Source organism: Platichthys flesus, chromosome 3 (assembly GCF_949316205.1).
Source record: "Platichthys flesus chromosome 3, fPlaFle2.1, whole genome shotgun sequence".
Classification (NCBI taxonomy): domain Eukaryota; kingdom Metazoa; phylum Chordata; class Actinopteri; order Pleuronectiformes; family Pleuronectidae; genus Platichthys; species Platichthys flesus.
The window spans coordinates 9,429,477-9,573,655 of record NC_084947.1 but is presented as its reverse complement, the minus strand read 5'-3'; the positions used below and the strand labels follow the sequence as shown (position 1 = coordinate 9,573,655).

Here is a 144,179-nt window from a genome sequence, read left to right as displayed (position 1 = left end):
CAAATTGGTGCAGTCACTAATTGTTGTTATTCTTCCAAGCTGTAATGAACCTTTGCTCCATCTACAATGAGCTTGTTAAAGAACCAGGCTGAGCTGTTTGACATCAAGACTGATCAATCTAGACGTAGTGAAACTCAACCTCTGAATAAATCCCCAGTGCTATCTTGAAAAGTTAGTACAACTATATTCTTGGGGAAGAGGTTGGAATCTGTTTAAGTTACAACCACATTTTGGGTTGGGTGATAAAGCTGATAAATTGCTTGCTAGATGGTGTTCAAGCTGACAGGGCAATAAATAAAAATGTCTCTCCTAATGGCTGCTGATGACTGATCCTAGGATCTACATAAATCCTACCAAACAGGTTTCATTCCACACAGAGTCCTCTTCTCTAACACTCAGCATGGGAGTCGCTCACCCTATAGCTACTGAACCAATCCAACCAACTTTGTTGTCATTTCCATATATATTCTACAGGTATTTGACAAAGAGAAAATATATGTTACATTTGAAAAATTTTATTTTTTTATTTTACTTTTGACTCATTCTGACAAGTCTCTTGCACGAGGATGATGTGCTACTGACTGTCAGAAGAAAGTTCATCCTTAGCTCGTGTTCTTGATCTTAAAAAAAGTTAGCTAATACCTTGGTCTTATGGCCTTGTTGCTGGAATTCTTGTCAATCTACACTGTAGATTATTGATCATTGTGTGTGTGAGATGGGATTAAGATGACATGAAAATAAGTTTAATTTTAAACTTCATGATTAGGATTTGATGAATAAGAATAAAATTACTTTGGATGAATAGTAATGGTCTCCCCCTTTATTACATTTTCAAATTGGAAGTATTCATTTAAACCTTTTTTTAATGTTTCTTTTTTTAAACATCTTCTCCATAGACTCCATCATAATGCCCTCAATCAGGGCCAACAATCACGCCCACGTCTCCAAGGTGCACTTACAGAAACCTACGCCCAAAGTTGGCCTTGGCCTACAGCAACTGTTTTCTGGAATCATTCTCCAGCTTTGGCACAGGAGAGGAACTATACCTCTGTGCCAGTTGGCCTGAAATTGAGTTTTGTAATGCAGCATCACTTATAGGAGCCTTAATGGCCATTTTATTACCCAAATCGAATTTAGCCAGCAAAAAACTGAAGAATGACTTTAGATTGTGTAGCTCTTGGCAATTCTAAGCCAAATCAAGGTTGTGCATCACTGAACAGTCCATTTATGCCCCTATATTTTAGAACCCCTCTTAAAAGCCAGGCTTGGTGGACATTGCTTTTGTCATTGCTCAGACCTTCATACTATCAAGGATCTCTTCATTGTCAACCTATTTACTCACTCTCTTTAGGAATGATTCAAACACCCACACCTTGTATTACGATGCAGGACGATGTCCTACCCCTAATCCCTCTGCTAGTGCTGCACAATGAGCTGTGCTTGTGCTAGACAACCAAACAAACATGTTGGAGAGTCAACAAGACACAGGCTGCGGTAAGTTCCAATAGGAGGAGGATTCTAACCAGCCAAGACAAACAAATCATTCCTGAAGGACGTCTTAGGTCTTATTGGCATAGTTTGGGTATGAAAATAGATCATATGTAGAAACTATGAAAGCCAGAAAAGCCCAGTCAATTGCTCAAATCAAACTCCAATCTCATACATTGAAATAAGCTTTTACCCACGGTACAAATGAAGAAGATGGATGGAGATAGTGTCTGCCGTTGACACATGAACACAAAGACATGAATACAATTTATATGGTCCAAATAAATGGTATGAACAATGACTAAGGATGTTAATCTTTATCTGGATATGAAATTAACTCTATCAACTTATCAACTGATCACTTTCTTGGTATCTACAAATTAGAAATCTTGTAAGACTGTCTACATCTTACTTTGATTGGTTTCCCAAAGAGCATGACTTTTATGGCTTTATGACTAGATCCCCTACTTCCAAACTTAATTTCACAGCTTGGTCTTTTTTCTTTGACAAGCCCCGCTCCCCATATTAAACAGGCATTGATTAAGAATACTGAAGAGACGATTTCGGTTGAGTTATGAGCTGGATGGGATCAAAGCGTGATCTATCAATGCTACACTTCAACCTATTCAGTTTAAAGCCATCCACTGCTTTCAATTTTCCTAGACCAGACTAAATACAAATTTTGCTTCCGTCTCTGCTACCTGTAATAAATGTAAGTCTAATGAATGGACCCCAGGTCCTTTTTTTGCTCAAGAGTTACTGGAATGACACTTTTTCATTTGTACAGCAACCTTTAGCAGACAGTTAATCCCAGAAGGTTTCTTTATGATATTGGGTTGCTCTTCCCCTTGCATTACAATAAGCCCTAATGTTTGGTATGGTTACAGCAAAAAGGGTTATACTGAGAGTATGGAAATCATGTTCCCTTCCTCATACCTTAAAGAAATGAGGTATACTCCATCCAATGCCCACCATAAGTTTCTCAAGATATCGGTCCCCATGAGTGTCAATCTGGGAACTAAAAATATTGCACTGTGTGGTACTGGATTGTAGTTGTGCTTCGAGCCATCAGTATTTCAACTCCTTCTTGGGCCTTCGTCAGCCTAACTTGGTCTTGGTTCTATGGAAGAATGGAGTCCTGACCATCAATCCACGTGTGGACATTTCCGTCATTGTTTGGACTGGCATTTAGACTTTTCAACCAAACGGCTGTGTGTAGGCTAAAGATTATCAGAGAACCTAAACGTTCAAGTAATAGGGACGAGTGAGCAGTCTACCTTGTCAAGCAGCTGTAGTGCATGTCTGCAAATTTTGTTGAAATGCTTTGTAACACAGCGATGTGAGTCGATGCCGCAGGAGGGTAAACTCACTGGAGTCTGAATGATACAATCAATAAGGACTTATGCCAAGAAATATTGTTTTATGAAACACTGTGACTGGATCATGGATTTCACATTTGTCTGTGCTAATGTGCTACTTTATAGGTTTCAGATAAATGTAATTTAAAAAAGGCAGAGGTGCATCCCTTTGCAGCGCACATTTAAACTGCATCTGTTTGGCTTTCGACTAACAGCTGCTGTACTGATTGTCCTGCAAATTTCTAATCACCTGCATTGTGACTGTGAACAAACTGTCACGATAGGGTGGGACATAATAACTCATGATACAGTGTGTTTGTGACATACACACCTGATGGAAGTTTTTGCATTGGAGAATAGCATAAACAAAAAACCTCAGTGGGCACACATAAAAACACAACCATTCAAATGAACAACTGCATACAATGGTGTGCTCAGCTGCGGCGTACAAGGAGCACAATTTGATTTAGCCTGGTTGTAATGTCCCTGTATATGTGATGGAGTGCAATGTGGCTCTTACGTAATTAGCCTCCTGTGTGAAATTTGATTTGTTTGGGTTAATCTACGTGTAATTATCCTCCTGAAGCTAACGTGAAACGCGCTTGAACGATCTTTGCGGTTAAACTGCCGGCGCATCTTCTGTCACACTTCACTGTATCGGGGATGAAGCATTCATTTCAATGTAATACTTTAACATCACATGGGTGCTTTAGTCCAGCACACCACTTGACTGCAATGTCACTTCCATCTGTGCTCTCCTCATTCCCTCCCTTCCTCCTTCCTTCTCTGGCTTCTCTTCCATTTGACTGTTCTGCCACTGTGAGAGAGACCATTCTGTCGTTCAGCCAGACAGACAGACAGACAGACAGACAGCGCACTTTCTATAGTTGACTGGACCTGCAGGTGAGGGTCCCTCACGTCTACACAGAAACGTATGAAAGAGCGAAACGAAAACGAGGAGCCGTCTGACAGAAACTTACATCCACAACAGTCACTTAAGCCAGGGAGCTGAGGTGACCTTCTCAGATTTCATTTCAGTTGGTATTTTTTTCTCCCTCTCTCTCTCTCTCTCTCTTTCCCAGAACAAGTGAGTAATTAGAGCAGAAACATTTCCCCACACACCCAGGCTGTCTGAGCGCCGAGCTGCTTTTGTGCCTGTCTGTGTGCAGGCAGGCTTCAATAAAACTGTTGTTATTGCAAACATTACCGTTGTCATCTTTAAAAGCAGTCGCTCTGGTTTCATTGCTTGTGTGCAAAAGCATAATCTGAGGAACCGGCGATCTTAATACGCGTGCTAAGATTATCCATGTTGTCATATATGCAGTGAGTCATAATATTTTGAGTGTCATTTGAGAAAATGTGGTCACTGTGTGTTAGGGTTGATGTACTGTATCCTTCCCACACAGAGAGCACTTCAATTTGACTTGGGAACATGAACCCTAGGCTACACAGACAAACTGAAACCGACCATTGACGGGGGCTTTATGCGCTCAGATCACTGGACACAATCTAAATGAAAGGTCACTTTTCTGTGAGCTACCTTTCAACCTCCATTTGTCTTTTTGTCAAACCACACCTGTACATCTCTTTCTGCCTGGCAGGGGTGTAATTTCTAGGGGAATGGGAGGACATGACTTATGTACTTTTGTGCAATATTAGCGTTATTTTTTTAATAACTCATCTTTTCTACTTGCCTTCCTCGTACTTCACCTGCAGGCTATATAACCCGCACTAGTGATCCTGTTGTGACGGCAGAGTTCAGTTGGTTGATTGATAGTCACTGATATGGAAGCCTTGTGCCACACCGCCCACCTCTTCTTGTGTGTGACGGCTACTTTGCAGAACTGCTGTGGCTCGCACATACAGTATGTGGTGTTCACACTGACAGCTTTGCTGCTGCCGGCCCTGTCTCTCTAGATGGACTTTGCCTTGATATTGGCTAATGCTAATAATAGAGCCTTTCATCCAATTTCTTTATTAGCATTCACAGGATTTTTCTTGACCATTATTCAGAACGAGCTAGAGAGAGAAAGAGAGCGCCGGAAACTGCACCGCCACATTGACCACAGGGCCACTGCTATTCACCAGACACCCTGTTCACTTAATAACATAATACAAGAAGAGCCTGAATGGGGTGACATTGCTGACACCCTCCGCTATAGTTTCAATTTCTGTGACTGTAGAATATTTTACACATATGTAAAAATAATGTATAGCCTGTAGGGCTTTTTCCAATATTTGAGCAGATGCATGTTATTAAAGAAGAAACTACATCTGTACCATAATGGTCACATATAGCAAAACCCTATGTAGGCTGTAATTGTGTTGGTGACAGAACAATAGTGGTTTCCTGGTTTGGTTTGTTGCATCGTTCCATTTCACTATCGGGACACAAATGATGAAAACAAAATGTAGAAAAATGTGAATACATGGCTGTGTTTTTTCTACCTCAGCTTCAAATGAATAATGGCCATTAGAGGATGTGTGTCTGTAATAACTGCCCTCCCACTACCTCAAACACACACACACACACACACACACACACACACACACACACACACACACACACACACACACAAACAGCTTTGAAATCTAAATTTCGCCACTGCTGCCAGATAGAGCCTAATGAACAGACATGAGCATGAACATAAAAGCCAGTGATAACTGCACATATATTCCTGACTGACACTATTTTGACTTTGCTCTATTGTTTTCTTTGTTTGAGACACTAAACCTGCTTTTCCAGGTTCACACATCTTCCTGACCTATATTTAAATAAAGGTCCTTTAACACATAAGTTCCAGTGTGTGGAGTTCTAAGTGTGACAAGAGGAATAAGACGCTGCGCTCTTATGAATATGATTCTATTTTTTGTATCGTTTGTAATCGACAGACGGGCACATGTAGTTTATCCATCCTTTCCTCAGCACCACAGCGGTGCGCGCAGCCGACGCTTTTGTCTACGTGAGGGAAAAAAGTGCCGGACAAAACCAGAGGTCGAGAAAAAGGCAAAGACACATATGTTCAAAAACCTCCTCGACAAAGTTACAGGACCAAAAAACGAGCTAAATCACTTTATCCCTGTCGCGCGTCAGTCATGCAAACAACGCCCATTCTTCATCGAGGGGAATTAAGAAAAAGAAGATGACTAGAAGGAGATGGAGGAGAAGGAGGAAGAGGCAGTTTTCCCTTTTTGCCCTTACCGTCGAAGACCTTGAAAGGACGACGGCCACGACATCCTAGATTTCTTCAGCCCGGGTCGATGCCCGGTGTCCACGGCGTAAGTCCGATCCATGTTCCTCGGGTTGAGATATCTCTCGGTGTCCGAAAAGCCTCTTTGTCTCACGCGGTCGTTCTTGCGCACTACCAGCGCGTGGTGGTGGTGGAGCGGGGAGAGCGCAGGCTGGTTCTGCTGCCGCCACAGATGTTTGGGCGCATTCGCACCGCTCACGCCGCCGGTTCCCCCGCCGGCGACTAGAGAGCCCGACCCCACTTTCCCGCACACCGGCTCCATCCTCCTCACCACGTAGTTGTCTAGTATGTATTTAAATAAGGACTTTACTCTATAAGCTCTTAAATGTGGTGACCTCGGGGGGGGGGGGAAGGTGACAAGAGGCGTGCGTAATACCTTTTAAAAAATCAAATAAAACACCCCGGAGGTTAAACTACAGCCGCAGAAGTGATGAAGAGAACTTTCCAGAAGTTGCTCTGGGTGCTTCACGTCCAGTTTGTTTTTTGCAAATCACGCACCGACTCCAACTCCATCAACTTTGTCGTCCCTGTCCCACAGAGACAAGCGGGGGTCCACTCGCGCATCCCGAGCTAGAGCCTCTGTGACGAAGAGGAACTCTCAAAAACTGAATTTCGTTTCCAAGTGCTCCCAGCTTTCTCCGTGCACGCCCATTTCAGCAAGGTGCTCGCGCTGCAGTGCACAGGACGGTCCACGCGGCGGGATGGGGTCCTTCCACGAAATAACACGCAAACTTCCGCGCGTCGCCTATAACTTGGCGCACGGTGGGCTATGCGTAAAACCGCCCAGACATGTCAACACCGTTCCTCCTTTTCTCCATTCCCCTGCTGGAACGGGCGGTGACAGGATACAGGGAACAGGATAGTGCATTAAACATGAGGGACCCACCCAAAGCCCCTCCCCTGTACTTCAGGAGGTGGGAGTGGGCAGAGAGCCAGGTGGCCAGATCACAAAACAGCATGGAACCAGTTATAAACTCCAATCATCCCAATTTAATTCAGGTTTATCACAACATATTCAGTTTGTAGGGTTGTAGAAATGGAAATACACCGGATTACTTATTAAAACTAGGTCTGTATTTGTAAAAGGAGACATTACACAGAAGTGGAGTGTAAACAAGAATATTTACTTTGTTGATGCACATAAGTACATGTTCATGTGTCTGTACTTAAGTTGATTTACTCACAGGTACACACTACACTTTTTTAAAAACATTAGACCCGCCTCCTTCAACAGGAGCAGAACACCTGCAGAAGCACAGAGGCCACTGCTGAGGCTCAGCCATAACGATAGTGAGGTGCCTAAGGGATATAGAGGCAACACTCAAGTACTAACTTACTTCTACTCGTGTACATGTTAGTCTTTTTATTTCTACTTTTACATAAGTAAAATGTTTAGGTACTTCCTCCACCACTGAACACGATGCAGGGTGAAATAAACTCATCTCCGCAGAGATAAATGAAACTGAGTGACTTTTACAAGTTGTGTGTCTGTGGCTGGGATGTCTATAGGATTGCAAACATACAGCCACCTTGTTAAATTTCTCCTCCCAGGTTGTGATTGAAGAGAGGAGCGCTCTCCTTCCTTCCTCTCCCCCACACACTTCCCCTCGCAGCTCAAGTCTATTACTCTGGACGCTAACAGTGTGGGGAATGAAATCTCTCCTGCTTTAACGGCAGAAACGCAATCTACTCAGAAACCAGGGGATTGAAAACAGAAGTGGCAGGTAAGTGTAATGGTGGCCGGACAGCACACAAACGCACCATGCATGTACACGTCAGGGGCTTGTGATTGGACATTGTATCGGTCCACCTTTACCTACACTGGTGTTAACCAAACACTCTTTAGGGCTGTTAATTCTCAAAATGTTTTCAAAGTTGGGGGAAGATATATTTTAAACCAGTTCCTACAAGGTACAAATACAAAAAAAGGTCTATTATTACCATGTGGCTCTTGAGAGATAGCGCTTAAATCCACTAATAGCTTGACTTACTGCATTTCCTATTGACCTATCATTAATATTAAACTGTCACAGTAGGTGTAAGTATTATTTTTGCACCATGGTCTTCATTGTTAAGACAGAATCTAAGTGTGAAAGGGGGCAGAAAAGATAAGTAGCAAAGGGCCGGGTCGAACTAAACCGGCTGAGGACTCAAGCCTCAGTATGTAGTGTGCATGTTTAATCACAAGAGCTATCGTACTGAGTAGCATCGAGGGTTCTACACTTGAGATTTCTGCTTTAAGGCACAAGACACAAAGACGCAAATGTCCCGGGGGCGAAACCTTTCCCGCTCACTTCCAGTCTGGCCGAACGCGGGGAGGAATGAATAAAACATGCCCTTCCTGTTGCGAGGCAAACCACAGCGTGGCTTCGCATGGAATTCAGCTTTAAACTTTGACCCCCGCCATCTGCTTCTCATTCGTGTATGTGTGACCGGCCCTTACTCTACAACGATAACAAATCTGAGGACCTGCTGACTCTCTCCCATTTGAGCCTGCAGATGCACCAGTAATTGCTTTGCTATGTCACAACGTCATCAGGAGGACTGCATCCCAGCATGCACTGGGACTTACCTTCACCAAAGAATATACAAGATGTGCAACTTAATGTCTTTAGCATACCGTATAGATTACCTGCCAAAGTAAACAACTGTTGACATATACAAATGTTAGCTGTTTTTAATCTCAGGTGTATTATCCTTTCTACTTGTGTTGATTTAGACTCCTAATTTAAAATGAGAGAGTAATGGCTGAGATAAGGGGCGTTCAATACACAGAGATTCCACCTGATTGCTTTCGACGCCAATACCGACCTAATTTACCAGAGCAGGTAAACAACCAGACGTGCTCACAGTAAAAGCTTTCTTACTCTCAACACAGTTGTTTTTGAATCCGGACACAGGTCTCTACTCTGTAGCCTCATGCTACCCTGCACACGTAAACCAAACAACTCCACACTGTGAGCTGGACTTTTAAAGAAATAGAGCAATATAAAAATCTACCAGTACTGTGAATCCTTATAATCTGTGTGAGTTCGTAAAAAATAATAAAAACATAATACGTGTGACTCCTGGGATCCCAGTTTAGAATATAAGAAAAATATCTTGTTGCATTCACTCATACCGGTGCCGCCGTTGTCACTGTCATTTTATATCTGAACACTTTGTGCCATATTAACATCAGAACAAACATGTGTTGGAGCATCAGTCAGTGAATTTGATTGTGTTTTGGTAATAAGCTGTTCTTTTATGTGAGCCCTGGAATGCAAATATAAAATTACCTCCCCTCGTTTTAATTAAAAGAACATTTGTCTGCATTAACGTGTACGCAAACATGACTAAACCTCATCCAATATTAACCACTCGTACGTTATTTATAGTGAAACAAATCAGGCTGTCTTGAGTCGAGGCGTTTAACACAATCAACATATGTTTATGTTTTTTTTCAGGAGCTGCCGGCTATAAATTATGTGGAAAACTCTCCTGCTTCAGATTTAACAGAAGGAAACTGTGGGTGTGTGCACAGAAGTGTTAGTCACAGAGAAAGACAGTAGTGCTGCCACTGTTCAAGGGACAGAATCAATGTTTTGTTCTCACACTATGAGAGTAAGTATAGAGCAATGGTTTCGCTCTACGTCATCACTCATGCATTAATATAGCAGACACTCTAATTCAGCCGCATACAAAGTTAAAGTCAGCGAACTCACACAGAAGTTTTCTAGTGGGAGCATTAAGTACCGCACATCTTTCATCCGTAATTCTCGAAGCAGAGTTAAAAAGTACAAATCACCCGTTTCCCCGCCTGCAGTCTTTTCATACTTGATTTGATTTGTTGTGAAACCAGTCAGATTTATCCAATGTGGTGTTAACACGATGGAACGTTACTGTTAGAAAGAGAGTTTGCAATAAATCCAGAAAGCAGTGCGAACAAAACCAAACATTTTTGCACATATACTGTATTACACAGCCAAAACGCTTTGATTTCACATCAGGGGTTGGTGTTCGGGTGCAGCAGGCAGTAGTTCTGAAATGTTAGTGGTAAAAAAAATCTATTTATCTTGAAGTTATCCTTAAAGAAAAAGAGAAGGAAAGAAAAGTCACCTCATTGAAAATAGTCCATGTCAGGAGTCGGTGACAGGCCTCCTCTGCCTTCATCTTCCTTCATTCAAATAATGACACATCCCATTTTCAAATTGCTTCACCCTCATCCAGCCACTGTGACACGGTTTTAGAAAAAAGGGATCACCTGAAGTGAAGTCTTGAGAATAGCTTGCTCTTTCCTGAAGTTCACATTCGCTGGTTGCTGACGGTTCCTCAGACAGGACGCGCTGCCTCTGCCTCTGATGCCTGACACCTTCGTTTTTTTGGCATTATCACAACGTCTGCCTGTAAATTATTCAGTATTTACTGTGTTTCTTCATTATGGGTCTCAGTTTTTCTCCGTGACACAGTAGACAAGGATGTTAGCAATGGGCGGCACACAGAAGACAACTACAATGGAGCTCAGTGGAGCGCGTACCTCTGCTCTACCTTTAATTCAATCAAGCTTCACCAAATTTGACACATTCATTGAGTCCCTTAAATGTGCCTGATTTATTTCTCCATTAAGATCCATGAATTATTCCCTGCTGGAAATGTTGAAAACACACAAACATGAGGTTATAAAAAGAAAGAAATGCTGTATTTCCTTGAATCAACAAATTCTTTATATTTAAGTAGTAAGTTTGAATCAGAAGTCACGAGTTGTCTTGAGAATTGATCCGTCTGGAGATTTAATTTAGAACTAGAAATGTGTCGCCAGCTTTTCTTGTTTCTCGATAAAGAAGTTGACAAGTCAATAACACTTCTCTCGTTTAAAGTCTGCGCCCTTTTGACAAATTCTCTAATTAAATGCATTTTAACAAGCCTAGGCCTTATTAATAAGCTGCAGCTCACCTCTCCTCTCTATATTGTTTATTCAGCCGGTGAGACACAGCAGGTCCCATCATCCTTTCGTAAAGAGAGAGAAGGACAACACAGGAAAAAGTTAAAGAGGAAGCCGGTGCTATACTTTCTCCCAGAGAGACCCTGAGCTCTGATCACGTCTCTTACATGTGTTCGTAATCCTTCTATCACGCAAAAACACAGAAAGTGTAATATCTGCCATAACTTTAAAGGTCTACAGCCTGTCTGACAAAATGTCACACAAAAGCTTGGATAATTACAGTTAGAAAAAAAGCCATGTATGACACGTTTGGGATTACTGTGTAGATTTATCAAAACCAGTGTTCTAGCACTGTCTTGTTTGCTATTTCTCAACTGGTGATTTACATTTTTTGTTTTACAGCGACTGGGGTGACAAACATAAAGCTATTAGGCCTAGTTATCTGATGAGCAGTGACGGTGCGTCAATACAGGGCGCTGGGGCGCCGCCCACCCTACAATTTTGAGATGAAAAAAAAAAAAAAAAAAAATGACATGTCAAAAAACATTATATATCAAATAATTTAATAAGAAATGTACTGTTTTAAAGCGTTAAATGTGTGCCGGAGACCGTAAGCCCCTGTCAAAATCCACTTAAATGTGACCAAATATAATATATTGCCATTCGTTGAATGATAACATACGATAACGTCACTGAGAGAGAAGCCACTCCTCCCTGTGGGCGCCGGGCAAGTGGAAGTCTATGGAAGCCAAAAAAAGGGGCAGGAACATTTGAGCAAGGACAGTTCTCATTGGCGGATGACAGTTCGAGCCATGGGCTCACGTACCTTGCGCCCACAGCCAATGAAAGGGTTTCTTATATATCATGCTGACAGGACTGTCCAATCAGAGACCTTTTGTGATTCCCTCACATCACATATCTACAGGTGCAGCATAGTTAGCACTTAGCAGATACTTGTTTTAATCTGAGAGTATGGCGAATGAAAACTCTATTGTAGCTATTCACGGAACACCATTCAATCGACGATCCGATGTCGATAAAAAGAAACTAAAAGAAATGGGACCTGACCGTCCGGATTTAAAACTTGAACAGATAAGCACTGACCGCGGAAGAACCTACAAGCAGAGCTTCTCCTCCAGCCTTTATGCTAACCGGAGCTGGTTAGCGGGCTGTGCAGTGAGTAATGCGTTTTTTTGTTTCCCCTGCTTGTTGTTCCAATGTACTGGGACTGATCAAATGAACAAATGTAAAATGTTATGTCTCTTCTGCTCTAAACCTCTTTCGTGTGAGGGTGTGGGCACCTTTTTTATTCTGTTCATCTCTGAAACCCTACCCAATGTCTCTTACCTATGTCCCTACCATTCTGCTCTGAACTGTCATGCCCAAAGTAACAGGTTATTGTTGTTGGATACTAGTGTTGAGCACTGTATGTTATTGAAATAAAGCTATGTTTTTTTTAATATTCTAATCAAAACCTCAGTTTTTTTTTCTCATTGCGGTGGGCTATTTAAACCGCGCCGCCCAAGTGCGCCCCCCCCCCCCAAAAAAAAATGTCACCAGCCGCCACTGCTGATGAGTCACATTCTTCAGTGCATGTGCTGCTGCCAGCCAGGGATCATTTAAATACCAGTGGTTTACATTACATGAGTCAACACATGCACATAGCACTGCTGCCAACCGCAATCAAAATCGTGATGTAACTCACTTCCTACCTTATCAGGAAGCCATTTCTCTCCGTTTATTCCCGTGTGTTATATGAAACTCACAATGTTCATATACTTGTGTGTGGGGTAGTTAATCCATCATAATGTACATTCTGTCGCCTGTATGTGTAGGAAAGGGTTTCATTTTTTTAAGATCATGTGGCAGATGAAAACTTCCTGTCAATGAGAGATGTGCTGTCGTGAGGATATCGACAAAATGAGGCTTGACTGTCGATGAACAACCTTTCATATCACATTGACTTAATTTGGCAGTTAAAACTAACTTCATATTCAGAGAGGGACATTATTATTGGATAGGGACAGTGTTCATTGATCAACAGATGAATTACAGTAAATAGGCCACAGCTACTTGTCATCTGTTGTCCCCTGCCAGCTCTTAAAAGGCAACCTGAAATCAAATAGATACATAATAGACCTCTTACTGTAACTATATGTACAGAGGACACATGTGCATACCATTCAAACTAATTGTACGACAAACCCATTATTAGAACACTGCAGCCAATGAAAAACAAGAGAATACGAAACAAAAGAAAAGTATTATAAGCTACAATAAGAATCTGAATCTTTGACAAACTAAAAAACAATGCTGACTGAGCCACCGTGTCAAACTACTTGGCTCTCTGCACTCCAGCTGTAAATGTCAATCCTCTGGACGAATTCAACTGTTATAACATTTTACTGGTTAAATTCAACAAAGGGTGTAACAGTACAAAAACCATACAAGTAACACAAAATCTCAGCAGCTGAGTTGCTGTAGCATATACTGGGAACAAAAATACATGTGCTCTATTTTTATGACACAAACTTTTATAACACTTACTAACCTCCTTATTGCTTTTTACACAGCATTGTTAGCAAACTACAATTATAGGACATTTTCCTCTTTTTCTGTCATTTGGTGGCACTGGTCATGTGTCACTGACTGTTGCCAGGGAACCAGGGCTCTTACAGTCAAGAGTCCGGGACTAAAGTGACATTATTTTCTGAACCTGTCCATTAGACTCATCGAAGAGGAAAATGAAGGCTCTCTGACTCAATACAGAGAGCACACCTCAAATGTGCGTTATGCTTTGGACAGCCACTGCCATCATGTAAAATACACAAAGTATTAGTTGAGCTAAAACCCTGAACAAACACCTTTAATCTTGAAAATGCATCGATTCAAACCTGTAAGCACAGTGTCAGGTACTTAGTGTGTGATGTGTCCTCACTCCCTTCAGACAGCTACTGTATTGATCCACCTCACCAGTACACTCTACTCAGCTACCCTCACTCTAATTACCCATTCCACTGAAAAACATTCTGTCCATGAGACCACACACATAGATACACACACGCAAACACACACACACACACACAAGCAAAAAACACATCACTGTCTACCTGCTGGCGTCTGCAGAGGTGATGGCGATGAGTGGGGGGGTGCGTAGTGGCAGTGTGGTGGGCCGTGGTGGGACTGTGTCTGGCTCCAGCTTGGAGTAGTACTGCTCTGCCTGTCTGAAGGCCAGAGGCGGCAACTGGATTGTCCGGCAAGACAGCCTCCGCACCAGGAAGGGCTCCATGCAGGTGATCGGGCCCGGCTCTGGAGAGTCGCAGGAATCGTCTGACACCTAGGTGAGGACAAATGAAGGGAAGATGAAATCTGAAATCAAATTAAAGGTCATTAAATCAGAGGCTGGAAAGGGATAAAAGGGCTTGCACTTATCAGCTTGTATTGGTGAAACCAGCAGAGAATGAGAATGACACTGATTCAGGCGCATATATCCACCGAGACCCAACACTCCCATTAAATTCAGTCAAGCTGCACCAAATATCAGGATTCATGAATTCATCCCTGGGAAATTTATGAAAAAAGATGTGATATATCCGTTTTGTGCAGTTTAGCTTACACACAATCCAACCACCTGACAAACTAGTCAGATCCGCCCCCAGCTGTAACCGTGTCTTTGGCCCAAGTATCAAGGAAATCCATAAAGCATTTCAGTGTAATCCTGTTGACTAATAAACCGACCGACCAAGCCACCAGCCAAGAGGCGGTTGGTCTGACCAAGAGATCTCGTGAAAACGAGTTGTGTTGGTGATGTTGTTCATATTATTTGTTGAATTCCTCAATCTGAAAGATAAAGTGTCTATTTTTCTGTTTTAGTATGTTATATATACTTTTTGATACATTTTTTAAAACACCTCTTGACCGATTGACAGCACACACACTGCACTTTACAGAACTGGTTGTTTTCACACATTTGCTTTACTGATTCAACAAAGAGATGCAGTACAAGATAAGATGACACCTTAATCTCCGAAGAGGCAGAGGAAGTCAAGAGGAGATCTCCCAATAAGTTACCATGTAAGGTTGTTTTTTGATGGTACAAATAAAAAACGAGAGTAAAAAACGATTTGAATGTATCCTATCTAGGTCATCTATCAAATTTTAATTACCCATCTGCTGTCAAGTGCACAGAAACATAATTAATCTTTTATGCAACTTTACAAATGTTATGTGCTGATTCTCCTGTGAACCATCTGGGCAACGAATTCCCAAAAGAGACAAAAACAAGAAATATGTTGATGGCAAGTGGTAATTAATGTTACAAAGTAAATAAATCAAACGAAATAAGACAAATTAGACTCAGAGAAAAAGAAGCAATGATAAGAATACTGTTGGACGTTACCAGCACACAAGACTCAAAGCGACTCACGTGAGAAAAGGATGAGGATCAATCTGAAAATGAGACATCAGCTCAAGAGATGAGAAAAAAATCTAAATAAAATCTAACAACCTGAAGTAAGGACTGAGAATGTGCAAAGAGAAAGCTGAGACTGTGAATCCAGTGAGAGGAGAGACACTCATTCTACATTAGCACGTTAACCTGGAGGACACACATCAGGGGGTCAATGTACCAGAGAGAAGTTGATGCTGCTGGAGCGATGGCAGAGCAAAGCCTCTCTTTGAAAACAGGACTGCTTAAACTAGCGGAGTCGTCCGCTAACCAGCAAGTCATAGTGTTGTTTGATTGGGTGAATGTGACTTGTTCTCTAAAGCACGCTGAGTGGTGGAAGAGACTGGAAATACACAGCATGAATAAATTTCCATTTACCATTACCCTGTTTTTAATTAACACACAGTACACCTAAGACTCTGCTGAACAGAGCTGGACTGAAGCTCAATTCCTTGTGGTTTCTTTGGTTCGCTGTCCTCTGGGTGGTAATCAGTAATTTGTGTTTTGAGTGGTTGCAGGACTATCTTGGATTCGGAGCACACTTGAATACACAAGCACTGCGCACGTATGGAGTGAACTGGTTGAGACAGCGTGATATATAGAGGCAGACTCTGAGTCATTAATCTTGCCGCAAACTATAAGGAGCTCTTATATGTTCTGCATGAATAACAAGGCTTTCCCATTAGGTGAGGGTCAACCACTGACATTTAAGTTTCACATTTACAGCACATCTACAGGTATTAACCCCACATTATATGTCTTTAGAATGAGTCGCGCTCCCTTTTCACCCAACTCCACATATAGAATCCCAGTACACAGAACAGTGTCTTTGCCAACTAGCATCGTGGTGGAGATAACCTGAAAGAGGGTCCTGCACAGTGAACAAGAAAGACTGCAGCTGGGTTACGATGCAGTGGAACTCATCTGTTTTCCATCACCTACGCACTACAGGAGCAGAATATCCAATCCAGCGGCAACCAACGAGACCGACTGACCACACACAGCGCAGTCCGGTATAGATTCCATGCAGTCAGCCATGACAGGCCCTTTTCAACCAGGCACTGCAGTAGTTAATGGAATTACCGAAACCATTTGACATGCATAGGACTTCAAATTATTTCCCTATTTTTTTCCCCCCATTTTGGGCCTTTAAAAAAAATGTATTGCAGGTTCTCATACTGCAGATTGATTTGCTGTGGCAAGCAGAGGAACTCAATGGTGCATGCACAGCCTGGAGCAACCTGCTGGATAAATACACCTTTTCACCCTCCAAGTGCAAAAGAAATGAATTATCCTGGCAGTTAGTACTATACGCTGACCCTTACAGCATTATACATCTCTGTTAGGCCAGGAAGACAACTTAAAGCACTCAGATGTGTGTGTGTGTGTGTGTGTGTGTGTGTGGGCATGTCTCTGCATGTGTGTGGTCTTGGGGCAAGGACCTATACAGTCACCTTAAACTTGTCTTCCTAAGGGGATAAAAGGTCCCCTTAATATAAACCATCCAATTTCATGGTGAAGGCATAATTTACGTCAAAGCTCTGTTTGCTTTAAGGCTGGGGTCGTCAGCAGGAAACGAATGTAAGACAATGTCAGTCCTGTGTTTGTGCGAAGCATGTTTGTCTCTCCTCACCTTCCCTGTCGTGACTGTTCTGCCTCAGCCTCCGTCGTGCACCCGAAACACCTCGACACCCCTCCCTCCCTTCCACGCCTACATCCATCAAGATGCCAATCTTCATCCAGGACGCATCGAGCCTTTCATTCCTACATAATTACCTGTATTAGACTTATTGCCGTATAGATGGTTGCTCACAGAGGGGAGCAGGTGCGGGGGTGACATGATTAACGCTCACTGTTTAGCAGGCAGAGGGAAGAGCAAGTAGACGATGAAGCTCACGACTCAGTGAAGTTAAGTCTGTATTAACAATGAGCTGCTGAGCACTTGGCAGAATGTCCACAGACAACTAAACAATTCATCTGGGGGCTTTTTGTCCTTTTTTTGTGATCCTGACAGGGACACTTGGACTATATTTGCACTTGCTCTTTATCTTGTGTAATACACTTACAACAGTCGATAGGACCACTCCATTTATGCACTTAAATCCTAATTACTCCCCTTTCTGCTTTTTACTTGAATTCCTATCCACACGTTAGTCGAAGTGGAATGACACAAAAACACATCCACCTTCACCTTGGATTAACTAACTGAACTCTCTTTCACTCAAATTTATGCTGTTTGCGTCCTGTGATTTTCAAGGAACAAATATTACGATGATATTTAAATAATAAACTAATAATTATAATATGAATAGCAGGTGAAAATGAGTTCAGTCACATTATAGACCATGGGTGAGGACATGGGAGGCTGGAGAGGATACAAAGGTTAGGACACCCAAGTGTGTGTCTGTCTGATTGTCGACTGTCGATAACACACACGGTCCTTCATTTTCACTCAAGTCGTGCTGTCTCTCCAAATGCCTGAAGTGGCTCTTTATGATAAGTGGGATCAGTGAAAGGTTAATGAGTCCACTGTGACTCTTCTCTGCGCTCTGTGTACATCATGTGCCAATCCAGCGGTGGTCGGGGGTCCAACTGTTTGACCAAGGTTCAGATTTTGCCTTCGGGTAATAAAATAACATGTGGGGAATTATTGTTTTTTTATAGCCCCTACAATAAGCGTATTACTAGCCTTATTCATAGCAATTTTTTAAACAAGGGACTCTCAGTCAAAGATTAACTGTCTGCTTACTAATTTAAATCATCTGTTGCTACTTCCTCGGTACTCAGCTCTGAGATGTGGTTAAAACAGGGAAACACAAGGATGGTTTTAGGCTTTATCATTTGTACTTTCAAATTTGTTTTTGTTTATCTAAAGAGGAGAGGGCTTTGAGATCTAACCACTAATGCAAGTAGATTGATCTCTCTGGACAACATTCAAGATATATTTCTGTTAACCCTTGATATTGTAGCATTAAATACCAGGTCAAACCAGGGACTGTAAATAAAAGTGTGGAGGACATTCCAATCCTCAACATGGCTTTTCCAACAATATGCCAATGTAATGTCGTTAGCTTGAGAGATACTGCCTTAACATGAAAATAACGCTTGGTAACTTAAGGGTAGATTGGAAGCTAGTTTAAATAGCACGCTATTGTTTTGTTTGCAGATTTCTAGAGCAGATGAGTGTTTAACAAATGCTATACAGTTGGGTTTAGGATTTGATTTGGAGGTGTACATGATAAAACATGTCCGTCCAAATTATTTGCATTACCCAGTATTAGGTCCACATGGCAAAATCCAAAGCTTGATTTGCCATTAGTGCCAAGTTAGTGGCCAAGCTATGATTCACCAACTATTATTTGGGGAAAGGGTTTGAAAAATGTTCATGGCAAGCTATTTTCCCAAATAGTGTGTCCCAATTCAGGGGCTTCCTACTTTGGGGGCTGCATTTGAGGACAGCTATCCCATATTGAAGGCGCCTTCAAATTCAGTTTAGAAAAGAGCCCTTTCATCGCCAAGCAGCGAAGGCTCCGATGGAAGATCCGTCCTGTGGTTACAAACCTATCCCAGGATTCATTGCACTGCTGTGACTAACTCTTTTTGAAATTGGTACTATCAGGTAAAACAGCTTAATATGACACATGGTGTACTTTCTCATCATGTCCAACTGCACTGTGGCTAGGTGACAGCGATAAGGGAAGTGCTGGTGACACAAATCAAAAAATTGGGACCATAGAGTCAAATTTGCTTCCTTTCTGTAAAGGACAGAAAAAAATCCCATATTTCAACAGTATTTCTTCAGAGGTTTAAAATTGTTCATGGTGTCGTTAAAGCAATACTTCAGGTCTATACATCTGCCTTCTGACATCGTAATTACCTCTGTGTCACATGGTGAAGAAGTACTTCATTAACTTTAGAAAGATGTGGTTTCGGTGGACACTTTATGTGGTTTCCGTGGCTTAGGGAGTAAAAAAATCAATTCCAAATGGGTCCTGCTCTGACATGAGCTCTTAACTTACACATGTTTGCTCGGAGAGAGAATCTATGAGATGAGTTACTGTGATGACAAAGAGGTAGAATAAAGTGTTGGGGAAATATCTGCCCCTGCTATCAAGTGTCAACCAATACACAATCCTTTAGAAAACAAAATGCTCGCTCTGCTGTGATTTACGTTTTGTTATGGAAATGGTTAAAAATGTATGTGAATTTGAATTTATTTGACAAAAAAAGCATTTACCACTTTTTCTGTTGGGGGTTGGAAACCTTTGATGAATACTCATAATGCGAGGCTTCCTAAAAATGCAGGTGGTTCTCCGTTGGCATCGATATTGTGAACGATTCTGCTGCTCATCAAACATGTTGTGATGAGCGCCTTTTCAAGCTGCATCTCTGGGGGTTGAACTGCTACAGGTTTGAAAGTTACTCCCTCAATCATATTTTACCATCCATTTCTTTTGACCTTTTCAGAGGCAACAGAACATTGTCCATGTGTTGCTTGGCCTTTCGATTTTTTTGTAACATGTGGACAGGACTTCAGCCCTGTCAGTGCTTTTTGTTTCAAAGTGATCCTCATATAGAATTAGGTGTGAGCTCAAGTATGCAACGCATGTGAAATAGCTTCTTCTCCATATTGCATCTTTCTTTATCTGTCTGACACCATCTGCTGAGCGTGAGAGCAACACCTGAGGTGAGATGAAAGGCATTCCCTTACTTTGTCTCTGAGCTAAACCTTCACCATTATTTCAGAATTCTATGATATTATAATAATAACATATAAAAACATTGTTTACAATCCCCAGCGACTGATGATGATGATGATGGTGATGATGATGATGACGATGATAAAATGCTCCAAAAAGCAGAGTGAATTGATCTTGGATCAGGACGTGGTATCGCACGAACACCAAACTCATCGAGAGGATTCGCCGTGAGCTATTTAACGAATCTGCTATGATCCTGCAATGTTTCGAGGCTTAGATTAAACCGAGGGAATGCACCACCTTCACTCAAAGCCAGGGACAATCTGCGCCGCACTCAGGATGTGCATCCCTTCATCATCATTGCCATCATTCATCTCTTTGCTCCGAATTCAGCAATTGATTTTTATCATAGAATAAATCTTAAATGGATTCTAGGGAGAGGCCAGGAGCAAAGAAAGCGGTGACTGGCAAAGAATTGAACTTAGACAAAGGGAGGAAAGGAGAGAGGGTCTGAGGGAGGAGATGTAAAAAAAAGATTGCTATTGGAAGAGATGCGGTAAATCACCTGGTTGAAAAAACAATTTAGTCTTTCCATTTATCAGCCGGTATATGGGCAGTTTTTGTCTTTCTGGAAGCAAACACTATATTTGAAACAAAACAGAGAGAAAGAGGTTTTATCTTTTGGCATTGAGAGCTTCCTTTTCTGAATCCATTCCCTCCTCTGCATGTTGACTCTGCAGGATATGCCACCTGATTTATTCAGGAATATCTGATATCCATAGCTCATGTTACTCTACAGTCCGGATTTCAAGTGGCAGTCACGTGTTTGCGTTGCAGATGCTCTCCTAGTGAACCGGTTGCTGCAACAACACAGGTTTATCTGTCACTCCATGGCGAGAGTTGGTATTTAAAGCCAGCCTGTTTGTTTTTACTGCTTGATCTGGTGATGCACATGGCTGTAAAACACAGCATCCTGTGGGATAATAAAAATTAACTCAGTTCATCTCCTACAGTACACAGAGCTTGCAGCTCCACAGCGACTTTCACGTGGAACGGGGTTAAAGGAAGAAGAGAGGAAGTGAGGTGGGTTTGGACTGGGAATAATATACTATTTAACTATCTTTTTGACTCTGAGCTATGAATAATTCCACAGACATTATGGACCGTTAATATTACGGTCCATAATGTCCATACATGGGAGCAGTGTTTCTCTTTGGGGACATAGAGTACAATACAGCGCATCAATAAAACATAGGGGAGCTCCTGTTAGGCTCGGATGCTGCATTGTGACATGATGTGTTAAGTTCATTTTCAGTATCTCTGGATTTCTGGGGATTTACAGTGTTGCAGAGGGAAAGGATAATACAGGGAGGTGATGCCTGGATGTTTTTTTGATAGCACACCATATACATCACAGTTGTCCTCTGTGAAAGTGGCAGTAAATAATTTACACCTTTGCTGGTTCTCTGTAAGTCTAAATTCCCCATCAGTCATCAGAAAACACCCTGTTTCATCACACATTTACTGTGTTAAACATGCATGCAGCTGCACCTTGAGTGACGGTAAATTCTAAATCCTCCCTGTTATTTACCTACAGCTATGCATGATATCGAGCAGCTCCCCCCCTCCGGTGTAGGCATCTCCTGTGGTTGTTATATGCAAATTACCTCTGTGCTCTATGCTGTTCCCGGCACACATGATGCCATTTTCTTGCGTCCTTTCCCGAGCGTCGCTGTCTTGCATTTCCTTTCATATTTGCGTGACCCCTTGGGCTGCACAATTTCAATGAACATGTTTATTGTCATTTCGATGTGGCACAACACCTATTAGATTGAAAACAAATATGCTTCTAAAAGTGTCCAATTTGGCAGCATGATAAAACAAGGTTGCAAAGGCAAAACAAACACAGAGGAGACTCTCGCATGTCTTCTGCTTCCTACATTCATCTCAGCAGCAAATGTGAGAAAAATGAGACGTGTAAGGAAACTAGCAAGACAGGTGATAAAGGATGTAACAGCTGTGTACGGAAGTGTTATATCGGAGGTGAGGGAAATGAATCAAATTCGTACAAAGAGCCCCCCCGCCCCCCCTTTCCTAGTAGCTTGGGGCAGTAGAACAGACCTTCGAGCAGGGGCCATGAAAGAGAGTCTCTCTTGGCTTTGGGTGTGAAACACAGGTCTGTGCACAGCGAAGGGCCACAGCCATACCAGTAACACAAAGACATCTCTGTGCACACAAGCATTTCCACTTCGTATCAGTTTTAATCTCAGACCATACAAACACGTCTGGAAATCACGTACACATGGCATTTCCCTGCAGGTGCTTGAATAACAGCTCATCTCCCACACGAGCATTACTGTACATCATCGTAGAATTGGTAGCTGAAGCTCATGCTTTCTTCTGATTGTTTTCTTCCAGAAAGGGGGGGGGGGGGGGGTGTCATGTGATGTGAGCCTGACAAATCAGCAAAGGCTACGTTGTTACCTTGAGAAGCCTGAATTATAAAAAAGTATCATTTATATTATTAACACTTAATGGCAGAAACTGGCTGAATAAGTCAGGAAAGCAGAAAAGAAAAGAAAAAAAAAGAAAGATTAAGAAAGCAAACAGCAGGCAGACACTGTTGACATATTTCTATTCACGGAAGGTGAGTCCAGCAATAACACAGGTGATTACACCGGGACACACTGGCTGTTTGGGTGTCGCAGGTTCACAGTTTTCTGATGTTCCTGTAGCCGAGGGTTCAATTCGCCTTCACTGAAAGCTAATAGTCAACTAAGAACTGAACGATGGCCGTTTATTTTTCCACATCTAGTCAAAATTTGTTCAAAACCAATAAAACCACCTCAGTCAGTGAAAGTTAACAGTAAAAGTCCCAGAGAGAGAGAGAGAGAGAGAGACAGAGAGAGAGAGAGAGAGAGATGTAGGTGTTAGAAAGCTAAGATGATGTATTTAGGGGTTTTGTTTTATACTTTAGTAAATACCTGAATAAATGTTAAATCTTTTTATCATTATACTCCAAACAAACCTAATTGAACTATAGTAAAGTAACTGTATAGTCAAAGCTCTCAGAGAGGAGGATCGAAAAACAGCGAGATGTCATATATGTTGACACTAAATTGGGTGTGTATTGTTGTCTGTAGAAAATATTTTTTACATATGCATGAGGGACATCTTGAAGGAAGGTGGCCCACATAGACTGCTGGTGAGTGACACATCATAATTTCCAAATCACCACCATTTCTGCCCGACTAAAACGCACAGTCTCAAACCAAAGCAGGGCCAGCAGAGTCTCCAAACTTCTACGTTTTAGCAACATCAAACTTCCAAGTAGTGTGGACGTCAGGCATATCCGCAGCAGAGACGATCCATTGTCAAACTAAAACATAGCATTAAGGACACATAGCCTCAAGTGGCCCTGAGGGGAAAGCATTCGAGTCAGGATTGTTTTATGACAAGAAACTGAATGTGTCCTCCATGTTTTTGAAATGGTTTTGAATAATATTTGAAAATAACAGGATGGAAACAGATTTATCCTTCCATGAATCCTTCATGTCGACCTCCCCAAGGCAGAGTTCACGCATCACTCTTCATGCATCAACTCCACACCCGCGCTGAGCACGCTGCCAAACGCCTCATGCAAGATTAATCACACTTTAAACGCAGTCAACAGGCTGTGAAACGAGAACAGTGAGCGGCTGGTAATTTCTTTATACAAGGTGTATACCAATAAATAAATATCGAGCTTGTCTACCGCCCTCCATGCATGATTGTGCACGTGGCCTTATAAAGTGGAGACTCCACATAAACAAAGGAGCAGACTGGCAGCCCCTGACAAGTACATGGGCACCAGACAGATATAACACATTTGCATCATGAGTCTTGGCAGGGAAGAAAAAGACATATCCATTCCCTGTGTGCCTGAGTAGGTACCCATTGCATAGAGCTGCCGGCTAATCCAATTAAATGGTTCATATATGCAGGAGATTTTTACTCTCTCATAAATAAATAAACATGTCGATAAGCAGTAGCTCAAAAACAATTAACATTGTTTGCACTAGGCCCAGCGAATGAGTGATAAGAGGGCTGCTGTTTTTACATCAGGTATCGTAACACTGACCTTTGTTGCGTGTGTGTGTGTGTGTGATGCAGTAAAATGTTCATTTGAGAAAAAAATGACGAAAAGTGAGTGGAAGGTGGAGGAAGAGGAGAACTGACTGAGATATTGAGTCACTGTTGTTTTTACATGAGTGTCTTTAATGGCTTTCTTAAATCCTGAAGGGGATTCCAACAATGTTAAGAGCTGGAGAAGAGGCTTATGGGGAATTCGTCACATCATTTACCTGCACCTCGTGTCGAGGGAGACGTCTGTGAGAGAGGGCTGGGAATTGGGGAATCATAACGTGCTGTCCCAGCCCTTTATTCAATCATCCCTTTTATTTTATCTCCGTCTGATGTCCTACTCATCCTTCAGTCCCAACCCCCCCCCCCCCCCCCCCCATCTTCTCTGATCCTGTTCAATCTAATTTCCCAGCACTTTTCATTTAATATCCTGTCATCCACTTCCGCTCTCCCGCTCTCACCACCCTCACCTGCATGTGGCTGGCGCCCACTGATTAATGTGAATTTAAATCATCGAATAATTCAAGCCAAATCCCAAACCCTCCTCTTCCTGCTCCTCCTCCTCCTCCTCCTCCTCCTCCTCCTCCTCCTCCTCCTCCTCCTCCTCCTCCTCCTCCTCCTCCTCCTCCTCTCTTCATGCCCACTTCACATGCATTAAATCTATAAAACTCTTCATCTCTATGTCTGGGTTGACAAACACTGACTTTCTGATTTAACTCAATCTCCATTTGAATGATCTTGTGACTGACGTATTTTCAGGTTTTTTCATGAATGTATAAAGCTTTAACTGCTCGACAGACTTCAGATGTGGCCACTGAAGTTAGAGCCGGTCCTTAAGCCGTATGTCTTGTTTGCATTATATCTTTATAAACTATTTATATTTGTTGTAGTTGTTCATTATAACAGACTGAGGTAATGTTAATGGTATATTTTAAGAAGATTGGAATTGTTTTAATAGTCAGGGTTTACATGGACAATATGGTCCTGCACTTAGTCCTGCACGGCACTTATTGACACTTGTTTTTGTCTAAATAAAAAGTACATTAATGTCGGAGTCAACTATAAACAACATGGGTTCTCTGAGAATCTTTTTCGTATCCTGGCAAAATTGGAACTAAAGCTGAAATATCCGGAATCAATACCGAATCAAATCAAAAATCGAATCGAACTGGGACATGGTGGTTCAGAATGTCCTCGTTTTGAGAAAACTACCCCCAGTCACAGTCCTTATCCTCTCCCCTCGTCCAATCACCACTCTCAAAACTCACACTCTGAGAGAGGCAGGAACATATGACCTAGACGCTCCCCTGCTGGGCTCTAATTGGTGATCAAGATGTGTGTGGGAAGAAGACGGAGCGGCGTTTGGCCCATTTCCCAATCCCCCATCACATTCACAGGGCCACAGTCACAACTGCGTAGCCATGGTGATGCTGATAAGGTGACTCATGACTATTCATCAATGGCGCTGCCTGATTGGACAGCCCCCGGGAGCCCTGCGAAAAGTATTCATCAGCACAGCCTGTGGCCCCGCGCCACCTCAATGTGCCCCCCAGGACGAAGAGGGAGCGCCGCCACTGCTCGCAGTTTGTTTTCCACATTCAATCTTCTCCTGGCCTCGCCCTTTAGTGTCATGTGACGCTTCACTCTGAGCCGTGGTGTCGTTGGACTTTTCCCCCCTGGTGACCTCTGGCTTTAGTGCATCCCCACGGGAGTTCATCAGCAGCATCGGTGAAAGTGACACACAGTGAACTCTCTAATACAGACACATGAATACAGCTCATCTACGTTACATCCACCCACAGCACAGCACACTTTACAATAGAAGAGATAATGATATGTATATTTGAAAGACCTGCACACTGGCCCTTCTTTTGACCTAAAACTCAAGGTCATCAGCCGTAGAATATATTATTGAACCTCTTATTCATGCATGGGAGGATAATCCTGATAGCGTCTGCAGCTGCTCTGCCGAAGCTCCATCTCCAGCAGAACACCACGGCTCTGGCCTGTCTTAGCTGTTTGTCAGGGTTTCCAAGAACCTGCCTATTAAATCCAGATGGATAGTGGCTGGTGACGGACAGATTGCACTCAACTCTCGTGTGAAAGCCCACATGCAGTCGGTACGATGTTGGTGGTGGTGTGGTTGTTGTGGGGGATGGGAGATGGAGGAGATGCTGAATGTTATGAAATGAAAATATCAGTTCGGAACTTTTGTGGGGTTGTTATAAAACAGTATGGTACTAGATAACAGATTATAACATTTTGAATTATTGGTTGTCATGTATGCACGTCAAGCAAATCTTAATGAGAAGAAACTACAGCAAAAGACTGAGGTGTAGAGTTTGTTGATTGTTGTTTATTTTGTGAAGCAGAGCTGCAAAGATTAGCTCATTAATCAATATGTCAGTTGACAAAGAATGAATCAGCAATTTTTATAGTGATAATTGATTTTATATTTTCTAGCAAAAATGTCAAACATTGATTCGTTCAAGCTTCTCAACTGTGAGGATTAATTTGTTGAGATTGAGATAACATTGAGATATTGTTTATCACTTACAGAGCAAACTATTAATCACATACTGAAGAAAATAATGTTGTTATGACGGGACATTTGTCAGACAAAAGTCAAACCTTTTACATATTAAATTACATTGCAAACAAAGAGCATCTGTCTCAGGGTTCACGAATAAGAACTGACAGAAAAAATGATCTGCTTCAAAAAACAAATCTGAAGTTCTCATAATCATTCCAACAGACAATTAAGGACAATTTACTAAGAAGCATAAAAATTAAGTTCCTCTTTCGAGCATTATAATCCTGCCAGTTTGAATATATAATGATATTCCACCCGACATTAACTTTATTAACTCTCTTCACAATATGCTCATATTCCAACTTTGTGCCAAACATCAACGGACCATCTTCTCCTTTGCATCAAAACAACATTGTAACCTGTTATTTTTTTATGATAATCATTAAAAAATATAGACGTCCCCTCAACAAATCAGTGATCGACATGCAAAGTGTCTCAGTTTCCTTTTGAGCAGCAGAGTGAGTTCAGTTGAGTTCCCAGTCCGCTCCAAATTAGATTATTCTCACACTCGCTCTATGTGTCAAGTTTGGGGGGGGGGTCCATCTCATTTTACCACTAATGACCGACACTGGTGTAAACTTCTGAATTCCCAGTTCTGCTATCAACTGTGTCACAGCTTAGATAATTGGTTCTAATAAAGTTCCCAATAACTGCCAGAGAGATAGTATGAATGAAGACGCACGGTTGCGTTAAAGTACATTATTGCAAAGCCGGTCATAATTATATGTATAATAGTGTACCATAGAAGATATGACTTAAAAAAACACATAACATAAAAAGACAAACTACGTAACACAAAAAAGGATTTAACAGTTGTGTAGTTGTGTAAAGAAAAAAGCTAAAAGAAAGTAAAAGGGAAAATAAAGATAAACAAGAGATGGTTTTAACTTACACTTTCCCGCTGGCTGTCGTCCATGGACCGGTCATTCTTTTGCATGGTGTGTGCCACCTTTAAAACAGGCAACAGACGGAGAGATCATCAGAAAGAAGGCTTACAGATAATAATAATAATAAGATGCTAATAATAATAACAGTTGATGGGGGTAGACCATCCCAAAAAGGTGCCAATTTTTATTTTTCCAAAAATTAAAAAGGATATAAGAATTTCTACTACATTTTCTAAAATATAGCTCTAAGTTACTTAATTTTTGGGCCAAATTGACAAACGAACAAAACCACAAACAGACTGTACAGTCAGTGGAGAATTCATATGCAGGGTTTCAAATTATTTTCCAGTAGAACAATCTTGACAGGCTGAGGTAGGTTTATACGACCTCTCAGGGGATTTACGATTTCAGAAAATACAAGCTTCGATCTCCTTGACAACTATGTACTTGTGCATACATGTATCTGTGTGTGTGTGTTTGTGAGAGTGTGTGTGTGTGTGTGTGTGTGTGTGTGTCTTGGTGAACAGGTGTCATGCTGGGATTCACTGGCCTATTAGAATGCATTAGAGTGTAAAAGGTAAAGGTCAGTGAATTATCAGCCAACTCTGTTCTGTTTATCTGGCCTAATAACCCAGAGCCCTGCCACACATGCGTGCGCACACACATACACACACACACACACACAAACACACACACCACAGACACCACAGACACCACACACACACCACACACACCACAGACACCACACACACCACACACACCACAGGCACCACCACAAACACCACAGACACACACACAGACACACACACAGATAGCCAAGATTCTTTGCTTTTTATAACGGTCCCTGTCTCCTCTATATAGGCCTATATTTATCCTGTTTCATGTTTTTACCGACAACACTCATTGGTTGTCTGTGTTCCACAGACGAGATGCATAGACAAGCAATGGATTTATATCAGCCAATCCCACGCAAGGCAACACATACACCTGCATGTCACTTGCCATCAACTACATGAGCCCTCATTTCGGTCCATGAGCTTTGAAACGAAACCAACTTCTCTTTCCCTCTAACCAGGACTGATGTATTTTCAATGAGAAATCAGCCAAACAGGTCACACGTTATTCCCTCTCTCCACTCTTTAGCTCAGGCACATCTCCACTAAATAGATGTTGCCAGGTGATTACCACGGATGGAAAAACAGACAGAGCTGGTCGGACAGTCCCAATCGATTGGGCTTAGAGGGGAGGAGAGGAGAGGAGAAGGTTTTGGTTTTCAAAATCCATTTATTGTGCATTCCCAGGAACAAATATACTTCTTACATCAAACACCAGGTGTAAAACCAAAAACAAAAAACGTTAGTAAATAAAACATATAGCTTCTTTTCCATATATGCGTAAATACACACACATACATACACACATACATACACACTTACATATACATATGTAAACAACGTTTAACAGGTTGTGCATAGCTTTCTTTTTTTCAGAATATTTCGGACCGTAAATAAACACACCAAATGAAAAAAACTCTCCTAGGCCCTGAAACCATCCTTTTAACAAATCAAAAAGTGCTTCCAGCTGAGGGCACTGAAAAAACTAATGTTCAAGTGTCTCAGCTGTGGAACAGAAAGTACACCCCTCCCTCAGCTCCGGATCAAGGTGCGCTCTGTATCCGTTTGCAGCTACCGTCCCGTGCACCACCCTCCACTGGAGGTCTGCTGTCCGTTCTTCAATGGGCAGCTTGTACAAGGACTGCCAGCAGCCTTTCAGAGAAGTGTGTGGCTCCAACAGCCCAGTCCACCTCGAGTCTCTCATCCCTTCCAGAGAGGGCAGATAGCGAACCTTTGCATAGGTCTGATAAAAAGACTTTTTTCCACAGTCTGAAAGCCGTGCAGGTGAGGAGATGGGAAGGGCAACAGCTGACCACCCCTCTCCTGCCACTCCCCCACAGCTGGGGTGAAGAATAGGGAGGGGAAAAAACTGTGTTCCGATTTTTTTACTGCACTGGCCACACAGAGCATTGCTCCCTTCAAAAGATACCGTGATTTGCGGCAGGTCGGCACAGACCTCCTCCAACACCTCGTAGACCAGTCTGGTAGACCTGATGCAGCTGCTCTCTCTCAGGGTGTTCAATGATGTTGCTGTCATCTTTATCAGATGGCCCCGTTTGGTGCAGCCAGCTCATCTGAGGTTGACTCTGAGGCTGGCAGACTGCAGTATTTTAGAACTCAAAAATGTGTTAAAAAACAAAAACAGCGGTTCCTCGAACCACCACAATCCAGGTGTCATTGAAAAATCAGAGCAGACAAATAAACAGGAAAAATACAGTAGTCAGTGAAGAGGGAGAAAACACCACGTGATGCATCATCATCTTAAACTCCTCCTCTTTCTCACAGTTTTTTCTTTACCATCTTTCCTCAGGGTTGTATGTGTTTTTTAAGACGGAAACGTTTTTTCTCGTCCAGCTGATCAAACCCAACATGTCTTTTATACACAGCCACCGATCTAAATAATTTTTCAATTTCCTCAAAATAATCCTCTACTTTAACTGTCCTCCCGAAAGTTTCGTCAAGAAAGCTATTCATTTCTTTCAGAGTGTAAAGCGAGATATCTCTAGCTGGGGTCCCAACAGATGCTACACTCTCTAGGTCTGACTCGTCCTCAATCTCTTCACCTGCGGCCTGACTGACTGACAGACTCTGTCCCTCATCGTTGTTCACAAAGTGCTCTGTGGCATCTGAGGAACCTGCTTCCTCAACATGTGAATTTTCTGCAGCTGCAGACTGAGAGGATTTCTCTCTGAAGGACTACTCCAGAGTGTTCGTGGGGGACTCCCGAGAACATGAAGACCTGCCGCCTCAGGGACTGCACCTGTTTCAGTTTTATATCTTTACAGCCTAACAGCCTAACAGCCAGCAGGACCTCCTCCACCCTAATGTCCTCTCCCGGCGGGACTATCCGCACTCCCTGCCGGAGTGACGGAGGAGGCGTCTCGGGGGACGCCATTCCTCCAGAGACCCCCGACAAAACCAGCGGTCTCTTAGTTGTAATCAAAAATAATATTAACGAGGAAAATAACTATTTCTTCATGCAAAGATGTGATGACAAAATTACAATGAAATACCATTAAACAGGCAAGAAACCCTTCAAAACTCTGCGCCACCCAAAACGCGTCCTCCACCACCACTCACTCCCCCCGGAACCGGAAAGAGAGGAGAGGAGAGGAGAGATTGGTTGTGACATGGCTTTACCTGATGCTGCCTTTGGGAAAAATGTACTGTCTTTCATCATGAGAATTGTTTCATGATAAACAGCATCATGTGCATAACTATGTAGAAAAGCCAGAACTTGCAATGTACAAATGCCTGCACATGCACTATAATGCACATCTTAGAAATTGGTAATAATGTTTGCATTCCTTCTCATGTTATTTTTTTACTTAGCACACTATATGTTGCTTCATTGCCTCTCCACTGATAATCAGAGAGGCGTCCAATAGCTACATTCAGGCTGAGAAGAGCACAAATAACATTAGGACAATGTGAAAATACAGATTTGGTCTTCTACTCTAAATGCACTTCTGTTGAGGTTGCTGCTCGTAGTCTGAAAAAAAAAAAGCTTCAAATCTAAAAGGTTTGATGCAACAAGACAGATAATTATGCACATAGATCACAAGATGACCTCCGGGCAAACAACAGCCTTGATCTATGCTCATATTCCGTCACTTCTGCAAGTGTTAACTGCTATGAACCATTATGATTAACTGCGGTTATTTGCAGGGTCTGAAATCATAACTGATTTGTCTCAAACGTTTAAACGCCAGAACAGGGCAAATATGTAAATGTGTATTCACCTCACATTTACGACCCCTCTGCAGTCATTAAGTGTTTATATTAATAATAATAGCTCAGGTCCTTGACAGTGCCTCACAGGTGCAAGTGCACTGCCCAGTCTATTATTTAGAACTTGGCCAGACAGCAGTATTGAAGCAGTAAACAGCTGTTTATCGGAGTTGTACGCTGAGCTCAGCAGATGTTGAGGAAACAAAGACGCAAACTCTTCAGGAACTTTGTGTCTTAGTACACACCACACTGTTGTCATTAGACAAGTCACTTAACAAAACACAAAGTGTCGTGATTCAGCTATAAGTTATCCCTGTTTTTTTCTTTTGGCTAGCTGGTACTGGTTGGGGCTTATCAATTGAAACCCAGGTGTACCAGTGTGGGATTCTGTTGCTGAACAACCGAGACAGAGAGAAACGACCCCACATGGGAGCAACTATTGTCTTTTACCGCTGTGATCGAACCGACGTCTGACGCTAGCCGGGCTGGCCACTCGTGGGGAGCTCTCAATCGGAGCTAGCAGCTGTTTGCTGAACCGAGGTAAGTTGCAGTGAACCCAAACTGCCCTTCAGTCTCGTTACAGCTGCTAAAAGCTCTGTCGTGGCTTGAATCAAACAATAGCAAATTAAATAAACGCCGGCTCACAACCTCATTTTCCATCTCTGACCGACGATTGGGCCGAAGGCTCCAAAACACAAGACGATTCCCTGAAAATAATAAGCGAAACAGCTGGAGACGCGGCACAGATACAAGGATCACGGGGGGAGAAGGAGGTGAATACAGAACATCACACTCTTCATCTCAGCCAGCCATTATTATTATTCACCTTGTTTTACATCCTCCTGAAAGGTGCAATCAGAGGATACAGTAAATGTACTTTGGCTTTCAAAATCTCAATTAAACCCGGAGCTGGTGACTGCTCTAGCCTTTTTTAAAATCTTCTCCACCAGAGTGACGTGAGGTGGATGAAGACCGTTTGTCCATTTGTGGGCTCGCTGTGACACAAATGCTTTCTCTTTCTCGTTCAAGAGCAGTCGGGCCTTGTTTGTCTGTCTGTTCTGTTGTGCAGACAGGTATTATTTGTGAGTGATGGATCAGTGTATCCACGGGGGGTTGATTTCTGTCTGGGCTCGAGCAATAGTTAGCGGGAGGTGGGATCAGTGCCACAGATCCCCTCAGCAGAGCGATCCAGATACGGGGGAAAAACTGCCATTTCCCCCCCCACCCATCCCTTTGATACATCCTCTGTTGGCTTTTTCAATTAACTTCCTGCCATCTTTAGGAGAGCGATGAGAGTTTATCCTGTGTGATCACATTAGGCCAGGGAGCAAAAAATGAGCTGAGCAATGGCCTCTCCTCACCCGGCTGTAGAAGGTCAGGTCTGTCTAATGTGCTCTAGATTTCCAGCTGCCGTGTGAGACGGCTCTTCTCCACTTGTCGAGCTCTCACAGCTGCTTATTGAATAATCGCTCAAAAAGTACCTCAGCCCTTTATTGTGGTCATTCAATCAGCTGAGATGAGCGGGCGTCGCTCTGAAGAGAGAGACTTTTATTCTCCCCGTCGACAGATCTGCAAAGACAATACGAATCAACGATGCATTTGTCTTTTGCCTCAATTTGTCAAGCTGCTGGTTGGAGGAAAAGTAACCTGAAAATTATACATCATTGACATTAACATACAATCTCGGATTCTGAGTGCTTAAATTAAATGATCAGTAAACAAAACAGCCAACGCTCCATCCTTATACTCTTCAAATTAAAATAAATTACAGCCTGTACATGGCAGCGTCCTCAGCGCCAAGAGAGAGTGAGACTTGTTGTCGTTCGCTAACAGCTCCATCCATGCACCATCCAATCAGCCTCATTCATCCCCAGCCTTTCACTGAGGTGGATGCGTGGGGGTCTTTCACTTATCTAAATATGGCAGCGGGAAAATTATTATCACACTGATTAAGTAATTGTATTTTGGTGCGGCTGATTGCAGCTTTAAGAACTCTGCTTTTGTACAAGGGCCATTGTAGGGAGGTTTTACAATAGAGAAAAGAAGCCTGGGTGTTGAGAGGAGAGCGGCAGGCTGCACGCCCACCGACTGGGCCCAAAACAACAGCGCTGGCTCCTCCAAGTGGTGCTGCAGCAGGAGCAAAAAAGGAAAAAGAAGAGGAGTCTCAACTTCATTTGATATTATCTTGTGAGGAGAAACCCGACTGTGAGCCGGATCTCGGGCAGCCGCCACCTTTGTTTTGCTGACCTTGTCTCGTCCTTTCCACCAAGAGCCACCACTAAGTGCCGCAGCAATCCCTCCATCCGTTCGTCACATAAATCAGCCGCCATCATGACACTGGAGCACTGTCACCTCCTGTCAGACAATCACATGTTCACTGGAACTCCCAGGCATGCCAACATACATGTGAACACACACACACAAACACACACACACGCCCTTGAATTGCCCCCCGCAAATAATTGAAGAGGCCTGTCACTGCATTGGAAGGAATTATGACAGTTGTTATTCTTTGCTTGGAATCTCCACACTTGATCTCGTGCAGTGGCTGTATAATTTACACTCAAGTGTGCACACATTGAAAATGGCTGAACAGCTCAATTTCCTCTCCATTCACTCCCGTGGACCTCTGTTGACAGTGACGAGCCCTTTGTAGCAACGTGAAACAATTTCACGGCGACTGGACCAGGCACGGAGACACAATAACATTTACTTGAAATGTAAATTAGCTCTCGCACCTGCAGGCTCCTTGAAAATAATTGTGTTTCATTGCGTCTGTCGTCTGACGGACACACAAGTGTTCGTCACGCGTTTCTTTGTCTGCTTTTTTTCTGCTGTGAAATTGGGGTCATCAGATATTGGGAGTATTTCTGAAAAACAGTCCGATATACATCAGTGCATCGATAATGAAGCCGGATCTGATTAAAATAACATTTCATGACAATAAATGAATTATTTTCATTTATTTCTATAATTCTCAAATATTGCAAAAATTGTAAATTAAGCATTAAAAAAAAGGAGATAAAGAAACACAGAATCGATTTTTTTCCCCCACCACTAATCATCAGGTGGAAAAAATTGGATTATAGTCTCTGCGACTCCGGGTGGAGTTTTCAGAGTTTGACTTCAATATACAGAAACATTCATTATCGAGAAAGTGATGAAAGATGTTGAGTTTTTTGGGAAATATATGCTCTGGAGTTTGAAATATAATAATAATAGAATATAATCTGCTGCCTTGATTTCAAGCATCATGTTTTAAAGTGTCTCAACTTACTGTATGTGCAATACTGAATCACTGGACAACCCGTTAAACTATGATAATCATGACTTTATAACACATTGTTTTGCAAACTCTCACTTGGTTTAATACAGATGAATGTCTCCAGAAATGATGCAGGTCTTTCAGATCACTGCGAACAATTTCATCAAAACCTTTTCAAGATACATCGGCAAAAACCGGGGTCACCATCAGTCCAATTTATTGTAACCCTGATATATTATCAGAGCTAGTTTGGCAGGTACCGGAGTGCCAAGGCCCAACAGTTCCCTTAAAATGTGTCCCATTTAATGTTAAAGGACAAATAAAACAATAATAATTATATCTGCCCTGTTGTCATGCCAAAGTTTGACAGGTTCTTTTTTGGCCCATTCCCAAGCCTCCCATCAAAGATCATTGACATCTGCCCAGTAAATTATTCGTAATCCTGTTGATTAAGAAAAAAACTAACAAACACAACCTCCACGTCAGAGGTAACACTCTTATCACCCTTAAGGGGGATTACACTAAACCACTTATCAATTCTTCTGTTATTCAATTAGTTCGGACATAAAGTGTTGCCTGTAACATAAGAATCACCATTTTATTTTACTGCCATTTGTTTAAGAGGCCGATTTACCAGCTCTCAGGATGAAAGAGGCTGTTATCTGTGGCCTTTAAGATTCTATTCTTCCTGCTTGTGTCTTATACTGCTGACTGAAGATTAAGGGAGTCTTTGTGTCAGCAGCAGTTTATTGGTCACCGTGGACCAGTTCAACCGGAGGCTGGGCTGTGAACAGCCTGCACTAAATTACCACACACCGTCACAGTCAGTAGAATTAGTGTGGTGTGCATTAACACTAGAGTGCAAACGATACGCTCAGCAACAACTTTTTCCACATCAGAAAAACGACACACTCTAAAGACTCACACAGTAAAAAATTAAATAATTCTGTAGATGGATGAAAACAATGGGCTGCACTGCTTTTTAGTTGCAGCAGGGGGACCAAGAGAGCTATATTTGCCATTACTCCTGGTACACTACAATAAAGAAATGGTACATAATAATACTATAATATATATAGTATAGTATACCATAATAATTTAGAAAAATAATTATCAACAACAATAATAACAATTTTAATTTCACTGCACCTTTCTGGATATTATAATGTGTCACAAGTATTCATGAATAATCAGTCAACAAAACATTAAAATGAGATTAGGAGACACAAACAGCGATCAATGTATATTATACAGCATTAATAATAATGCAATATACTGTACATCCAGCAGTTAGAGTTCCGCTGATGTAATGTTGCAGTTTTAAGGATTTCTAGATTGTTTTTTTTCTCATCTTGAACTGAAATTAATTGCTGTTTCCATAACATACATACACACACGCACAAACACACACACACACACACACACACTGTCTACTACCCCCCTCATTCCTATAGACGTGGCCTACTATACTGCCTTATGACATCAGTGACCCCGGGCAGTGGCCCTGCAGAGCTGGAGGGATGAGTCACTCCTAGTATCCACACAGCTCGGCAGCAGGCACGCGGCAGTGAGCTGAACCCAGCCTGAATCTCTCCCATCACATGGGATTCGATCAAACACAGCTAGTAAACCTATAGAGAGATGCGTTTATGTTAGGGTGATAACATTATTCACGCTTTAATAATGATAAGAAGAAGCCTTTTCTTTTCAATTAAGACAAAATGAACTGCAGGACATTGTCATCATATAATAAACAAGGTTAAAATCTAGTTTACCGTTGCTTATTATGAAGCTCACAGTACAGTCCTATCATCAGAGGTTTCCTGCACTCACACACACACACACACACGCACACACGCACGCACACACGAGAAAAGAAACCTGACTCTGCATCTTAGCAGAACCGAACATCGTCACCCAGAGTGACCGTGTAACATTTGTCCCTCGGCACAAAAGCTCCTGTATGAATGTGTCTGTTCTGTCGGTGCTACATCTTCTTCTCTCCCACAATATTTCCTGCAGCTGCTCAGAAACCTGGACTCTGTTCCCATGTGTGTTAAAAATAAGATATGACAAGAGAGTTGTTAAAGGTCCTATTTTATTAGGGATGATTTGTTTTACCTCATCTCTCAAAACGTTCTATGTCTTGGCTTATTTTGTTTTCTGGTTTTTCTCTACTCTTTGTGAAGCTTGGCTTACTGTGTGAATCTAGTTTTCATATTAACAACTTTATGTCCCGTTTCCACTATTTCATACTTTGTTCATAACTTGGTAACCATGTTTTCACAGTTTCACAGCTTCTTCCATCGACTGTCGTTTTCAACCATTATTTGGTGTGTGTTTAGCTGATTGTGCGTCTACACACATAGTGATGGCAGAATATAGTGTTTCAGTCCCTGGGGATCCACACACTTCAACAACACTGTCTTCAAAGCCAGAGTTTGAGCATCAGACTAAAATCCCTTGCAAATTTCCCTCCTGAGAATTGTACCGCAGTTGCTTTGAGCTGTCCTGAGAAATATGGTGCACAGAAATGATGGTGCCTGTGGTGGAGGAGCTCCCTCCCCTGGGTGGGTGATGTGGACGTTACTCTGGGTTAAGGTAAGCAAAGCAGACGAACCAATCAGCTGAGCTTAAATCTGTCACAACTCTGCCGCTGTGAGGTGATTTGTTGCTCTGATCTCTCGTCATGTTATGTAAAACAGGCTCCCATCCTCTGAGCCCTAATTTGGTCCTGGCTCACAAGAGGGCGAGCCAGAGATCTGATACAGATCTGTAATCTTATTTTTATCAAAACATTTCCGGTGGCAGAAACTCCAGGAGGGAGGGCAGGGCTGATTTCTCTAGTGAGCCCCGGCAATGAGCAGATTTAGTTGGTTTGAAAAGGCACCAAAACCAGAGGGAGATGTTGGCATCTTGTGGGCCAAACAACAGACGACCATAAAACCAAATGGATTCCAGCAGATGCAGTAACATCCGGCTTGTTCATCCAGAAAAAAAACATTTTGCAATAATAAGAGCTCAGCCAGTGTCTCTTTGATGATTCAGAATGAAAGTGAAATAGCAGAACAGATTTATAACCCTTCTCTCTACACTCGGTTATGTATGTAATTGGTGCATGATAATGTAAAGATGGACTTTTTTTTCACCCTGGGTTTTTCTCATGAAAAGTTTACTAGACTTCACAGAAGCTCATTTCACTAGAAACCTCCCCGCTTTATTAAAGGTGACCTCACACAGCTCATACTGTACATGCGTCTATCCATTAAATTACACGCGCTACAATACGTTTGTAGCCAGAACATTTGTGCATCTGATTTATGAGATGGAGACGAGTGTTCACCCATCTTCATGCTACAGATCAACATGTTAAGAGACACGAGATTCATTTAGGTTCAGCTTGAGGCGTGTGAGCAGACATCCTTACATGGTTACGTCGAATTAGACCCCGAGTCCTGACATCACTCCTCCACCCTCTGTGGTGAGGCGAGGAAACAGGGAGTGGGAGTACGAAGGCTAAATAAGATGGTGACATTTTAAAGCGGAGAGCATTTATCATGGTTGAACCAGGAGACAAAAGAAGCCAGGAGCAAACAGACAGAAAATAATGAATAAAGAAATCTATGTTGTAATAATTAGGGGGAAATGTTTAAGGACCAATGTGCAGTTCTGTTTTATATCAATAAGTGATAAATGGGATGAGGCGGAGGATAAGAACCCGATGTAAAAGTAATGATCTTGTCAAATCCTCTCTCAAAAGGAAGGAAAGCATTGTGATAATAAATGTTATAATATATAATGCTGATCAATCAGTCTTATGGAATAGAACTATATTATGATAAATGGATTGTATAAGTGCTTCTATTGTCTTATTGACCACTCAAAGAGCTTTGACCATAAACTCTATATACAGAGGGACACTCATCTCCACTTTCTTCCACTATCCAGAAATTAAGCCAAGAGATATAAACACTGCCATCTTGTGCCATTAGAGCCAGAATCTGTACAGTTGCGATGGAACCTATAGCGAGGACGTGCTCGTACATCGTGAGTCAGTCACAGCCGTCAATCGTGACCTTTCTCCCAATCCTATAGCATCAAATGACTAATTAAAAGAACTGTGAGTGATTTATTTGATCCATGCATCTACTAACATGGAGGAGGCGGGATTTTAGACCTAAACGGCAGCCAGCCACCAGGTGGCGATCCTTGGCGTCACTTTTGAGGAGCTGTCATTTCTCTGGCTTTGACTCTATCACTCACACACACACACCAAAGTATGTTCAGAATGGAATAGGGAGTGACCATTTCTAATTGTCTCCACCATCCCACGTCACATCCAGAGCTGGACATGTGGATTCTATTTGTGTGTCAAACACCCATCAGCATGTCGCCATTCCCCCGGTAGAGCTCCTCCACACCCACCAGAGAATTAACTGTAAAGTGAGATTTATCTAAATCCTGAAATCCCAGTCAGTCAGCTGCCGTCATAGGCAGCAGCTGACTGACTCCACTAATACAGCAGGTAATCTTTAACCGATGTTATAAATGCAGATCCTCTTGTATAAGATTAAATCTGACAGAGAAGCAGCAGCATAAACCAAACAGCATTAAATTAATCAATAACATTTTTGTTTGCTATAATTATTTAATTTCAAGACAGATTGTTCAGGTTTATGTATCTCAGTGCTCCAACATAAATAAGAATAACCTATAAGTCAACAGCATGAAAGCAACACACACAACAAAGAGTCAAATAAGATCTGCCAATTCCCAAATGGTTCATAAATAAAAGGGCCAGTTTGGGGGATTTATAACCTATTGGCAGAGAAGTAACATAATATTCACAATTAGGGAATAATAAATCAAAGGATTCTTGTGTTTTCTTAATCTAAATATGAACCCTTAAATCTACATAAGGAGCGGGTCCTGCTTCATGCAGTCCGCCATCTTTCGACAGCAGCCCAGAATGGACAATCCAAACACCTGCTCAAGAGAGAGGGTTTTCACGTTACCTGAAGGCCACTGTAGTTTCTCTATATGTGCTTGGTAGAGAGGGTGAGGTGAGGGCTGTTTAGTTGGTTACAATATCCAACTTCCCCACAAGAGCCCACTAAATTGCTAAACTTCCATTAAAAGTATGCAACAATAGCAAATAACAGCTGCAAAACAAACAGCTTTAGTCCTGACGGTTGTCTCCCTTGTTGATATTTGAACTGGGCAGAACAACCAAATTGGCTCAGGCTAGGCACCTGACAATTGACCTTTTCCTGAGACATTATTTCTATCATCACACGCGATACTAACAGAAAATTCCATTCATATTCCAGCGAAATGTCACAGAACGTACACTGATAATGACTCACATCCACATTATTTCCCACGAGTTGACTCATAACCAGTTCCTGCGTCATCAAGCAGTTGGTAGCTGACGCACATGTCGATGTCCGAAAAAAAGCTGTGAAGACTTCAGTTGGACTTTCTAGTGCGATTAAAGCTTCCAAGAACTGCCATTTGACACAATTGGACTGTCTTTAGGCGAGTTTACAAACTGATTTTGAATAGACAAACTTAGTGAAGGTGCATGAAATAAGTATTTCAGAGAGACAGATGTTTGACACGAGTGTGGCAGCAATCATTTACAATGTCGTGGACCTGGCAGGTTTCTTATCAGGGCCCTGACCTGATAAATTATACAGGACTCCTGACCAAACGCCCTTGTTTTGATAAAGCCTCATGCCAACTGGCAAGCACTCCCTACTGACAACAAAGCATATGTGACGTAGGTGTCGCTCACACGATGTAAACTTTGTAAAGACTATAAAATGAAGTCATTTTGGGTAATTGTGGAGGGGAAAAAAGTCTAATAGCTGCTGCAGAGGGGAGATGAAAAATCCATGTGCCGCCCCTGATGTTTATTCAACCCTTCCTTACACAAACACTAGCTGTCAAAGGCACTTAACTCCAATTACTCTGCCGTGTGTGCCCTATCCACTATCCACCATGCCGTGTGTGCCCTACCCACCATCATATGGTCTTTAAAATGCCAAATGTTCTTATTGTGCAGCTCCTAAACTTCTCAAAGTGGCGTTCAGGATTTCCTGTGTTTTTAAGAGCAACATCAGCGACTCTTGTCCAAACATAGAAAATGTCAGCAGCTGTTTATGGAAACATTTTCCAGTGGCACAGGAAAAAACAAAAGTATTTTATATTTGTTAAACAAGGCACCAGGAAGTGCACTGCTGCGAGATGACCAAACGATGACCAGCGCATACCATCACCCTCGAGGGACAAAATTAAGCCCCCCCCCCCCCCCCCCCCCACACACACACACACACACACCCCACCCACCCATCTCCTCCACAATTCAAATCCCACATTACTTGCTCCAGTGTCTGTAAAAGCAGTGCAAGCTCTTACTATGGGTTTAACACAATGACAGGACTTCCAGTGAGACAACGGGAAGGGAAGTACAAGTGAACCCAAGGCCACAGCTGTTATTTCTTCTTCTCCTGTCTCATGTCCCTTGCAGGTCATTCTTCCTGCCTCACGTAACAAAGACGCACACACACACACACACACACACACACACACACGCATAGATTCTGCTGCCGCATGAGACAGAGATCCGCTCCGGCCTCGTCATCGGTTTCGTCACATCCCCGCTCATGTTATTGTACATGACATCAATTAGAAGCTATATCCACCCCCCTGCAGACCATAACATCGTGGATTCATTGTAAGACGTTGTTCCCCTGATACCATCCAGCTGTGCTGATGGACGCTGTTTATTTGGCCGTGCAGCAGAGTGGAGGAGACACAGAGGGAGAAGAAAGAGGAGGAGGGGAGGCAAATTTCTCCTTTTTTTTGTCCATGCTGTTTTGGACTTATCTGTGTAAGTCATTATGTGTCATATCAGTGGACTGTCTCAAGGCATGACAGCATGTTGCCTTTTAAGGGTCTGCAGAGGGACACTTACACTTGTCCTCGAATTTACTATCAAACAGCACATCCATCACTGGATTTGTGGCAATTTCACCAAACATCTGATGACAGGGATCATCTCTTACCTCAGCAAAAAAAACAAGATTCCCCCACAAAATCGGCTTCCTGTCACTTTAAAAGGAAAAACTAACCGGTGAAAACACCTGGTGAGGATCTTCTGGAAAAGTATGAGATGAGAGAGGATTTGACTTTAACAGAGAACAAGCCCAGTAAATGAGTGAAGTTGGATGGAGCAGCAAAGTCCCAGGATGACCTCTAATAGCCTTGAGCACAGAGAGACAGTCCTGCTTGTTGTTATGAGAACATAGTTTCCAATAAAAAGATACTTAAATGCCTTAGGCGATGTTTGCTTAAATGTGTGTGCTATTGTGTGTGTGTGTCTGTGTGTGTGTGTCTATGTGTATGTATGCCGCTGCACGAGAGCTTCAGAGGTCTTTGCATATTCTCCCTTTCCAGAAGAAAAAAAGGGGAAAACAAACACTGCCTTTATTACAGTAATGAATCTGCTTTGGGAAGCAGATTAAATCATTTTTCCATTGACCCCGACTCACAGAATGCCAGGAATGGCTCAGGGAAACCTGTGACATTTGACTTTGTTGGCACTAAACACCGCAGCCCTCTGCTGCTGCTTGACCCCCGACCCCCGAGCCTCGACATACAGCATCACTGACTATATCGGTCATAACTGTTGTTGCTAAAGGAGCCATCTGATCACGACAGAGCCTGGTCAAAAACTTGCGAGGACGTTGCCACAGTAAGTGTAGACATCAACGTGTGCACAGTGCATGCAGACACACACATGCAGCTGCAGAGAGGATTCTTCAGCAGATTGTTATTAAGGCATTGCAGTGCAGATGCTCTTTGTCCACTTAAAGCAAACATTGACACGCACGCACACACGCACACACACACACACACACTGTACATCTAGCCAAACTCATAACTCTGTCCTCCCATTCACTCAAGGCAAACACAGACACTCATTCAGAAAAACGACCAGGGGCAAACATCAGAACAACAAAACAAGCAGAGGTTCCCTGATCCTCTCCTCTGATGCCGTGTGGTATTAAAGCAGCTGCTGTCGACTCAGCGCACACATCTCTCTGCCTTCAGTCTGACTCGGTCTGATCTCCACAGTGAGGAGGAGAGACCACACGGGTCAGAGTCTCATGATTACAGCCGGGGATGCTCAGGTGAAACAATGAGCTCAGTGTGACGCTCTCTCACAGATTCATTCACGTGGATCTAAAGTGCAGGCTGGCAATCTGACAGTATGTGTTTGCATAGTAGAGGTCAGGTCCAAACAAGGCTCCCTGTGTCGCACGCTGCAATGAAGCAGCTCGGAGACGACAGGCTGAGAGACAGGGGGACAGGTAGTTCATGGACACTACAGGCGAGGAACAGCCGACAGGAGGATGCTGCTTCTTTGGACATTCTCTGTGGACGTCCCAGCTTTTTGTTTTTGTCAAACTCCTCAATCTGAGTTAAATAAGGTAGAACATCACTCAGTAGAGCGCACACCTCCACCAAGGCCAAACAGTCTAGATCCTCTAGATCCAACTACTAAAAGGCTGGACAAGGGATGCATTTCAATTTATGATCAATGAATCAGTTCATCTGTTTTTACTATCTCTTTGAAGAATCCCCTCGTGCCTCCAATGTGCTGTGAGTTTTTTACATCTTCATCTTGGCAAGACAAGGCAGAAAACATGGGTCCAAAATTGTTTTACTATTTCTTTGATTTAAACTGTTGAGAGTAACTTTGAAATCATATAAATCCAATTCACCCAAGCTGCACGGCAAACTGCACCCTATCAGTACCATGAACATGCTCGACTTATTTCATCAATTATTTCCTGTGACATCTTTGAAGACGTCAAAAAGAAAGTGATACAAATATTCCTGGATCTGCCGCTTTGCCCGCATCCCTGCCAAAATTTGATGGACTCTTTCTTGGCCCATGTTCCATCCTTCCACCCAGTTTTGTGGAATTCCTTTCAGTGGCTTTTACGTAATCCTGCTGACAAACAAACCAACCCACAAACAAACAAACAGAGCAGGGATGAAAACATAACCTCCTTTGTGGAGGTAAGAATGTGAGTTGAAGAGCTGACATGGCAAGCGGGTTTTTATGAGACCAACTTCATAGCTATGCCATCTGAGCACCTGTGAGTGGGGGGGCTGGCAGATGAAACACAAACAAGCTCCATGTGTTTGTATCCGGTCGGCTGCCAATTCTGCATCACAGAACTTTTTTTAAACTCGCTCTCCCTGCGTACAGACGTCACAACATTTGCAAAGTCTGTTTCCTTGTTTGAATAAACAACATTTGTAATGTTGTTAAAACTTTAACAAGCTGCTTTGACTGCTGTAGCGTGATAAGAGCGTGTATGGAAATCAGGGGATTATCTCTGTGACTGATCAGCGGAGGCGATAACCCTCTTAAAAAGGGAACTGTCCCTGCCACGTGTGGAAGTTTGACGAGGAAAGAAAGTGACACATGGAAGCACTTTCCACCTCCACACAAAACAGACACACATTGAGGGATACATGGCTCGCCTACTCCTATTGTCCCCCCCCCCCCCCCCCCTGTGTGTGCCATCACCTCCCTTACCCTCGGGCTGTAAAAGAGGGGGCATCAGGATGTATTCATCTTTGTTTACACTGGAGTCAGACTCTAATGCAAACAATGGCCGTGTCACGTCTCGTTCTCCCTGAATTTATGGGTGACTGCAGCACATTTTGGATCAGGCCTATTTATAGCAGACTATCCACCGCCATCATCACCAGCAGCAGCAGCAGCAGCAGCAGCAGCAGCAGCAGCCTGCAGCCTGAAAGTCACACCACCAGGAGAGTTTTTTAGGGAGGTGAGGGGGGGGAGTCCTTGAGCTCCTCTGCCACTGAGGAGCATTGCAGTACAAAGTTTGCTACTGATGAGCTCCTTGTCACCGTGAAGTCGCACTGCACCGCTCCCTCCAAACCCCTGAAGCACAAGGCTGCTATGGACAGAGACAAGACACTTTGAAAGACACTGGATGCAAAACACACACTCTTGAGTGATCACAAGCTGCCTGCATGTAAAGACACACACACACACCTTTCACGTGCACTTTGAGTGTGTTCATTCAAACTGTGCAGAGGAGGAGCTGCTGTGTGTATTTACAGTCTGATGTCACATTAAAGCAAAGTGCAGTGTCCCTTTTTTCATCCAACAGCAGCCACCACACCACTTCTGCCAGAGTTAAGAAAGAGAGGCTGTGAACTTACTTTTTGTCCTTTGGAGAAACTTCCAGGAAGAGTTAACTTATTCCACTGCGTCCCTGCCTGCTCCCAGTCAGAGAAGAGACCAAAACAAAGTTGAGTGTGAGCTGCTCATCTCCCACCACCACACACACAGAGATCCACCTCCTCCTCCTCTTCCTCCGCTGCTGCTCACTGACTGATGATGCTGTCTGCAAATAAGGAGGAGGGAACAAAGCTCTGAGCTCCAAGGCCGAGCAGCCAATCACGGTAGAGTTCTTCCTGCCTCTCGGCCAATCGGGTGCCTCGGCTTCTCCAGCCCCACCCATAGACCAACCCCCCATTCCACCCCTCTTCTCCTGGAAGTTCCCATAGTTGAGGAGAAGAGGAGTGTGGCAGTGTTACACTGAAGCTGGGCAACAAAACAATATCATAATTATAGAAATGTACTTTAATAAATAGCAATATAAGAAAAAAATGTATTATGGTCTGTGTTGAGACCTCAGATTAGTAATTTATTATTATTTAAGCGCATAGATCAACATTTAAGGAGGCATGCTTTCATTTGTTTGCCTTTCTCACCTAGATATGGATGTGAAGATATGTATCATTCTCACATCTGTTCATGAAAAGATGGATGTGGGTTTGAATCTTCTGTGTTCATGTTCTCCTGGTGTCTGCAGGGGGTTTTCTCCAGGCTCCTCCCAATCGTCCAAACACACGCGGCTTAGATTAATTCATCATTGACTGTGAGCGGGAAGGCTCGCTTGTGTTTGCACATCGGCCCTGTGATGTGCTGGTGAGCTCTCCACGACGTGCCCTGCTTCATGCCCAACTTCAGCTTTTCGAGATATTTCTATCCAGAGATTCATTAAAAGTGTTTGTCCAACTTCTTTGGATCTTTTCGTGGAAAACTCACTCAGAAATGGAAACACTCACAAAGAGCAATAAACCCTGAATGTGGTTTCACATATCAGTGGTAGTCAACATAGTCGCACATCCACACATGAACTTGCGGCTCCCAGAGATGGTGGGAATCTTAAGCTTCAGTGACAATGAGGACTAACAGTGCACCCTGAGAGAGACATGGTTTCTTAATGTTCTCGGTGTGTAACTACACACTGATGAGGCAGATGTGGTTTGTGTTGCAGAGCCAGTGGATATTTACTTGATTTGTAAACTGCTGAAACAGAGTCTGTCATGTTTATTTATTTAAGTGACACACACTGACGCACTGAAACACACACGCACAAACACACACACACACACACACACACACAGTTAGACACCTTTACTTACACCCTGGAGCTGTTGGAGCCTCAGTGTATGGTCAAGAGAGATTCTCACCTCAGCCTGGAGGTGAATTAAAGTGGGGCAGGAGTCTGAGCTGTTAGGAAGTTCATCTGGAACATTTGGATCAGGATCAGAGATAAAAAAATCTTTGTGCACAAATCGTTGTGTGATCATTTTAGTTGCAAAATAATGATCTGCACTTTTTCAAGAGTGAAGTAGCCAAGTATCACTAATAATCAAACAAATGTTAACAAGTACTATACTCATTTCACACAGTCGACACTTTGACTGTCTGCAACAGTGCACAGTCTTGTATGAGCGCGTGTGAGAGTTGGTGATTGTGGCTCGGAAAGTAAAGCGCTTTGAGGGATCAATAGGACTTGAAAAGGGTTGCAGCCCATTCAGCACTACATTTACTCTCAGCAGCGGAGGGGGGTTTGGGAATGAGGGCAGTCTTGAAATGTTCACCCATTCACACACACGGTAGAAACCACTGAGTGACGTCACGGACCCTCCGTCCATTTATATACAGTCTATTGTATCAATCTGCAGCCACTTCTCTATCAGGCATCGCTCACACACTGTCCAGGACAAATAAAGTTCAGTGTCTTGCTCAACTTCACTTCAGAATGCAGAGTGGAGGGTGGGAATCAAACTAATCCCCTTTTGGATAGTGGATGACCCTCTCTACCTCCTGAGCCGCAGCCACCCCAGGCACACGACTTCCACACTAGAGCCCAGGGGTCGCTTCCATTTGCATTTAGGTAAGGCCACAAACCCCAGAGATCAGGGAGAGATGGAGGTTTGGTCAGATGTCACTTTGGACTTCTTCTGTATAAAACCCGACAACAATCCTGAGGTGCTGTAAACAATATGACCAGAAGGTCTTGTTCATTCTGTTCTCCAAGATCAGATATTTTGCCAGAAAACAAACATGTTGACTCTGAATGATTTTGTGAACTCTTCAGTGTCATCATATTTGTTACGGACCAATTGCGTTAACCAAGAACAGTTCCCCATCTCAACAGGAAACATATCAGCTGCTGCTAAAATGATGTCTCCTTGAATCTTTGTTTGTTTGAGGTTATGTGCCGGTCATGTTGATGACTTATATCGAAGCGATGCTGACCACACATGCTTATTGGTGAGTATTCATCTTGCCACTCTCACGTCTGTTTGAAATAAAGCTACAGCCACCAGCCAGTTAAGTAATCTGCTGTTGTCATAACAGTCTTTCCTCATAACTCTGCCAGAAAACAAATAAGTGGGTTAATCTGAACGAGAGCTCCGCCAAACAACACCGCGTCACCACAGTGATAAATGGAGCTTGACCAGTGGCTTGTGTCGGCCTGGAGGAGCTGGTCTTTGAATGTCCCTGGTGATGTCATACTGATGTCATCGGCTGGGTTTTATAAGATTGAAATTTACAACAGATTCCAAACTGGGGTCATAAAAGCCGACAGATGTGGGCTTTCATTGGGCACGAAGGGTCTGATTAAAAAGACACGAGTGCACAACTGCCTTGTGGGAAATGTACAATCAAGCTGTTTTGCAGCCTGAACCACACAATGGACAGAAAATCACTGCATCTGAAGTTTCTTTTATGCAAAGCTCTATAAATAAACAGAAGTGCAGTTGTTCCACATGTCCGTCTACATCTTGACCACTTCAACGTAAATCCCACAGTTCGATTCCAGCACGTTGAGCTTCAGCCTACTCATACTGTGACTCTCTTAAAGGAATGGTACTCTCTCTCTCTCTTTAAAGGGTTAGAACAGCATTTTTCCTCCCTTTGCAATAAGCAGTCAACAGATTCTAAATATTACTAACCTTGTGAGAATAATGAAAAGATGAATTAACTCAAACACTTACTTTTACAGCCGATGGGTTTCTAAAGTCACCAAGAAAATATGAAAAATGTGAAATAACTCTGAGCATGCTGCACGGTATGAGATTGTTCGAGCGCTTGTTAAAATGGATGGGGGTGATTTGAATTCAGTCACTGCTGCATGTGCACATGAAATGAAGGTTAACATTGATCCCATTGCTCTGCTGCATGAACAGTTCTGATGGTAAAACAGTGCAAAGCAGCACACACGTACTGAAACCTTGCATGACAAACATCATGACTGATCAAATCAAATCAAAGTGTGCACCTCGTGAGCCGCCCCTCTGGACAACTGCTGCCGATTCTGCCTGCTGCTTTTTATTACAAGTCGTGGAACATGTTCAGCTTTGGGCTCTCGTCCAGTCAAACAGCTGAGAACATCACATTACTCACATTGCATTTGTATTTGTGAATTCAGTGGCCTGTACGTTTTCCACAGCGAAGCTAAAAAAAAAGCAATGATGGCAAACAACGGCTCCGATAACACGGAGAGTTCACAGAAACAGAGAATTATGGGAAAATATATCTGTGCTGTTGATTCTTTAGAGAAATTCTCAGAACACAGTTTTAGGTAATGTTATCATCAGGACTGAAGAGACACACATACACACTGAAGGTAATGTGCCTCTTTCCTCATACAAATATTGACCGGGAACACGAGCAGCTGGAACAGGCAGTTGAACAATAGTGAGGATATCTGAATCAGACCGGATGTTCAGCCCGCCACGTGTCGTTTTTGGACAAAAGCATTTTCTTTTAATTTACAGGAATCGTTCTTTTTGACTTGTGTGGAGGAAATTTCACTCTGCAAGACTTCTGAAATAAAGAGAGCTGACCATCATGGTCTTTGGCAGAGAAGGTCAAACAGATATCGTAGCATCCGGACATGTGAAGATTGGAGAGGCGGTGGTCTAGTGGCAGAAACTTGGACTATGGGCAGAGAAGGTCTCTGGTTCGTCTGTGGTTCGACTCCACGGAGAGACAACAAAAGACGAACCTGGATTGATCTGTCCAAAAATCCAAAAAGAGTCTAGTGCCCCTGAGCAAGGCACCCTACTCTCCCAACATCTGCTCCCCGAGCGCCGTACATGGCCGCTCACTGCTCTGTGTGTCCTGCACCAGATGGGTCAAAAGCAGAAGTTAAATTTCCCTACCTGCATGAGTGTGCCTTTGCATGTCTGTGCAAGTGTTGTGGGACTAATAAATGCATCTTAATCTTAATAAGACAAAAAAACAACTTTCTCTTTTATGCAGATAGAGGTGATGTATTGTGCGTAGGAGTCCGATGTGATTGTGTGACAATGGAGTACCATGTAAACCACTAGAAGATCAGATTGGAGGGGACAGCACAGTGAGTCCCAGTGGCTCCGATGTCTGGATCTCTCAGAAGCCGGCACCTGATGTATCTAGTAGATAAACTTTATGATAAAAATGGCCATGAGGCAGATCAGTGATCGGTGATCCATCTTGTCAGGTCACACATGTTACGGTCATCTTGTCACACATGATATGCATAAGCAGAGATAATAGTGTGCTTACGTAAGCATGCAAAAGCACAGAGATGATACATACTATATTGTGATTATATAATCTTCCATTACACTTGTTTTGAGTCACAGGTTTGATTTAACGTTATTTATTTGATGTATTATGGTTACCTAAGGTCCTAAAGGTAAAACAGAGACAGAGCGGTCCACAGCTTGGTTAGTGAAGAGATTTATTAGATGTTAGATGTTAAAGACTTCACTCTCAAACCCGGTTTGTGAATAAGAAGCTGAAGCCAGCAGAGTTAGTTTAACGTCACGTAAAGACAGGAAGCAGAAAGCACTGCCTCGGTCTAAATGTCCCACTGTATCATGGTTTTCTAGTTGCATCTGCTGGAGGTTCATTTGATATTCTGTCATAGACGGGTCCTTTGTGAAGCTCCTGTTTTTTAGGTGTAACGGCGACATCAGCATATAGTCAAAGTGTGTGATCCTGTGACTCCGGCCTTGACAAACACACACTGACCGATTGACGCACAAGCACACCAATCACTTTTGAAGTCAGACACATGCTCAGGATGCTGGGAAAGAAAGAAGTTGTCCCACCAAAACTTCCTGAGGATAAAAGAAACTTGTGTCCATTCATTTTGCATTTTTACCCTTTTCTAGTCTCTATCCTGAGCTAAGATAATCATCCTCCGACAGTACAACACCAAACTAACTTTGATAAATCTAAATGGTGAATTCAGTTTTTTTCCTGTAATCAAAGCCGGCAAGAATGGAACCAGGCAGACAGGGAGCAGAGTGGGCAGGACCCTCGGGGGGGGGGGGGGGGGGGGGGTATATGAGAGCCGGCCGGCTACATACATAACCTCTCTCTGCTGCCTGTTCTTTAGCAGATATGACAGCTCACAGCCACAGAGGCAGCAGCTGACACACACACACACACACACACACACACACACACACACACATTCACACAGCCGACCAGACTCACTCTGCTGAGGCCTTATAGGAACATAAGACAGCGATCAATAAATTGGTTTCTGGACAGACGATATACTGCTGCGTGGTAGATAAGTACCTGGAAAACACCCCTGGGTCTAAAACACATTGTATTTGTTCCACTGCTGCGCGTCACAGAGCTGCTGCAGGGGGGGGGGGGGGGGGGGGGGGGGGGAGTGAGAGATATGCTCCTCATGGGGAGGAGACTGTGAAGTTTAGCCTCAAGGAACAAACGCACAGTTGAAGTTAAGCATCTATTGAACATTCACTCCGCTCTCAGAGTTGGATGCAAAACAAATGTGATTGGGTTGACTTATTCTTCATTATTATTTTCACTAAAGACATTTAACAAGGAAGAGATAGAGAGGAAGAGAAAGGGACAGAGGATGATCCGGTAACCAAATTACAATTATCTAAAATAGCAATAATTATTCTCAGAGAGCCATTTTCTCTCACACACACACTCACGCACACACACACTCACATACACACACACACACACACACATCACCATAATCACTTTTTAAAGGGTTACAAAGATGTGACCAATCAACCTCACCTCCATCAACTAAGCACTTTCTTAGGGTCTAATCCCTAAATTCACTCCTCCTATATCAAAGAGTTTGTCTATCAGTGGAACAAGATGACGTTTGGCCTCCTTTCTTCTGTCCATCCTGTTTTTGCTGCTCTCTTTTCCCCCCCGGCAGCCTCTGCTCCCTCCCACACTCCCAGTCTCTCTTCTCTTTGTTGATTGTCATCATTTCACTGGAGCTTTTCCAAAGCGCTGTGACCCCCTCGACAATGTGGAAAATCCGGACATGGATGTATTCTGGCTGTTAAGAAAGCAGACGTGCTCAGACCTGGTCAGTGTTGCACATGATGCGCCTGGAAGCTCCTTGATCCGGTGAATTACAGCGCCCAGAAAGAAAGCAATTACCGTGGATCCTTTGTTCTTCCTCTTATCTGCTATCGGCTCCTCCTGTGGACTACTGTGACTCTGACATTTTAAAAGCCCTGTGAATCTTCTAGGCAGGAGACATTGGACTGGACAGCACCACTGTTCCTGATGTACAGTATGCCACCTTTAAACTGTGGCAAAGTGTGACAGCAGCGACTTCCTGAGTCACCGTCAACAAAAACTCACAAAAAGTTGGTTTCACGTCTTGATGATTTCCTCTTTTATATTACCAACGACTCCTGTACGTCAATATTTATGAGTCTATAGTTTAACGGACAATGACTCGAACAACAATCAAAGTCAAAGTTGAAAAACATTCTCCGAATCAGGATAAGTTGAAGGATTTCTCAGAAATAACGGAAACAATTGTATGGATTCATTTGTTTTCCTGGTACTATTCCTCCACACATACATGCATACAATTGTTCAGCAGATTTAAAACAAAAATTGAAACAGTATTTATTTTGTGGCCTTGTAGGCGACAATATAAGGTGGTGGGAAAATTCTGTTTCTACAAGTTTTGAGTTTTTCCACAAACTTGTAGCTTAATTTTCTTTCGATCGAGGTACTTTTACACATTCTGTCAGAGGATCTGAAAAGTATGGATGAAAAAAAACACATTCAATGGTCCAAATGGAAATGGATTAGACAAAAATAAAGAATTACCCAAATACAATTAGAGCTCGTTATAGAATCGCTCCGACAGACACAGAAAATAATGCTGAGATAAAATAATAATTTCCAATCTCAGACTGAGTTTGGAGCGTACGTGTAATAAATAATCATTTGAGGCAGAAATGTAGTTTTCCCGTCGTTAATGATCCGGACATTATTGGACGTATCAGAGGATGTTTTTCTTACTAACAAGCCTCTGCAGTAAGGGGGGGGGTGCAGATGTTGACAATTGGTCTAATTCTACATTTATGGCTTCTGCTGTTTTCATGAAGCAAATCTGCGTAAAATAATTTGAGCCATCCCAAACAGGAAATCACTGAAACGTTAAAATAAATCTTAATATATATATATATATATAGAAATATAAATATATTAAAAAAACATGATTTAGATAAATATGATGTGGTGAAAGGCAGCAGCAAATCCTCTTCGGTGACTCACGAGCCTGGTGAGGAGCCAGCTGTCTCATCCTCTCACACAGTGAAAACCAGTACAGGCCTGGGAGGGAGGCTCGGGGACAGACAGGAGCTGTTGGAACTCATCACGGTGGAGGGCGATCGTCCTCACCCACCGAGAGCTGGCCTGTCCTGACACCTGCTCCCGTCTCCCCACAGGATATTTACATGCAAACAGCCTTTAAAGGATTTCTGTGCTTTGTAGACACTGACACTGACGTCATTCTCCCGTCATGTATGAAAAGGTCTCAGAACGGCCATCACTCAGATGAGGGTCGCTCAGGGGCCGGTGGTCGGTGGTGGTATCATCACAGACATCTTGAGAGCAGAAGGACAGTGCTGAAGTCTGACTGACGGGTCAGTGGGCTCTCTCCTGTGTCCTGGGTGGGTTTGAGTGAGATGAACAGACAGAAGCTTGAGCTGAACGAGCATCAGAGATATGCAACTTTTTGTGTTTCTGAAAGTTAAAATCAGATTTGAAGATGATAGCGACTCACAAATTCTGGATTTGGACTGAGATCTGGACTCATTAACAGGCATCTCTCTTAAACCCTAGCTTTCAATGTGGCACGTGTGGGATTCTCATTTGAAATAGTTTTGAATGGTTTAACTTATAATAAAAAAAAATGCTTTTATGCATTTGAATAATTTGTGTAGTAGAATAGAAATATTTTCTTCTGGTCTGGAGACTATAATTTTAGAAGAATCAAGCTTTTCACCTTGCGAGAGCAAAAGCACATGTTTACGGTTCATCCTCCTGCAGATCATGACGTCACATGGATGAAGATAACAGAGCAATGTTCAAACAGATTATTACCATGCTTTTTAATTGATGTTGATTAATATTATAAACAGCAAACCTTCTCCTGTCTGTTTAACAGCACCTCCTACTGGTCAAAATGGTTAAATACAGCCAAAACAGTTCATTTCTCAAGAATCAAATAAGCATTGACCCTACATACGGGCTTGTGCTTCTAACAGTAATTTTACATATTACGCTTATGAAAGGTTTTGTGAAGAAAATGCATTGTGGAACACCGATCGAAGATTAGAACTCTGACCCCGTGGGTTGGGCCGTTTGCTTTTCACTTCCCTTTCGATTACACAACACTTCAAAGATGAATCACCTCCAAGTCATTTTAGAGATTTAATCTGACAGAAAGTCACTGTGTAGATATTCTCTTCCTCTTCTGCAATGCAAACAAAGAGAAGAAGTTGAAAATTCACTGAAACTACAAAATGATCCCACCTAATTGTGTAATTTCAATATAGACATGTAATAAAAATATGGTCTTCAGAAAACTACAGAATTGTATTATTTTATCCGTTTAAATAAGATACATAACTTTGAATTATCCCATAATAAACCAAAGACAAATTTCAACATACATTGTTCATTTATTTTTGTATAAATACATAAAATACAATATAAACATTTGTCACATTTCTTACAATATTAACTAGAATATTATAAAAAGGGATCTGAAAAGGAACTGGAAAAATCGGCATTACACAAACGAGTAAATCTTCAATGTTAACATGGGCTTGCACCTGAATGAGGTGGTAATGTTTTAAGACCAAGGTCCACCCTGTGTCTTCAGACACCACATTGACTTCAGTGTAAGATCATAACATATGAAAGGTAGTGACTCCAGCCGTCCGAGGACCTCGTTGCCACAAAGCTTCAATACAGGAAGCAAAATACTTAAAGTGGTCAACTGATGCTGCTCGTGTTTTCTTACTGGTTGGCTTGAACAGTGAAACCGTGTTACAGTGTGTGCAGTGGTCGAGTAAGTGTTATTTTTGAAATGTGCTTCAGTGAGGAAGCAGCAACTAAAGCTCTGCTGTGAACACTCAAAGAACCACAGTGGTCCAGTTGTTCCGCTCCGGCGCCGGTCGCTCCGCTGCATCATTGGAGAACAAATTCATCCCGTCATTTTGAAGACGACTCTTTTCATTTGATGTCTCTACCATCAGCAGCAGCAGCGACTCGACCTGGAGAAGTTCTCACGCATTAGTGACGACACCTAGTGAAACCAGTGTTCTGCATGCATGCGACCATTAAACTAACTGAACAAAAGAACGTGCGTGTGGCCTAATCCCCCTATTTCTTTTTAAAGGCATCATGTTAGGCCAAGTGAAATAAATAACGCTTAATTTTTGAGTGCACAACTTTAAAATCTTAAAGAAAGTCTTCTGGATGTGGGAGGATGTCCAGTCAGACTGAACAGCTGAGGGCCCTGTGGTCTGGCATTCAGCGTGAACAGTGAAGTAGAGTTCTTCAAACCAGACGTAGCAGAAAAAGGAGGGATTTTGACTTTTCCATTTGAACACTTGGGATTTACAAGTGAAAACATAAAAATCCTCCAGCTTGGGTTTCCAATATAGCTTCAGTAAAATTTAAAAGATTGTCTTGTTCCTTTTGTAGTTGCAAGAAAAAGCAATTAAAACTCAAATTAAACAATAAGTCCAAACAAATTGGGGCTGAATCGCGAGACTACTTGGCTTGCTTAGAGGGTCAACCCTGAAACCCCCTGATGGCAAAGTTGTGCGTCACTCTTCCCTCTCGTGATTGGCGTTTCCATTCATGACCCCGTTGGAGTGGTGGGCCCATCTCTTATTCTGCAGCACCTTAGGCAGCCGCTTGCCCCGGGTGTAGGCATGGTACCAGAAGTTGAGGAAGAGGAACAGGAAGATCATGCCATACAGGCCAATGATGTACACGAAGATGGGGAACTGGTAGGGGCAATCCTTCATGAAGAAATACTGGGAGATGTGGCTGGTCACCATAACGAACTGGATCTGAGGACCAACAGAAATTGTTCTTTAACTTGAAACCCAGGATTTGATAAAAAGACATAAGAATCTGTCATGTGTTCAAGGACTTAACATACCAGCTGAATGGTGGTGAGGTATTGCTTCCACCACAGGTACTTCTGGTAGTAGGGGCCCAAGGCAGTGAGGCCGTAGTACGTGTACATGATAACGTGGACGATACAGTTGAGCAGGGCATGGAACGTACCCAGACCACCTGAAACAGGAAGTGGATTTAAGAATGAGATCGTAAAATATAAAAAAAGGAAGCTCATATAATTTAAAAAAGATCTTGTGTGTACACAAGTGCAGGGGGGGGGGGGGGGTGTACCTGCAGCAAAACGAACGCCAAACCACCAGGTGAAGGGCATGATGGAGTGATGGTAGACGTGGAGAAATGTCACCTGCTGGGTTCTCTTCCTCAGGACAAAGAAAATCTAAAGGAAAAAAAAAAAGTTTTAATTCCCAGAGTTTAAACCGAACTGTGATAAACAGATAAATGATCAACTTTGAATTTGCCACTTACTGTGTCCAACATCTCGATGAACTTTGAGAAGTAGTAAAGCCAGCATGTTGCCGCCATCTAGAGGAGACAAAGAGCGGTTCAGTGCTGGTTCCAATGAACACACTCAGAGCATCATGTATATTTGGTGCCAGAGCAAAGTTTAGTTTAATACATCAGAATTGGTGCTTTACCCTGACGGCCTGTGGTGAATCAGAGAAGTCAATCAGGTCACAGCGGAAAGAGTATCCCGTGCCCCAGCCGGACATCACAAACTGAGGGGGAGCAAAGATTCAAGTTATTTTAAATGTCATTCTTGACTTTGTGACGCTGAATAATATAACAATCATTTCGTTCTACAGGCGAAATCCGGTTGAAACAATGAAACCGGATTCAATTTACATTCACAAATTGAAGAATGAGATAATAAAATATCTAGTTGACATGCTTGTCACAGAAAACCTTGGGTGTACATGTCAGATTGTGAATATTTTGATAAGCTCCATTGTCAACAACCGGGGGGGGGGGGGGGGGGGGAATAAAACCGCTTCTGTTCCAGCTGAGAAGCCGTGGTACGCATCACCGTGTGAAATCACTGCAGACTCCAGGCGAAAGAATGCAAAAGATAAGGACGACTCGCCTCGTAGCACATGTAGAGCGAGAGCGCCACCACGCCGAAGTTGTAGACGATGAGAACCTTTTTGAGGTCGAAGGCTTTGCGGTTCTCCATCAAGCGCGGCCCCAGCGAAACCACGAAGTAGATGTATGCCGCGATGATGATGGTTTGGGGGAGAGGGGACGACATGAGAAACCAGTTCCCCGTGCGAGAGTCTGAAAGAGAAACGTGTAGTTACTGCTCAGGTACGCTGCAGCCCGTTTATACAGAAAGAAACAAAGAAAAGGACTGCCGAGTGCCGATAGCAGGGGTTTAAGTTACAACCAGGACATACACCCACTGAAACGGGCGAGCGCTCACCTGCTTTCTGGATGAACTCGTGGTAAATGAATGCGGCAGAAGTGGTTATCCCATCAAATTCCATTTTCAGATCGGTTCCCTGCACCTAAAGAGAGAAAACACCACAAACGGTTAGGGAATGGGTTCGACTAGAGTCAGTGAAGTTGTTGCTAAGGGTTCCAATTATAAAAGTGGATTGGAAAAATAAGAGAAATTACTGATAAAAAAAAATGGCAACTGGTTTGTACAGGCTCACAGGAAGTGAGTCTCTGCCCTCACAAGTGGTAAGTGAGAAAAAAAGCTACCGGAGCTAGTCTCTTCAATAGGCACAGATCATTTCCTCCACATACCAGTGGTGGCGTCATTACAAGGTGGGTTTGAACATCCAACAAGATCAGAGCAATGACAGCAAAATATTCACATTTGTTCGCATGCTTTAGAAAAACAACATGATACAAGAACAGTTCAGGGACAGGGATGTACGAGGGGGGAAAATGCCACTGTGTCCTTCTTGGAGCCTCTCAAAGCCTCGGAGTGAAGACAAAGCAGAGAGTGTACACAGTGTACAATGGGGGGCTCTGTCTCAAGCTATCTGAGAAACAACAGATGGGACCAGAACTCATTCGTGAGACATGAATGCACGTGAACATAGAAAAGATTTGTCCCCAGCTTGTTTTTAAACCACGTCACCTTGAATCTGAGTTTTCCCTCTATTGTAGTTCTACAAACTTTAGGTACAACATCTTCGTTTGTTTGTAAGCTTCATTTTTTTTAATGGACCAGGAATTCTTTGCAAAAATAGCCATTAAATTTGGTCATACCACAAGTCACAGGTGGTGAGTTCATGGACAATCTGAATTTGGGAAAACTAGTTGAGTTTTGACAGCTTCTGGCTATGAAAAAAGTGTGTTGTTTTCGGTGATTTTTAAAAAAGAAAACTGCCAATAGACTGAGAACAGCTGTAAGGGATGTCGTAGCAAAATGGCAGTAGAGGAAAATAAGTCACTGACGAATTTAAAAAAAAAAGTTCGGTAGTTTATCGAATTTTAACCAGAAAACTAAATCATTTAATGGCTTCAACTGTTTTTCAATCTTACAAGAAATCAGCTTGGAATCTATAGGAAACGGTCAATTCCTCACCACTTGCTCATTTTACAGATCAAAAACAAATCGCTTCATTTGAAAAATAATCCACGAGATTAATTAATAAAAATAATATTATGCTGTCCCATCCACAGCCCAATCTAATCGTTAACTAATCAAATCATTCAACTATTGTATCAGATGTCTTTAAGATGTTTCAGACGTGGGGTGATCCTGTGATTGTTCAGTGACTGAACCATTTCCTGGGAAATAATAAGTTCTCTTCAAAAGAGCAGAGGTCCAAACAGAATCCTCATGCGTTTGAGTTCTACAAAACTGTTTCCCCATATCAGGAAGCACAAGAAGTAAATAAACACTTCCTCTCCGGTGTGCCAGGTGTATGAATGCACACAATCCTACAGGACAGGATTTTTTTTCAAGGTGTGTCTACCTGGGCAGGTAAAGGCATTAAAAAAAACTCCCAGGTTAAAAAGTGAAAAAGGCCTGGCCGTCTGAAGCCCTTATCCTGATGAGGACATGACAAGTCTCGACACGCCAGTTCATGTTAGAGACCAGGAAACCTGATGCAGAGGTGGGTACTCCCATAGATATGTATATATGGTTACTCCATGGGTTACTCCTATGCCACACTTCCATGGGCTGTCGAGTCAACTCCCACAATGCACCATGAGCACGAGTGAAATGTGGTCCTACAGGCTCCATCTCACCCAGGGCACTTTGAAAGTCATTTCCCTCCCGAGGCAGAGATAACTCAAGTGTAGGAAATAAAACTTGTCAAACACACAGATAAGGAAAACAATTATAATATGTAATAAAATTATATACTTGAATAAACAAATGTTAATAAGTATAAGCTATAAAGAAATTAAGTTAAAAAGAAACAAGTTTACACAATTATGACCAAGTATCGTTTACAGACATTTTGTTTCCGAATTGTAAATATATATTGTTTATCCCAATTTTTTAAACTTTTCTTCAAATTATATATATTTTTTTTTAAAATCACAATTTTTGCTGACACATTTTTTTCGACTGCTTTTCAGTGTCAGCTTTTTTTCCCCATTTCTTTTCACCCGTACAGCCCATCAGTCAAACGTGAACTGCACCCACCTGTCTGAATGCTGCTATGCAAATAAAGTTTGACTCATTCAAACTGTAGGAATTTTTTTTTTTTTTTAAATAAACAATTCTGGAATCAGTCATTTGCTATTCAGGAAATATTAACCGACGCCAGCTGGTCGGAAATCACTTCAAAATAAGAGTTGATTGCATTAATGCAGGAGGGCCAGTGAAGTCTGAGGCCATGTTAGAATGAAACCATCTTTCTGTGGAATATTCTGGAAGTTTGAAACTCAACAAGGAAATAAAACTCAATCAACTCGGTTATTTCCCGCGTGGGTGTGAAGCTCAGTGTGTGTGTGGGAGCAGATGAGCAACAGGTGAAGCGACTCGTGAAGAAAACAAGTCGGACCCGCTGGCACAGGGAGAAGCGCTCCAGGAAACACAGGTGTGTGTGTGGGTGTGCGTGTGTGTGTGTGTGCGTTAGTGTTTGTTTTGTGTGTGATCTCCTTCAAACCTTCATATTTCCATTCTGTTACCGTTTAAAACCGAGAAAAAAAGTTGAGTTCAACTACCAACCTTCAGTGCTGCTGCAGCCGCGGACCCGCAAACAAAAGGGTTTTATTTCCTGCCTCAGGTCCTCACTGAGCTCAGCTGCTCCTGCTCCACGTGGGTGTGTCAGCCGTTGTCCGGCACGCGCTCACACAACCTGCCCTTTAAATGCCCCCGGGGTGTGGCATGACCCAAACCGCGCCCAATGCCACACTGATTGGCCAATTCCGGATCCAGCCAGTTTACATGGTGAATTATTCGAGTGACGCCTTTGACTTAATCCACTACAAAAAAATGGGATCCATGTTGTTATGATTCATCCGGTTATTTTCCATGAAAATAACCGGATGAATTTCCTGAAACTACAGTTGAGTTTAAAGATGGGATTGACTTCACGATTAATCCTTATGTTTTCCATTAACTCTCTAAATCTGGTTAGTTTTAAAAATGGGATTAACTTTAGGATTAATTCTGTTATTTTCCATAAACTCTCTAAATCTGGTTGAGGTTAAAATGGGATCAATATATTAACAAGTAGTGTTGTTGTTTTCCATTAACTCCCCAATTGTAGAGTATATTTCCTTTAGACTTAATCCAATACAAAAAATTGGATCAATATCTTTGCAATCAATTTTGTTTATGTTCCATAAACTCCCTACAACTACAGTTAAAATGAGATCAATATCGTTACGATTAATTCTGTTAATTTTCATAATTTAAAAAAAGTCAGGTAAAGGAAGTAATCAGAATCAGAATTCTTTTAATTGGCAGGTATATTTACACATACAGGAAATTGCCTTTGTGTGGTTGGTGTATTGGACATAAAAACAACAATTTATGCTTTCAGAACAATAAGTTATGGGCACGTGCCGTGCTAAGGTGCAGTGATTGCTTTCAGGATAGTGCCAATAATATTTAATTATGTGCGGGGGGCAGAGTCAGTGTGATGCAGGGGGCTTGTTTTTGAGCCCCACTGCCATGGGGAAAAACTGTTCAGGTGGCGCGGGGTTCTTGGACTTGATAGCGAGGAACCTTTTTCCGTATGGGAGTCTCTGAATTATGAACTTGGTTTCCCCAACTGAGTGAGATGGAAGAAGGAGAACTCAGGCAGCAGCTGATGTCTTATGAAGAAGGTTTTAATGTAGACCCAATGCATCAAGGAAATCAGAAGTTGGAACAATAAACAAACGTAACAGAGCAACATGAGCAATCGTCACCCCAAAGAGTCAAGATGTCTCCCACAGCATCCCAGTATATCTCCCTCTACTTGCGCCACCCATCCCAACAGCACATCCATGAATGGCTAGAATTGCTGTCACTCTCTATGTTACATGTAGGTGTTCACATCCTGTTGGATAGTTAAGCCTTAATGTGCATTCCTAAATCACCCACTGGTGAAATAAGCAGAAGAGTTGAAGTTGATGCCTCTGTGTCTGGGGCATCTGAGTTAGATATGAAAGTCTCTAAGTCTAGACACAACAATGTGCTGTTGGTTGGTCCTTTATCTATAACCTGACCTTGGTTACTGATGGAGAGGAGAGTAGTGTGTGTGGAAATAGACAGGAACTTAAAACTTGAACTTACTTCTATCTAACCACTACAACCCCTTTAGGATTAATCCAATGCAAAACTAGATTAATATCTTTGTATTTACTGTTAACTCAGTCAGTAAATAAATAAGGTAGTACTGCTTTTATTAAAAAACAAGACAGATTTATTTTAACTTCAAGTAATTTGTAAACAGTATGACAGAAGCTATTCATGGTCTTTACAAAATTACAGCATTATTGTGCAAGAAGTTATGTTGTAATTGTGTTTTGGCCAGTCTGATAAAAAATTTGAAGTTCAATGTAGAACTGTGAGGGGGGGGGGGAGAGAGACGGACAGAGAAAGAAGGATTCAGTTTCGCTCCCTGCTGCTACTTTCAGTTACAGCTTAACGCAATACAAATGCTAACGTTTCCCAGGAATAACAATAAGACAATCTGTGTGTGTGAATGCCTGGTTACTCCCATGTGAGGAGACGGGCTCTTCTCAGCTCAGCTGCAGAAAAACTCAAACTAAAGGAGAAGCACTAAACCTGTTTAAAAACCTTACAAATCTCTCTGTTTGAACTCCATAATATCTCTTTAACAAACATCATTCTAATGTGGAGTGTTAGAGGTGTAGAGTTACATTTAAGAAGAACAAACAAAAGCGTTTATCCCCCATGGGTACAACAAAGCATCAGGTTGGCTTGACATTCAAACAAGAATTTGCAAAAGAACAATAGAATGTGATATCAAAATATACAAAAATCTAAATTGACTCACGACGTTGTGCATATCTACAGAGATGGACAATTATTTACACATATCACACATATTCATAAGGCCTTCATCTTTGCAAAAATTGAAATAGTACACATTTTTAAGTTAATTGTGAAAAATGTGAACTTGTTTCTAAACACAAAACGTCAGCATCAATCTTCATCACTGCTCCATGCATCCTGCAGGGCTGGGTTCCCTGAAGACGGGTTGGCAGCTCTCTGTAAAGAATCAAGACATTCAGCTTTATCGCAAATCTGAAATAATAACAGATCAATTACATAACACACAAATCTCAGCTTAAATGGGTACACACTGTCGGAAAAATACCAACACACGTGTAAAGTAGACAGAAACTTTGTACATCGGTGATGGCAACTGAGATAAAACTAGAAAAACCAGAAACTGAAGAGTGAGAGGAAGCCATTTGGGATTCAACAAGCGCTGCTACAATGTGGACATGACGGAGCTGACAACAAGTGACAGGGCTCCTTGTTGTGGAAGCATCACTGTGTTCTCCGGACACTGACGAAACCAAATTGGAATTCCTCAGTTGACACATGATTTGGATTCTGACACAAAGGCCAAAGCAACAAAACAAAAGTTGAATAGATATTGATTGAGTATTGAGACTTTCAATAAATTAAGCTCATACTGTGGGCCTTGGAATAGAAGCTACACAAATAACACCTAAAACAAGTGTTGTCAGACCCCTCAAATTATCACTCGGTCCCTATTATTGTTTGCCTGTCGTTGTTTTTTTGCTTGTACCGTATTTGTAGACTCTGACTCTTCCTCCACGGCTGGGGGGTGAAGAACTGGAACCCAAGCCAGGACGTTACAGTCTTTACCTCCACTGTACAGCTCCTACACAGGAACAAGGACACATCAGCTCAGAGATTTAGTTCACACAATGATACAGAGCCTCACTTCCGAACAAGGACACTCGCACCAGTTGAAAAAAGGAGCAGAGATTATTGATGAGCTCAGGACTGTGTGTCTACGCGATGTGAGTGAGCTCATGCGATACGTCGACAGTGCCATGGGACAGAGCAGTCTATAACAGAGAAGAGGATTAGAAGAGGACACATTTTCAGGACTCTCTCGGGTGACGGGCTGCTGAACTGCATTCTTACATCCTTCACACATTCAATACCTGTGTATGTCACCGGAAGCTGGGATTGCTCAATAACAAGGGTGTGGGAAGAACCCGTCTCTGAGTTTGTCATGATTATGAATGACTTACGTTACCTCATAACTAAGGTGTTTCTCAGCACACAAGAATAGTACAGACACTTCTCGACCCAGTAACAATAGAACAGGAAAACAGATAGTTACTGAAGTTATTACAAGACTATGTGAGTAGACCTCCACATCTCAAGGCATATTTAAAGTATATAAAAGTATAAATATATGAATATATAATATATAAATATATAAGCAGTATGATAGACATGTCAGGGAATTTTGGAGTTATTGATTTTAGCCAACAGCTTGTACAAAAAATATTAGTTTTAAAACTTTACAATATTGAAAGCTCATATCTCACAGAGCTGTTGTGTGCTGCCTGTGTATATGCACTTGTTTTCTTTCAGTTGTGTCATAACAAAAGATTGTATTATGAAAATACAGAAACTTTTATAAAGGGAACTCACTGCCTTAAATAACTCGGAATGAAAAGTAAGTTAAAGTTTGACACTTGCAGACAAGGAGTGAAAAAAGCTCAAATAAGGCACCAATGTCTGCAGTCCTCAAACAGCAACAAGCTCAAGTGGACGGCTATTTGTTACAGATCCTAGTGAAACCGAAGTATCACCTGTATTTGACTCGGACATAAACGATAAGCTTCTGTTAACTTGTCTTTCACAATGTGGACTCATGTATTTGCATTTACAGTGACTAACTGAAGCTCAGGTAATGTTGAATTTACCAGGTTATCTGTAGATTGCAAATGTCTTAGAGCTGCAGCTGCACTGACACCAGAGAGATGAACGAAAAAAAAACAGTTGCGAGAGTGAGAGAGACAAACTGATCTGAACTCTACAGAATGGAATGAAGTATATATTATGAAAGAGAGACAAAGGCAGCACTGTGTGGTGGCCCGATGCCCGAACTAGACACCGGCAGGGAGTGTCACCTGGTAGTCTGGGTGGAACTCGCAGCAGTCGACGTTGTTGTAGTGACCCCTGAGCATGCTGACCAGCTTCCCTGTGTGGAGGGCGTAGACTGCGACGGAGCTGCCACATGGCACAAACACAAACTCCGGGCTGCAGCCTCGCGACACGGTGAACTGGAGTTTTTTACGACTCTCGTTGCTGACTTTCCCGTAGTTCACCTGAGGGACAAACAGATCAGATAATGAGCGAATGAAAGGCCGGATACAAACTTCCTGCTATTAGAAATAGTGTGTGATGGTTTCCTGGATAGATAACAAGCTGGTGATGATACAAAAAAGAAACCAGAAAGACAAGCGGATGATTATCTAATTGGTTTTTGTAGAACCTCGTCCCATTATTGTTAACTTTCATGTCTCAACCAGAAGAACAACTTTCGGTTCTCCAGGCAAATGGGACAGCATGTGTAACATGAGTGGCCCAGAAGCTCATTCTTCTGCACTGGACATCAGTAACACAATAATCTAGCGGTAATTGAAACTCTGGGTCAAGGGTGTTTCTCTGAGATTCTTGTAAAGAAGTTGGCAATCAGAATAGCTCCTGTAAAACTTTACTTTCTGTAAACCATTCAGAATTTGTTGAAGGCATACCCAGCACTTCATATATTTTTCTCATAAACACTTATGACACATATGATATAAGCAACATTCAGTGAAGATCAAATTACATAATGTTCCTATTTAAAACACATATATAATTCATAGGTTAGGAATTATCATAAAACACCAGTTTTCAATAATGCGTATGCAAGTCTTTAAACATAATATAGATATAGTAATTTCAGTTGTTTCATTTCACAGACAATTAAATCAGGTCAAACCAGTACAAGGAAACACATTAACACATTAGGTCTGTAGGTGTAGAACCTCAAGGCTTAATGTCAAGTTAAGTTGGACTGTGGGAAGAAAATCCGACGGTGGTCTCTGGTTCTAATCCACAGAGTGACAACAAAAACAACATACCTGGACAGACAACACCTGGACAACAACCGGATCTGTTCCACACTGTCAAAGTGCCTAATCTACCCCACTTTCTAAGTGCATCTGAGCAAGGCACCTTAGTCCCCTAACACATTCTCCCCGGGGCCACGTGCATGGCTACCCACTGCTCTGTGTGGCTTCCTGTGTACACCAGATGAGTCATAGCAGAAAACGAATTTCCCCCCTTGCATGTCGTGTGTGTGTGTGGGACAATAATTGTATCTTGTATGTCTCTGAAATGTGAACCAGAAACTCCCACCAAATCATCCATAAACCATCTTCGACCTTTGTCTGGGAGAGAGAGTCGTCTACCCTCACTAGCTGTCTTGTGCCTGAAGATAGAATTATGCCCACCATGGCAACTGCGGCTCGAGGCAGCAGAGCAGGAAATTAGAACAGATAACCATGTTAGAGCCCAGGGCCACAGCACAGCTTCCCAAGGCTTTAGGGTAAGGTTGTGTATCTGTGCTATAGGATTGTTTCAGAGGTTTGGTTTTTGTATGGACATAAACATGTTACATGCGGTCATGGTGACATTGACCTTGGATCGGAACGCTAAATTCAATGAGTTCATCTTTGAGTCAGGGTTTCTTGCCTTGGACTAGAACATAAAAAAGTTCTGTAGCAAACAGTTTCTTCAGGTTCTAAAAATAGACTGGAGGGCATTGTGTGGGATGTTTTGGGCTTTTATTCACTTGTTATTCAAAAATCTGGTTATTTAAAAGGCAAATGTGACAAAGCCCTCACTCATACATCTTACCAGCGTGTTTTCTCCGGTGGCACTGTTCCACAGTCTCATCCGATCATCAGTCCCAGTAGTGAGGATGTAGAGGCCGTCCCCAGTGAAGCACAGGCCATTCACTCTGCCATTATGGGCTGTGTTTACTAGTTAGAGAAAGGAAGGACAAGGTAACAATGCATCGTCACCTAATACCACCTGCATCATGCTAAAGGTTGGTGCTTATTTTTCCCACCCAGTCACATCTCATACACACCTGTACATTATATACTGTTAGCACATTGGTGGTAAAGCTCCCTCTGTCCTATAACATTACACCGTCAAGCCAAGATAAACAGTTTAAGTTGCAAACCGGTTTCCTGTAAGCAAAGGCCCCCTCTGGCTTAAGACAACATGACCTCCGGCAGAGTGACAGATAAGGATGTGCCGTATGTCCACCTGTCAACCAGAGACGAACCTGGTCTGTGTCAACCTGAATAACCTGAAACATACTTCACATCACAACAAGAACTAAATGTTGACAAATATCGTTTCTTTCCAACGCATCAGGTACAACTGAGGTCAATTCTTTGGCACTATATTTTATTATATTTTGAAGTTGTAGTCCCACCTCCATTTGTATCTCGTGTGCCTGTGCAGCATCACTTTAAATTGACAGAGAGTGGTTGAATGAGGGTGAGGAAGGGGAAAACGTACGTGATGCAACACATCTGCATACAAGCTGAATCCCAAATCATTACCCAGCGTCTTACAGCCTAGGGATCCATCTGACAGAAACGTCTGTCCTGTCTCTCCCTGAAGTCAATGCGTGTTTTATTCTGCTCTTAAACAAAAGGTGGAAACATCAGCCCTGCACACTCAAAAAAGATGATGGAAATAAAAAGAAAGGGAAAAGGATGGAGGTAACAGTACCTGCCTCAGAGGAGGCTTTCGACTTGTCTCCGTTGTGCTGGTCCAGAGTGAAGAGACAACCAGAGGCCCGGCGTACATCCCATACTTTCACCTTGCTGTCTGCACTTAGAAAGAGAATCTGGGGAGTTGTTTGTTTTGCTCTCGCTTGGTGACAGATACGGTCTTATATAATCTGAAATATGACATGTATAAAACAATTGCGATAGGGATTCATAGGTACAATTTACTGTTCGCTCAGACAGGTGACATTTTATATAACACATCAGCGTTTAAAATGAGTATTCTGTTGGTAATTGTTATGGAAGTTTTCCAGAAGCTGGTGAAAGGATAGCTCAGGCAGCAGCTTAAGTCTTCTGCTGAAGGTTTTAATGTAGACCTGATGCACCAAGGAGACCAGAAGGTGGCACAATAACAAAATGCTAACAGAGCCACGTGAGCAATTGTCACCCCAAAGAGTCAAGATGTCTCCCGCTGCATCCCAGTATATCTCCCTCTACTTGTGTCAGCCATCCCAGCAGCACATACATGAATGGCTACAATTGCTGTCATTCTCTATGTTACATGTAGGTGCTCGCATCCTGCTGGATAGTTAAGCCTAAATATGTATTCCTAAATCACATTGTGTCCATACGTCTTTCCACTGGTGTAAGATGCAAAAGAGTTGTAGTTGATGCCTCTGTGTCTGGGGAATCTGAGTTAGATATGAAAGTCTCTAAGTGTAGACACAACAATGTGCTGTTGGTTGGTCCTTTATCTATAACCTGACCTTGGATACTGATGGAGAGGAGTGGAGAGTGTGTGGAAATAGACAGGCACTATTCTCCTGTATAGATAAAATGGCATATACAATATACATAATATATAGTGGCATATACAGTAATGTGTGAGGATGGTCAAACATTCCTCAACAGTAATTAACATGCTACTCTATAATAGAATATATCAAACCCTTTTATCTTTGGATCTCGCTGTGCTAGTTGTTTTAAAAATCACCTGCAGTCTGCGGGGACAGCAACACACTGATCCCAACGGGTTAATTAGCAGGTCCAGTGCAGCATAAAACAGGAGGGGACTGTGTACACCATATGACAGGACGGCTAGAGTGCCACAGTGCCTATCTGCTAGCCCGTGGTGCCATTATCATTGACTCAGGGTTTGCAACATGACCAGATGGCCAGGAGCTGAGATGACAAATAGTGCTAGGACACAACATGGTGGGATTGTCCTGTACCTGGCACTTTTCTTTAATAGGGCTCTGAGGGCAAACCTCGGTGATGATTTCAGAATCTGAAACTGAAACGAAGAGTTCTTACCTGGCAGTGGCCAAGATGTGCTCGTATCTGGGGGACCACCGCACAGACAGTACCTCTGCTCTGTGACCTGAAGGGGACAAAGGTCATCGGTTTTCACTAAGTTGTGTATGTGTTGAATAAAACAGAGGGAAAAAAGGGATCTCGTCAACAAACCCTGAAGAACGTGAATCCGTGAACCGGACTTCAGGTCACACAGCTGGATTTTAGGTTCTTTCGTGCCAACTGGTAAAGAGGACACAAAGAGAAAGTTGAGGGATGTGATCTGAAAGACTATTGTTATAATATCTTTAAAATAAAGACATCAACAGGATGACTTAAAAGGGGAAATCTCAAATGTATCACCCGGTTATATTTACATTCCTACTTATCAATGCTATCTCTTTAAACAGATTGTGAAAAAACAGCCAGAACAATCTGCTACTTGTACAAAAGAGCAGTGAATCAGGGGGTTGAAACTTTGTGTCCCAGGTTCTCACAGATAAGGTGTGGTAAATATGAAAACTCTTTGATACCAACTTTTTATAAACATGAGGTTACACACCCACAATGTATACATGTAGTACTTGGACAAAGAAGATGATTAGAGTGTTTTTCAAACCTAAAGTGCCTAATTGCTGAATTAATGAGCTACTGTCGCTCTTTAGGGGGAGATTACTTTCAAAGCAGTTTTCCCTAAAAGTTTGCAACCTGTTTGACAAGCATGTGTCACTCTTCGGAGAAGGATCGACACATTCAGGAAAATAAAAGGTTTATGCATTGTGATAGTGTCTGGTTTGAAACTAGGTGTGTCCAAGGGACTGAGTGACTGGGAGAATTGTGGGCACATCCTCAGCAGGCATGAGTAACCTGTTGGTCCTGTTTGGGAACATGGTGAAGTAGCAGCTAGATTCCAACGCAGTTTCTCTGAACTGGAGTCCACGAGTTTTTGAACATGTTCTGTTCGTTCCCGGAAAATGTTATATGTACTTTATAACCTGAGGTAAAATTCATGCAATGGGCGGGTACTGCGGTGTACTTTGAAAGTACAAACTGAGTACAGACTGGGTAACTAGTAAAAATGTTGTCCCAAGCTCAAGGCATGCAGTGACAGAGAGGCCAGTGAGTACTCCAGCTTGTTTTTCCTAAATCACTGACATCAGCCAAAAACTGTGAGTACATTTAAACACACGCACCTGCGATGAGACTGTGCTTCCTGGCAATGGGGGATAGATGGTGGCTGTAGACGTTGCCCTCAAACTCAAAGACCTCAGCAGGCTGAAGAATCACGAAGTTAAGAAAGAGAGAGAGAGTCATTGAAAGTTTGTACACGACGGGAAACTCTTTTGATTAAACATACAACAATAACTTTAAATAGAGTCATGACCCTGTAGTTTAACAGTGATAAAAATGATCCACTGTTGAGAGAAGAAGCTTGCAGAGTGAACTAGATAAAAAAAACAATAAAGGCAAGTATTGGGGGGGGGACAGGCAGCTCGCCCAAGCAGCAGTGGTTGATACAATGAAAATTCTTCAGCAAAAATAAAAAGCCTCTCTGTGCCCCATCTGTCAGTGTGTGCCAGCACTGACGCAGACTCAGTCAACGGATACACACACACACGTACACACACAGAGGAGGCTCTGTTTGAATATAACAACACTCATACCCATACACAATGTGCAAAACGATACAGTCAACACTAATGTGCAAAATACTAATTTACCAAAAAATACATTAATATGGATGTCTGTATGTATGTATGTATGTATGTATGTATGTATGTATGCATTTGTGGGGATGGAGCAAGAGAAACACAGAGAGTAAAACAAATGAAAGGTTGTTGTTTTTTTCTGTCCCTTGCCTGACCTTTTGAGGTAACTGTGATGCCAGTGTAACTCTAGCACAGCTCAGGGCCTGCCTTATGGGACTATGTGGCCCAGAAGGGTAGAGAGCATGAAGCAGAAAATAAGAAAGAGAGGGGACAAGATAGTGAAAAAGCCAAAAGAAAGACAGGGTAGCGAAGCTGTAAAAAAAACCAAAAAAAACTCTGATATGTGCATAGACTACCTGAAACAATAATCATCATACAATTGAATGCGATAAAATCCCGTTGCTGTGCAGTAAATTCTCCCTTTAGGAGGCTTGTGTTATAACACTGAATATCTGTTGACACTGTAAGAGACAATGATTTAACTCTCTGGTGTTTGTTTTTACTGGACTGCAGCATATTTTTTGGTCTCCCCCAGAAATCCCTCCATAAGCTCCAACTGGTCCAGAACTCAGCTGCCCGTATCATCTCCCTCACCCCCTCTTTCCACCACATCACCCCCATCCTACAGCAACTCCACTGGCTTCCAATTCACTTCTGTATCAACTTTAAAATTCTTCTTCATACTTTTAAAGCCATCCACAACCTTGCCCCTCCTTTCCTGTCTGACCTCCTTCACACTGCCACCTCCACCCGCTCCCTCAGATCCTCCTCTTCCATCCATCTAACTGTCCCCTCTGCCCGGCTTACCACCATGGGGAGCAGAGCTTTCAGCCGCTCTGCTCCCAAACTCTGGAACTCACTCCCACCTGACATCCGAAACATTGACTCCTTCCCTCAGTTCAAATCCTCTCTCAAAACCCACTTTTTCAGGATTGCATTCACACTGTAGTTGCCATGCTGTTTTTACTTGCACTTTTAATTTTAATTGTTTTGTTATTTGTTTGCTCCTGTTTTAAATTGTAAAGCGTCCTTGAGTGACATGAAAGGCGCTGTGAAATAAAATGTATTATTATTATTATTATTATTATATTGTGAAGTAAAGTTTCTCCATCCAAGCTTTACATATTATATGCAGGAGAGGTATTTGTACAGAAGTATCCCTCACATGAAACATGGAATCAACTTGAATGTAGATAACGTGTCTTACCTTCAGTGTCTCTGTGTCCCAGACTTTCATGGTCTTGTCAAAGGAGCTGGAGACAAACATGCCTGTGTCGTAAGGATACCACTGAACAGTCTCGACACTGAATTTGTGGACATACCTGCTAGACCTACAGAGGTGAAAAAAACATAAAATGGATGAACTGTAAGCAGACCATTACCCATGTACACATCCTAACTTAAACTGATTATTTCATAACATCTGCTCTGCTTTTCCTGTTAAATTCTAAAAAATGTAAGTACTATAACGTGGCAGCACATTTAAGCACTGTGAAATGTTAGCGAACAAATAAATGTGTCCGGTGTGGACTGCACATTCTTTGCATCCACGTTGGTGCACCTCTCCATTATAAATGTATTCATAGAGCAACAGCAAATAAAATCTGATGGCTGTTCAGACTGAGGCCACATTTAATATGGGTTTGATATTTTGATAATTATTTTAATGTGGACAATAACATTCAATATGGTGTTTTCTGTTTACGTTGCCATTAAAAAATAACATGTCACCTGTGAGTGAGGAAACAATCATACTCAACTCACTTTACCTCTATGAACATTACAATATATATAATGAAAAGACATGTCTGTGACCAAGTTGAGAATAACTCGGTACCTTGAGGTCAGTGCAATGCTTCCCTCTAGTGGACAGAATGAGAAAATGGAGTAACATTTACCTGCCGACTGTACAGACGGACTTGCAGGTGTACTGTGGTTTCCCACTGAAGTTCTCCAGGTCGTAGATAACGATCACTCCATCTGCACCTCCAGATAACATGCTAAACAACAGAAAAGGTGAACTTCACAAGTAGCATTATTTTGTCTCACACAGCTTTTCATAACTGAGGTCTGAGAATCAGTGTTTGTGTCTGGAACACTGGAAAAACATTAGGCTATGGTGGAAAAAAAGTAAACATTTTTGCATAGGTATATCTTAAAACGTTTAAAAGGTTTCCCAGGTTTAGAAACAACTTACTGCAGTTGTTAGCTTGCAAATTTTGCAGTGTCCCATTCAGTGACATGTGGCATTTGAAATTGATGAGTCCTTATTTTATAGCAATGTGGTAATTTATAGATCTGGGGTGAAACCAAGACTTACTATCTGCCCTCTACTGCTTCAATGTCAATAGAGTTGATGCCATTTCCATGGATTCGGTCCACATCTCTGTCAGGATTCAACTCCAGACCAAGGACCCTTTGAAGATACAGGAAGAGGAAAAGATTTTGACACTGATTCAAACATTTTCAAAAAATATTTTTAGAAACATGAGTGTGGGAAGATCTAAATGTTGGAGCAGAAAAAGGTGACGGTCACTTAAAGTAAAATTAATTAGCTAAATCTGCAAATATTGCCTGAAATTCTGTTTATTGCACAATTAAAAAAAAGAAATCCATCCGTGCATTATTCCCGAAAGCATCCCCTTAAACCGATGACTAGGCTATCAAACAATATCAAGATCACATAAATATAGTTTCCATCAACAGCAACATAACAAAAGCCCAATTTCAATCAAATGCTTGTGCACAGAGAGGACAACACATACATGATGTACCTCAGATTTATCAATTGTTTAGCTGTTTATCTATTGTTGGTCGTTTAAAACTACACAACCTTCACTCAGGAACTAAAACTCTGCCTTTAAACTTAAAACCATCAATGATGTGACATTTATTGTGATAATTGTTGTTATAGAGTGATCATCATCATCATCACGTGAACGTGTTTATCTTGATATGTTTTGCCACACGACCCAGCTCTACTTTGACTATCGCCTTTAGCTGTTTATATGCACAGGTGATTAGGAACATACACAGCATAATAACAGAGGTTGTATTAAAGAGATAAAACCATTATGATCCATACATTATTCTAAAGGTAGAGATGAACAGGACAATAACATTGTCCCTCTTTGTGTTGTTGTCTCTCACCTTCTCGTTGACTCCGCTCGTCGCAGTCTCAGAGGATCATCCAGTCCCGTCTGCCTCGCCGTCAGAAACCCCAGCATCGTTTCAGTGCGAAGATAAAACAATTTCAATTTAAAGTAAGGTTACTTTTAATATATGCTACCGTTGGCTAACCTACCTCGTTAGCTACAACGATGTGGTTTAAACAAATCCTTAAATTAATCTCCATGCGTCTGCAACTGCATTATACTCCAATTTATACTATCCGGTGGTTTGATACGTTGTTTAAATATCGTTGTACTACTATTGTCGGTGTTTTCTGTTAGTTTTTACACCAACGTCGGCTAGTTTATGTTATAGAATCACTTCAGCGAGCAGCCATTTTGGAAAACCTAAGGTGTCGTCTATGTCGAGTGCAGCGATTGGCTGGTGAATCTGAGCCGTCCAATCAAGGAGTAGCTTATTGCTTCTCCCTCCCCGGCTGCGGGACACTTGCACGAAACCAGCGGAGAGAGAGAGAGAGAGAGGGCAGAAGGGGCACACGATTTCAACAGGGACGCACAAACCCTGACCCCCCCCCCCCCCCCGGTAACACACCTCCGCGTCTCCCCGGGATCATGAGCCGGCTGGCCTCAGCTCTCCGGCGGACGTTTGGGATCGCACGCGAGCACGTCGGGACGGATCATCTGGGGAATAGATATTATTTTGTCCCGGAGCAGAAGACATGGACAGGTAGGTTTAGCATTGTTGTGCTAAAGTTAGCCCCCCTCTCCTGGAAACGTTTAACAACACCTGTAGACTGATTCAAATCCCTTTTCTAAGCAGTTGTTACATTTATTATACGTAATATATTGTATATATATATATTTATTACTTAAATGCGCACGCACCTCTTTTTTACAAATGGCTGCTCTTACTGACCTCTAGCTCAAACCCTTGTATGACAATACAGCGTCCTTCACTGTATCTAGCATCTGAATTCCCCGCGTGTGTGGATGAAAAGTTTAATCTCATCTTGTTACATCACCATGTCTCCACTTTCTTCCTAAATGTGTTGTTGCGTCCTCATCTATACCCCCTTTCACTCTTGTAGTACTATAAGCTTGTCCCTAGATGGCGACACTATCTCAATATAGGCTTTTCATAAAAAATAAAGTAAGATAACTTATTTTTATATTTGATGAAGCTCTCTGCAGCTTTTTTTTATAACTTGTTCTTGTAGGGGAGGCAGAATGCGGGGCAGTCATCACAGCTCCACGGCCTTCGGACAGAGAAGGACTACTGCTCCACTGTTCACAGATGAAATGATTTCTTGTCTATGATGAGGATTTGGAAGGAGGTCACATATTCCTCCTGAGACGTGGCAAACAGTTCGCAATGCTCAAGCCAAGAAAGTAGGTCTGTGTCATCGGGCTTAACCAGGGTGGGATAGCAAGGACCATGTCTGTCTGACTGACTGGCTTACTGGCTGGGAGGTCAAGGACATGCTTGTCAACCTTTCGCAGTTGATGCCCGGGCTTACTGTGAGTCCTTCTCTTGTTGCCATGTCTTTCTCATACAGCATCCTTAGGAGATGTGTTTGGATGAGGAAGATGGTGAGTCATGGTTATCACTCCAGACAAGGGACATAAGGTTTGGAGTCATTTAGAACTGAGATATTGAAACAAATCTCCTTCTTTTAATAAGTGAAAGAAATAGAAAAAAGTTATGGAAATTTCCACAATGGGATGGGGGGGTGGGACATCCTGATGAATTAAAGGAACACAATTCCTGTCCTTTCCTACTTTAATTCATTAGCAGCATCCAGACTAGATATCCCACATCCCCCCCATTCCACCTTAAATCATCAACAGCAGGGGTCCCACTCAGTCCATAGGCCACAGGTCAGGGGTCACAGGCCGAAGAGCACAACCTTTGTCTGCTCCAGACATGGCACCTCTTGGTTAACAAGCCACGGACATTTGGCTTATTGGTCACAATGGTTTATGTCTCATGATATTTGTCAGATTTATTGTACCTGAGCAGAGGGTTTTTTTTCAATTTTTTTCAGGAGATTTCATTTTCTGTTCTCTGAGAGCACAACACAGCACTAATGTAGAACTAATCTCATCCCACCTAAGGATTCTTGTGTTTGTCTCCCTCTCTTGGCGCCACATAACACAAGCCAGATAAAGTTTATCTTTGACCTGCATAGAATAGATATCCTACAGTTTATTTACATTTAGCGTTGCGTTTCTAAGAGGATGAAACTAAACAGTTTGTTTATGTTGTTTTGCCGTAGAGAGAATCACCTCTGGCAGGCTGCAGCCTTCTTTCTCACTGATCTTGACTTTGTTCTTCACCTTTTTCTCGGCAGTTTTCGGAAAAACTCGCGCCCACCTATATATTTATAATTCATTACAAGGCTGGTCCTCCACCCCTGGCTGTCAGACTATTCAAATGAGACATCACAAGAAGCCCATTTTCCAGCTCGCTACAGGCCACCGCATTCACTGTCCGATCACAACGACAGAAAAAACGAGAAACACTTGTTTCCAAGGACACGCACTTTTAAATGCCAAACATGCACATGCTTGGAGTCTAAATATATTATACAAGCAGGTAGAAATATAGGGTGCAAACATTTGTCTCCTTTTTTTTTATTCCACTCACCGTGTCCAGCCTTGTGGAACTAAAGCAGATGCATTATTCAGTCCATATGTCTTGCTAAAGCGAGCTCTTTTTGATCTTAAACTGATAGGCCAAGCGTGGGCTCAGGGCCTCAAGGCATGGACCGCAGGGCTTTCCAGTGCAGCACATGAGTAGTGGTTGAAGTAGGTGAGGAGTCTTTTTCCTTTCTTTCTGTGCCTCTCACTTTTTCTCTTATCCCTGCCCACTTCCTCTATTTATTTGTCCATCCCTACTGCTCAGTGCGTCCCTCTCTACCTTTAGCCATGCTTTGCTGCTCCCGTGTTCTACCTCTTTCAATCTGTTAACTTTAGAAAACTGGGGCATAAGCAGTTCTGCATGCGGCGGGCCATGTATGAGGACGTTAATGGTCGCTAAGGCAGAAAATTAAAAGGAAGCAACTCAATTAACTTTAATTCACTATAGCTTTATTTGTATAGCCCCTAATCACCACATATATTATCCCAAGGCCTTTTAAATAAAATGGTTACTAGGAACTGGTAGAATAGGAACAGTTGTGCAAGGCCCTGCGTGACATACACAAATGTATCAGCGGCGAACCTTGGCCTCCCGTTCACTTCCAATCTGTGCGAGCAAGGAGGCGAATAAAACATTTACTTCCCGGGGCGAAGCATTTGGCACCATGGCTTCGTATGGAGTTCAACTTTAGTGAATTTTGACCTGCTGCATTCACTTCGCATTCACGTTTGTATGACAGGGGCTGAACTGTCATATTTAGGCTCTGCCAGACAGGTTGTTATAACGTGACTAACTAATGATAATAATTGTTGAGTAGTGTCAGATCTCCTTGTCATAAATGGTTTTGTTTTGTCTTAGTTCAGTAGTCTTTTAGTATGTTGGGCCCCCTTTTTTTTTGCGTTCACATAGTTCTTCCTTCCCTTGCCCCTCCCCTTCATTGCTGCCTCTTGATTTTCTTCTTTGAAGCCAGTCCAGTAAAGATTTATATTCAAAACATTAGAACGGTTCATTAGTGTGGAGAGCTAGACCCAGTAGAAAGCTTAGGACGCCCCTCGCTACTCCAATGCTGCTTCACATCAAAATGAAAAGGCCTGGGTCTGAAGTACACACCGTAAGAGAGAGAGAGGAGCTGTGTCTCCGCCTTTAGAATAGGTCCAGCTACAGAGACCTACTGTGCGCTGCACTGGGCCATGGCGCTGCACTGATTATTGTCTACAAGCAGGGCTACAAGAGAAAAGCCACTGGCAATCTGGACAGTGGTCTTTAGAAGGTCTTTGCCTTGGTTTTGGCTCCATAGAGCTGAATAGAGAATCTATATTCTCCTCTCTTTCTGTGTGCGTCTGTCCCCCAGGCCCCGGCTCTGCCTCACACTGCATGGGGCGCCATGTCATGCTGCCCAGATGAAAGCGAAGCATTCTGCGGACGGGCTCATTCGTCTTCGGCAGTGGGCCCGCAGCTTTGACGCCTGCCTTCCCTCCCTTTATTTAGGAAGAGAGGCACACTGACATTATCGGCGGCTGCAGGCACATTTGAAAATAATTGCCTGTATGATTGCTATTTTTCTTACCTCTTTGAGGAGATGTAGCCTTTGTCTTGGAATCAATGGCTGCTCAATACTGGACAGGGGAAAGACAGTTTCCTTTCATGTCTCCGTGAAAAGGATGTATTTTTAGCGCTATTCATTTTAACAGTGTGTGCCATGCAGTTTTAATCTATTGGTCCTCTGCACTGTGTGGAGAATGGAAGGGATTCAGAGGTTCTTCAGAGGTGTGCCACGCGGTTACAGAGAAAAGATGCATTGACTTGTCATCCTATCACTATCCCTCTCTCTTTGTCTATTATTTATTTGATTCCCCGGCTCCTGTTCTATGAAGTGAAAAACTGAAAAGGCCTCGCTTCTGTTATTTTCAGGATGGGCGACTCCTGGGACAGAGGAAAGAGGTGTGTGTGTGTGTGTATTGTTGCATTAGTGTGTGCTTCTGTGACTGTATACATGTAAGCATGTGGCACAAAACTTCACATTCTCAGTAAAGTGTTTGTGTGTGTGTGTATCTGCTTTGTATTCTTAAAAAAGAAGAGGAAAAAAACTTGATTGTGTGTTTTCTCTCCACTTCATGCCCTAACACACTTAGCACAACAACAGATGGCTGTGTGTCATCAGAGCGTTGATTCAAGCCACATATTTCCATGAAGAGAGTCACAGCGGAGAGAGACGAGGGTCCAAATGGCTGTTTATTCTGCCACAAGTCATCCCCAGGGTGTGATGAAGGAAGGTCTATCCTACAGTAGGACACCAAGTCGGTGTTTACCACAGAGCAGCTATGTCCGGAGCCGCTACAGTAAATCATGTTAATTGATCAGCAGCTTTGCAATGCATGGGGTATAAATGAAGGTTGTTTAATCATTATAGGAAAAACCAAGTGGTGTTAGCTCATCTCGCTGTATTGTGGGTGCCAAGTGTGTGTTTGTGTGTTTGCGTGTGGTGGAACATCATGGAGTGGCTTAACTACTTCATTAAAAAGGCATTTGAAGAGATGGATGCTGAAATGAGAAACAGGCACACTTATTTCCTATGGTAGAACATTTCACATTGGCCTAGTTCCAGGATCAGTGGTTTAAGCGTTTTGGAGGCCCATGGTGTAAACTTGCTCTATATTATATTTGAATTTCAGACTCCCATCTGTCTCAAAACCTACACATTCTAATTGAATGTTATTGTTTCTTCCTCCTGCAAACTGATTTGCTGTTTGGTGATGACAAGGCAATAAAATTCATCAAATTAACTTCTCTGTTTGGCTTCAAAGTGATCCAATGTCCGGTGCAGTCATGTCTCTGTTTGGTCAGATGGCCAGCGTGGTGTTTTGACACCTCAGGGCTCCGTGTCTGTCAGAAACTCAGCTAGGAAGACTGACAGACAGACTGACGCACGGGCAGACATCTCCTGGAGCCCTCCTCTGCTTATTCAATTCAGAATATTGTAATAACGCAGACAGGCAGAGAGAGAGAGAAATAAGGCTAGGAGTATAAGGGAGGAAAGATAAGGCCGGGGGAGACTCTCGGAGGGTGGAGAAGAAGGTGGGGTATGGAAAGTGAGTGACAAAGAACAAGGGGGATGCTGACATATGGGGTGAAATTATAGAGCGGGGGGAAGAATGGAGAGAGTGAACGTGAAAGGAGGGTTTCTGACAGAAAGAGGGTGAAATGAGTGGGTGGAACAGGCAGACAGATAGAAGGGGAGAGAGAGAAGGTGGAGGTAGGTTAATGGCGAGAGGGAGTGAGGGGGGAGACTGGAGGTGCAAAGGAAGGGGGTTGGATGGGAGTGATGGAGGTAAATAGAAAGGGGTGGACAGCTTGGTGTATGGACATCACATGCACAGGCCTCAGAGGAGCCGGGGAGGAGAAAAGGGAAGGGTGGTGGGGGTTCACGCCGCTCCACGGCCGCACAAAGGACGCCGACTTCCTGGCTCAACACGCTCCTTTTCTATAACCCATCGGGCAGGGAAGAGACTTCAAGAGGATGGGTGGTCTTAAGCAGGAGGGGTCTAAAGTATCCCTTCCCACCCTCGAGTACGCCTGCGTTTAGTTAAAAGTAACACACAGGGGAAATCAGAGTATTCTCCTCAGCATGTTATAACTTCTATATGAATTATTCTCCTCTGTTCTGCCGTGAGTCGCTCAAGCCTCAGCGGGATCGACAGCAGCAGGGACAAACAGAATGAGGGCTGAATAAAACAAAAAACTAACTGAACGGCAGCAGCAGCAGGCCTACTTTGTGTCTCTAAGCTCCTCCTCTCTCCAGAACTGATGCAAAACAACGGCTGGCCTTCTCCCTCTAAACCTCATCACAAGACTCAGGGCTAATGGGTAACCATGGTTACAGGCCTCACACATCCTCACCATGCTTTTTTTTTCTTTTCCAGGGGATAGAGATTGGAGGGAGAGCGGGGTGAGGGTTTTCAGTATTGGTACCTGGTTGCCCTTGTATCACTGATGCTTATCGGATCACTCCGTCTTCATAAAGCTGGCCATTACCATGCACGTGCTTGTCCCCCCCGCATCCCTCCCCTGCTGAGCTGTGTGCAGGAGAGGAATAAACTCGGCTCAACACAGGCGGGTGAGCGCGCTACATCAGGATGACTTTTTGTTTCACTGCAATGTCAGACCCAAAACGTGAAGAGTATAGGGAAACAACCGCATCAAATGCATCAACTCTGCAACGGAAGTTCCTGGAGTTTTAGAACGGCTAAAGCAGAGAAGTTTAGAAACCTTTCTGCTCCGTTTTTAGTTTGAAACCTCCAGAGTACCCTTCGCTGATTGGTCAGGCTCTTACCACATATCCCCCTCCAGGAAGAAAACAACCAGTATTAGCCTCGGCTACCAATGTAGAACTCAACATGAATGATTAATTACAGGTTGCTGACCCTGTTGTTTTTGCTAACAGCTGTTGTGCAGTTAAATTCCGCATTTTGCAATGATACCACTGTTTACATGTGTAGGAGACGAGCTATTATTCGAGCAATCTGCGAGAATTCTCCAACCGCTGGCTCCATGTGAGTGGTCACACGATATGCGTTTTCAGGCGCGCTAGTATTGACTGAGTAGGAAACTGATGAGAGAGATGGAGTTGCAAGTGGTAGCTTTTGTGAGAGAGACGTATAGCACAAGATGCCTGGAATGACATTGTGGAGGTGAAAGACCTCTCGGGTCGCCCCCAGCCGTTCTCACCTGGGAGCTGATGTGTGAAGTCAGGAGATTGTGTGTGCATCTGTGTGTATGTGTGTGAGTGTTGAAGCAGGTGATGGAGTTTAGCGGGGTGTGTTCAGGGTTCAAAGAGCAACCCTCAGAGCGCATCACATCTTATTGTAACGAAGGGAGAGGATAGGCGTGCCTGCCGTTTGATTGGCTCCCGGTCTAGCTGCCACGGCAACCCCTCACCCATCCTGCCTTCCTGTCTCCTCCCCTCCAACCTCCCCCCGGTTCCACAGCCAGGCTCACACAGATGAGTCGTGCTCAGACAGGTGAGATGGCTCATGAATATTTATGTGGTGGGATTTCATTCCTCCTGCCGCTGGCCCCTCCCCCTCTTCAACGCAGTGCTGCGTTTGTCCTTCACGGTAAGAGGCAGTGTCCTCGCTCCTGTTCCTCAGGTTAATCTGCCTGCTCTCTAGCCACTGTGTGTGGGTGTGTGTGTGGTGTGTAAGTGTGTGTGTGTGGTGTGTACGTGTAAGTGTGTGTAGGTAGGTAGGTGGGTGTGAGTGTGGTTTGTGTGTGACACTGGTAAGTAGGTTTCCCCTAGTGAGTGATGAGAAGGCAGACCTGTCACAAGGGTGCCTGCTGAGCTCGAGAGCTCCTAACACCCCTCCTCCCTCTCTATCCCTCTCTAGCTCTCTCTCCCTCCTTCTCTCTGCCTCTCTCTCACTCCCTCTCAAGGTGGGGGAGACAGAGGGCACGGGTCTGAACTGTGAAACAGAATGAAGGCTTACAACCAGTTTGATGACTGTAGTCTGTGACAAGTGCAGACGACAGTGTATGAAGACATTTATAAATTATAATATTAACATCTAGATATCAACATTGAGAAATACATACACAGTAGGTGGAGTTATTTGTATTACCTAATATATATAATATGTTAATATCTGCAATATTATAAGTGACAGCTTATACATTTGTTATATGTTTAGGGTTACTTACTTTTATTCTTCCTCATTTAAGTCCATTGTAAAAAATACAGAGAAACTAAGCAATTCTAATACATAATTTGTTATTTAGAAAACAACATTTTAGTAATTTGAGTCATTGTTAATCTAGGTTTTTTATATATATATATAGATGTCAGTGTTTTCGTCCTTGTCCTTTTGTTTGTGTAGGTTCGATTAAAAATAAACATAAAAATGCTAAGTGAAAAATCTAGATTACTTGGTAATGCGGCCCCTTGAATTAAAACCACAACACAACAATGTGCCAGGACACTAAATTCTGTTCTGCTACATTTACTGAAGATTAGGCCGTTATACAGTGATTGTGTTCTTAAACAAACTCAGCGTCCACAAGAAAGGTTGTTGTGGTTGTATTGTTTATCTCGCACACAACTTTTTATTCATTCTTATATCAGTCCCTGTCAGGAAATTACATTTTCAGAGAGCTGGTGCGTTTCCTTTGTACTTGTGTGGTAAAAACAGAACAGCCTTGGCCTGCATGTTTTTTTTCCGCTGTTGTCCCAGATCAGAAATTACAGAGAGAGCGAGAATCACCCCAATCACACTGACAAGCCTCCTCCCAATGCGTATGTGGTGGGAGGATCAGCCGTGTTTCATAAATATATGTACATACTGTATTTGGTATTCAAATCCAAGGATAAAAGCCGTGGTGGAAGGGGTTTAGTCATGCTGCAAAAGCAACAAGACAAGAGGAGAGCCATGTTGCAGTGTGACCGAGTGGAGGGGGAGATGCAACCTAGTGGAGAGAGACAGAGGGGAAAAAGTGGGTGCCTCTCTTTATGCTTATTAGTTCGGCATTAGCTGAAGCTAAGCACATTTCTTGTGGGGACTGTATCATAATTGTACCATTTCGCTCTGCCACCACCCACACCCAATGCAAATATGGATACGATCTGTTTATAATTAGCATATCTGTTAAATGTATTTGATAGTATTGCCTAGAGAATATGGCCTTTTGTTTTGCTGGCAGTTGTTGTCGTTGTTGTGCTGGTTTCTAGGAAACCGTTTCTCTTAAGACACATTTAAGGCAATTACATGTAAACAAATGTGAGTATTATAGAAAAAGTGTTTTTAAGATAAAGTGGGAACGAGGGCTGTGTTTTTTGTCAGACCTTGATATCAGGACAACTACAGGGCTGCAGAGCTGGAGCCTGTGAGGCCCCTTTGTGACAAACTTGTGGGAACCAAAGCAGAACCGAAGCAATGCTAGCCTAATTAGCTGACCTGATTACTATACAGGCTGGAGAAAGTATGGAAGGGAATCATCCTTGCGAGGCGTGATTGGCTTTATTGGAATAAGTTTAAAACTAATAAACGTAAGCCACAAGCTGAGCCATAGCACAACATCCTCTATACCCACACACACACACACACACACACACACACACACACACACGGTGCTTCTTCTGAGTGCCATCATTCATCCATCCCTGTGCCATAGCTATCTGTTATGGCTGAAGTAAACATTAAGGCCATCAGTCTGCCGCGTGCGTGGAGTCGGTTGCCTCCATTTGTCCATGTCCAGTCAGCTGTGGAGAAACGGTGATGGAATCTTGACAGATTGTCTGTGTTTTGGAGCGTGTTGTTTTTCCTTGCCCATCCATTTCTCTCCTCCTAGCCATGTTTGCCATGCATCATCTCTCTCACTCTACCTCTCTCTCTCTTCCACTCTCTACCTCCTCCTTCCCTGGCTCATCATTTCACGGAGGGATGGAGGCGATGGACAGACATCCCGGCTACCTGCGAAGGAGGAGAAACTATATGAAAACACAGCACTCGTCATTAGCGTGAACGCTGTGTGAAGCTCGGCAGCGCCACACAAAGAAACAACACAACTGGCTAATTCCCCCCCCCCTTCTTTCAATTCTCCTGCTCTCTCTTGTTCTGTCTATATCAATCTCTGTTGCCCCCCCTCACCCTCTGTACCTCCGTCTTTATGTCATTGTGTGCCATGCCAAACTTGCCTAATCAGCAGATTCTACCAAAAATAATTGGCGGTGGCCTTGCTGCTAGCGAGCGTCGTGCTGTATACAGATAGGGGAGAGGAGCACTTAATATTCCTCGCAGCTCACACCTCTCCTGTTGTCTGTGATATCTGACCTCTTTTGTCTCCTGCTCGGCTTGATGTTGATTTTGGAGGGCATTGTTAGCCGCTGCGCTGTGATTGGAGGAGGGCTGTCAGCGAGGGGGGCTGTGGTTGGTTGGGTTAAAGGGAGCCTCATTTGCATAAAGGCTTAGCCCAGATTTGGAGCCACTCAGCGAGATCTGAGGAGAAGGGCCCGAGGGCCACGAGGTAATCATCCATGGCCTGTCACAGCGTTGTCATCCCTCTGTGTATTTGTGTGTGTCTGTGAGTCTGTCTGTTTCTGTGTGTCTGACTGAGCAGGAGCCTGAGAGCATTGTGTCTGCACCTCTTTGTGTTTGTTTGTATTCCTTTGCGTTTTGTATGCATCATTGTCGAGCATCTCCTGTCTCACTGTTGCTGCCTCTCACTGTCTTTTTGTCTTTTTTTTTTGTTGGGTTTCCCAGGAAGACTCGTCCGTTCCAAGCGGATGGTAGAAGCAGCCAATCCCACAGAATACGAATATATAGAAGGCAGCATACCGATGGAGTGGGACGGTAAGTGTGGAGCGCATCATCACTGTAACACATTTTTATCACTAACATGGATAAATGACAATGTTAACAAAAGAGCTACCCAGCAGAGTATACAAAGAGCCGTACAAATAAAATGGAATAACAAATTCACGACTGCATCTATTGGGGCCTAGGCTAATCCATTGATTTCTTTTAATTTATTTTTTATTTCATACTGTGCGATGGGGGTTGGGGAAAACGCGTATTCATGAGTTTTATCAAAGACGCCTTCTGCTGGTGTTATACAACCGTAGCATAAAATAGTGTTTCGAATTTCCTACAACTGGATACAAACTGTTCCCTGTGTCTCAGACTGGCTTTATCCACCTTAAACCCCTCATCCTGCTTCGCCCCATCCCTCATGCATTTTCATCAGGATGCAAATAAGAAAGGGATAAAAGAGGCCCAGAATCCCTGTGCTAGCTGGAGGAAGAGTTAGAAAATCTCTTTCTCTCTCTCTCTCTCTCTCTCTCTGGCTCCCTTTAACCTTCTCTGCTGTGCAGCCAGCTCAGCCAAAATAGAGCTCTTTCAAAAAAAAAAAAAAAGGGATAGAGAGATGACAGACAGACACAGTTCTGCTCTGGAGCAGAAAGAAGGACAGAGGTATTGATGGAGAATGACAGAGTGTGTACTTTCAAATTCCAAGATCAGAGCACACTTTCTCTTCTGAGACACAGTACTCAGTGGCCCTGCTCTGCCTCGACTAATGCAGCATTAGTGTTCTGAGCTCATTGTGCGTACATGTGGCTCGGATGTTTCACCATTTCGCTTGTTTTTCCCCATAGTTTGCTGAGAGGCATGAAACAAAACAAACCGTGGATGCACTCCCTCTACACGCTGGGTTACTCGGCAGTTCACACTGAGCTACTGTAGTGCCCTGAATCTCAGTGGCGCCGTAGCTGCAGCCTTTAAACATGACTGCAGGTTTTGTTTGTGCAGCGTATGTTTGTGTGGGTGTTCTCACTCTGTTTTTCTTTTTTTCCTCCTCCTCCAGCTTGGATCCGAGGCAGACGGAAGGAGCCCCCCTCCGTCGAGGTACGTCTCCCCCCCACCCAGCTTCCCCGCTGTGCTGATGGTTGGACTCCAGGGGACTGGTTACATGGGAGGGAAAGATGGAAAAGAGAGGCTTTGATTTGTTTTATCTTCCTGTTTCGAACTGAATCCAGGAACTTTGGGGGACAGGTGTTAAAATAAACAGCAGCAGAAGTGCATTGATGGTGAGAGTGAGAGCAAAGACAGCCTCCGAACAAGGGGCTCCTCGGCACCATGTCCTAGTTTACTTTCTTTTTTGTCTCCAGCAGAAGCCTGCATCTCGGCTTTTTGTGTTTTATTTCTGGCAGTCTCCAAGATGGGAATGGTGAAGGAGTGCAGTTTTTCCCCTCGTGTACCTCTCACTGGGTTTATTGCTCTTATAATGTGAGAATGCTGGAAATTATTTGGCCGGCAAAATGTGGGTCTATAGGAAATCCCTTGGAAGGCCAATACCCAGGCACTCTTTCTATCTCTCCGTCCTCTGTCCCTGCCAGTGGCCAATGCCATCCCCTGCCTCTATTGCCAGAACATTCTCTTCCAATTTTCTGCCTTGCGTCTGCCCAATAGCTGCCATCGACAGCTGGACAGTGTTGATGTGGCCAAGGCTTTACTCCCAGCACATTACCCTACCCCTTGTCACGCTCCCTCTCTTCCCGGTCCAAGCCGACATAAATTGATTGGATTAAATCCTGTCATTAACAGGCTGGAAAAGCAGCTCAGTATGTTTGTCTCTCTCCCCAAAGCGGGGCTTTTTGGCCACGTCTCTCCCCCTCTCTTTTCCAGTCCCTCAGTTCTGCCAACACACAACATCATTATGCCCAGTCCTCCCTTCCTTTTTGGCTGCCCGTATTAGGGAGAGGCTAACATCACTGGACACTAGCTGTGTCTCAAGTGGGTTACTATTCCACTGGTGGACCAAGTTCAGAATCTAATTGTTTCCATGAGTTGGAATGGTTGTTTGTATTACAGATGCCTCCTGTCACGTTAGTTTACCGAGCCGTTCCAAGCGCTACATTTTTTAACCAGAGTTTATTGGACCAATGTAGGTTAACTGAACACTCTTGTTCTTTTCCTAGTAAATGTCCCACTTCATACCCGACACATGCACACATTTGTTCCTGGAAGCTGCTGAGTGCAACTTGACATCCCTTCTACTTTTGACTAGTGAGCAGCTGATGTTCCGTGTTTTGCTCCAAGACTCCAAAACAGAGGTGGTTGATTCAGGAGGGGAAAATCATAGCTTGTTTGGTGTTGCAGGATATTGTGGAGGTTCCATTAAGTTATTTAGGAGTCACACTTTTGCAGAGTTAATGACAAAATTATGATATATAGTTTGGAATTACCTTTGGAAATGTGACATGAATGTCAACAAATGTTAATGCATTTACTTAAATGAATAACAACTAATCTAGGCTATATCCGTCTGTAAGGTTTTCCATCCTTCCTAAACCATGGGTGACATTGAATTACAAAAAGTCTTAAAAACCCAGAATAAACATGTGTGTCCATCTTTTGTATTTTATAGGAGCTGGTGAAGAATGAGTCTTACAGGACGCAGATCAAGCTGAAGGCCAAGGAGGTGGAGGAGAAAGATCTGGCCCTGCAGGCGAAGGAGTACGAAGAAGGGCTGGTGGCGACTCCTGCGAGGACTCTGGCTGAAGGACATGCATCCGCCACTAGTTTCGGGAAGCAGGAGATCAGCGAGGAGCCCACCAGCACGGCAAACACATTTCAGCCTGGCTCCTGGATGCCCACCTCCAAGAAATAGACTGAGATGTCCACACACACTGAAGCTGCTGTGCAGTATATGAACTAACAGAAAAGCCCCACAATAAACACCGCCTTTGTGAAAGTGACATTCAATTTTTGTCGAGACTTGATGTAATTTTTTTTTATTGGGAACATCATTCACAAATAATCCAATGCAAGTGAGCAGCACACAAAGATATGACCTCAGTAAGGACCAGTTAGATCAACTCATCTTGGAGTCAGTCTCACATAATCCTGCATTAGGTTTCACAGAGGGGGTGTATATTTCGAGGCAGTTTTATTGGTCTGCATTACATCATAAAGAGGTTTATATTTTTCTGGTCCCTTTAGTATATTGAATATACACAAAGTCATCATCTTAAAGCTGTAATGTGTAAGTGATGAGTTATTTAATGTAGTTGATATGTTTGTTACGGAGACAAAACACTGGAATTGCTCATTAGTACATCGGCTACAAATGTTTCAGGGATACTGAAACAAATAATTCTGTTAATTAAATTGGTATTATATCTGTGCTGAGGCAAATCAAAAATGGTTTAATTAAACATCAAGAATTCAGCTATGTCCAAAGAAATGATGCAGATGTAATTATCCTTCACAAAAGGAAGGGTTGAAGTGTAAAGATGAATAGAACGAGATGTGGTGAAAGCAGGTGGGAGTGTAAAACACTGAGGGAAAGATTGAAGAACACATGTGAAATCAAATTAAATCTGTTCAGTCCAGTCCACGGTGTAATGAGACCGTAGTTACAATAAATGCTGTGTTAATGGTTCTGTTCATTATGAAGGTGGAGTCCACTGCTTTTAAATCTAGGCCTATTAATCACAAGTTGAAGTCATGAATAGTGTTAACAGTAAACTGAAGCTCTTTCACCCCAGGTCAGACTTTGTTGGCTACAGAGCTGATGAAGAAAGGAGCTTAAAACATAAAAGCTTGAGGACTTGTAAAAAATCCAACAGTTGAATACATGGTCGTCTTCCTACACATGTACATTTTTTTTTCTAAATGCTCTCAGGAGATGCATCCAGGGATGAATAAAAGTTAATGAGGAAGAAAAAGGGGAAAACGAATACGCTGAAATGTGCATTTGTCCACCAGTCTGTGTTCAGAATTATCGCTTTTAACAGCTTCTTTAAAGGCTCACGAGTGCTTAGGATTACAGTACCTATAAAAACTATTCATCCCACTGGACTTTTGAATGTTTTATTACTGTACAACACTGAGTCGCAGTGAATGTAAAACCATTTTTTAGACTAATAAATGGAAGACGACTCAAATCAAATAGCAAATAGTTGAGAATATAAAGTGAATAAAGATACGATTATTGTTGCTTAACAGTAAAACCTGGTCTAAATAATCCTGGTTGTGTCTGACAGTCAGTAAATCACATCCTGACTGCATGCTATATGGTTTATTGTCACACAAAACGAGGGGCTGAATACTTTTTTAAAAGTTTTAATTAAAATCGCTTGATTTAATTCCACAAAAAAAGCACATTTTCTTATCAACCATGAAAACTTTATTGATTAAAAAGTTATAATTTGGATACTTTGCGAGTGACGTGGAGAACATGTTCCAGTTTGCTCGTTACATTGTCAATTCAGCAGAACAGAGATGCCAACAATGGAATGCAAGGTGTTGCAACAGCTGCACAATATTATCAGCGGATTTCTGTATAAAACACATCATACAGATAACCACTGCGCTCTTGCTGACCTAAGTCCCACCGGGACAAGCCTCCTCCAGGCAGTACTGTCCGTCTCAGCACTATTAGGCCTGTGGGGCCACTGTCCCTCCTCCTACCCCGGACATGAGGCGTGGTGGCCCTGTGCTGACGGTAGGGCTGGGACGAGGAAGGGCACCATGTCATTTGGAATAAGGAGGGCCGTGAGCGTGGTGGGTGCTCCTCCTTATTTTTGTTTTCTTCTATGCCCCCATCCTACCCTCGCAGACTCAGTCCTTCTTGGTCCTCTTGGTTGCCTTGGCTATGTTTTCCTGACGTTTCTGCTTTTTCTTCTGGTCCCGGTCACGCACCTCAATCATCTTGGCCAGTTTCCAGGAGAGCAGTGCACTGGCGATGAAGAGAGGGGTGAGAGCCAGTATGACAGTGGTGAGGAAACCATAGGGGTCTTTGGCGGCCCACTCCACCACGTACTCTGCCCATGCCCGAACGTCAATCATCCTGCTCGGGAACGTGTGGATTAGTCTGACCTGGGGGGGGTACCAGAAGAGAAAGGAGTGAATAACCAGGGCTGCGTGATGCGTCAATAAATAGTAAATATAACTAAACATAGGATACTCTTTCAATAATGATTGTAAGAGTGGCCAAGTTGATTGACCAAGTCTGGAAATGATCACTGAGTCACTGTTTGAGTCATCTGTTAAAGGAAGCCAAACATTTGCTGACTCACGCTTCTCATATGTGAAGCTTGGCTTCTCTTCTCTGCTTTCATCAGTGTAAATTGATTATCTTTGGGTTTTAGACTCGGCTATGGTTTCATAAAGAGAAATTAAACCAACTAATTTGACAACAATAGGGCTGCACGATGTAGACAGAAAATACATCAAGATAAAAATGTTCATAACAGCTGATATTGAAAGTTATTACGATACTCCTGAGTTAAAGTTATGATTTTAAACTCCTCTGTGGGTAGAGAAAGACAAACAATTTAAAAGTAAAACATTTGACAAATCTGAGGTAGATCAATTACATGTTAAACTTCCTCGCTGACAATACATATGCATTATATATTATAATCTTGTCATTTTGCCATTTGGCTTTTCACTTTATCCTGACATTACAATAACTAAACAATAAATGAAAAAGAGAGAGCACAAACAGAAATAACATTAGACAATGTAATACATCAGATACACAACAGTTTCAGGGACATTCTAGCAGATTTAATACTTTAATACTCTCCCTGATGCAATAAAAACATTCCTATAAAACGTTTCAGCTCAGTAATTTACAGCAATACAGACAATGACCTTAAACACACTGAAATATTAAAAGGAATAGCATTACTATGTATAGTATTATATAGCATATTCACAAGGTTGTCCTGTTTTGGGTTAAACCATTTATGAGGAGATATTAGATTATAAGGAAATAAGGAGAGGCACTGAAACAAAGAGTTGTGTAACTGATAATGAATTGGGACAATTTGTCTGCTTTAAATATAAAACTAGTGGGTTTGATATTTTGAACATTTCAGATCACATTTGGAGAAAATGTTGATTTAATAACAGGTTGATTCACTCTGGAGACAACAAGGAAGTGGTCTCAGACTTTTGAACTGCATACGGTGACAAGTCTGGTGGTTGATAAACACTTAATAACTACTGGTTATTTAGTTGGTTCACTTAACATAGAAACTTTATATTTACTAACATGACTAATCTAAATAAAAGGGCAAACATTTCCTGCTCGTTCCTCATAAACCGGCTAATGACCACTGGCTAACTAGCTAGCTAATGTGACACGTATCCACAGGTTAACCGCAACAAACCATTTAACCTGACTGCAGTTTCAAACAAACCAGTCTAGTTGACACATTCTCTCTGCCTGCCACTGGGATTGACTCTAGATTTCTGAGCCTATGGATAAACTCACTTTCTACCAGCGTTAGCTCCGCTAGTTTAAACCGCTACACGTCCATAACGGGCCGGAGGAGCCGGGGCGCAGACTCTCGGGCTAAACAGCACAAATATATCGATTGTGAACGCGACAGAACGACGGATCAGTGTTTCCGGTTCAGTTAGAGTTGGTAAAAAACCGATAAATCTGGAGTTAACTCACCAAAGAGTCGTGATTAGCGGTTCTATCCACGAAGATCAGATTCAGCTCCTCCTCCCTGTTCCGGGAACTGAAACGGGTGTGGCCTTTGAGTCTTACTCGCTCCTGATTGGATATGAGGCTTTTCGGTACAAGACGGGTATTGTAGTTCTCTAGTATCAAACACTGGATTGGTTTAACATCACATCACAGAAAATGCCGATGTTTGATCGCTGGATGGAAAAAAATGGGTTTAATAAGTTAACCTTGGCTTCAGACAGTTATTATAGACACTTTGAAGATTTATTCTCTAAATAATGAATTTATCATCGAATACAATAATGATCAGATTGGTCGAAAATGAAAAACGTTATTTGTAGTCTTACAGCACTTCTACGATGAAACTGGATGTGTTTTTTGTGTGTTCATTATTTGACACACATGTAAAATGGCAACACAGCTATACAACAAATAGCTCTATATAAACAACGGTTCAGGCTTTAAAACGAGATCTTAACACAGAATTTATCCACAAGACCAGCTTGAAGTTGGAAGACCTGTCATAGTTAGTATTGTACTTTTTTTTTAAATATAGTTACAATTATGAACACCAAAATTATATATACGGTAAATCTGGGGCTTGTCGTTTTTTGAAATAGTAGTCATCCTTTGCAAATATATTCATGACTTTGAGCGTCATTTTTGTGCTCACATGATCCCTAAAATATCTCTAATCTATTGATAAGGCAGTAACACTATTAAATTGTTTTTAATATTAACCCTATAACCTCTTTATCGGTACAAACATAAGTATTTTAGAAACAGATTTCAAGGCACTGAATTATTGTGGAATCCATTTTTCATTTTGTTTTGATTTATAATGGGTGAAAAAATTAAGAAATAAAACTTTGTGACTTTGTGAGGAAATCAAAGTGTTTGAAGTCTCTTGATCCATTTTGGCAACAACAGATGGACCGGCCAGGGACCGGACAGTTACATTGAAACACTGATTATCTGTAAAGGTTTGAGGATAGGACACCCTTGCCTTTGCCCATAGAAGGAAAATGAATAAGTTGACCACTGTAAAACCAAGTCGACATGAGGAAAGTCAAATGTTGGTTCTGTTGAAAAAACACAACATTTTCTAGTTTGTTATTGGATAAAGAATCAGACCACATCTCAGGGTTGCTGAAACTTCTAATCATGTGTGCACAACCGTTCTGTCTGAAGAATAAAGCAAACGATCGGTGTGCGAAAGAACAGCAAAAGGCTCCGCTGGCCCCTCTGAGAAAGATGACTAACATAACAAAGGAGGACCTGCTGGCTTTGTGAACTTCCTGTGGGGAAGTATTGAAACCAAATCAGGTTAGGCCACATCTGCTCTGTCCATACGGCATGGATCACTTTCAGAGCAGTTCAAAGGCCAGCCTTTTAGACCTACTCACAGAGGAAGGACAGGGGCAGCTGGGAACACACGCAGAAGTCAGACACGTTGCGAACACACATTCTAGTTCACCAGCATAGTTTTGGTCAACGCTTATAGACAAACATCCTCAATCTGGTGGCTTTTTCGTTATACGATTATAATTATTAGCTTCTGCTACATGTCTCATCAGGCTGGTAGAATCTAGACGGTGGGCAACGCAGCCGCACCCTAGTCCATCCTACGCCTCCTTTTCATGGGCTGTGGGGAGAAGTTTGCCTTTCGGGCTCCCTGCCAGAAATCCTTCCCGGCAGAAGCTTTGGTTTTCAGTCGCGGTTTAGTTAATTTTAGGCAACAAAAACTTCTTGGTAAGGTTTAGGCAACAAAAGCATTTGGTTGAGGTTTTTGGAAAAGAGCATGGTCTGGATTAAAATACACCCTTTCACAACATAAACCACGCGCAAAGGATTTCTGGCAGAAAACCTTCAAGGCAAACATCTCCCATGTGCTTTTCATGATACAGCTACGGAACTAACATTATCAACAGACAAGGAGGGCGGGGGGCCCATCCATAAAATTACTGCACCACAATTTATAGTTAACCAGCTCCACTAGTGGTGTGAATCATAATGATTACAAGAAAAACCGCTCGTCTGGCCAGTCCTTTAGGAATTACCAATATCCTTTGATTTTGATTTTTTCTGCTGCGAGTAGACCTCAACTATAAGAATGAGTAAAGAGCATGTGTGCAGCGAGCATGATGAGATGCAGACGTCTTAAAAGGGGTCCTCCAGCAATTCAGAGTTGTACTCTCTCAAAGTTGGGAGACTTGCACGATTAAAGAATGGAGTTGAGGCCCGTAGATCTGAATCTAAAGTCAATATGGGTCAAGCTCCAAAACACAGATCAAACACAGCCTTTAAAGAGACTTGCAAATGCCCACGCCATTCAAACTCTGGTCTGTAGCAAGCTTTCTGTTTAAAGTTTTAATATCCCAATTCAACATAATCCTGATTGCTGGATTAACCTCTTACCAAGGCCCCATGACAGTTTCATTATTTCTCCTGGCACAAAGAAATCTACCAGTGAACCTACTGTGGAGCTGAAATGTCACACACTGGAAAGTCAATTGAAGGTTAAAGAAAATTGTCAGATCCACTGACGACAGTGATTGACGTCTGTGGCTCGACATATCGGCTTTGATGCAACACTACTACAACTAGTTCGATTTTCTGTGTATTAACTTTATGATATACAGAATAAATTTGATAAAACAAAACAAATGACCACTTTGTAAACAAAAAAAAGTTTCAGTAGTTTCCAAGAGTTTAATACAAACTCACAACATGTAGGACGCATCATAACCTAGTGGATACAACAGCCTACTTCGGTGGTGAAAATTAATCAAACCTGTGACAAGTGGATTGTCCCTTCAAAATAAAGATAAATATTCAGAATGTGAGAGACAAAGAGAAAGCCTGTCTTGCTTTTGTCCTTATGTTTGCAGCATAGTAGGAAGCCTTTTGGCTACTGACTTACGGCTGGACCACAATGACTGATTAGCGACTGCAGAGGACAAGCATGTCCAGCTCCATATCGATATGTCCCTCCTCCCACGCCCTCTCTGCCTTTGACAGCTGAGAGTCCCCTGGACCCGGCCTGGAAAACAACCATCACGTTGTTACTGCAGGAGCCAGGGCCCGGGGTGGTAGCAGAGGCACCAAAGGAAAAAAGTCAGTTTTCTTGCCCCCTTTTAGCCCTGTGGGAAACTCCGGGGCCGCCCCTGGATTAAGTCCCCGCCTTCAAACTCAAATAAGAAGGGAACATCAAAGGCCGTCGGCCGCCGGGGCTCCGCCCTCGCGCTCCCTGACGGCTTCACAAAGGATTTGCCGACGTTCGGGAATTCCGCCTCCACTTCCTTTTATAGCACCACTCGTGCGCTGGCAGCTCTCCAGGATCCCGCCCACCCCGGTTACTTTGACAACACAAAGGACTTCACGGAACTCGCATGCGCCGCCCACCTTTCCAAATAAGGGCAGCCTCTCCATGTACGGCAAACAATCGGTGCGAGATTGCCCTTTTCTCTTCCTTATCCCGTTTATATGATCGGAGAGGAACTGCGCTTCAGGTTGGAAGCGGTGCGATCATGGCCGAGCGAGTCCAGCAGCCCCCAGCCAAGCGGCTCTGCTGCCGGCCCGGCTACAACCCGGCGTGCAGGCAGGGGCAGCGGGCTGGAGGAGTCCTGTGTGGCGGCGCGGGGTCCGCTCCGGGAGGGTCGGGGAACGGGAAAACGCACAACCCCGAGTCGCTGCTCGACATCGCGGCGCGCCGAGTCGCGGAGAAGTGGCCGTTCCAGCGGGTGGAGGAGCGGTTCGAGCGGATCCCGGAGCCCGTCCAGCGGAGGATCGTGTATTGGTCGTTTCCGCGAAGCGAGAAGGAGATCTGTATGTACTCCTCTTTCAACGCCGGGGGAGAGGAAAGTGGAACTAGCGGGGACAGTAATGACGAGAGCCAGCTGCCTTTCCTGCGGGGTGTCACTCTGCTGGAGGGCGGCTGGGTGGACAACGTATTGCAAGTCGGTGAGTGGACTATAACGATACCGTAACAGTGTGTAACCAACAAAAACAACCTGCCCAACTCGCACTGTTGGCCCTTTTTTCCGCCATGGAGCCGGGCAGGACTTTTGAAAGGGGCTTGTGTTCGCCTCCCGTAGCCTCGTCTATCATAAACAATGCGGGGTATTTCACTCTCTGCCAGCCGTGCGAGGGGAGCTCGTTTCCACACGAGCCCGTAATAGTAGCCCACTTCTCCCTGCTTTTGCCCACTGAGCTGCGCGCATTGAATCGCCCAGAGCCACCCCGATTGGAAGCTTAGCACTTTGTTCCTATTTTTTTTTGTGTCTTTCCAGCTCTCCGTGCCCCCACCGAAGGGTGCGCAGACAAAAGCCCCCTATATCTTTTCACCGCTGGCTAAATAGACGATATTTAGACAGGGTGGGAGGGACGGTGATTTAAAGCCACAGCGCTTCTGTTTTGTTTGCCAAACACCTTTGTGAGACAGACAGAGGGCTTTTCTTGTGCCTTCCCAATATTCAGTCAAAGCCCCAGCTATGTGCAGCAGATAAAGGCAAATATTCATTTTTTTTCCTATCCCTCTCTCCTCTCAGCTGCATTATTTGTGTTAAAGCTGGGAGTAAACAGAGGTGCTGTAGGCTCAGCAGCCCCCTGCCTGCCTCTCTGCCTGGCCGACTGCCTTTGCCTGAGCCACAATATTTCACTGCATTCGTCAGTGCAATAGACTCAGCTGTCAATCCGACTCCCCACCCTTGGAAACGGTTCAGGATTCTAATCCCATTACCCTCCCCAGTTCATCAGAATCTTAATGCATTCTGCAAACAAGATTTTATGCATGATCTTCCTCCCTCCCTCGCCCTCTCTAACGCTCTCCCCTGCTCCCCCTCTCTCTATCTCTCTCTCTCTCCAGTCTTGGCTTACTATCCCTCCAAAGAATCTGTGTGGAGATGGCTTCAGCTCTTGTGGGCTCAGAGAATGTGCAGTGCACAATAGTAGCCATGGAGCAGGCAGACAGGCAGGCAGCTCTCCCTCCCTCGCTGGCCTGTTTACCAGATTCCCCAGCATTAGGCTCATTTATGTGCTCGCTCTTTTGGGGGCTTCAGGAAGCTGAACACTCAGCTCGGGGTGAAGTGAAGAAGTGCAAGGATATACAGTGTGTGGGTGCACTTTTGGAAAATAGTCAGAAAGAGTGGCGAAGAGGGTGACGGGGTCCTTTTCTGTGGCTGTGCATGTGTTTTGTTTGTGTGTGTGAGAGAGAAAGAGTCAGTGTGTGTGTGTGGGGGTTTGATAAACACAGAGGGGGGATTGTGCATGCGTCTGTTTGTGCATGTGTGTGTCTTGCTCTGCACGGGCTGTCAGTCTCGTCCTGCATGCTCACAGAGAGTGGAGGATGACAGGCGAGTGCACAGCAGTAGGAGGGCATGTTATGCTGATTACAATTTTCAGCCAAGATTTTATTTTTTTGTAAGCTGGGTAAAATAAAGCCAAGGAGGAGAAAATGATAAATAAAAGATGCAATCTACTCCAGGGGACAGGCAGCCACTGGAGGACGAGGGCTTAAAAGCAGGGTAGCATGGGAGGGGGCTGTCAGCCACATCACACACCACATGCATTGGCCCATCAAACACATACAGTGGGTCTGGCCTGGAAAAAAAGTGCATGGTGCTTGTGAGGGTGTGTATGTCTGTGCACAGCGTGTGTGTTGCTTTGTGTGGCTCCTTGTGTGTGTGCTGTCAGTGGGATGGGATTCAGTGTTGATGATGAAAGACAGTAGAGCGATAGAATAGATGTGGAGGTTATTGTGTATGGGGGAAAAGCTAATATACTTGAATGGATCTGCTGTCGCTGTATTCCTCTCCTCCCCCTCTCATCTCCTCTTCTGCCTCCCTGTCTCCCAAGTGAGCAGCTATAAAACTCTCCATATTTACTCCCCTAAGGCCAACTACCAGCCCCCAGTCTCCTGTGATTATTTATCTTTTTCTCAAAGACATTAATCACACGCTTTTCCCTTTTTCCCCTCCATCCCGTTCCATACATCAGTGCGGCAGAGGAGAGCGGATAGGGGGGTTGGCGTTTAAGGGGAAGAGCAATAGATCGGGTGATATCAAGAAAAAGAGGGGAAGCCTGGAGGGGAAAAGTGGGTGGAAAATGCAAAAGAGGAGCGAGGCATTGAAATGGTGATTGCAAGAGAAGGGGATGCATGAAACTAAAGAATGAACGCAGAGAAGGGGAGAGAGTGAGATGGATGGGTTGTTCTTTCTCCCATGCAAGCTCATCTGTTCCAGTGCCAGCATTTGAGATAAATATTCATATATGAATGCAAGTGTTATCTAGCAGTCCGCTGCTCCTCGCGTTGCAACAGCCCAGCTCCGGCCCTCTTGCACTCGTCGGACCGGTGATGAATTTGCCAGCTACCAAGCCACATATCTAACCAAAACTGGTACGAAAAGGTCCTAGCTGTAGTAACAGAAGGCAGCTATCTAATTACGTATACTAGGCATGTTGCTTTGGAAAACAGACCGCTAACAAATCTAAAGAAATCTCGATGAATCTCAATGGTCTGCCAAGTTTCACTCTTCCTCAGCCTGTCAATCACGGCACAGTGCTGTAGCCGAGCATCCTTTCCAGCTATAGGAAACTTCCAAAGATGCCTGCTCACGTCTCAGCATCTGTTCCCCAGCCCCCCTTGTGTAATTTAGACTCACCGTGATGAAACGAAGGCTAGCATTATGGTGCCCCCGTCCTCTAATTATAGAATTCTAATCCTATGGCTCTAACATGGCATGACAAAGCATGTTTGCACTTCATTACCCTCCTTCCTGTTTTAGTCCTCCAGTCTGGGTCAAGTTCATCCCCTCTTCACTCATTCACATATGACATGCACTGTCCTGCTCCTCCTCCCCCTGACCCCTAATCCGTGTGTTTCCAGCTCCCACCCCCCATGTCTGCCTCCAGGGCTTTGTGCCAGAGGAGTTAAAGAAGAAGAAAAAAAATACTTATCCCCCACCACCACCACCACCACACACACACCACCACCTCACTCTTACTATCTTGTTACCGTAAGCCCCATGTCCCTAAGGAGAGACATACTGATGCCTGGCATATGTCGCTCTCTGCAATGTCATTAGCCTGGGCTACATGCTACAGCCTGTTTATCCCGATCCCCTTGTTAGGCTAATTCTTCACATGAAGCTACACGTCAGTTTATCATGCTGCTGCTCCAAATCTGAGTGATGAGGTGGACACTTTGCAGAGGCTGCTTTAAATTCAGCTAGCATGAAAGTAGATATGCATATCCTGTAGCCTATTTTTGGTGTATTTTCCATGGTGGTGTTGTTGGATTAGATAGCCTATAATATTTTGCCTTTCCACTGCCCAAAATATCACTGAATGTCCATGGCGGTCATGCCTTTTTGAGTGTGAATGTCATCCTCTTCTGCTCCACCTATTCCAGAGATGAATTGTGTGTGTGTGTGTGTGTGTGTGTGTGTGTGTGTGTGTGTGTGTGTGTGTGTGTGTGTGTGTGTGTGTGTGTGTGTGTGTGTGTGTGTGTGTGTGTGTGTGTGTGTGTGTGTGTGTGTGTGTGTGTGTGTGTGTGTGTGTGTGTGTGTGTGTGTGTGTGTGTGTGTGTGTCGGTCTTGTGCTTCTGCATGCTCATAACTCAGGTTAATTTGTTCACGCTCTGGAGAATCTTAATTAGGTTTCTGCGTCATCTACTCTCTCTCTCTCTAACACTTTTTTTTTATCATGATGTCAATGAAACGGTGCAATAACAACCAGGCTGGTGGTTCCCTGTTTTTTTAACCTGTTCCTCTTTGTAACGCAGATGGTGAAAATCATAACGCAGGCTCGTCTAAACTTAATGTTTAAGCCCCTAAAAAGTGCGCTTTAGGTGCAGCAACCCGAGGGGCTGTGGAGCTGTATATCATTTCTTATTAAGATTAAATCACATATGTGATTAGCATTCACGCAGAATTGTGGCACTAACTGGCATAATTTACAACAATAACACACACAGACTCACAGATAACACCCAGAGAACAAAGAGGCAGAGAAGACAAAAGAATATTTGCATTACTGCCTGTGTGACAAAACAGTAAGCCAGAAATCTGTGCCACTTTCAAAGGTGTAGTAACACTGAGCATGTGTGGGCATTATTACCAAACACACACAGAGACACACACACCCACACACACACTGCATTCTTTTTGAACTAAGAATTCAAAGGGCCATACAAAGGGCTTCTTGAGGACCCACATTGACATTTCAGGCATTTTGTCCACGAAGGTGCAGAATTTAAGATGCGAAACATAAATCTTGCATGAGCATGTCATCTGCGAGACGCTATCAGGCCAAGCTGGGCTTTCTTTTTTTTTCGGTGGGTGAGGGCAGATTCTCTGTGTTTGTGTGTGGGCTGTTTCTTTTCATGTGGGTGGATCTGGTTTTATTTTCCTCTTAGGTTAGAGAGTTCCTTTATCATTTTACAATGCCCATGGAGAATAAGCCCACATGCCTACACCACCAAAGTCCCAGGGGAGAGACGGGGCACTTCCGATTAGGCTGTTAGTCTGCGTGAAACCAGCATCTTGTAAAGTTGTACTTGTGACTCAGGACTTAAAAAGACACTGCCCCCCCCCCCCCCCCCCCCCCCCAATTAAGGGCTTCTCTAGATACCAAGTAAAAGAGAAGTTCAAACAAAACGTTGAACCTGAATGCTCTGTTTGTGGACTCGGCTTGAAGGTGAAGACGTCGAAGGAGCAGTGATCTTGGATGCGGTGCCTGAGATCAAACCCTGGTCTCGTGACTAACCCTGGGCTTGTATCGTCATGGAAACATGCCTGAGCCTGGAGCTAGTGTAAACATCTGGCTGTCCAAGAGGGAGGGAGAGAGAGAGCGAGAAAGAGAGGGGCAGCGACTGCATCCATGTGAAGAGATGTGTAGTCTCAAGGAAAAGGGCTCCCTCTGAATGTGTGCATCTGATAGAGGCAGATTCCAGAACTTTGTCCCATTATGTTTGTTGAATGGAAAGGAGATGGGAAACATTCCAGCTGTTGTGTAATGGAAACAGGGTAGCCCAGTCTCTATTTGTGAGTTTGCAGTCAAACGGCCTGAACAGGTGTGCATTCCAACTTTGTCCATCTCCAGTTAAGTTGAGCGGCGTCCATGTATAGTGACGAAGTGTTGTGTGATGATTACTCTTATTTAGCTCGTAATGAGTTTCAGCTCATGCTCAGCTTCCCCCTTTTAATCGCTTAAGGACAGTCAGTGGCCAGTTTCCAGTCCGGGTAGCTCCTTCGAGGAAGGGACCCCTCAAGGAGAGTCCAAAATTGCTGTGCTGTACTCGTGGAGTGATGGATGACCACTGGCCCTTCTGCTGGCTCTGTTATGTTCCCAGAAGTTTCCAGACGGCCCCAGTGCGTGCCCCTGGTCCAAACTCTAACCAGCCCCATTCCCAGACCCAGATGTGCCCCTAGACAGCTTATTCCCACCACAGACCATAACCTCTCCTAGCCAGCCATGTTCCGTCCTCTACACCCAGCCATAACTGTGTCCTGCTCTGCATGTTTCCAAGACTGAAACCAATACGTACCATTAGACAGTCCCTCTGCCATCTTAAGCTCGTACCAGCGTCTGCATTTTGCTTTCCAGCTCTTCCACCTGACTGGAGCCAGCCTCCCCTCCCAGTTCCATTCCTGATCGCAGACATAGCTGTTTCCTCACTGCCCCTCTTAAATCACCACCCCAGTTCCAGCCCCAGCCGCCTCGCGTCTGCCACACTTCCCGCTCCTATTACTAAGCTGCACAAGCATCTTGCTTCAAAATTACCCCGCATGCTAATACTGGCACGTTTTCAGAGCCACTGTGTGTACAAGATCAGCGTGCATTGCCCTTGTTAAAATAAACCAGTTAAAGTAATAAAGTTCCAGCATGAGTTCTCTAACGTCTGCCCCAGTCCCAATTCCAGCTTGACTTGTCTCCTGTCCCAGACTGTGGCGGCTGGGTGTGCGTCAGCACAGTTCCTCGGCTGGCTGACTCTGTCTAGGAATCCAGTGCTTCTTCCACAGAGCTTCTGCCCCTCTCCTCTCTGTGAGCTCAGGGAACGCAGCGGAGGGAAGGGGGCGATAGAAAGGCTACTAAATCCACAGTGACAAGGTCCTATTAAAGGCCGTTTTTTCTATTTCGTTTAATGACTTTTATTACCAGCCGCCTTTCTCTCTTCGATTTGGCAATAATAACAACAGGGGAATGCAGCACTCAGCGTTCTCCTATCTGATGCTCCCCTTCACTTTTTTTTCTTTTTAATGAATTCCTCTTTGCACCAATGGGCTGCTGAAATAAGCACAAAGCAGTACAAGACTCTGCTTACTGCAGTGTTATGTTCAGTGTATATGCATACCCCATGGTAGTGTGTGCATGTGTGTGCATTTACTATGCAAGTATGAGAATACGTGTTAAAGAGTACACATGCTCCCACTGTTACTACAGAACAGAGCCTCTCTGTGCAGTTTGGTCAACAGCTGTTTCTCCCCCAGAAGCATAACAGCTTAGATCACCCCAAAGGCTACAAACAGTGTTGTGTGTTGTGTGTTGTGTGTTGTGTGTTGTGTGTTGTGTGTGCGTGCGTGCGTGCGTGCGTGTGTGTGTGTGTGTGCGCATAATCATTTTATACTTTGCATAGAGACTAGAAAGTTACCTGGTGTTGTCCCAGATTAAGGGCAATCTTTTTAATCTACCCCAGAATTTGTTTCTGTAATGCAGGGCGCAGCAAAGAATGTCTTGACTTTGGCACAAATATTTCTTTACATTACGCTGATCTACATTAAACCAACTCTTATCTTTAAAGCCCCGACTGATGGAAAGAGCTAACAAGAATGTTCCTGTGTTGTTACAAACTCATTTAGCCTCTTACTATCATTGCAAATGATTGCTGGATTAACAGCAGTGTGTGGATTTATTCATTTAAACTGTTTAAATGGACAAGAATGTGCACCACAAAATACTCACTCATCACTCCAAGTAGAGTAAGAATTTATCAGCAAGCTTTTTTTATTTGTATGTGAATATGAGCATGGATGACACTGTGGTTTAATGGCCTTGTGAGTGTGTTTATGGCTGTGTGTGTGTCTGTGTGTGTGTCAGGGTGAGGTGTAGGTGAGGCATGTAAATGATAAGAGGGTGGATGACATTCCCATCTGTCATCATTCCCACCCTATCTCATTCGCACTCCTGCGCATACAAACACACAAACACACAAACACACACACACACACACTTGCCTCACAGTGCCAGGACGCCAGTGACTAGGCACCTTAGTATAAACAACAGTAGGGGATGAGGGTTTACCTGCTGCTGACCCCTATCGCTCAGTCTCACACACAAACACACACACACACACACACACACAAAGGTGTTTACTCAATGACTGTTCCCTCCCCCCCAGCACTGAGCTGGCCAAATGTTGACCTCCCTCCTTGACCCACAGGGATATCCAGAAGTCAGAGGTCAATCTGGTCAGACTGTCCCATCAGTGTCTGATTGCAAAGCTTGAAAGACGTGCCTGTGCTCACATTATTGTTTTAGAATAAATAGCACCTGACCAAACGAAAACCCCGGCTGCTTGATCGAATGAACATGTGTATTTTTTGCATGTTCCAATAAGCAGTTTCTGACCCGAGAGATCGGTGCGAGAGGGGACACAGTATACGGCCCATTGTTTTTCTTCTCCTTCTAGTGGAACAATTAGGAACCTGAGCCAGATCGAGAGAGGGAGTTTACTCCCTTCTCTCTTCTTGCCCGGCAGGCTCAAGTGCTGTGTGAGCTATGCAGAGGAGGAGGTCCTGAGAGTGCCTCCGGCTTTGCCTGGTCCAGCGATGCCGTGGCTGTGTGGCATGTGAGACATGCATTCACTGAAGCTGAATAGAGCTAGAAAGGCTCTCCAGGTATGAGAGACAGAGTCAGACAATGAAAAAGAATGTGAGACATTCAAATCAAGCAAGATGAAGGCTTTCAATTGACCATGGAATTTAGTTTGCCCTTCTAAAGAGTTTAGTCTTGAAGGAGCTCTTTCGTGCTCATTTCCGCCCCTTCTTGAGTTTTTTTTTCTGACGCCCCTTCATCTTCCTATTATTTGCTCCCCTCCTTGTATTATGGCCTCATACCTGTGCCCATTCTCCATTCTGGAGCATTCCTTCCCGGTGTTTATAAGCTCTAATCATCTCCTTTTCTCCCCTTCTCAATTTTCCATTTTCATTTCCCAAGCCAGGCAATAGAAACTCATATCTTATTTACACGGCCCCTATCTAGATACAGCATGTTTCCATCGCGCTTCCTGTGTCTAAACTCCCAAAGGAAGAATAGCCGGCTAGCTAGCCTTCCTGCTCTCATTGCTGTGCTCAGTGTTAGTAGCTTGAACCCATACCTCAGGGGCTATCACTGTTTCTACATTTAGAAGCTCTCTGTTTACTGCTGTCAGGAATTAGAAGGGGAACTGGACTTGACCTGTTTGCTGTGTTGTGTTTCACTGATCCTCCCTGTGATGTTTTCAATTCCTTTTGGTTGTTGGGGGTGAGGTACCTCAAAGTTGTAATTAAATGTCTGGACCAACTCATAATCTTGTTAACATAATCTGAGATCAGATAGCTCCTGATTTAAATCAATTATAGACAAAGTCCTTGTATGGCTGCTTGGTTATATACAGTATCTATTATCTTTGTTTAAAACAAGGCGATCTGTTGAGCATCCTGCCTTTATTTACCAAGAGCAGACATCAAAAATTGCTCTATATCTCAGTGTATCAGCATTGGTAACAGATCATTTAATATCATACCCAGCTGCATGTTTTGAACGAGTCTCAAGTTCCTCCCAATATATACCCGATATGTGCCATCCTTCACATTCGGAGCCAGAGTCTGCACCATATGGGGATGGAGTTGTGGTACATGACATTTCAATTGAACATGCACCAGTGGGAAGAACTACCAAAAATTTCGGAAAATTGAGAAATCTTTGAAAACAATGTATTGGACATGTACTTTGACTTTTTAGTATGATCCATGTCCCATCTACCAACGTGGAGGAGGCATGATTTATGACCTATTCTGCAGCCAGCCACCAGGTGGCAAACGTCTGTGAAATCATTGTGTCGTCCTTCCTTAGATACTGTCCATGGTTTATACAGAGCGTTATAGTTGCTAGGTTAACTCGACTTTCCTGTGATCCATCCACTGCCTTAAGCTATGACCTAGCTAAAAAGCTATGACCCTAGTTGACCATTAGTGGCTATTGGGAAATTAGTACCATAAATCAGGCCATGCCACGTTCCGCTCATAGAACCATATGACTCACATGAAGTACAGATCCACCATTGTTGTTACTTGGCGTTGTTGAGGACTCTGTTATTGCCACCCTGTCTGTCTGCATTCTTGTCAAAAAAAGAAGACTATCTGGCTGCCTGTCTGTCTGCCCGTCTGTCTCGCTAGCTGTTCCCTGGCTAACCGTCCCTCTTGGGTGGCTACATCACCTCACCTCACACACCCACCCCTCCCTCACAGCTAGTGACAACCCAGCCCAGGGAGACATGGGTAATGGTCATCTCTGATGTACAGCCTGACTCAATTGGACTGGATGGCAGACACATGCCTAAAATAACAAAAGGAGGGGAGAGAAAAAGAGGGGGTGGAGACGGAGGAGGGGAGCGAAGGAGCGAAGCGATCGATAAAGCAGGGACACATTGCCTAATAAAGATTTATTCCCTTTTTTTCCCCTCGCCATCCGCCTTGGCAGGGCAGAGAGGGGGAGGAGAGAATGTGATTAGTGTACTTCTTCTCCCAGGGTGCCGCTGATATTGTGTGCGTACGCGTGCACAGCAGTATGTATACCCCGATGTGTTGTGTGTATTTTTGCATCTCGTGTGTGTTTATCGCATATGTGTCTCTCTCTCCCTCCCAGGAGCAAACGGGGTTAAAAACAGTATCTGTCGTTTGTTCTGCCAGCAGTGGCACTAGCAGCTGCAGCTGTGTCCCAGCCTCTCTCTCTCTTCCTGTCAGCTAATATTTAGTTAATCTTTGGTCTGGGACCTACGGGACTGGCCGAAGCTCCTGGTGCCCCATCCATCTCGCACTGATCTATATTCCACGCTGGATCCCTGTGCCATTAACCACCACCGGGGGGAGGAGAAAAGGGGATGGAGAGGCACAGAGGTAGAACGAGGAAGAAAGGGCAGATGGGTGGAGGGAGAGCCGTAGAGAGACAAGAGAGTGATGGAGAGGAAGCTGCGAGAGGGGGATGTCTGCCGTCTCGACACTAAATGAGGGGGAAAGGGAGGAGAGAGGGAGGGTCAGACATTCCAGCCATGCACAGACATTTCTCCCCCTAATTTTGAGAAGTCACATAAAAACGGAATGAGAATGGGATGCATTTGTTAGGCTCCTTTATTTATTTTCAGACCGTGCCCGCCGCCATACATTCTCTCCTTCCTCTTCTTATTCCCTGCTTCATTCGATCAAGCCTTTTGTGTGAGGAGAGCAGGTGGAATTACCTGAAAAGAGGATAAAACGACAGAGAGGTAAAGTGGAAGGAGGTGTGAAAGGCAGATGAAGATAAGGTGGCGTACGTGGAGGGGGAAGAGGATGGACAGGGGGGGAAAAGAAGCAGAAGTGTGGGAGTGAGTGAGCCATATGCAGTGAGTGGGCTACTTCATTGATATGCATTGTGTAGTTATGATGGGGTCCACCTGCGAAGGCTCCAAGTGCTGAGTCACTCACTAACGCGCAGACTAAATGCTTTTATCCCAGACGCCTGGTCCATTTGAATGGAATATAATAGGCCATAAAGTGCTTTGCAAGCAGTGGCTGCTTGCCCCGTGGCAAACCCTTGTCCCTTGCTCCCCTACTCCAAATCTCATTTCACCACTTTTATAGAAACAAAGTGTGTGTGTACGCTCTACTTTAATTACATCCATCTTTTTGTCCTCCTCCTTTCAGTGTTTTCTCCTCTTCCCCATCCCTCTTTCCTTGTTGTCCGTGCTGCAGTGCTTGTCATGAGGCGAAGGAGAGAGCTAACTCTTTTCACTTCGGTCCTTCTCTCTACACTCCCTATGATGCTAGTGTTGCTGCTGCTGCTGCTGCTGCTGCTGCTGTGTGTGCGTGTGTGTGTGTGGGACACCTGTTTGGGATCTTGGTGTGTGTTTAGGGTCATGCCTGCAGGTCGTGCGTAATGAATAGCAGGACTGTTTCCGAAGCACAACTGGCGGAGAGGGAGCTAGCCAGAGAATAGCGCAGCACTGACGGAAGGAGTGGACGAGGAGGAGGATGGAGAGATGGCTGGACGGAGGGAGGGAAGAGAGGAATGAGGGAGCAGGAGAACCGGCAAGGGAGGGAAGGAATAGTGGTTGTAGAGCCAGTGAGCCTTAACCACCTTCTGTCAGTCTGTCTGCTCTCAGCGCTGTTTTCTCTCTCATAGGAATCTAATGGCTTTTCCACTGTCCTCTTTCCAAGCCTTCACCACCACCATCTCCCCTTCTCTTCTCTTCCTCCTCTCTCCCTCTCTCTATTGCCATGCTATTTTTTTCCTCTCTTGCTCCCCTCCATCTCCTCTCACTTTCCGTTTCCCTGTTAAAACTGTTCCCCGAAGTCTGCTCCCTGTCCTCCCTTGCTGCCCCCCCTCCCTTTCTCTCCCTGCGCCCTTCCAGCTGCTGGCCAGGGGAACAGCTGACTAAATCTAAAGCTGGGGCCCCTGGCTCTGGCCCCGGCCCCAGCTCTGCCACAGCCTCCTCCTATTCTCAGCTCCCCTCCCTCCCTCCCTCCCTCCTTCCCTCCCTCCCACTCTCCTCTGGCCTCTAGCCCTGGCTCCTCTCTCAGCAGCCTCAGTTCAGTCCTGGCCCCGCTCTGAGCCTCGGCTCTATACTGCCTGACTCTCAGCGGTTCCCTTCAACCATCCCCCTCCATCCCACTTCAGAGCTGAAAAGCCTTAAAACCCCTCTCTTTCTCCCCTCTCTCTCACTCTCTGTTTTGCCTATAAGCCTGCCCCTTTCTCTTTTACTGTTTTTCACTTTGTCTTTCTTGCTAATTCACTTTCTCCCCCCCCCCCCCCCCCGTCCCTTCACCCCGCTCTGACGGGCTGTAGCGGGGCCCCTGGTACTGTCCCAACATATCTGGATGGAGGCCTCATCCAGGTTGGCTGCAGTTCAGTTCCCTGGCTCCTATACCCAGCCTCTCTAGCCAGGCATCTTTCTCTCTCTGGCTACAAGCATTAGACACTGTAACTCATTGTGGCTTGCTTTACTCCGAGCCACGTTCAGCTTGTACATTTGGTTGTTTCTGGCTCTACGCTTCCCGTCAAAGCTCCTCGACTCCGCATGTGTGTCTTTGTCTCCCCGTCTCCTGCCTCTGTACATCTCTTTAACTTGTGTAGACAGGCTACGCACCACCGCAAACACATACGCTACAAGCTCACGGGGCGCGTGTGGGATTGTGAAGCTCATGACACATGATTGGCAGCAGGGGGAGGATGGTGGGGAACAGTAGCGAAAGGGGAAGTGGGCCTTGTCACATCTCCAGGCTAGCCGGGGGCTCGGGTCTGATCGCTGCCCAGGGAGAAGAGCCATTCTCTCCCTGCCCCCCTCCCTTCTCCTACCTCTGTGGATGTCACAGGAAGGCTGCAGGCTGGTGTGATCAGGTGCAGGCCGAGGTTCTGGCTGCGCTTCTCTGAACAGCCGGTGCCCACAGAAGACACCTGTCAATACTCTTCCTCCTCTCTGACGCCCAGCTATGCTGAGATAAGCGACGGAGGGTCTGACGGGATAGTTCAGAGCAACTCCCAGCTACGGCGGAATACACACAGACACACATCTACACACTCACACACTCATTCCCTTTGTGCAGAAGTGTGCCAACGAAGCGCGGGCAGGAAGAAGCAGAGTCGGTCTGCTCCAGTTGAAGCAACATCAGAACCTCAGAGCTCTGCACAGATTATTATTCAGCCCACTCCCTGTCTGTCTAATGCCCAATACAGCCTTTGTCATTCCTGCTGCATGTCTTTGTTGTCATTTTTTGTTGTTTTGTTTTTGTGTGTGTGTGTGTGTGTGTGTGTGTGTGTGTGTGTGTGTGTGTGTGTGTGGAGAGGAAATTGGGGGTGGGGAAAGAAGCAGCATAAGTTTCCTTTGGAGTCACGCTTTCTCTTGTTGACTGACAGATGCGGGACGATGAAAGCAAATCACAACGTGCCACCGACTTCAAAGGTCCCTGTGTTCCGCCATTTATTGGCAACAATGCACAACAACCTCCCTCCCTGTGTGGATTTCTTCAAAACAGGGAGGGGAATAAGCTGGAAGGAACAGAGGCAGATGACAAAGACGGTACCATCCAAACAGCTGTAGGGGTATAGAGGGAGGAGGAAGGGTGCTAAATAATCAGACCAAAGCACTGTAACCGACTCGGACTGCTTTTCAAAAGCATTTCACTCAAAACGGGCGTTTGCTGTGCACTGGTTCTGATACCCGGGATGTTTGAGAGCAGAAAATGCGATGGTTGTAAAGTTGTAAAGACATCTCTCTGCTTTGGTCCCTCACTCAGAGGAGTGTTTGGAGTGTTTTACATGGACCAGCGCATTAGTAATTAACTAAGTGTAAAAGCTAAGATGAAGTAAGCCGCTTGGTTCTGCTCCCCTAACCTTGCAGACTCCCTCCCTCCTTCACTCTTTCCCCTTTCTTCTTCCTCTTGTCCAGGACGGCACCCATTGACTGCCACTGACCTAATTTGGGCAAATTTCACTGACCTACTTCATGGGTGAATGCTGACTTTGCCCACGGGAGGGGATTCTGTCACACACACATGCACACGCATTCTTTTCCATCCATGTTATTAATATGCAGCATATTGTACAGTTGCTATGGTGCTGGGCATGTACACCCTCGGTTGTGCCCTCCAACCCCGCCTTGATCTCTGCCATCGCACCCCCTGTCCGTGCCTCCCTCCGCAACTTGACATCCCAAATGAACATAATGAGGATCTCAAAGTGCGGACACGTGGTCAAATATAAATAAAGCAATAGGCCTTTGTTTCATGTGGTCTCAGAGGTGACATAATCCTTCCCTTCACTAGTCTCCAAAGAGACATAATCAGCGTAATTGCATACAGATATGATTATTCTTCTGTCATCTGCAAAAATGCTAATTTGAGCAAATTTGATCAAACCGTGTGGAGATGCTTTTCGAGTGCCCGGACAATAACAGTAATTCTTTTGCGATGTTAGTTGGACAGAGACTCGATCCCATAGGAGGATTTGCATCTTTTAACTCCCTTGTATTAAAAATGAATTCAAGCGTCATTGCTTTTCTGCAGCCGATTAACTCCCAGCTGCCTGGACACATAGGATCCTCTGGAGGTTGTAGGAAAAGGTGCTGTCATAGTCAGATTAGTTTTGCTCCTTTTAACGTGGCGATGATTAGTAATAGACTTCTTTGCCTGCAGCCTCCCACGAGGACATGGTAGTTGGAAGCAAGTCTAACCTGATTCAGTGTTATTGTCACACTCGTGTATGAGTCTTTTGTGCTTTTGTGCAGCTCTGCTTGTGTGTGTGTGTGTGTTTGAGGAGGAATGGTATTTGCATTTTTTGTTTTGTATGTGTGTGGACCTGCCCGCCTCGCCATGTGTCTCATCTGCGTTCTCCTTCATTCAAGCCCCTGCAAACTCGATTCCTCCCCGATTTGCAAACACGCAACATACTTATCAGTCACGCCGGACAGACGTGTTGTCATGGCAACACATACAGATGTCAACAAAAGAGGCTACAGGGTGAACATTGTCTCCCACTTGTCCAGCAGGGTGCAATTTATCTCAATAGAGCCATGAAAGGCAGCTATTTACATGAAACAAGAGCTGATTCTGGGAAATAGGGGTCTCTCTGAAGGTTTTGATGTCAGCTGTCTGCTTTTAGCTTGAGAGTGGAAACCTAAACCATCTAGAGAGGACGAGGAACGAGCTGTAAACCTACTGAGAGGGCTCGGTCCCCCTGTGCGGTTCACAGCTCCCCACTCCATCTCTTACTGTTTCCACACTCGCGGAAGGCCAAGCGTAGCATGTGATTTCAGATGCTTACAGTTTAAATCTAACCCCCTTTGCTTTATAGCTTATCCTTAAGAGAGTGGTCCTAACATCAACGTCAATATTTACAGGAATAGCCCGCAGGCAAGAGAATCGACCACCACGATTCAGCAGAGACGTATTCAACCTTTCTCTTGCCTTCCCCCTACCTTCCTACCTCCCCTCCGCCCCTCTCCTCTTCCCCTCACTTGTCTTCATCCCGGTTATTCCTGCTCTCAGCAGCGGCCCGTCCATCACAGTGCCAGGTGGCTGAGATATTTCTCATTGGGTTACCTTTGTTTTGTGTGTGCGTCTGCGTGTGTATTCAAGGTGTATGCGCGTGCACGACATCTCTGGCAGAGCTGTGGCTTTGACAAAGGCTCAGCGGCTGTTTGAGAGATGCTGGATGACGCGTGTCAAGTGATATTAAATGTGAGAGAGCCACCCCCTCTTCCCTCATTCACTCCTCCCTCTGCTCTGCCCAGACCTCGGCCACGGACCGTGTCTGCTGTGGTTAGTGTGAGCTATGACACTTTTCATTGGGGTTTTAGGGGGTGGAGGTGCCACGTCTGATGTACGAGGCCTCACATCTCTCTGGGTAGAGTGGACACTTTGGCCTACAAAAGCTCTGGGAAGGTCACCTGAGCTACGCAGCTACAGAACACATCCAATACCTGTTTCTCGTGACGTGTGCTTTGGTCTATCTTCCAAACGAGTCTGTCTTAAAGTGGCTAGTGTATGAAATGCATATTTGCTCATGACGATCATAATTGCTTGATAATAGCTAATTAACTGGTGTGTGTTTACATGTGGTTGCAGTGCTATTGTCTTGTCTTTGTCTTCAAAGGGAGATGCCATCGTAAATCCAGGTCACTCTCAGACAGGCTACATACCATTTAATGATTTGTATGCATGCTTGTGTTCATTGTACCGTAGAATAGAGACGTAGACATCACTATTTGCGAGGCCACTCCTGGAAAGCGGCATGTAAAAGGTTAAACTATTTCTCTGTGAATGTTTCATTTCTCTGTGGTGTTTTTGTCTGGATGTACACGTGTGTGTGTCTCTGCTCCCATCTGTGTCAGGTAATAATGTGGAAGTATGAGTCGTGGGCCAGTGTGCTCAGTGCTTTAATGGGACAGTGCGGGCCAGGGGATGTGGGGGGAGGGGGGGGGGGGGGTTACACCAGGATGTGGCACGGCTGCTGAACGTAGAGCGGTGAGTGTGACCTCAGTGACTCCAGGAAGGAAGGGGTTAAGCACGAGCCGGCAGGGCTTGCATGGGCTGCGTTACGCAAACTGGCGGCTGGCTGGAGCTGAAAGGGGAAGTGCTGAGCTCAGAGGAACACTGGCTCAGAGCCATCACTCCCTCCTCCCTCCCCTGAAACTCCCCCCTTTGCCTCCCCGGCCCTCCTCCCCGCCTCCCCGCTACAGCTGAGCGCTCCCCATGCTTCCCACCGCCAGGCGTGGTGATGTGTGTTTGTGTGTGCCTGTGCTGGAATGCAGCTTCCCCCTCGGCTGGGGCCTGTGTGTGTGTGTGTGTGTGTTTTTGTGTGTGGGTGTACACGTGTGTGTGTGTCTGTCTGGAATGATGCCTCCCCTTGTCTAGTGTGTGACGTCAGTACACACAACGGGTCAGCTTAGGGCTAGGCAGCATTGTGTGTATGTGTATGTGTGTGCGTGTGTGTGTGTGCGTGTGCATGTGTGTCATGGGAGGGGGGAACAGGGGAGGAGTCGGTTATTGGACGGAGTAGGAGGAAGGAGGAGGGGCTGTTTGTGAGCAGAAGGAGGTTGACTGCAGAGAGTCACTGAAGCCAGTATGCGTGCATGCATGAAGGCACCATGGGTGTATACTGAAGGCTGGGGGAGGTGTGTGTTTGTGTGTGTGTTGGTCTGTGTGCCTGTGCATGTGTGACTTTCCAAACGAAACAGGAAGAGTAAAAGAGTGTATGGTTATATCCTGGAACGGATAAGTCAAACCAAAAACACATACAAACGTTCACATGTGCACGCACAGTCACGATGTAGATTTCAGTCCACTGCCATTAGTGTCCTACTATTTACATATGCAAATTAATTCTTCCACAGCTTTTGTTCAGTGTGGTGTACTATCTTTACAGAATCTTTATGCAGCATTTTCATCTTTTTTTAACCTTTTTCTTGTTTCTGAGCTTTGATGTCAGACACATTTTCAAAACTGTTTCATCAAAAAGATTAATCACAAAAGAGATTTTAGGTTGAAGTTCAAATTAAGCGAGAGAAACACATCTATAACCGATGCTGACAGGAACAGCAAATGTTATTTGGCACACTTTCCGTGTGTAGATTAAACATGCAGGCTAACAAACACAGATTTCGCCTCACAAACACTTCCTGTTCTAAAACCACCATGCATCGCCATATTCTTTGTTTATCCGTTTTACGACGTCCTCTCAGTCGTCTATTTGACCGAGCGGCTCACCCTCGACCTCTCAGACTCCGTAGGAAGAAGGACGCTGATGCTATAATGTCCTGACTGTATAGGTTTGTCATTAGAAAGATACTCAAGCTCTGAACTAGCAGACAATGGCTTTTCGATGGATCCCATTACCTTCGTCTATAGCTTGCGTGGCTCTACTGGGACAGACCCCTGCTAATTACACACATTCATTTTCAGCCAGCTGTAATTCCATTCACACTAATGAACCTTGCCCATGGATTGGGATAATGTATCGTTAATGTACAGCCGGGAGATGGTATTAGCAGGCTAGCGGCTTCTCCAGTGACATTTCCTGAATAGCCGCTAAAGCCACCGTTCACATAGGTGCCGTTCTGAAATTACACTAAATTGTAATTTTACACCAAGGTGTTTAATAGTTAAGCACCACGAAGATAAGACATGCTTTTATCGTTTTTAGCCTGGCTGTGTTGAACAAAGCTTTTAGTTTTTTAATGATGGCAATAGTTGAGAGATTAAGATTTGTAGCTATTATGCAAACAATGTTATCGTCATTCAAAATTATACATAAACATTTTTAAAAGACGATTGATAAGGTAAATAAATCTAGTTGGCTTAGTTTGTTATCTAATAACAAACAATATATGATGTGTTGGAGGTGCTAATGGTGCTGATGTCCCCTCGTGCCAAGCTAAGCTAACCTGATAGCCAGCTGGAGATTCATAAATTCTGTTAAACATGACTTTAGTGTCCACCTTCAGGTTTTCCCCGAAATGTCAATCTTTTCTTAAAAAAAAAAATGGCCACGATCATGAGTCTGTGTTATAAAGCTTTGGTGAGATTTCAAGTTCTCGGCTCTGTTCCATCTGTTACCAACAGAACTCATTTACTCCTCACTCTTTTTTTTGTGTTGTCTGGATCGCGTCCCTGAACAGAGGCTTCACTGTCTGTCTGCACTGGTCAGCGCTCTGGAAGCCAACCTCTGGGATCAGAAACACCAGCTCTGCCTGACAGGCCCAATCCAGCAAAATTAGAATCCATTTTGAAAATGATAGTTAGAAAATTGCAAGTCATTGCTCATGTACCACATGGCAACTAAGTGGCAGCGGCCCAGTAGTTGACTGTCATTTCAACCGCCAGCTGATGGCAACTCCAATCACCCACACAACCGTCACACACACACATGCTATTCAACACGTACACACACATGTACGTCTCCTCCCCATCTTTATGATTGGTTTGCAGATTTTGCTGTCAGAATCTCAAGCGGACGTAAAAGCATTGAAATTCAAAGAATATCTCAAAACAGTAATTCGTGCACGTTTGTGTCTGTTGGGATAAGCATACAGACTGTGAGAGTGTGCGTTGGTGTGCACGTGATGAAAACACATTTGGTGAGAGAAGGGCTTTTTGGTCCAACAGTGGGTTGAAGGCATAAATATGGCCGCCCCCGGAGCTCAGCTGTGTTATTCCAGCCCGACCCACACCTAGGACCCGCACACACACATGCACACACATGCCTGGAGCAAGGTCTCCCGCAGAACAGCATTGATCTCTGTTTATAGTCTCTGTATGAGTGCTTCCTTATAGGACCACACACGCATGCACTCATTGTTACTCGCACGGTCCTGCCCTGCAAGACGCTGAGAGGCCTTCTATTTGTCTTTGTAGTTGTATTAATTGGGCCGGTTCGCGAAGCCGCGATGAGGAAATGGCTTCATATAGCTGTGGGTGGGACGAAGGTTGTGTTATAGGTGGATGCTGCCCAGTAATTCATGACCCTACCTGGAGCTGCTGTAGAGCCCGGCTTTTCCTTCAGATCCTCTTTCAGCAGGGCCTCTCGGTTCAATACAACCAAACGGATTGGATTCCAATCCAGTTTTAGCAGGCTATCTTTGGTCAACGCAGAGTAGAATCCCTGTGTTAAAGCGCCAACTACTGCAGGTGGTCCTCTCTGGATCAGAGAGGCTCAAGCAGGGCAGAGTTGGATTTAGGTGCTGCTCTCTGTCTGTCTGCAGCTAATGAAGTAATTTGATTAATGTGCAAGGCTAAAGTGAACTGGCACAGGTGAACAGGCCTTAAATATCTGGCTCTTGCCGTTTCTCCCTCTTTGCTTTTGTTTATTCACTTTCACACCAGACCGTTTGCTTCATCAAATTTCTCTCTGCACCAAAATCAATCATGTATTCTGAATCATCCTCGCACACAACCACAAATTCACACACAGACGCGACGGATGAGTGCAGCTCGGACCGCACGGTGCCGTATTAGATTTAGGTGACAGTCACTCATGAACCAATTCAGCCAATAATCTTAATGACCTTCCCACTGCTCGGTCCGAATTTTCTACATTGACTTGGAATCTTAATTTGATTGTGGAAATGTATGTATGTTGCTCAATCTAATTTACTCCAGCGATTTTGTGCTTCGACAAGCAATCCTTTCAGGCCCGGCCCTGATCACCCCAGATTGCTTTCATGTGGTAAGCTTAATCGTGTTGTGTGGGGCGCATATAAAGGCGGGTTCCTGCTATGGCAGCAGATGTATGTTGAAGGAGCTGCAGGTCTTACTCAGGGACTTTCCTCATCTGAAATAAGAGCAGGAGTCCAGTATTTCTGGGGCCCCTTGGTGTTGAATAGACAGAAGTGGCCCTAGCTGGCTTATCGGCACTCATACAATTTCAAAAACGAGAGGGAAAGATAGAGCGAAGGGCTTTTTTGGGGAATGCTTTGATGTGGGTCCCCCCCCAAAGAGTGTGGGTGGTCTGCAGGCCTTTTGTGGGATTTGAACATATATATACATATGCTCATTCTTGCTCACTCTTTCACACACTGTTCTCGCTGCCTTTAAACAGCACTTTGGGCCAAGTGTGACTTCACTAGGGCGGTCAGAAGGGGTTTCTAGGGCAACCTCACAGAGGCCTTGTTCTAAAAATGGCCGCCATGGTTACTTTGAAAGCCAACCCTGGCCTCTTCAACATGCAAAGAAAAGAGCCCTGAGCACCATTCAGGGAGGGGAGCTGGGTGGACTGGGTGAGGGGGAGACCAAGATCTTTAATAGCTAGCACATGAGACATTGAAGGTTTCATACCCACCCAACCAGGAGTCATGGGAGGTGCGTGTGTGTGCGTGAGTGTGTGTCTGTGTGTGTACCTAAACAGTAATATCCCTGTACTCAGCGCTTGGCAAAATTAAAAGGGCATTTTTGGCGTGGGGGGCAGTTTTTGGTGCCCAGACGATTGGACGGGGTAAGGCGAAACTCATTACCTACCCATCTGTCAGAGAGTGAGACAGAAAGAGCTGTGGGAATGTGGATGGTGGGAGGGATGGATGAAAAGGGCTTGGAAGGCAATAGAGTGAGAGTGTCCTATGAAGAAAAGGGACAGAATCACAACAGACTTTAGCTCTTAAAACCAGGATAAGGCTTTTATCTCTATTTACTTTCACATACTCCATGTGGTTTGAATTAAGGAATGAAAGTATCCCTGCAAATTTTTCCCAAAGGGGTGAAAAAAGAAAAACATTTGCAAAAGAAAGTGCAGCTGATTTTGCAACAGCCTGATACATGTGTGTGGGGGGGGGGTTGTGTGTGTGTGTGTGTGTGTTGGGGCGGTGTGTGGGGGGGTGTGGGTGGGTGTGTGTGTGTGTGTGTGTGTGTGTGTGTGTGTGTGAGAATCAGAGGTTGATTTGTCTTTGAGCTCCCTCGGACCCACATGTTTTTGATGTTCTCTTTTTCTCTCGGTGCTCTCTGGACCAGGGGCCACTCTTGAAACACAAGCTGATGTCACGCACATACACACACACACACACACACATACACACACACACACACACACACACACACACATGCAAACACTCGCACAAATACACGTGCAAACACTCATGCACAGTAAATGTATCAGCAAGTATTAAAAGCCATTACTCATTTGTGTTCTTTTACACTGCTAAATATGTTAGCTCGCCATTCTATAACCAGCTGCACCACGTAAACCTTTTTTGTCTTGTTTGAGAGTGACTCAGTATGTCTCTCTCTCTCTGACTCTCTCTCTCTCCCCATCTCTCCCTCTCTCCATATGTGATCCATACCCCTCTTTTGTGGATATTGTCAACAAACTTGTACTTCCTCTGCCAGCTGGTTTTCACGGAAGGGCATATCTCCATGGCGATGTTCTGCAGCTCTGCATTGTTACATATTTGCTGCCAACACTTGGTTCTGCAAGATAATGTTGAGCATAAGGGCATGAATAACAGAAATATAGCTATTTCTGCACTGGGTTCCAACATCCGTTTTGAATTTTCGGTATTTAAAACAGCGTGTCTGTGGAGGGACTGTGGAGGAGGAATATAAGGCCTCTACAACCATCTTGTTTTATTTTTAAATATGTTTCCTGGGGGCACATTCAACCCTATAGCCAATGGTTGTGACCGTGTTTACCTCTATTTTTACTCCACTTCCCTTCCATTCTCAATGCACCCCGTAACCAGCAAGGAGGGAGAAGCGCTTCTTGGACTCAAACTTTCTTCCATTTGCTTGTGCACCCCTCAACCCATTCCCCATCTATATCCCATGAAATATTCAACTCTGGCCCCTCCCGTCATACCTAGAGGCCCAAGCTTTGATATCTGCGTTAATACATGCTTGATATCACAGGGATGCGTGTGCCCAGCCCTTTGATAAACGTATTTAAGAGATGTATGTCTTTGCCGGGTCCACATGCATTTTCAGAGCTCTCTTCTGAGCACATAAATGCATTCATAAGCTACTCTCCGTCTCTCTAACCACTCCCATTATTAATAAATGCATGATCTCACGCTGCGGCTCAGTGTGGGCCTACACGTTTGTCTCTTTCATATGCTCATCACCGTGTGTTTTAGGCCACGGCTGGGGACCCCGCCCCACTCATTCATATTCATCCGTGCATAATGACCAGCCGTGCCTCCGGATAGCAGTCAGGATGAGATCAAACATTATATTCAAACAAGGGGCCGTGTTGTTCGCACTGCAACAGACACACTCACTGTACACTTCCTCATCTCTGTCCCAGTTCCTCTTGCAGTAGTTGCCAAACTGAGTTCCTGCATCTGGATTTCTGTCAGGCTCCTTTACGCCATTTTCAGACACAAACTTGGGTACAGCCTTTTCCTGGAGTTTGCCTTTCACATATGAAGGACTCAGGAGGGGATTATCCAATCCAGACATGTTCACAACCACAGAAAAATGTCAGGAACATTCAGGCGATGAATAGAGACTGGTTAGACGCGTTGACATGACCTAAAGGTTCCACTACAGAACGCTGAGGGGTTTTGTTATCAGCACATCGACTTTTTCACTTTTGCGTCTGTCGCATGGTGAAAACCTCATCATCTCTGCCTCTCTTTTGCTGTGAATTCCTGCTGTGTTTTCACATTGGGCTCACTCTGAACATGTTGGGTGATTTAAAGGGGGCTTGCAAGAAGAATCTCCTTAAAAATGTCCGGAGCCACTGACTTTGGCATTTGCATCCTCACATTCAGCCAAAGTTTCAGGAGCATGTCCACACTTCAGAGCATGTCTGAAAGCAGTCTCTGAGTCATAACAGCGGCCTGCAGCTGGGCCTGATCATGCTCTCATGATAAGAGAGCATGGGGCCTTTGGCAGGTGACTGCTGCCCACTGAGTCTGTTTCATATAATTGTTAGACTGTCCTGCGTGCATTCATTTGTACAGATTTACCCAATAATGTAATTTATTAAAGGGCACATTCAATGAGTTGCTCGAGTCATCCGATTTTCATTTGATAAATGTTAAGGCAAACTTCGAGGTTGTTGTTGGCCATGTCTGGAGACGAGAGATGCCTGGTCTTATCTCTGGGCTTAATAATAATGATTGGTTAAACCTATGATCTTATCTTAACTATCTTGTCTTAACTCAGTTTTTCAGGTTAGGGTTTCATTTCATTAATTTCGTCTAAATGAGTAAAGCAAAGTAAATGCACTCAGACCTAGAGTGATACACTAGGAAACAATGACAAATTTGGAATCACTGTCAAAAGTGTGCTGCTGATTTGAATATGCCAAACGATGTTTAATCAATTTTAATTATTCAGACAATGAGTTTCCACCTTAAAGCCTTTTTTTCAGTTGAGGAATATGGCATGATATTTATCCCATCGGCTATTAGTTATTTAAACCTGCGTTAAGGAATTTTTTCAGTGTTTGTCTCTGTTGATCAACTTATTGATACCCACCTCCTTTAAGAAAATGAATCCTTATTTTATGTCTCAATCTTTTTCAGGTTTCCATCTGAGCGGCACAGTGACGGACCCCGCCACACCCTCGACCCCGGAGCTCGTGTGCAGCGTGAGCGTCAGCTTTGACCGCTGCAAGATCACAGCTGTAACATGCACCTGCGGCAACAAAGACATCTTCTACTGTGCCCATGTAGTGGCGCTGTCGCTTTACAGAGTACGGAAGCCCGAGCAGGTCAAACTGCACCTGCCTATCTCAGAGACGTTGTTTCAGATGAGCAGAGACCAGCTACAGAAATTCGTCCAGTATCTGATCTCGGTCCACCACACGGAGGTGCTGCCCACGGCACAGAAACTGGCCGACGAGATTCTGTCACAGAACTCGGAGATCAACCAGGTTCATGGTGAGGAAATGTGTGTTTGTTTTAGAGGTGTGTGTGTACCTGTGTGTGTGTGTGGGGGGGGGGGGTTGGTGTGTGTGTGTGTGAAGAAGATCACGGGCATGATTAAACCCACAAGACCATGCAGGGTTTGTGTGTGTTTTCCTGCTGCTACATGCATACAAATATCGACTGCGTGATGGAGGGAAAGTGTGGCGGGATCAATGTTACTCATTAGTGAGATCCAGACAGTAAAGGAGAGACTCTGTGCCTGTAATCAACACTATAGACCCGTTATTTACCTCTGAGAAAGAGAGAACGACACGGAGACAGAGAAGAAGAGGTGAGCGGGGAGATAAAGAAAGGAGCATATCTATTGTTATCGATACTTTCCCTCCTTCTTACGCACCGAAGGCAAAACAACCCACGATGGCTGCGTGGGGCGGGAAAAGGTGCAAAGAAGCACCGGTGTGTGTTTGTTCACAAGCAATGGAGTCGTACAATGTGGAATCAAAGAGGAAGACAGAGACAGAAGCTTCTGAGGACAGAAATAAATAAGCACCTCTTGAGGGAGAAAAAGAGAGTCATGTCGTGTTGTTGTTTTAACATGATATTGATGTGTCACCCTTTCATCAATAACGTGAGAAATGCTACCAAAAACATATCAGCTGGATTTATTCAGTTGATCAGTTCAGGTGTGCTCACACAAACACACACACACACACACACACACACACACACAGATTGAGTATGTGAGTCCAATAATATTCATTTTAAATTGAGTTTTGATCAAATGAGTGAAATACTTTCCTGCGTGTTTCTAAAATCTTTAAATCTCCTCTGGCTTAAGCTATTTCTTAGAATCATAAAAGTAAATGATAGAATGTCTCTGTGGTAACTGTTAGGGGCCGGTCAAGCATATGCGAATATCGCAGGTCAAAGTTCATCAAGACTGAACTCCATGCAATGATATGCTGCAGCTCCGCCTCAGGAAACGGTTCTTACATCTATAATCTTCTGAGGACATGCATGAATGAACTTAGAGATACAGAAAAGGAGTTCAATTGTCCAAGACCAGTCTCTCTCTTTACAGTTTAGAATAAGGTTGTGGTTGCTTAGAATAAAATGAGCAGCACCAGCTCGGCGAGTCTCTGTATTCGAAAAGTGACCCTTTCAAAGATGGAATCTAAATCAATTGCAGGATCAAGTTGCTGTAAAAAACATTATCTTACAAACAGATATTATTCCATACCAGTGACAGTAAGGGAACACAGTGGCCTGCTGTAACACATCTGTATGTGTCTGTTTGTGTGCAGGGGCCCCGGACCCCACAGCGGGAGCCAGTGTGGACGATGAGAACTGCTGGCACCTGGACGAGGAGCAGGTTCAGGAGCAAGTCAAGCTTTTCCTTTCCCAGGGAGGATACCACGGCTCCGGCAAGCAGCTCAACCTGCTCTTCAGCAAGGTCAAGAGCCAGCCACATTCATTCATGCACATACAGAACATAACTACACGCATACAAAACATACCAGCCCCGACTGCCACAGCCGCGAGGTCTGCCTCTCTCTCTCCCTTTAGGTTGGCTCGCCGCTCTGCAAGAACACACGAATAATAGTATCTGTGCTTATAAAAAGAAAGAAATCTCACGTCCTGTAGTAGGCTACACATTCTATTCCCTTATGAGGAGAGGCCTTCTCTGTTCTGAGCAATCCCAGACAAAACAACTTGCACATATTGGCACGTGATTTAAAAGAATGCTGTCTCTAAGCTCTAAGATAACGAGAGACAAAGAGGTATAGAGAGAAGTGGAAGCTTGCACAATACTCTTCATCTCTGCCCACGATTAAATGATTACATGGGAGGTGTGTGGTGCTCTCTGCAGCCTGGTATTACAGTGCCAGAGCAGGGCCAGCATTAATGTACTGTGTGCTATGTAAAGACTGTGAGCGAGGGCCATTATCATCCACCCTGCCCGGCTTTTAGAATGTCTCTCTGCTTCATGCTCTTTGATGCCTGTTACATCCCTTTCAACACACACACACACACACACACACACACACACTGGCAGCCACATATATACCCTTGCAGAAGCACTCTCACACTCAAACACCCTCTATGCAAAAAAAAGCTGTGATATATGCATTCAGTATACAGTACGTCTTCCTGTGTGTGTGTTTCCTGCGTGTTTGTGAAAACATGTTGTCAGTCCTGTTGCCAGAGAGACCGAAAACACACAACATTTTGTGTGCACATGTTTGAAAGTGTGTGTAGCACATTTAGGAAGCACAGGACAGAAAATCCACCAGTAAGGGCAGACAAAAGGCGAACGTGGTCGTGAAAAAAGAAGTAGGGAAATTACAAATGATTATTTCACACAGGTTTTCTACAGATGATTAATAAGTCGCATTTGCAGTCACAGATTCACAATGTCAGTATGCACAGCTTCATCACTTACACTTTCAAATATAGAAGTTTAAATATTAACCACCCCTAAATAACAAATGACCTCTGACCTGCATGTGACTTGCTGCGAGATGGATTAAACCGTAGTAAGAGGATATGAGCATGTCCCTATAAAGCATGTAGCACTCCGTGTGAGACGTGTATGGCATTTTTTCCATTCGGTTAGTTTAATCTAACTTTATTTATACCTGGAAGCTCAACAGTATACAGCATCTGTCCTCATAGAGCCACAGCTCAGACACAGCAAAGAGGAAAAGATCCAATGTACAGTAATCTTAAAACATTTGTAATACACACATGAATGATTAACTAGAGATTCGACAATCTGGAAGATGAGGCCTTACAAGATAAATATAGAAAGCTTGAAATCGATTGGCTCTCACTTTATTAACTTCTTTTTCATGCTTGTGCTTGTCATTTGTTTTGTTGGTAGTCCTGTCTTTCCTGTGTGTCTTGCGTGTGTTTGTGTTTATAGTGTCCATCTGTGCACGTTTTTGTGTGCGCTCAGACTTGTGCGTAACCAAAATCCTCCCTGTCCCCTCGTCTGTCTCCTCCTGTAGGTGAGGGAGATGCTGAAGATGCGCGACTCCAACGGAGCGAGGATGTTAACACTGATCACAGAACAGTTCATGGCCGACCCTCGGCTGGCACTGTGGAGACAGCAAGGCACCACCATGACCGACAAGTACAGACAGCTCTGGGATGAGCTTGGTGAGTGTGGAGACACACCACACACACATACACACACACACACGCCAATTGTCCTACAAATGTGAACAGGCACGGATAGATTTAGCGAGGTGTGTGATGAAGCCCAGACACTGACACAAAGGCACACACATGTTTTTTCTCTCCTGTTGTTTTTTTCTGTCGTTCGTTTCCATAAAAGCCCCCACACACACACATGCACACGTTCTCAAACACACACACACACACACACACACACACACATACATACACACACATGCACACTCATCGCTGACAGCCTAGTTTCCCCGGTGTGGCAGCCGAGTGTCTTTGTGAATTAGAAGCCGTTTAACGCCGCACATCACGCTTCATCAGAAACCCCCAAATATTATGACCTCCCTAATGTTTTCAAACACCTAAAATGATTTATTTAGTTGATGTGACAGAGTCCTGCTCGCCACCGCGGCCTTTTGATTTTGAGGTTGTGTGTGTAGTTCTTTTGACAGACGTACTGTACCTAGAGCAAAACACTTCCTCACAAAAACCAACAAGCCCGTCACCAGGACAGCAGTCGTGTTGCCTCCTGTCTTTGTTGTTTCCCTGTAATGTCCTGGTTGATATTGCTGCCATAGCCGCCGCCGCTGACTGCTGCTGCTGCTGTTGTTGTTGTTGTTGATGATGATGTTCGTTTTCTCCCTTTGGTCTTGTTCTGCACATTGTAAGGACAGCGCCGTGATCTCATCTGTTTCAGTCCCACGTATTTTTGGAAGTGTGTGCACGGTCTCTTTGAAGTCCACACTTCAAACCCTTCTTCCCAAGTCCTTATCACTCCCCCTGATGTGTGGTGAATGCTGCCTCTCGGCGCCGCTCGCTCACTCGCTCTCTTTCTCTGCCCCTCTTTTGTCTTTCTCCTCTTTAAGCCGCAGCTCTACTCATCTCCTCCAGACACAAAGCCATGCCTCATTCACTTCTCCTCACCCATGTCTCCTTGTCCAAATCATCTCCACTCCCATTTCATTTTCTGCTTCTCCTTTTTTCTCTCCACCTTTTGTGTTCCTTTTCTATCTCCATCTACCGTCTCTGTCCTTGTCTTCGTCCTTCCTCCCAAAACCCGGTACCTTTACACACATGCAGATGAACAACACAATCTCTCTCTCGCACACACACAAACACACACAAACACACACACACACAGGCGCTGTGGAGTGTACATATCTCCAGCAGTCTTGAGAGTTAAATCCCTGAATGTGCTCTCCTCCCTTGAGACCTAGCCACTTTTCATATTCTGTTTGTTCCAATTTACTCCAAAATGATGTGTGTGCAGTCAGCGTTGCCTCGGGACTAGTTAAGTTGTCTTTTTTCAAAGAGTTTTGTCTTCCAGTGCAAGATGGCGGCAGCATAAAATGTGCTCTAAAGGGGAAAAAAGAACCAATGTTATGATGTTGCACATCTTTGAAAACTGCCTCCAGCTTTCAATCTTGCACGATAACTGTATTTTAGGAAGTTTTAAATCTCATTGAAAAACACACCCTCACGCATTGCATGACTCATGCTTACATCATTGTAAAGAAGGGCAGGTAACTGATGTGTGTGTGTCTGTGTGTGTGTTTATGTCCAGGTGCCCTGTGGATGTGCATCGTACTGAACCCCCACTGTAAACAGGAGCAGAAGTCATCGTGGCTGCGTCAGCTGCGCAGATGGAACAGCGTGGACGTCTGCCCCTGGGAGGATGGTAACCATGGCAACGAGCTGCCCAACCTCACCCACTCACTTCCTCAGGGTGCCCATGGCAACCAAGGTCAGAGATTGACAAGTTTTGTGTGTCTGTCAATCACGTGTTCACTTCCTGATAATGTGTCTCCTTCGCAACGGTGAAGGTGAGAGGTTCCAAATGGAGCTTCTGAAAGCACCAGCGGTGAAGCCTCCACCTATAGTGTGTAGAATACTGACTCTTCAACTCAATATCTGTTTTGTTCTGATTTACTCAAGACCATCAACAGGTTGCTTGTTGTTTTTCCCATGGAGCACTTATATCCTGAAAGCTTTGTTTCAGTTTAATCATCCTGTCACATATTCTGTGGTGCAGCCGCCTGTTCAGGCTGCCAATCTTATAGGCTGAGGGTTTTTGGTCTATTTACATTAATTATGCAAATGCCCCAGAATGAATTTGATGTATAAGTAAGCAGGACAAACAAGCTGTTAATTGACCACGTATGAGGGTCCTACCTGCCTGTTTCTCACCACACGATCGGGCATTAACTCCTCCTCCTTCCTTCTTCTTCTTCTGCTGCTGCAGAGATGCGGCCCCACAGGACGGTGTTCACTCGGGCCATCGAGGCCTGTGACCTGCACTGGCAGGACCGACACCTTCAGCACATTATCGCCAGTGACCTCTATGCCAACTACTGTTACCATGACAACCAGGAGGGTTCCCTCTTCGACGCTCGTGGCTGGCCCCTGTGGCACGGTGAGTCCGTGTGTATACAGAGTTCCCATGGTCATGGAAAACCTGGAAAAGTCATGGAATTTTAAAATGTAATTTTCCAGTCCTGGAAAGGTCATGAATAAAATCCCCAAAGTTTTGGAAAAGTCATGCACATTTGTTATATTCATATTTTCATGTCGTTCATTTACGCTGAGTTTTAAATAATTCATATTCTTTTCAAGAAATACACTCAAAATATAAGCAGAGATTTCTAGAGATTTCACAAAATGTTCGTTCATGGATATTTATTGAAAAGTCCTGGAAATCCATTGGTCAAAATGTGTATGAACCCTGTGTTACATCATTGTTATTCCTCAGAACATGTCCCAACCGCATGTGCCAGAGTGGATGCTCTGCGGTCACATGGTTACCCAAGAGAAGCCCTCCGATTGGCCATCGCCGTGGTGAACACGTTACGGCGGCAGCAGCAGAGGCAGCTGGAGCACTTCCGTCGGCACAAGAAAGGTTCATTTCATTAATATTATTATAGGTTCCCTTTTGGTTTCAGAATAAAAAAAAAACAAGCATAAGCACACCATCCTCACAAGTTCACTTATTATAAATACAAAACTTGTATATTATTACTCTTTATCATCACAGAATCAGGAAAAAGCTGAGAGAAAAAAGAGAAGGTGAAGTTGTCAGTAGTAAAGAGAAAAAAATATTGTGTGGCTGTAAAAGATTATTCATTTTATTTGTCCTTCATTGTCATCATTCTTTTCATGTAAGAATTTCATTCCATATTTTTCAGTCCTTTTTTTTATATGAGTAATTTTCTAGTATTTTTCAATCTGCTTTGATTTGTGAAGGCCAATGAATAATTACAAAATATTCATTCCAAAAATACATGAGTGTTTTCAGCACTGTCATTTAACCATGTGTGTATCTGGCCTCTCCTTTCTCAGAGATCCTCCATAAAGGCCACACCTCCGTAACAAACATGGAGGGCTGGGTGGGACACCCCCTGGATCCCATCGGTACCCTGTTCAGCACCCTGACGGAGTCGGGACGAGCAGGAGAGGAGGGCTCCAACACCTGCTTAGACCTCTCAGGTACTGCAGCGTAACAAGAGTGCTCCATACAACAAATTCACATTTGTTTATATTTACCACATACTGTATGATTGGTATTTATCTATATATGACGTTTCCTATATTAGCGTCCACTCAGTGCCTCTGCGTCTCCCACAACTAGCCCAGGAGGCAGAGGAGTGAACAGAGCGCTGCCCCTGAGGCGTGGATCTTTATTCCGGATCGTTGTTGGATCATCTTCTCTCTCCTCTCTGCAGACTGCTCCAGTGTTATAAGTCGAGCAGAACTCCAGCGCATGCCCGTGCAGCGATTGCTGGGAGACGGTGAATCGTACGTGGCTCTCGCAGTGGAGACGGCGCTGATTGGCTTGGGCCAGCAGCGGGTGATGCCTGACGGACTGTACGCCCAAGAAAAGGTCTGTCGCAACGAAGAGCAGCTATTGGCCAAGCTGCAAGAAGTGGAACTGGACGAAACCCTGGTCAAAATCTTCCGCAAACAGGCCGTCTTTCTGCTGGAGGGTGAGGCCGCTGAGAGATTCAATTTCATGCTCACTGTTCCTTTTAATTCACTGCATCTCCGCAGTCTCCACACGTATACATAGACACACCTCCTCACATCGGAAAAAAACACATTGGACTCTGTCTCAGTATTTATTATCCTTTCATTTTGTGGTGCAAACAGAGGCCGAGCTGCCCTGGGCCAGACCAAAATGAGCTCTTTACACAGCTACACCGGGGGTATTGTGTCAGCACACACATGCATGTGCACACAACAGTGTGTACATTTACAGGACTGCAGCAGTACGGGGCTTGGTTATGGAAGTGGGAGAAGGGGGAGGAGGGAGGTGCCACATCCTGGAGGGGCCTGGGCCAGTCAATCTCCATTCCAGTCCCCACCCAAACCCCAGCTCTGCCTCGGTCCCGGCACGACCACCCACCTCTGGCTCCATTACTAATAGAAGACCAGGCTCCGAGGCCTCCGCAGGCCCCAGGAGGCTGCAGCCGCGCCACTGTGTGATGTGGTCTGCGGCTTCGGAGCCTGTTGGGGTTTAAAATAACCCACCAGAGACGAGGGGAAGCGCAGGAAGAGAGGGAGGGAAGGGAGCGAGCGTGAGGCCAAGTCTGCACACACGACCATATGGTTTTCGACGTCACGGTTTGTTTTAATGCCGCATGGTGTTGCCTCTTCCTGACTGGAAGGCACAAACCAAATGAGTCTCACAGCACACAATGGAAAAACCACAGCTCAGAATACGGCACCTGTTGATAATAGTCTGTTTTGTATATACTATAAATGAATTGAAACTTCCACTTGTTTGTTCCGTCACTAAAGCCAGCCTCTCCCTTTTTTTTTTTTGTCTTTGTTTGCTGTTTGTTTTTTTCTCAAACAGCTGGTCCGTACTCTGGCCTGGGAGAGATCGTCCACAGAGAGAGCGTCCCCATGCACACCTTCGCCCGTTATCTCTTCACCTCTCTCCTACCTCATGACGCTGAACTGGCGTACAAAATTGCACTGAGAGCCATGCGGTAAGGTCCCTTTACGTGCTTGTGTGCTCCTGTAATCATGTTGAAACCGTGAACTTCAAATTTAATTGATATGGACTCGAAGAATTCAAATGTTGACCTTTTGGATTAAGAAAATCATCCAAAGTTTGGACAAATGGAGCCTTTTTAAAACCACTAGCCTCCTGAGACTGGAGGATCACGTTGAGATTGGTCCAGATTCCAGCTCTTAAAAATGTTTGCTATTGTGACACCTCCTAGTAAATCAGATCCTGATCTCTCCGCATGTTTTTCATTCCTAAAACATGGCTCTTGAAATGACTTGTTTGCATTCCTGGGCTTCTTTTCTACTAAGCTTCAAACCTACCATGCAACATCCTGGCCTACACACAGTTTTAACTATGACAGAGATAGATTACAAAAAATTATAATGTTACATATACAATATAAGACATCGTTACAAAAAAGGCTTACCTCTGTGTAATGTCCAGCTCCAGTCTTGAAAATGTTTCATATCTATTGGCTCATTCAACCCGATCTCTGAGCCAATCGGCTACTGTCGGTTGAACACTGTTTTCTGTCCTACTAGTTTCTTTTATCACAAGAGTGGTACTGTGTTGTGTTTTAGGTCAAGTTGACATTTTGGCCAATTTCTAATAACATGTCTATATGAATGCAGATAAATGAAAACGCCAACAGCCGATGCATTTCTGTCAGTGTCCTCGACCTCTTTTGCTCAACACAAGGACTGTGAACCTGAGGGCAACGAAAAACCTGCTCGAACATGATTGGTCAAAATAGAAACGTAAAACAGAAGGCTTGTGGCCCCTAACTCTTGTCCTTCACCTACAGATTCTGTATATTCACATTCACAGAATCTGTTTAGAGAGTTCAGGTTTTAAAAGTCGGACTTGAATTGATACTCATCAGCAGCAGCGTTGTTACCATGGCCACTACAGTGTATACAGCTGATCGGGATTCCTCTGTGGAAGGCATATCTCCAAAAACGCTCAAAGCGGCTGACCCGTCACAAGACAGAGTTTCTAGGAAGTAGGCGGAGAACTTAAATGGAACGCTTCAGACACGTGGTGAAAAGAAGGTCTGCAGTGGTGCTTTTGACAATTTATGCATATTTTTAACATTACGGCATCTAAACCTATTTCAGTAGACCCCCTCCCCCCAAATTGAAGTCATGAATCTTTAAATGACCAGAATATGGGCACTTTAGGCTCCTGTGTGTATTCATCTGTGGCCAATGTGTACATGTGCATGTGTGTTTAACATTCTGCGCTGCAGTGTTTTGATGTTGTGACTAGTGGGAGCTGGATCAGTGAATATTAATTACATTAATGAGAGTGTAATTAGTGTGGCTGTAATGAGGAGAAGGCGCACACACACACATACACACACACACACGTGCTGTGCCATCAGGGAGAGGGCAGTGTGGGGCGGATGTTTGTTGTGTTTCCATTAAGCGAGGCCTCTCTGAGTCCATCGCCGTAAAACTGTTAAATGATTAGTGAATGAATGAGAGGGGAGTTTTTTTTTCCTGCAGAGACAAGCGGGGAGCAAAACAACAACAAACACATCATTCACACGTTCCCACAGTTCACCAGTTAGGAGGAACCAGGAAGTGAAACAAAACCAAAACAACCTTTTTTTTTTCTCACTGGAGAGTGGTGTGGTTCGGAGGTTGCACATCCAGCCGCTGTGCGTCCGAACTCGCATCCCGTCACCTGCTCTTCCCAGAGCTGACCGCTCCCCGCCATCCCTCGCTTCCTCCCTTCACCTTCCCTGTTTCCTCCCCTCACCTCCTCTGTCCTCACTCCTGTGGTGTGAAAACAGCGTTTTAGAATAATACGGCCACTTATGGGTGCTCCTGGGAGCCAGGGGTGTCTACTCAGCACATAATGAATGTGTGTAATGTAGCGTAGTGTAATATGATAGCATATACCTCCCCGCTCCCACGGGACGGCGGACAGTTAAATATAGAGGAGGGGGTAAAGGAACCAGGGCTATTTTAATGGACCTATTATAACACTATCATTGATACAAGAAGAGAGAGAAAGTCTACTCACGCTCTCATTTACACACACATACTTTTTCACTTCTCGCCTGCTCTCTCTATTTGTCTTCTCTTTCACAGTTGCTCTTAAACCGGCTCTTTCTTTTTTTTCTTCTTTTTCTAATGAGTGGAAGTCAGACTGACTCCGTGCGCAAAGTGCTTATCCAGTAGTGTTTTTTAAGTGTGTGTATTTGTGTGTTTACGCACCACGGAGGAGGTTCATTCAAGTGTGTGAGAGCAGCATGTGCCGTGCGATGGCTCGGTGTGAGCAACCAACACAAATAACACAGGAGCGGCTTACTGGTTCACGGGCTGCCCGGAATTCAACTGCAGCCACAGAAGAAGGAGAAGGAGGAGAAGAAGAAGAATGTTATCATCTGAGATTTTCATATGCAATTTCAATCTTCCAATGTTAGTGAATCTTGATGCTCCCTGTAATCCGCAGCTGCTGATCATCTGCATAATCCATAATCTATGAATATATATACAGCGCAGTTTATCATAGCAGCAGTCAGAGGCTGTTGTAAGACAGTGAAGTGATCTGTCACTGTCACTCGCAGGTAGCCAACATCATTTTCTCTTAAGTAGTGGTTACCCGCTAAATGAAAAGCAATGTTTTCAAATTAAGATGCTTGGAATCCACAGTTGGGATTTACCTTTATGTACTCTAAAGCAGCAACATCACTCTATGAATATATACTCAAATGGCTGCAATTTGTGTGTGCAGTTAAAATCTTTGTTTGTGTTCTGATTATATTGAACAAAACATTTTCCTCTGAGTTCCAGAAAATTCCTGCAAACCTCAGTCTCATTAGCAGAGTTTAAACCACAGGAACTTAACCCAGGATCTATAGGAACCTTTACAGGGACTCAATGTGTTTCAACCACAGAAACCAGGCTCTAAATTCAATCCCAGACTAATTTATTCTAATTTCCCCTGGTATTGACTTCGCAGTGGAAACACAGGTGACCAACCGTCTGCAGGAGCCTTTCAGATACTTGAAACGGTTCCTGTGGCTTTAAGTTCTAGGTTCATTTGGTCCAAACGCAGCTTTAGATCCCTGAGAAGTTTTGTTTTTTGGATGTCAAGATTTCCAACCTGACTGATGTCTTCCCTGCTGTGCGGAGAACAATGCGTCCTGTCAGTTCAAGAAACGTTGGCACTGAAGAGCAGTGAACTGACATTTTTGGGGGTCACCCTCATAAGTTGTGTGCAGAATGATTTGACCTCTCTCCTGTCAGGCATCGTGAGGGTTTCCACCTTTTGAGTTTGTGTATAGAGTGAAGGTCTTCCAGCGGATGTGTCGCTTAGCTGACAGACGTGCGCTTAATGGATTATGAAAAGTGAAGGGTGTTTATAGTCGGAGGGGAAAGAAGCACGAGGCAGAGAGGTCAGTCCTCATGGTGATGCTGACCAGAAATCCAAAGGGCCATGGAGTTTGGGTAAAATCACGGAGGGGCTGCTCTTCATCAACATCTTGCTCCTTCTTCTTCTCCTCTTTCACCTGTCACACATTTTCTTCTTCCGCTATAACAACTATTTCACACCAAAGTTACTGGGTGTACAGACTTTTTTTTAGCGTGGGTAAATCTGGTTAAATTGGCAATTTGCTCCATTTCTGTTGGTTGTGGAAGAGTTTGCCTTTCGCTTTTTCCCCGGTGCGTCAAGTTCCACGTCAGGAACGTTCTAAAAACCCGAGGCGCTCTCTGAACTTGCTGTCTTGCCAAATTAGGGTGTTCACCCGGGTGTCATCCTTCCATCACAGCTGATCAAAGCCTGTTTCTATTGCGGAGTCATGTGACCTGGGAGTCGTATCCATCCCCGTGGCAGACAGAAGCCAGATGTTAGAGAGGGTTTGGCCCCCCCTACACACCGGGTATTAACATGTGGTGTTGGGGATTCAATCACTCAGGTGGGAAGCACTCGGATCAGATAGATGTGACCACCTCTGAATGTGGTCTGGGCCAGATGTGTCCACATTCTTTGAGCAGTGTGAACACGAATTTTGTGCTGGTCACGTTGAAGGACCCCCTACTCAGCTGACGTCCTCTGACCCGCTGCAGTCTCACTACGGAACTCATTTTTCCTCTTCTCTGTGATTTGTTTGTAACGACCAGCTCAAAATACCACATAATGGTCGATGCCTTCCTTAAGACACACACACACACACACACACACACACATACACACAGAGTGACATCGGACACACGTGTGTAGTAAGACTGGGTAAAAACAAAATATCTTGGTCTTCATGAACAGAGGTGATATACGTGTTTGTTAGTATAGAGTGGGGAGGTGAGATCAGATCACAAGACGCATGTGGGGCCACATGTTAATGCCATGTGTGAACACACACACTCAGCCGACCACTTGTGATCGGATCACAAAAAACACACATTAATACCAGGTGTGTGCAGGGCCTGAGTTGGTTTTTAGACCAGTGGAAAAGGAGCTTACATGTTTGAATTTATCCAAATTCAAACCATCTGACCCAAAAACAAGCCATTAGTTACCATTAGTAAGGACGTTATGTTTTCAATTTGTTTGTCTGTTAGTCAGCAGGATTATGCAAAATCATTCCACAAAACCTGGTGAAATATGGTTTGTCAAGGGGGCCGAGGAGCCTGGGAGGACATGTGCGCTGTGAGGTGCTCGCCACACGGTGTCTGTCTTCCATGCGTCCTCCACACTGCTGTCCTTGACTGTCTCTGGTGCGATGAGTACGGCCGTGTTCCTCTCAGATGTGACAGGGTGCTACACTGCCACAGGAGCCGTTGGACACCCGAGCTGCCCCCCCCCCCCTTCACTCTGCGGGGATTGATTGCCTCTTTCCAGCTCCCTCTGTTAGTGTTTTATATATCATCCATGATGCACATTTATATCCAGCCGTGGCAGCGCCGTGAAGAGATATGACTTTAATTTGATGTTTTAAGCACACTTGACACTGAATTGAGAGTTTGTATAGTGTTATTTGGCAGAGAAGATGATCATGTTTATAGACAGCGTGCACCGTTTAGCGGTAGTTTACAAGGTGCTCGATGGGAACGCACCCGTGGGGGGGGGGGGGGGTCCTCTCTGCTTGTGCTCAGGCTGAAACCCCTCAGAGAAGTCCACGAGGATCTTTTTTTTTTTCTCCAATCATTTATGATTTTTTGTTCCTCACTGAACAATAGCCCAGTATGGATTTTCCTCCCAACATTTTGAGGAGGTTATTTTTCAGCTGGCCAGGCGTCTCAAGCTCCCATCCAATGGAGGCCTCTGGCTCTCTGGTGAAAACCAAACAAAGACTGGAATGTTGATGAGGCTTCCATCTTTACCCAGGGCCGTTTTCTTTTTTTTGTGCTTTGCTACACCCCAGGAATCTTCCAGAAGGCCCCAGTGTTGTTGAAGCTTTTAGCAGCTCCATTAGATGTGTGCAGCTGTTGCCAGGGCTTCCAAACATCTCAATTTTACACAGAGTGTGAGTTTTCACACACACGCACATCTCGACCGGGGTTTTGTCACCACATCTCTCGGAGACGCTCCCTCGCCCTCTTGGGCTAAAAAGCGAGCAGAGAAGAGGAGGCTGTTTTTTTCCTGCATGCCTTCACTCAGGTGGCAACAGTATCACATGCACTTTGCTCTGAAATTGAAACTGGCATTTAGCATCACATTGCTTTCACTGGGCTGCTTTGATGTGTTTTCAAAAGGGCAGGTGTGTGTGTGTGTCTGTCTGAGCGTGTGTGTGTGTGTGTGTGTGTGAGCTCACTGCCTCCTTTCAGTCATGTGTGTTGGTATTTGTTTGATGTGTGTCCAGCCTTACGGGGCTGGAAGGTGAATTCCCTAATTTCCCCGTGGACTCAATTAGCTTTGTGATTGGCTGAGAGAAGGCCAGGTTGCGCTGTCTTCTGAAGGAAAGGAGACCTTTGAAACTGAGGTGGTAGCGCAGGGAAGAGGAGTGAAGCGGAATAGGAGATGAGCCGGCCACAGTGGTAATGGTGGTGATGCTCGTGGTGCCGGCGAAGCCTCGGCCCTGTCAGTGTTATTATAATGAGAGAGAGAGAGAGAAACTAGTGAAGCTCCTTCATCCTCTAGCAGGTGTTGCACAGTGCCGACTTCATTATGACCAATTAGAGTGAAGAAAATACTAATTATACCTTGGTTTCTAGGTGATTAAATACTAGGTTGCAAGTAAATTGCAGTGATAGGCTAACTGTAATCCCCCTGTGATCACTGAAGTCATTTTCATTTTGAAGTCACTTTCAGACCGACCGTCATAATGAAGACTTCCTGTCTGTACAGTAATTCGGTCTGCCTGCTTGTTTCTGCGAGAAGAAAGAAAAACGATCTCACTGTGATGTGGCTGATTCGTGTCTCTCTGATTTTCATTTCAGTGCCACTCGTTCTTTCATAGGCTGGTTATTATCTCCGCCCAAAGGAGGTGGTGTTTTCACCCCCGGCCTGTTTGTTGGTTTGTTGGCAAGATTACACAAAAACAACATCATGGATTTTCACAGGACTTAGTGGAAAGATGCAGAATGGGTCAGGGATTAACTCTTGGTGCGGTTCTGAGAGAATAATTCATGAATCTTGATGAAATCCGGCATATTTAAGGGGACTGATATCTATGAGTGGGGAATGTGGTTTGACTTGATTTGATTTAAGGAGGCTGTTGGGCCTTTGCTGAGGCTTCAGCAAAGGCAAACTTCTAGTTTGTTTGTTTGTTTGCAGGAATATGCAAATATGAATCAACTGATTTTCCGTGACATTTTGTTGAGACGTGAGGCATGAGATGATGTTTATGGGACTGATGTTTATGAGTGCATTGGGCCTATGTGTTCTACCAGGTGCCATTCTAAACACACACACACACACACACACATTCTAGTGGTTTACTTGTAATAAATCATTACGAGCGACTTTTATTTTATGTAGTTGATTGATTGTTTAATACATTTTCTCCATTTCTGTGTGCTTAAGGTTGCCGGTGTTGGAGTCGACGGCCTCGTCCGGTGACCTGTCTCGACCCCACCACATCGTTTCGGTGGTGCCCAACCGCTACCCGCGCTGGTTCACCCTGAGCCACATAGAGTCTCAGCAGTGTGAGCTGGCCTCCACCATGCTCACTGCGGCCAAAGGTACAGATGCAATCACAGGAACCGGTATAAACCCATCGTACAGTAACGCTAACTCTCAGATAGCACAAGCAACACACTCATAACACCCATCATTCAGATCATTGCACCTCCAACTGGCTGGTGACATGGAGGAGGATTTACATACAAACAAGTGCATGCAAATCATTTCTGCTTTGGGTGTCTCTTCCAGGTGACAGTCGCAGGCTGGAGACGGTCCTGGAGTCCATCCAGAAAAACATTCACTCCTCGTCTCACATCTTCAAACTGGCACAGGACGCGTTCAAGATCGCCACTCTGATGGACAGCCTGCCTGACATCACACTTCTCAAAGTCTCTCTGGAGCTGGGGCTGCAGGTACGCAGACGCTCAGTGTGTGTCATGTTTTTATTTAATCGCAATTTTTGTCCGAATCCAAACCAATTAACACAACATTTTCCTTTAATATCCTGCTCATAAAAAGCCTCTATACTGTGAGTCCCACTCTGTCTCTTTTCAAACAACTGTAAAACTACTTTGAATTCCTGAAATTAGCTCACAGCTCTGGAGGATGAAGTCTCCTGTGCAGGCCTCAGCGGCTCAGTCATGTATAAACCTCTTGGGTCGACTCCGGTGCTCTTGAATCCTAATTTGGAAAAAACTTGTGATGGAGTTATCGTCTTGGAATTTGGGAACCCCAGTGTTGCACTGCATGGGGCACAGGGTGCTCCTTATTACATGGCCATTTCCCAGCATGCAGCGCAACCACCAGACCTCCTGACTCCCGTGATGTCTACCATGCCAACACTGATTAAACTCTTTTTGTCTGGGTTGAAGATTACAGAAAGGACAAAATTAATTACTGTCCCCGGACAAACTTATAATGTTCCTTTATTTCATTATTTGCTTTAAAATGCAATGTTGTTTAATGTCACCTCACCTGTCGTTCCCTCTGCTCCTCATCCCATCTTCCTCAGGTGATGAGAATAACTCTGTCCACGCTAAACTGGAGGAGGAGAGAGATGGTGCGCTGGTTAGTCACATGTGCCACAGAAGTTGGTGAGTCACTGCGGCTGGTTCGCATTTTTTTTAAATGTTTTTATTCTTTGCTGTTTCCATTCCCTTCTGATCACTCTGTCCTGTGTGGGTCCTCCAGGTGTGTACGCGCTGGACAGCATCATGCAGAGCTGGTTCACCCTCTTCACCCCCACCGAGGCCACCAGTATCGTGGCCACCACCGTCATGTCCAACAGCACTATCGTCCGCCTCCACCTGGACTGCCACCAGCAGGAGAACCTGGCCTCGTCCGCCCGCACCCTCGCCCTCCAGTGTGCAATGAAGGACCCTCAGAACTGCGCCCTCTCTGCTCTGACACTCTGTGAAAAGGACCACATTGCCTTCGAGACAGCTTACCAGATTGTACTGGATGCGGCGTCGACGGGGATGAGCTACACGCAGCTGTTCACCATTGCACGCTACATGGAGCATCGCGGTTACCCGATGAGGGCGTATAAGCTGGCGACGTTAGCCATGGCTCACCTGAACCTCAGTTACAACCAGGACACACACCCGGCCATCAACGATGTGCTGTGGGCCTGTGCCCTCAGCCACTCGCTGGGGAAAAACGAGCTTGCCGCAGTCATCCCCCTGGTGGTCAAGAGTGTGAAGTGCGCCACCGTGCTCTCGGACATATTGCGGCGGTGCACGCTGACCACGCCGGGGATGGTGTCTGCGCTGCACAGCCGCAGGAACTCTGGGAAACTGATGTCGCTGGACAAGGCGCCGCTCAGGCAGCTGCTGGACGCAACCATCGGGGCCTACATCAACACCACGCACTCGCGCCTCACACACATCAGCCCGCGCCACTACAGCGAGTTCATCGAGTTCCTGGGGAAAGCCCGGGAGACTTTCATGATGGCTCACGACGGACACATTCAGTTCACGCAGTTCATAGACAACCTGAAACAGATCTACAAGGGCAAAAAGAAACTAATGATGCTGGTGAGGGAGCGGTTCGGCTGAGGGTGTGGCCGGGGGTCACCTGATGCCCCCCCTCCCTCCTCACTCTAGTACTTTTCTATTAACTTGCGTTTGCCTTTTGAACTTCTTTTGGACTTATGACATAGACAAGTAAAAAAGAGGACTGTGACTTGTAGAATGAAGCAAAAAGAGAAAGGAAAAGATGACAAAAAATCAACAGAGCCACACGCGGTATTATTGTTCTTGCTGTTGTTATTGTTATAAACATTATTACTATTATTATTATTAATAATATTATTACTACTACGTGTACAGAAGTGTTTTTATTTTTCAGAAGAGAGGAAATTTGTCACGTTGTGAATGTTGTGCGTATTTCTCTACATGTGTGCGAGAGGAAAATGAAAAGTGAAATGGCTTTTTGTTATTTTTTATGATTTTAAAACATCCTCTTCCCCACCCCCCCCACACCTTTTTTTTTTTTTTGTTGAGTATATTGAGTTACTTGTTGTCAAGTGGCTGAAGCCCTTCCACAACAGCGCTTGTGTACAAACAAGACAAAAAAACGAAGAAAAAAAAAAAAACGTCTCGACATCCTCAAAGAGAAACTAAGGCTTTAAACCACACGGAGCACCTCCCTCTGTCTAGGCCCTCACCGGTGGGCGCTGGGCAGCACTGCACAGCTCGGCTCGGTTCAGCACAGCTTGGTTTAGCACTGACAGAAAGCTGCCATCAGCATTTCTTCAGACGCAGCAGCAGCAGCAGCAGCAACAGCACTTGAGCAGCCATTCGTTTTTTCTCTGGGTCCCAGGCATTAGCTTCATTAGACACACACAGACAAACACACACACACACACACACACAGACACAACAACGCTCTTAGCTAACTCGTGTTGTTGTCCCCCGCCCACATCATGAGTAGCAGCATCACCTGTTTCACAGAGGACGGGAGGCAGTGAAGACACATTAGACACAGATACCGAGTATTATTGTTACATCAATGTCATGCAGTACCGCTGGGTTATTTTCAACAGCCAAAATTTGGCTAAAGAATAAACTGATATAGTGTAGTTTTCTATAGTTGAAGCGGACGCCCAGAGGGAGACGACTACCTCATGACACGATACTGAACCTGCTCCCAGTTTTGTTTTTTCTTGGCTGTCACGGTATTTATTATCTCGGATGAGCCGACAGTGTTAATGAAACCAGAGATTCACTAGTGAGACCAAGGTTATGAGGAGATTGTGATTCCCGCGCTCGGCTCTGCTGTACGTCACCGCCCTGGCATTGGTACTTATACACAACCCCCCCCCCAATACAAAGGAATTGGCTCTGACGCACTCTGAAGATGTATGTCAGTACCCCCCACCCCCCCACACACACACACACACACCCTCTCATCTCTGCAGCCACCATTGCACGGTATTTTGTTTTTCCGGACGAGGCCAGTGTCATTTCCCTCTGTGCATGTGAATCATAGAAATTAGACTTTCTGCTGTTATAGTTCATTGTGTGGAACCTTCAGTAATTGTCAACCAGAACGTTCTCAGGGATTTCTCTACACAGGAAGAAAAAAGAAAAAGGCGGAAACAAATGAGCGACTGACTACAGGAAAACAGAAAAGACAAAAACACGACCCAACATGAGCGAGCATTTATTGTACTCTGTATATATGCCATAGTATATGTCTGAATATGGAGGATCTGAAAGTATATGTTAACTAATTTATACAGAGTATTCTATGTAATGTGAAATACTTGAAGCCGCTGTAGTTTGCTCTCTCTCTCGCTCTCCTTTTCTTTCTCTCTCTTGTCTTCTCTGTCTCTTTTGTTTCCTCCTCTTTTTGGTTGAAAAACGGAACATATCAGAAGGACTTGACCTTTTTTACCGCGTTGACGGCTTTTTGGACTGGCAGGGCCGCACGTGTTCATACTTGAGACGCTGGACCCCGTCAGAAATGCAGGTTGAGTCAAATTGGTGATGGCGGAGAAGAAAATAAAAATTCATTCCTGCTGAAGCACAGGGAGGGGGGGGGGGGGGGGGGTCGACTACTTCAGGACATCGGTCGATTTAAACAAAACAAAAAAAAAAAAAAAAAACACACAATAAAGGATTTCTTGAAGTACTTAATTATGCATGTAAGCTGTTGTACTAGCACTCGTTCTCCATTGGATCCTTTGGGGGCGAAGAAAATACTATAATGTGCTTTACACAGGAGCTAATTGAAGAAGAATCCGGTTGAAATAATCATGTATTATGTGTCCAGCCTTACATGCTTTTAAGGACATATCTCGGCTGAAGTAATATAACACTTGTCGGAGCAATTTAAAAGTCGTGCAACTCAATAAGGCATCGCAGTGGTAATTATGCACAGGTTCAATCTGCCCTGGATTCACAGTTCTCTCTTCCATCCACCACAGAATTGCCAGTGTCTCCTCTGCACTGTTCGGCTGTCCTCTCATTAATTGCCTTTCTTTTTACCGTCTTCTTTGTATCAGAGTTTTTTCTCTCTTCTGTTTCTCTGTGCATCCGTTTCTCCGTTTTGCGTTGATTTGAGATGAAAAAAAGCAGCCTTCTCTCTTGCCGTGTCTTAACGCTTTAAAGTAACCAAACAGGAGATCTGTCTAACAACCAAACGTGTCCGAAAGAGGTGAGAGGCGACCCACCTTGGTCCCAGCTTTAGTGTCCTTAATTAGTAAGTGAATGGCTGTGTAACTCATGCTTTAACAAAGCAATTTCTCACGTGTGTTTGGTGGAAAAAAAAATCTTACATTGTCCAGTGTCTCTTGTTCTCTTCAGAAACAGTTTCCTCTGAGTCTTTCTAGCTGTTTTTATTTCCTTCTTTGTTTTATTTTTATTATTTTTTGTTTGTTTGTGTAGGAATCTTCTGCTCTCCCAGTTTATTTATTACAATGACCCATGTATACATGCTTATGAAATTAAGATTTGATACACCGATATCAATTTATTTATGTAACTAAATCACTGTTTTATAATCTTGTTAATGAGTCAATAATTGATTTGTTTTTTTGTTTTTTTGTTTTAATAAAAGTTAGTTTTTTGAAATGTATATTCACGTGTTTCAGAGCTGATTATTGTATTTTTTTGTTTGTAATCCTTGCTCCCTGACACAGGATGCATTTTTGTTATGTGCTGTCATGGGTCGATGCAGAAGCTGCGCCCGTTGGTCGACTCATCAGTCAGGACGGAGCAGATCTCCATCAAACAGCCGCCTCAGAAAGCCAGAGAGGGGATCACTCTGTCCGGCAGCAGCCTTCACGCTGTCATCTCAGCGGGCTGACGAGGAATCTGAAATGAATCAATTGATATTCCCCTTGTCTGTGTAGCTGCTGTCATGCGGCCGGGGCTCAGCCAACCACGATAACCTGTTTACATGCGTCCGACGCCAACAGTGGTGTCACAGGACGACTAAATCAGTGTATGTAGTTTGTCAGGTGTGTTTGTGGAGGCATGTTCCTGTGCGTGCTCCTGCTTGTTTGCATGCTTCTGTGTGTCTGCATGTGTTTTTTTGCATACGTGTGTGTGAGTGTGTGTGTGTGTGTTGAGGCCTTTAGGGAGTGAATGAGAACAGGTGGTAGCTCCAGACTACAGGAGCTCCTGACAGCAGAAAGGTCCCCAGACTCCCAGCCCCTCATTAAACATTGACACAAAAACACTGCAACTGTCTGCGTGTGAACAGTAATGAAGCGCAGACGGCTACACACACACACACACACACACACACACACACTCCACAACTTAGCACAGCACGAGCTCTCGGCCCGCGTTCCCTATGTGTGTGTTTGTGTGTTGTCCATCTGTGTGCGCTCATTAATGAGGCCCATTTGTCCATAGAGGTGTCCACTTAGATATTGAGGAATTTGTCAGGTTTAGAAACAAAAGCACCCGTCTGCTGTCAGATGCCAGACACAACTGTCCATTTGTTATGTGACGGATGTGTGTGTTTGTGTGTGTGTGCGTGTGTGATAGTAAAAAAACACTCCTGCATGCGTGTGTAGCCGTGCGAGTAAGCGTACACTTGTGTGTCGGTGTGTCGGTGTGTGTGTTCGACCGCTTCCTGTGTGTCTGACCTGTGCTCAGGTCCCTGCTCAGTTCCAGTTGGTAATGACGTCCCCTGGGTGCAGCGTGGTGCAGCAGCCTCCTCCAGCCTGTCTCACTGTATACTCCTAATGACATCATGATTACACACTGGCCCCTTTCATGCCAAAAGCCCTCTTCCTCATCACCACCTTCAAAACTATCTGGAGCATTCCCTCCCTCTCACACACACAGTGGTTCACGGCTTCACATCAAGGCCTCGACATGTTCTTGCAGAACTGTAGACCTTTATGCTTTATAGTTTAATCCCTGGAAAACATTTGTTAAGTCCAACCAAATTTTGCAGTATTCATTTTAACAGCGTGGAAACATTGTTCAGGGCTGAACAAGACTTTAACACAGGACCAGAACTTCCACATTCTTTACCAACGACAATAAAACCTTCAAAATCACAGTGACACGGACAAATCCAGCTCTGGAGCAAACTGTAAAGTAGGTTTGAACAATAGCAATTATTGTTGCACAAGTGTGTGAATTATTGTACAGATAGATGTAGATTTTGTTGTTCTCTTTTTCATTCAAAGTCATAGATGCCTATTTTTTGTTGAGTAAATCCCACAATAAGTAAACCTGGAATCAGTCAGAGTCGCACATTTTCCTTTTCCTCACAGCTTGGAACAAAACTTCAATCTTCAATCACTTTCATCTTTTAAAAACTGGAATTAAGTCTTAGCTTACTTTTTAATGATTTCCTTTTGGTACTGAACGCTTTTTCTTTTTTTTTATTCACAAGAACCAGAAACATTTGTTATCTGAGTTGCTGTGGCTGGACTAAGAGCAGAGACTCGCATGCGGGAATCAGATAAAACTCCCAGTTTAAATGAACAGTCTCAGTTCTGGTGCAGGCAGAGGTCACACACGGGACAGTTGGTCTTTAAATGCAGCCTCCGATCGGATGTGGCCCTTCGCTTTGAGACACAGCCAGAGAGTGAAAAACCAAACAAAACAGGAAGTGAGAGTTCATTCCAGAGGGGTCCTCCAAGGTACTCGTCTTTTCTGCTGATGGATAAATCAAGAGGTGCCCATCGAGGCCTTGGACTTCCTCCAACAGAACAGACACCTGATAATGTCTGTACCTTGTAGGACCCTGGATACCCAAAGTGTTTCCTCCCACTTCCTGGTACGGTACCAGGAAGTGGGAGGAAACACTTTGGAGGAATCCTGCCATGCATTTGTGGATCCATGTTCATTTTTCTCCCCCTCGTTCCCTCCTTCATCCACTCTAAACCTTGTTATAATCTTTTCAGTACTGGAAACTAACCAGGAAAAGAACATAGACTGTAGTTTCTCCATTACACTACCTCGCTCTGCAAAAGGTCCGGGGCCTTTGTGGTGCATCGAGGTTGCGATCATTACAGGAGAACAAAAAAAAGATCATAGGCATGTGTTCTCCGACACCGCCTGCAGCATCAGGCCGGCTACCACAGGGAGCGTCCTCCTTTCCTCCTCGTCTTACAGAAGGCCGTTGGAGTTTGATCTCCTCTCTCCCCCTCCATCGGCCCCGAGGCATCTGATTAAATGCTAATTAAAGCCGTTAGCGCTGCTATCACCGCTGCTAACTCCTCTCTTTCTGTCACAGAGATTAATGCCCCTCGTTCATCATCCCACCTCGCCCAGCCCGAGTACCTGCCTCGCTCGCAAAACCTGATCAAGTCATCAGCCCCAAAACCCCTCTCCGCGGCTCCCCCCCCCACCGCAGGAAGATGGACGAGGGGTTTAAATTTTAATTTGAAAATTGCCCTCAATTACTTCTGCGGCGACCACTTGCCAGAGCTTCTCGTGTGGTTGAGTGGGAAGGGGGTTACAGCGGCGGGTCAGTGGCCCTGATGAGCGATAAGGGGACATTAATAAGAAAGGCAGAGGTTCATTTAAAAGCAGAAAGGACAGAGGGAGCAGCTTTCTCATTATTTAACTCCCCCAGCTTTATTTAAAGGACTTTATTTAAGGATACCAAGTTAATGTGTCCTCCAGGACAGACGGTTAAAGCGCCTGACAGAGTGAGAAAGTTACGGCCATAACTTACGCCCTGAGCACACACCGCAGTGCCATCTTTTTTACGTCTTTTGACATTCTCGCCGTTTTCCGGCAAGGCGGAACGAGCCTCGGAGGGACATAAAATGTTAGAACAAAGCTACACACATCATTTAATTTTATTCTTTCACAATTTCTGGCCCACAAATGTTTTATTGGTTCCAATATCAGTAATCATTATAAGCTATTGGAAGATACCGAGCTATGTATAACAAGTCAGCCAAATGTCATTTGAATCAACACCAGATCGGGGGAGCCGAGCTCGGCAAGATGCGGCTCCTCTGCAGGGTTGTTTGGTTTTATGCGTATAATTTTGACGATAACGTTTTTTCCCCTCTGTCTCCAATGCACCTCACAGCCAATAGGTTTTTGTTTGTGTAGCAGCTTTGTTACCATTGTCTGTGTGAGTCCTTGTTAGGTCCTGAAGTGTGAATATCCATCTCATCGCTTTGACAGATTTATTAAGGTTTTATTCACAGTTTCATGATAAACTAACTTTGAGCAATAACACCACTTTCTCCTCTTTTATCCCAACACTGCGGTGAATCCTTGTAGAGCCAGTGATCCAATGGTTTCCGAGGACAATTAACAGATACACTTGACTATTCCCCAAAATACTTTCACCTCATCTCTCACTGTTATTGCCAACACGCTGCCGGATGCCTGTCCAAAGGCGTTAAATCTGTCTGGCAGTGTTTATAATGTCATAATGAATGCTGGGAAATGGAGGAAAACGCACTTGACTCCTCTATTCCTCGCCTAATGGCTTTCGTGTAACAGGAAGCTGTGTCTAAGTTTTGTTTCCGAATTCACCGTTTTGTTGTGTGTCAAAGGCAAAATGTTGACGAAGACGTTGCAGAGAGAGAGAGAGAGAGATGGAAATGACTCCATGCCAGCCTCCACATTCTTGTAGTCTTGCAGAATAGCCCTCGAAGCCAGAGAGAGCCTCATATTCCAGGTAAAGTGACATTTAATAGTGTGTGTGTGTGTGTGTTGGTGTGTGTGTGCTCGGGGGAGCCAGGGCCGCAACACACAAACAAACAACACCACAATCAAGGATAGCTGGCGTCGCAGGAAGAGATAACTTTAACATTCCAGCGCTCCTTGATTAAAAGCCTAAATGAGGAACAGCATGATGCCCCCCCCCCCCCCCCCCCCCACTCACTCCGTCATCCATCCACTGCCTTCTTTTTTCTCCTTCTTCTTTTCCGGCGGCAGCAGGCAGCATGCGTCCGGCGAACAAAGAAGGGGGAAGAGAGACAGGGAGAAAGAGGGATGGAGCGACAGGAAGAGGAGAGAATGAGAGCATATATCAAGGCCATTTTCAGTGACATTTGTGCTCTCGTGGCGGAGAGCCACTATGAATATCAATATGAACCCATGGAGAGGAAACATAGTCTTTTTTTTTTTTCGTCCCGCCTTCTTCTTCTCACTGGGCTATTCATGCACACAAGACATCTATTCAAGTCAATGTAATGGCCAATCTGTGAGGCTGTGCATGGCCGTGTGAGCGGAGCTGCCTCGGCTCCACAGCTCCTCTCTCCTCTCTCGTGAGTGCGGCTGGGTTGGTATTAGTGAAAAACACTTTATGTCAAGTGCAACTGTGGCGAACACTACAGTATGTAAATCCGACTGGATTAAATGCCTGCATGGCTTGCGCTCCAATCACCGACAGCAATAGAGACCAACAGCTTTCTCTCGGTGTAATTTTGGGGTGTTTTCACACAGCCTCCCCTCTCCCTCTCCCTCTTTCCTCTGGTGCTCAGAGATATAGAGTCAAAGGGATGCAAATCTACCCACTTCCTTCCTCCCCTCCCCCATCTGCAAACACAGATAGCCCCGGGCCAGTCCCAGGCCTTTCTATATGCAGAACCAGTGACAGGAGTTACGCACCATTCTCTCCCTGTAACATACTGTTCCCT

General features: G+C 44.1%; 6 protein-coding genes across 10 annotated transcripts; 2 read left to right on the top strand and 4 right to left on the bottom strand.

The window, feature by feature from the left end:
* Window positions 1–6,032: 6,032 nt before the first annotated feature.
* On the bottom strand, window positions 6,033–6,408 carry LOC133942234 (cAMP-specific 3',5'-cyclic phosphodiesterase 4D-like). Its single transcript, XM_062381784.1, has one exon. It carries the CDS (start codon window positions 6,357–6,359, stop codon window positions 6,045–6,047), a length of 315 nt encoding a protein of 104 aa, XP_062237768.1. The 5' UTR covers window positions 6,360–6,408; the 3' UTR covers window positions 6,033–6,044.
* Window positions 6,409–54,258: 47,850 nt separating this feature from the next.
* Window positions 54,259–59,998, bottom strand: elovl7a (ELOVL fatty acid elongase 7a). Its single transcript, XM_062384952.1, has 8 exons — window positions 59,894–59,998; window positions 57,173–57,257; window positions 56,837–57,027; window positions 56,391–56,471; window positions 56,221–56,277; window positions 56,026–56,131; window positions 55,775–55,911; window positions 54,259–55,682 (listed from the first exon to the last, which is right to left on the bottom strand). The coding sequence occupies exons 2-8, from the start codon at window positions 57,234–57,236 to the stop codon at window positions 55,434–55,436; spliced, it is 885 nt and encodes a 294-aa protein (XP_062240936.1). The 5' UTR covers window positions 57,237–57,257; window positions 59,894–59,998; the 3' UTR covers window positions 54,259–55,433.
* A 986-nt stretch (window positions 59,999–60,984) lies between these two features.
* Window positions 60,985–73,510, bottom strand: ercc8 (excision repair cross-complementation group 8). The gene is made up of 12 exons (XM_062381770.1): window positions 73,128–73,510; window positions 72,298–72,393; window positions 71,876–71,977; window positions 71,185–71,308; window positions 69,462–69,543; window positions 68,443–68,511; window positions 68,290–68,356; window positions 66,977–67,080; window positions 66,086–66,210; window positions 64,309–64,506; window positions 62,943–63,038; window positions 60,985–62,392 (listed from the first exon to the last, which is right to left on the bottom strand). The coding sequence occupies exons 1-12, from the start codon at window positions 73,202–73,204 to the stop codon at window positions 62,327–62,329; spliced, it is 1,206 nt and encodes a 401-aa protein (XP_062237754.1). The 5' UTR covers window positions 73,205–73,510; the 3' UTR covers window positions 60,985–62,326.
* A 128-nt stretch (window positions 73,511–73,638) lies between these two features.
* Window positions 73,639–87,001, top strand: ndufaf2 (NADH:ubiquinone oxidoreductase complex assembly factor 2). 3 transcript variants are annotated; one of them, XM_062381771.1, is made up of 5 exons: window positions 73,639–73,835; window positions 77,661–77,690; window positions 83,999–84,088; window positions 85,101–85,141; window positions 86,664–87,001. In XM_062381771.1, the coding sequence occupies exons 1-5, from the start codon at window positions 73,721–73,723 to the stop codon at window positions 86,904–86,906; spliced, it is 519 nt and encodes a 172-aa protein (XP_062237755.1). In that variant the 5' UTR covers window positions 73,639–73,720; the 3' UTR covers window positions 86,907–87,001. The 3 variants fall into 3 exon arrangements, with proteins under 3 accessions (XP_062237755.1, XP_062237756.1, XP_062237757.1); XM_062381772.1 differs by lacking the exon at window positions 77,661–77,690 and having other exon boundaries at window positions 73,648–73,835; XM_062381773.1 differs by lacking the exons at window positions 73,639–73,835; window positions 77,661–77,690 and adding an exon at window positions 77,896–78,088.
* Window positions 87,002–88,404: 1,403 nt separating this feature from the next.
* smim15 (small integral membrane protein 15) lies at window positions 88,405–93,812 on the bottom strand. Of its 3 annotated transcripts, none has more exons than XM_062381774.1 (2): window positions 93,649–93,812; window positions 88,405–89,119 (listed from the first exon to the last, which is right to left on the bottom strand). In XM_062381774.1, exons 1-2 carry the CDS (start codon window positions 93,781–93,783, stop codon window positions 88,862–88,864), a joined length of 393 nt encoding a protein of 130 aa, XP_062237758.1. In that variant the 5' UTR covers window positions 93,784–93,812; the 3' UTR covers window positions 88,405–88,861. The 3 variants fall into 3 exon arrangements, with proteins under 3 accessions (XP_062237758.1, XP_062237759.1, XP_062237760.1); XM_062381775.1 differs by lacking the exon at window positions 93,649–93,812 and adding an exon at window positions 90,711–90,864; XM_062381776.1 differs by lacking the exon at window positions 93,649–93,812 and adding an exon at window positions 90,525–90,671.
* Window positions 93,813–94,219: 407 nt separating this feature from the next.
* Window positions 94,220–139,177, top strand: LOC133942050 (zinc finger SWIM domain-containing protein 6). The gene is made up of 14 exons (XM_062381769.1): window positions 94,220–94,688; window positions 118,471–118,827; window positions 120,120–120,268; window positions 121,827–121,977; window positions 123,572–123,751; window positions 124,250–124,420; window positions 124,757–124,903; window positions 125,344–125,490; window positions 125,727–125,987; window positions 126,860–126,995; window positions 133,997–134,154; window positions 134,345–134,508; window positions 135,108–135,189; window positions 135,287–139,177. The coding sequence occupies exons 1-14, from the start codon at window positions 94,256–94,258 to the stop codon at window positions 136,150–136,152; spliced, it is 3,402 nt and encodes a 1,133-aa protein (XP_062237753.1). The 5' UTR covers window positions 94,220–94,255; the 3' UTR covers window positions 136,153–139,177.
* Window positions 139,178–144,179: the final 5,002 nt, after the last annotated feature.

Coding starts and splice junctions, on each gene's coding strand:
- LOC133942234 (XM_062381784.1), bottom strand. CDS start 6,359: ATGGAGCCGGTGTGCGGGAAAGTGGGGTCGGGCTCTCTAGTCGCCGGC.
- elovl7a (XM_062384952.1), bottom strand. CDS start 57,236: ATGGAATTTGATGGGATAACCACTTCTGCCGCATTCATTTACCACGAG. Junction 56,278..56,390: donor ATTCACCACAGGCCGTCAGG/GTAAAGCACCAA, acceptor TGTCTCCTCTAG/ATGGCGGCAACATGCTGGCT. Junction 55,683..55,774: donor ACCTCACCACCATTCAGCTG/GTATGTTAAGTC, acceptor GTTGGTCCTCAG/ATCCAGTTCGTTATGGTGAC.
- ercc8 (XM_062381770.1), bottom strand. CDS start 73,204: ATGCTGGGGTTTCTGACGGCGAGGCAGACGGGACTGGATGATCCTCTG. Junction 71,978..72,297: donor GAAGCAGTAGAGGGCAGATA/GTAAGTCTTGGT, acceptor TCTGTTGTTTAG/CATGTTATCTGGAGGTGCAG. Junction 63,039..64,308: donor AGTTCCACCCAGACTACCAG/GTGACACTCCCT, acceptor GTTCCTGTGTAG/GAGCTGTACAGTGGAGGTAA.
- ndufaf2 (XM_062381771.1), top strand. CDS start 73,721: ATGAGCCGGCTGGCCTCAGCTCTCCGGCGGACGTTTGGGATCGCACGC. Junction 77,691..83,998: donor TCCTGGGACAGAGGAAAGAG/GTGTGTGTGTGT, acceptor TGGGTTTCCCAG/GAAGACTCGTCCGTTCCAAG. Junction 85,142..86,663: donor AGGAGCCCCCCTCCGTCGAG/GTACGTCTCCCC, acceptor TGTATTTTATAG/GAGCTGGTGAAGAATGAGTC.
- smim15 (XM_062381774.1), bottom strand. CDS start 93,783: ATGGTTGTTTTCCAGGCCGGGTCCAGGGGACTCTCAGCTGTCAAAGGC. Junction 89,120..93,648: donor TCAGTCATTGTGGTCCAGCC/GTAAGTCAGTAG, acceptor TACCCCCCCCAG/GTCAGACTAATCCACACGTT.
- LOC133942050 (XM_062381769.1), top strand. CDS start 94,256: ATGGCCGAGCGAGTCCAGCAGCCCCCAGCCAAGCGGCTCTGCTGCCGG. Junction 121,978..123,571: donor ACAGCTCTGGGATGAGCTTG/GTGAGTGTGGAG, acceptor GTTTATGTCCAG/GTGCCCTGTGGATGTGCATC. Junction 125,491..125,726: donor CACCTGCTTAGACCTCTCAG/GTACTGCAGCGT, acceptor TCCTCTCTGCAG/ACTGCTCCAGTGTTATAAGT.